The sequence below is a fragment of the Hyla sarda genome, chromosome 3 (assembly GCF_029499605.1).
Source record: "Hyla sarda isolate aHylSar1 chromosome 3, aHylSar1.hap1, whole genome shotgun sequence".
Classification (NCBI taxonomy): Eukaryota; Metazoa; Chordata; class Amphibia; order Anura; family Hylidae; genus Hyla; species Hyla sarda.
The window spans coordinates 44,698,483-44,842,661 of NC_079191.1; the positions used below are offsets into that span (position 1 = coordinate 44,698,483).

Genomic DNA, 144,179 nt, shown 5'->3' on the forward strand with positions numbered 1-144,179 from the left:
GGAGGAAGAGAAGGCAGCTTCTGATGGTGTACTTACACAGTAGTATTAGAGCCTTCTTTACACCACACAAGCTGGAATCAGAGAGGAATGATCACTGTGATGTGTACTGTGAAAAAAAAACAAAAAAAACAATATTTGTAATTGTGAATATATAGTGCTATATTCGCGAATATTCGCGAATTCGCAAATATGCGATATTTGCTAATAAAATTTGCATTGCAAATATTCGCGAGCAACACTACTCTCCGCCATATCTGTACTCTCCGGCTCTTCCTTGTGCAGACTGAGGAGGTCGCTGTTCAGGGCTCCTTTTATAATGGGCTTCTCCAACATGGCTGCCGGCCGGAAGGAGGTCATCGGTGCAGCCCCGACTTCCTGTCCTCCCGGAAACAACAGCAGTGAATTTAAGTTCCCTTTTGGCTGCGACACATTTACTTGGTAGCCACGCCCATCGGCGGGTCGTGGCACAGCGCGGGCTTGCATCGCTGACCGGACCAGAGGATCGTAGCATACATTCACTTCTCACTTTACACATTTCCACAGAAAATACATTTTCGCCTCCCCCCTTACTTTCCGTGTGTGCTCTCTGCACGCGGCACCATACACAGAATTCCGTACACTTAGATGGTGCTTCGTAACACATTAATACAGTCTTTTACCTTGGGGGAGTACACTTTAATTGGTGGCAACAGCTGAAGGCACACACCCATATCCTGTTCGTGACGCCAAAAAGCTATGTGGTAGCTTGGGGGGTGTAGGGTATATGGGAGTGTAGCTGTGCGGTTACTAAGGGTGCTTGCTTAATCCTTTCTATTTGTGACGCCAGGGTGAGGGCTATTCTCTGTATGCTTGTCCTACCATCACCCTTCCCAAAAGCGATAGGGAGATAGGAAATAATTTTTTTAGGCAATAAGGAACAGGGACAGTCCATATAACAGAGTCTATTACAGCTTGACAAGTGGTTGGGACCTCGTCAGTCTATATAGCTTAAGAAGACAATGGTTGCGGTGATCTACTGGATTTAGGGGTTTAAATTCGGTCCAATAATCACCCTAGCTTTAGCGGGGATTGAGATTTTAACTCACGGTTTAGTTTAAGGCTGAGGCCGGCAGGCTTCTGGCCTAGCTTGTCTTTGAAAGTTGGGCAGATCCGTCTTGCTAGTCCGGCATCCACGAGAGCAGCAACCCAAGAGAGCGATCATTGGCTAGAGCTCCCTTATATGGGCAGGGCTAGACTAGAGCTAATTGGTCCAATACTTCTGTCAATCACCTTCACATAGAATTATGGGTAGCATGTGACCCAATGACCTCCAAAGGTCCTCTAACACACCATAAGGAATAAACATAGTCACATGACCCAAGGTCCTGCGACGCCAACAAGGTAAGTATACTATACATTATATGAAATATGCGCATTATTATTAAATATGTACATATAAACATCACAGAATTAGAATAGAGGAGAGGCGACTAGGGGCTGTCCCACCTGGGGGACCCTAACTGAGCGTAGTTACTCTGACTTTGTAATGTAGTGTCCCGGTACCGTATTGCATACCGTACCTTGTATGGTGGTCCCCAAACAAGAGCAAAGCCAGGTTATGTTACAGCACCCACAGGCCTGAGATCTCCTGAAGTAACAGAGTAGGTAAATTGTGGTATACTGTTCAATGCTTCAGCCCAAAGGGGCCAGGCAAGTGAAGACACTAATATGGTGGCCTTATTACTGAAACAATTTCTGTTAGTCCCCTCAGTTATAGCGGGACAGGGCTTGGAGCTGAGTGGATGTCAAGATAACAGCAATTCCTATGTAGCAATGCAGCTAATGGTCAGCAGTGGGCAAGTCTGTCAGTGGCTGAGACTGAGTCTCTAATGGTGGAGTTGCCCAGGCTGTAATTGTAGGGGGTTTGGGCTGTGTATGTAGCAGCCTTGGCAGAAAACCATGAGGTGCAGGAATTATAATCCTACTGCAAACAATACCCCCATGTGGCTGCTGAAGGTGAGATTTGAAGTCTGGAGCACACATGAGCTTACTGTGACAATGCTTTCTGGTTGCAAAACTGGGCATCACCTTTAGCAGTTGCCTTTCCGGGTACTAACTGTGCTTCCAAAGATTTAGATACTTCTAACAGAATGAAATGACTAGTAGGCAGTCACAAGAAAAAGAATACAAATATGTACAGATGCAGTGATGCAACCATAAGGTGGTGAGTGACAGTATAGCACTCCATGGGAAAAGAATAACACACTGCCAGGTGCTTGAAGGCAGCTACTTCCTTATCAATATCAGAAAGTAAAAAGAATAAGATTAGAGACTCACTATGACTGAGACTGGAGATGATGATGGAATGGTGAAGTACATGATAATGACAACAACCAGAAATGAAACAGTAGATTACAAAACAAAGACAAACACACCAGCCCGATTATTGGATGAATGAGCATTCCTCATTACCGATAATCGGCAAATTGTTTGTCGGCTCATCGTATTTTTGGTACGGCCAATAAAATTGATATTATCAACCGCACATCGCTCTGTGTGAACAGAAGTGATATGAGATCAATAATGATGAATTTCAAGGGCAGCACAATTGATTTACCCTCGTGGAGGCTCTGTAGACGAGCACCGATCACTGAGATTAGAGCTTTTTTACTAAAGCCCATTGACTCATGTAAAAGGGCCCTAACTCTTCCTAACCTGCTCTTGTCTTTTATAGCTCTGTATGTAGGCACCTAAGGACTGGGTGTTGGACCTCCACAATCAGATATTGATAGCTTATCTTGATCACAGGCCATCAAAAAAGTTATGTTTTTGGAGTATGGGAGAAGTGGGAAGAAACCATAGAATAACATCAACATGATGAGAACATACAAGCTCCATGCAGATGTGTCCTTGGTTGAATTGGACGTCAGCAACCCAGTGCATCTGGCCGGGAACCTATTCTGGGCCCAACCTCCCAGTGACCATATCACTTTTTAGGTGACAATTATATGATGCAATCCTTTGCTCCAGTACAATGATCAGGGATCCCATTGCTTATTACTCAAGTTGTAAAAAATCTAGTAATGATACAGAGAATATTACAACCTTTTCACGTTGGCAAGGTTGGCTCAACCCAAGTTGTTTAAATGGAAAGAGCGAATTCTAGTTACACCTATTATAATGACACTTAACTGTGCATTCTGCAGATTAATATAATGTACTTTGTGTATTTATTTCTGTAAGCCCATGGGACAGAATGATCCGACTTGTACTACTTTTAAATAGAAACATATTAAATTAGACAAAGTTGAATTTCCGGTCCCAGAACATGACTATTTATTGACATAATACTCCTGAACGCAGTTGTAGAGGGCTGAAGACACGAAGCTGGCATTATATTTCTGATGACGATCAGAGCCTCCACAACCGTACCCATTCTATAGCCAGTACTAACGTCAATAGGAAGGGACCTGTTGCTAAGGTAATATCCAGCAGATGAGCTTCTCTGAGTCATTGCCCATAAGTGCTAAACATGTATTTATAGCTGCCAGCTGTGCACAGCTAACAGGTCCCGGGAAATGTTCTGGTCACCTATGAAAAGACTCATCTCTTGTCAATAAATTGCACCAATCTAAATGGCTTGTTAGTTCACTTTGAAAAGCTAAGAAAAGTGTTAGGGTACGGTCACATGGAGCTGCAATTGGATGTGGTTCTAAATAATGTTGACATTTGGTTGACATCGTTTTTAACTTGAATATTGAAGGCAAAAGTAATCCACAGGCAGAGGCGTACCTAGTGCCCCTTGCGCCCCTGGCGAGGTGATGTATCAGCTCCCCACTTTCCATGCGTATCGACACCCTACCCCCCCTTCCCGTGCACTTAATTTAAGTGACTCACATTTGACATTTTCTCTAATCGGCCTGTCCTCTTCTACATCCGTCCTCCTTCTCTCCGACCGCCATGGCAACATCTTCCAGCCAAAACTTTATCTCTTCAGTATCTGCAGAACCAAAATGTTAGACTCCACATTTTTGCAGTACCCTCCCCACCTCTATACAATCTCCCTATCTGTAACACTCCCCCCCCCTCCAATTGCATTAAAGACCCTATTGGTGTCCTGCACAGTAAAAGTGTGTAAAATAGTAGGTCCCCCACAGTAAGTAGGTATATAGGCAGGTAGGTAAATACATCCTCAGTGTAGAGTCACACTGTGGATCTGCCGGTGACCTGCCCCATTGTATGCCTCAAGCTGTTATAACCCCCTGCCTCGCCCTGCACCCTAGCCGGCTTGCAGTGGTAATCCGCCGCTTTGAGCAGCCCCACAGGGGCCTGCGAGTCGCAGAATCCACTCGCAGTGTACTCAGACATCGCAGAACAGCTGTGATGTTTGAGTACACTGCATATGCCCACAGGGACTTGCAGGCCCCTGTATGGCTGCTCGGAGCGGTGGATTGCCGCTGCAAGCAGGCCAGGGGCAGGGCAAGGCAGGGGGCTTAACAGCTGGAGGCACACTATGGGTCAGGTCACCGGCAGATCCGCATTGTAAAATATGCTGTGGATCCGTTACGTGTGACCCTACCCTTAAATCACCCCACTCCCACAAGTAGGTAAATATGTAGGTAATTTGGCAGCCAGGAAGGTAGGTAGGTATGTAGGTAGGTAACTAGCTAGGTAGATTAGTAGGTAGACATCCAAGTAGCTAGGTAGATAAGTAGGTAGGTAGCCAGGTTCGAACATGGGTAGATGGGTAGCCAGGTTCGAACATGGGTAAGCGAATAGGTAGAAAAATAAGTAGGTAGGTATCCAGGTAGCTAGGTAGAGAGCTATGTGGGTACAGTTGTATGTAGCAAGCTGATTGGTGGGGATGTTACCACTGGACCCCTCACAAATCCAGGGTATTAAGGTTATTTTTCCCCTAATCAATAGTGCAGCAGTGCTCATGCATAGCCAGCACTCCATTTATTTTCTATGGGGCTTCTTAACATTGTTGAGAGATCAGACCCCCATCAATCAATAGGTGGATAGGGGTTAACATTTGATGTTCAGAATACCCCTTTAACAGCAGTGTAGTTTAGTGGGTAAAATGCTGATCATCTATAAAATTGGCACAGTTATCATCCACATGTGCCCACTGCCTGTGACTGTACCCCTATGATAACATGCTGCAAGGAACAGACGTTAGAACCAGTAAATTATATTGTTTTGTATTGTTGTCTTTATAAGCTTATTGGCTGCTTTAGTTTTGGAGGTTCTATTGTTCTCCATTTATTTTGAGATAAGTCCCATTAAGTGGGCATCCAAACACTAATGACTAGATCAGAGCATTTACTTTTATGTATTTTATAGCTGTGAATGGCGACCATCCAAGCTATCAGGGTTTTTTGCCCTTCTCTATATCAGTGGTCTCTAAACCGTGGCCCTCCAGCTGCTGCAAAACTACAGCCTGCAGCATGCACGGACAGCCGTTTGTTGTCCGGGCATGGTGGGAGTTGTAGTTTTACAACAGCTGGAGGATCACAGTTTGAAGACCACTTATCTAGATCAACACAATAACGTTATTATTTGCACCTAATGGATCCTTGTCTTTTTTCAACCTTATCAGCCATGTAATTGAATAACAGAAAGATACTTTATAGATTAATTCTATGGAATATTTTCACAATGGAATCTAAAATATCAGATACAAAATATCGACCATCTTGAATGGTTCTATTTTAACAGAAGGGTCCACTTACCATAAGCTATCATAACCTCATCTCAAGTTGTCCTGCAAATTAGGGACCCTAGTAATGAACTGCAAAGCTCTTAAAGGGGAACTCCAGTGGAAAACAATGTTTTCAAATCAATTGGTGCCAGAAAGTTAAACAGATTTGTAAATTACATAATGTAGAGATACATGAATGAATGTCCGGCACAGCACTGGCAAGCATAGGGTGTGCTCCGATGTAGCAGGATCCGTGCGCTGGAGTACAGTGAGACCACTGGTGGTGCTAATACGGGGTGCAGGTAAGAAAGGCACAAAGCGCTATGCATCAGAAGTATGAAGAAAACCGCACTCACCCGTAAGTTGTGCACCGTATCTTTATTCCGTGACGGCAATCGACATGAACACAAGACAGCAGACGATCGGCTGGAATGCCAGGGACACACACACGTGTAGTTACAGATGTTTCACAGGACTCAGCCCGCTTCGGCAGACTCTGCATTCTATGCAATAGACCAGTGTTTTCTAACCAGAGTGCTTCCAACTGTTGCAAAAATACAATTATTTGCCGAATAATCTCTCACCTAGCCAGCAGGTGCTCCACCCATTGAAGCTGGACTAGCCTGTCTTTGCACACCTGACTAGTGATGTCATGTCTTGGCTGCACTGCAAATTGGGAAAAGCCGAGACATGAGTAATTTTGTATGCTGTTAAAAATAAATTTTGGGGCTAAAATTACAGAAGAATTGCGAGACCTTACTATAGAGCCCCTGTAGCATAGTTAAATAAATAGAAAAAACTGAATACCCCTTTAAGAACAGAAGCCAGAACAGAGCAGGATATGTCCAGTAACAGGCCAAATGATCAAAACTAGGAGAGCAATAGCAAATTCAAAGCAGAAATAAAGACTAAGTCAAAGACAGGCAAAAATTTAACCGGGAGATGTGTCAGGTTTAAAAAATGGCAGACACAGGCAGGGTCAAAATGCAGGCAGTGGTAAGGGCCCAGGAACGCAGGGAACACAGTCAACGCTGGTGACCTTATTTAATCAATGGTTAGGAGACGTCTCTGTCAAATACAATGTATGGGATGCTGGCACTAGACCTACAGTGTTCAGTCCAGCATCCCTGCCTCTTGATTGGCAGCTCTACAGCATCAGTGCCATGTGAGACCAGGCAGGGCACTGGAGCAGGAAAAGGTAAGTTCTTGACACAGCAAGTGTTTAACTTGCCAGCTATGCCACCCCAGGGGAAATTAAAGGGGTATTCCAGGCCAAAACTTTTTTTTTATATATAAACTGGCTCCGGAAAGTTAAACAGATTTGTACATTACTTTTATTAAAAAATCTTAATCCTTCCAATAGTTATTAGCTTCTGAAGTTGAGTTGTTTTCTGTCTAACTGCTTTCTGATGACTCACGTCCCGGGGATATTCTATGGGGATATTCTCCCAGCATGCACAGCTCCTGGGACGTGACATCATCATTGAGCAGTTAGACAGAAAACTTCAGAAGCTAATAACTATTGGAAGGATTAAGATTTTTTAATAGAAGTAATTTACAAATCTGTTTAACTTTCCGGAGCCAGTTGATATCTATAAAAAAAGGTTTTGCCTGGAATACCCCTTTAAGCAGAACAAATTTCTCATTGATATTACTGAGGAATTGCCATGTTATAAAGCATTGGTAAAATGCTTGTGTCCCACCTTCCCTGTTTTTCCCTATGAAGTTGCACCCTGGTCACCCGCTCTACAGAGAACTGCAGCTCAGGCCCTTTCTTGTGAATGAACCCAGTGCAAGGAACACTAAGAAGGGGGACAAAGCTCTACACCAGTACTGCGGCCACTTTATTCCCAGCATTGGTGATCCCAAGAGGTTAGAGGGGTACAACGCCAATAGGGGTACTCCGCCTCCAAAGGATAGGAGAACAGATGTCTGATCGCAGCTGGGTCCCTGCGATCTCAGTGCAGGGACTTTCATTTAGAACTCTGGGTGCGGGTGGCCGCCACGCCCCCTCCCATAGACTTGCATTGATGGGGCGAGGACATGTTCGTGACGTCATGACCCCCGCCGCCAACTCCAAGCGTTCGGAACAAAATGTTCCGAACTCTGGGGAAGTGGAGTACCCCTTTAAAACCCTACTAATCATAAAGCATGTCCTAGCTATATACCATCACTTTATAAGATGGCAATGCCCTATTAATGTGCTGTCCGTATCCTGCATGGAAGTGTCCAGTTCTCCAAAGTAACAGACGGTGTGCTTTTTACTCTAGCTGCACTTGATGGGTCTGAAATGGGGACTATGACCAAGAGGCCCCACCTATTCGGACAACTGATATGCCCCATTCTGGCTGAGAAGTGGACATATATAATGGTCACTTCATGTGCATACTATATACATAATGTGCTGACTTGGCTTACTTGACTGTCTACCCTCCTTCCATCCAGTGGCCAAGATACAAGGATTAGGTATTATGCTCATGGGATTGGTGGGGGCCTAGAGCTCAAGTCTCTTTGATTATGAGTCTATTGCGTATCTAGTTCATATGCCATAAAAGTTTATGGTTGGAGACCGAAAATGTGCGGCAAATATTTAGCAGTGAATATTTTTCTATAAGGTACTGTGCCATCTTGCATTTTAATACATTAGTGATTCGGAGTAGACCTCCTCTAGAGAATGAATCATGGCGCTGAGTGGGATTTTTAGTTGTGCGATATTGATTGTTCTCTGCTAAGGTTTACATGTGTTAAAATGTTCTCTGCTAAAGCATTTACCTCATGGGTTGAAGCTTGTAAGCCTTGATGCAAAATCTGTACAAGACCCCTCCCCCCCACCGCCAAAGTTCTGTTGTACACAATGATTTCATCCCACGTGGGATCTATAAACGTTCTCTAAGTGAAGTATAGTATACATTTAAGTACTTCGATCTTCCCAGTGGGTCTGTGTTAGAAGGTGACACCCGATAGTCCTAATGAATATGTCTCCTCTAAACAAAAATATCATGGCCTTTAAAGCCTGGTGGGTTCCTGACTAAGGGGAGCAATTGGACTTGGTGGAGCATGGAAAGTGACTATTGGGGAAATTAAGCAAAATGGGTTCTGATTATTATGTTAACCTATTTAACCCCTTAAGGACACAGCTCATTTTCATGTTAAAGGGGTACTCCACCCCTAGACATCTTATCCCCTATCCAACGGATAGGGGATAAGATGTCAGATCACGGCGGTCTTGCTGCTGGGGACCCCCAGGATCGCCGCTGCGGCACCACGCTATCATTACTGCACAGAGCGAGTTCACTCTGCACGTAATGACGGGCGATACAGGGGACGGAGCAGTGACGACCACCACGCCCCCTCCCATAGACTTTTATTGAGACGTGACGTAACGATGCTCCGGCCCCTGTATCGCCGTCATTACGCACTGAGCGAACTCGCTCTGTGCAGTAATGATAGTGTGGTGCCGCAGCAGCGATCCAGAGGGTCCCCAGCAGCGGCACCGCAGTGATCTGACATCTTATCCCCTATCCTTTGGATAGGGGACAAGATGTCTAGGGGCGGAGTACCCCTTTAAGGTCACTTTAAGCATTAATAACTCTGGGATGCTTTAACCTTTCATCCTGACTCCGAGATTGTTTTTTCGTGACATATTCTACTTTAACAAAGTGGTAAATTTTTGTCGTTACTTGCATCCTTTCTTGGTGAAAAATCCCAAAATATCATGAAAATTTAGAAAATGTTGCATTTTTCGAACTTTGAAGCTCTCTGCTTGTAAGAAAAATGGATATTCCAAATAAATTATATATTGATTCACAAATACAATGGGGGAGATTTATCAAAGGATTTAGACTGTTTTTTCCTGTCTAAATTTGTCGCACAGAAAGTCGCAGTCTAAATATGGTCGACTTTTTTGAGACTTTTGCTCTAGAGGATTTTTAGAACATGATGCATTCTAGTCTATTTTAGACGGAAATGCATTGGAAAATGCATTGGTGCTGAATTTATCAAAAGCGACTTTTCAGCGACAAGTCGCATCGGCTGAAAGTACGCCGAAATGTTAGACCATGTTGGAGCAGGTTTAAATACAGTCTAAAGCATAGATCTGTGCACAGAATTTATCAAGAGCCGTGCGCCTTTTGATAAATTAGGTGCACAATAGACCAGCCTAACCCTCTGTAGTTTGGTCTATATTGATGGGGGACATAAACAGCTTTGATAAATATCCCCCAATATGTCTACTTTATGTTGACATAATAAAGTTGACATTTTTTTTTACTTTTTGAAGACATTAGAGGGCTTCAAAGTATAGCAGCAATTTAAAAAATGTGCACGTAAATTTCAAAATCTGAATTTTTCAGGGACCAGTTAAGTTTGAAGTGGATTTGAGGGGCCTTTCTATGAGAAATACCCCATAAATGTCCCCATTATAGAAACTACACACCTCAAAGTATTCGAAATGACATTCAGAAAGTTTGTTAAACCCTAGGTGTTTCACAAGAATAGCAGCAAAGTGGAGGAGAAAAATCTAAATCTGCATTTTTTACACTAACATGTCCTTTTTGCCCCATTTTTTTTTCATTTTTAAAAGTGGTATAAGGAGAAAAAGCCCCCCAAAATTTGTAGCCCAATTTCTCTCGAGTATGGAAATACCTCATATGTTGACATAAAGTGCTCTGTGGGCTCACAACATGGCTCAAGAGGGAAAGAGCAACTGTGGGATTTTTTTAAAATTGCGGTAATGGTTTTTGGTGCCAGAACAGCATAAAAAAACACATGGCATGCTCTTTTGGAAACTACACCCCCAAAGGAATGTAACAAGGGGTATATTGAGCCTTAACACCTCACAGGTGTTTGACGACTTTGCGTTGAAGTTGGACGTGAAAATGGAAAATGATGGTGTTACCCCCCAATTTTTTTTTTCACAAGGGGTAATAGGAGAAATGGACCCCAAAATTTGAAGCCCAATTTCTCCTGATTAAAAATAAACGCCCCATATGTGGACATTAAGTGCTCTGCTGGCGCACTTCAGGTCTCAGAACAGAAGGAGCGCTATTGGACTTTTGGAAAGAGAATTTTGCTGAAATTGAAGTCGGGGGGCCATGTGCATTTTCAAACCTCCCATGATGCCAGAACAGCAGAAACCCCCCACATGTGACACTATTTTGGAAACTAGACTCCTCCAGGAACGTAACATGCGTCACAGTGAGTACCTACACCTCACAGGTTTTTTGAACAGTGAGCCGTAAATGTGAAAAATTAGATTTTTAACACTAAAATTATGGTGTTAATCCAAATTTTTCATTTTCACATGGTGTAATAGGAGAAAATGGACCCCAAAATTTGAAGCCCAATTTCTCCTGATTAAAAAAATGCCCCATATGTGGACGTTAAGTGCTCTGCTGGTGCACTACAGGTCTCAGAACAGATGGAGCACCATTTGACTTTTGGAAAGAGAATTTTGCTGGAATTGAAGTCGGGGCCATGTGAATTTACAAACCTCCCATGGAGCCAGAACAGCAGAAACTCCCACATGTGACACCATTTTGGAAACTAGACCCCTTCAGGAACATAACAAGGGTTACAGTGAGTAATTACACCTCACAGATTTTTTGAACAGTGGGCCGTAATAGTGAAAAATTGGATTTTTCAGACTATATTGATAATGTTACCCCAAATGTTTCATTTTCACATGGGGTAATAGGACAAAAGGTCCCCAAAATTTGTAGTGCAATTTCGCCTGAGAAAGAAAATACACTATATGTGGATGTAAAGTGCTCTGTGGGCGCACTGCAATGCTCAGAATAGAAGGAGTGCCATTGGGCTTTTGGACTGAAAAGTTTGTTGGAATTAAAGTCGGGGGCCATGTGCATTTACAAAGCCCCCATTGTGCAAGAAGAGCAGTAACCCCCCACATGTGACACCATATTAGAAACTACACCCTCAAGGAAGGTAACAAGGGGTATAGTGAGTACTTACACCTCACATGTTTTTTGAACAGTGGGCCGTAAAAGTGAAAGAATTGATTTTTAACACTGAATTGCAGGTATTAACAAAAAAATGTTTCGTTATACAAGTAGTAAGAGAAAACAAGCTCCACAAATTTCTCTAGAATAAGGAAATACCCCATATAAGGCGGTAAAGCACTATGCGGGTGAAAAACAAGGCTTAGGAGTGAGACAGCACCGAGATTTGAGGCCTAAAGTGGTGCTTTGCACTGCAATGGTTGAGGTTCTGACATAAAATCCCCCCATAAAAAACCCAGCAAGTGACCACAATTTTGAAACTACACCCATCAAGGAAGGTAACAAGGGGTACAGTGAGTACTTACATGAGACTTACACCTCACAGTTTTTTTTTTAAAGTGGGCCATAAATTGAAAAGTTAAATTTTTTTTCACTAAAATGCTGGGGTTAACCAAGTTTTTACATTTTCACAAGGGGTAATGGGAGAAATTGGGTAACATATTTTGGAGGGCTTTTTCCCCTGACTATGAAAATACATTCACATATGGGGTAACGTGCTGGACGGGCGCACAACAAGCCTCAGAAGTCATAGAGGTCTGTTTGCATTTGAGGCCTATGACATATCAGTAGCTGACGGTTAAATACATTCAGAGGAAAATACAAAAATGAAACACCCACATGTGACCCCATTACAGAAAGTACCCACCCTGAGGAATGGGCATAGGGGTAAAGAGGACATTTTGAATGCACAGGTGTTTCCTAAATTTTTTTTCCAGGAATGGATGAAGGGTAGCTTTTGAAAATTGCAATTTTCAACCTATACTCTGCTTCATTTTTCTGGGAACAACTAACACGTGACTCCGAATTGTCGCCTGGAAATACGATAGAGCTCAGCGAGAACTCTTCGCATTTGAGGCGGATGTTTCTTACGGACCTAACAGTTACATACATTTGGAGGAAAATACAAGAAAGGAGCACCCACATGTGAGCCTATTACAAACAGTACACCCCCTAGGGAAGGTGTATAGGGGTAAAGTGGAGATTTGGAACAGACGGGTGTTCCCTTCATTTATTTTCCAGGAATGGATGAAGCATACTATGGAGGGGGGGGGATTAAAATTGCAATTTTAATACTGATATGCAAATTCCCAGAATAATGACCCAGGGTATAACCGAAAGTAAAAATGATGGCCGCCCCAAACCCTATGCTCTTAATCATCATTCTGGGAAGGGGATGTGTGGGGTCGTCCCTATTCTGTTACCTCAAATGCGCACCCAGCTCAGGTGGGGAGAGAGCGCTGTGCATTTGAGGTAAATGCAAACCCCCAATGCTGTTGATTCTGTGTCCCATGACCCATTTTTTTCTGGGGAGCGGAGGGGGGGAAATATATTGAGGTATTGGCAAAGAGTTTTTTTTTTTTTTTTTTTTTTTTTTTAGGGGGCGGGTGTTTTGGTTTTAAATTTGGAAGACAATGTACTCTGGACTGGTACATTGAAGTCGAATTCTGGGGAATGAAAATCAGGTGAAAGGATAAAAAAATTAGAACTCCATGGAGGTGTGATACTCCCTGAAGCAGTTTTTAATGCAGAGGCACGGATGATCGGGGCAAGTGTCACATTAAGTGGTGGTGTCCTTCCGAATCCCCCTCTTGTGACACACTCTGCATTTTTTCTGGGATTGTCCCTTCTTTCCAGTGTGGGGGACCTCACCTGGAAAGTGTTGGCCGGGGACGATGCGGGGGCCCACAGTTCCAGATGTGCTCTCACCCGCTCTTTGGCGGTCACCAAAGATGAGGGCCTTTAGAACTTCCTCTTGAACCTGCAGGAATGTCCCTGTGTTGCCAGCGTACTGGGACAGTACAAAAGAGTTGTACATGGCAAACTGTACCATGTAGACCGAAACTTTTTTGTACAATACCTGTGTTTTCCACATGACATTTTATTACTTGAGGACTTGATCAGAAATATCAGCTCCCCCATATACCGATTGTAGTCCAGAATACAATCGGGCTTGAGGACCGGTCCCACGGTACCTCGCAAAGGGACAGGGGTGCTGCCGTTCCCATGAATTGTGGTGAGCATAAGGACATCCCTCTTGTCCTTATACCTGACCAGAAACAGGTTTTCATGGGTAAGGGCATGGGACTCACCCCAGGGGATAGGAATTTGGAGGGAATAGGAAGGAAGGCCTCTTTGATTCTTCCAGACTGTCCCACAAGCAAGCGTGAATCTGGCGGCGAGGGATGTGAAGAGAGGGATACTAGTATAAAAGTTATCCACATAAAGGTGGTAACCTTTATCTAGCAATGGGTGCAAAAGGCCACAAATGATTTTCCCGCTTACACCCAGAGTGGGAATACATTCTGGGCATTCAATACGGGAATCTCGTCCCTCATACACCATAAATTTGCAAGTGTACCCTGAGGTACTCTCGCAGAGTTTATACATCTTCACGCCATACCGCGCTCTCTTGGTAGGGAAGCTGAGTCTCCCCTTAAAGCTGATGAGAGACTCATCAATAGTGACCTCCCTTCCCGGGACATAGGCCTCCTAAAATTTGGCCCCGAAGTGATTGATGACATGCCGCATTATCAGCATAATGCAAACATTTCCGAATGGCCTTGAACCGTGGATGTGCCATGGCCATATTGTAGAGCGTGGTCTGGTAAAGGACGTCCCCACTCCAATATTGCCTGACACTGGGTTTTTTGACCAGGCCCATATGCAGCATGAGGCCCCAAAATGTCCTCAATTCTGCTGCATCGACTGGGAAACAGCCAATTTGGCCTAGCCAAAAGTGAGCCCGGGTTTGCGGCAATGAACTGTTGGGCATACAGGTTCGTCTGGTCAACCATCAGATTGACAAAGTCGCCACTGAAAAAAAAAATGAAATAGTCCATTTCAGTGAACCTGAAGATGTCAATCTTGATTCCTGAGTCGCCATCAAACTCAGGAATCACGGGCTCGTCCAGACAAGTTCTCCGGTACGGGGCACCAGTAAACTTGGCTGGGGGCTTGACTAGTATGAGCGCCAGGGGGACTCATACTAGCATGGGGCACAGGGTCAGGAGCAGAGGAGGTTTGCGGTCCCACATGGCAGCGACTCCGCTGCCTTGGTGGCTTATCATCAAAAGTAGATGATGAGGAGGATGAGGAAATAAGGAAGGTGGGGTCTTCCTCGTCCTCTGAGGCGCTTTCAGTGTCGGAGGCAAGTATGGCATATGCCTCCTCCACTGAAAACGCCCCGCGGGCCATTTCCCTACTCTAATGGGGGAGTGAAGTGTATATATGTGGGGGGAAAAACTATATTTGTGTATGTGCTGTGTGTGGTGTGGTGCGATACTACCTCCCTAACCCACCCTAACCTGCCCTAACCTAACTAACTAAACCCGCCCTAACAGAAAAAATATTAACTAAAAAGGGAACAATTTTTTTTTAATGGACTTCTAGCGCAAAAAAAGCCCTGCGCCCAAAAAAAAGTGTGTACCTAATCAGTGGTATGTGCACTGATTAGCGCTTGGTGGCGACAGGGGGCGCAGAAGTCAGTGGGGGGGAGGGGGTCTCGCCACTCAGCCCAGAACAGTGGCTAGTGGCACGTACACAGACCCAAACATACAAAAAACGAAAAATAAAATAATAAAATGCCTAACCCCGAAAAAATGCACCCGCCTGGACCCAAAAAAAATGCTGATCAGTGATAAATCACTGAAAGTGGTGGGGCAGGCTGCACACAGAGGTACAGTTCTTCCACACAGCACAGGCCTGTTACTGGTGGCACGGACCGCCCATAAATGCAAAAAAAATTTAATAAAAAAGTCACTATAACCTGAAAAAGTGCCTGTACCACACAAAAAAAAAAAACGCTGATCAGTACTACAGGACTGATCAGCGGCAGGTGGGCTTTAGCTAATGGGGGGGGGGGGGACCGCTCTTTTATAGCAAGAAAACAAAAAATAAAGGTCTGCAGCAACAACAAAAAACGCTGGCGGCAGACTGCAGCGACCCAGTAGGGCCAGGGTCACGCAGCAAGTGTTACGGATCTGCGGAAATCTACGGTTGGTACGCTGAAAAAAAACCTCCTAACTGTCCCTACCTAATCTAAAGCTTACCCTGGCTGCTTTCTGTGCAGAGGGGCCACAGAAAGGGGGCAAGGGGGCACTTTAAAAAAACTTTTTTCACTATGAGGGGGGAGATGTCAGCATGGGGCTCCTTCCCACACACCAGATCTCTCAGAAATGGTGGGTAAAATGGAGCAACATGCTCCTATACTCACCTCCCCCCTCCCCATACTGCTGTGATTGGTCCGGTCACTACTAGTGTTGAGCGGCATAGGCCATATTCGAATTCGCGAATATTCGCGAATATATGGACGAATATTCGCGAATATTCGCGAATATTTGCATATTCTCGTTTTATTTTCGCATACACGAATATTCGCGTGTGCGAAAATTACCATATGCGAAAATTTGCATATGCAAAATTAGTATAAGCGACAATTCGCATATGCGAAAATTACCATATGCAAATTTTCGTATATGCGAAAATTCGCACACCAGTCTCACACAGTAGTATTAGAGCCTTCTTACACCACATAAGCTGGAAGCAGAGAGGGAGGATCACTGTGATGTGTACTGTGAAAAAAAAACAAAAAAAACATGAATATTCGTAATTACGAATATATAGCGCTATATTCGCGAATATTCACGAATTCGCGAATATGCGATATTCGCGAATAAAATTTGAATTGCGAATATTCGCGAGCAACACTAGTCACTACAGCCGTCCAATCAAAACTGTACTGGGGGTGGCAACACAGCCACCTCCCAGTACTGTACGGATGATGATTGGTGGTGTATGTTATACCACCGATCATCATTCTTATCTGGGTAATGGGGTCACATATGACCCATGTGACCAGGAAGCGACGCAGACCGCCGGTGACTATTTACCGGCGAACTGTGGTGATCACCGATATGAGGGGATCTCAGAACCCCCTCTGGCGATAAGCCGGAATGCCTGCTGAATGATTTCAGCAGGCATCCCGGTCCGGAAATCGCCGGTCTGAATTGACCGGCTAGCGACGGGGGCCGGATTTCCCACAGATGTACCCATATGCCCTATGTCCTTAAAGGAGTAGTCCAGTGGTGACTCCGTGGTTTACAACTTATCCCCTATCTTAAGGATAGGGGATAAGTTGCAGATCGCGGGGGGTCCGACCCCTGGGGCCCCCCGCGATCTCCTGTACGGAGCCCCGACAGCCCGCGGGAAGGGGGCGTGTCGACCTCCGCACAAAGCGGTGGCCGACACGCCCCCTCAATACAACTCTATGGCAGAGCCGAAGCGCGGGGGTCGACACCCGCTATCTCAGCGGAGAGCCGGGGCCCCGTACAGAGAGATCGCGGGGGACCCCAGCGGTCGGACCCCCCGCGATCTCAAACTTATCCCCTATCCTTAGGATAGGGGATAAGTTTTTCACCACTGGACTACCCCTTTAAGGACTCAGGATGCAGGGCGTATGCATACACCTAGTGTCCTGAAGAGGTTAAAACCACCTGTCATACATGGATGGCACTTGGTCTTAGGCTTTAAACCCTTAAGGACACATGACGTTCTCATACGTCTCCATTTCCGAGTCCTTAAGGACACATGACGTATGAGAACGTCATGTGTTTTACCGGCCCCCCGCAACCATCTGGAGCGGAGCCGGTCCCCGATGCCTGCTGAAATCGTTCAGCAGGCATCGGGGCATATCGCCCAGGGGGGTCATTATGACCCCCCATGTCGGCGATGGCCGCAGATCGCTGGACAATTCAGTCCAGCGATCTGCGGCGGATTCCGGGTCAATCGGGTCTCCAGTGACCCGGTGACCCGGAATTACAGGCTGTTCGGGGCCGTCTCCGACGGCCCCGAACAGCCAGAGCCAGCAGGGGTGAGGTGGCACTGGTGCCACCTCACGATCGCCCTGATTTGTCGGCCGGATTACCGGCCGACCAATCAGGGCGCCTGCTGCGGGTGTCACTCCCGCAACCCGCTCCGCCCCTCTTCCGGAGGACGTGAGCCGGTGCGGGACGTGCACCCCGGGTGCTGGGGACCCCGATCCCCGGCGCCCCTGTTGGGATCGGGGCCCCAGGAGCAGCGGCGGCGGCGGAGACGACGAGGGACTGACCTGGTGCAGCGAGGATCGTTGGAGGTGAGTGACAGCCTCCTGCTGTTGCTTAGCAACAGCTCCCAGCATGCAAAAAGGGCATGCTGGGAGCTGTAGTTATGCAACAGCAGGAGGCAGACCACCACAACTCCCAGCATGCCCTTATGGGCATGCTGGGACTTGTAGTTTTGCAACAGCTGGAGGCACATTCTTTCTATGGAAAAGTGTACCTTCAGCTGTTGTGTAACTACAACTCCCAGCTTGCACAATCAGCTAAAGTGCATGCTGGGAGTTGTAGTGGTGCATCTGGTGGTTGCATAACTACAACTCCCAGCATGCCCGTTGGCTGTCGGTGACTGCTGAGAGTTGTAGTTTTGCAACAGCTGAAGGCACACTGAGTTAAGTAGCAAACCAGTGTGTCTCCAGCTGTTGCATAACTACAATCCCCAGCATCCCCAGCCAAAGTAGTATGCCTCCAGCTGTTGCATAACTACAACACCCAGCATGCCCTTCCGCTGTCCGTACATGCTGGGGGTTGTAGCTTTTGCAACAGCTGAAGGCACACTGGTTGCAAAACACTGAGTTTGTTACCAAACTCTGTGTTTCACAACCAGTGTGCCTCCAGCTGTTGCAAAACTACAACTCCCAGCATGCACTGATAGACCGTACATGCTGGGAGTTGTAGTTTTGCACTGATTCCCCCCCCCCCCCCCCCCCCAATGTGAACGTACAGGGTACACTCACATGGGCGGAGGATTACAGTAAGTATCCGGCTGCAAGTTTGAGCTGCGTCAAATTTTCTGCCGTAGCTCAAACTGCCAGCGAGAAACTACTGTGAACCCCCCGCCCGTGCGACTGTACCCTAAAAACACTACACTACACTAACACAAAATAAAATAAAAAGTAAAAAACACTACATATACACATACCCCTATACAACCCCCCTCCCCAATAAAAATTAAAAACGTCTGGTACGCCACTGTTTCCAAAACGGAGCCTCCAGCTGTTGCAAAACAACTACTCCCAGTATTGCCAGATAGCCGTTGACTGTCCAGGCATGCTGGGAGTTTTACAACAGCTGGAGGCACCCTGTTTGGGAATCACTGGCGTAGAATACCCCTATGTCCACCCCTATGCAAGTCCCTAATTTAGGCCTCAAATGCGCATGGCGCTCTCACTTTGGAGCCCTGTCGTATTTCAAGGCAACAGTTTAGGGCCACATATGGGGTATCGCCGTACTCGGGAGAAATTGGGCTTCAAATTTTGGGGGGTATTTTCTGCTATTACCCTTTTAAAAAATGTAAAATTTTTTGGGAAAACAAGCATTTTAGGTAAAAAAAATATATATTTTTTTACATATGCAAAAGTCGTGAAACACCTGTAGGGTATTAAGGTTCAAATTACCCCTTGTTACGTTCCCCGAGGGGTCTAGTTTCCAAAATAGTATGCCATGTGTTTTTTTTTTGCTGTCCTGGCACCATAGGGGCTTCCTAAATGCGGCATGCCCCCAGAGCAAAATTCGCTTTCAAAAAGCCAAATGTGACTCCTTCTCTTCTGAGACCTGTAGTGCGCCAGCAGAGCACTTTTCACACCCATATGGGGTGTTTTCTGAATCGGGAGAAATTGGGCTTCAAATTTTGGGGGGTATTTTCTGCTATTACCCTTTTTAAAATTGTAAACATTTTGGGAAACCAAGCATTTTAGGTAAAAAAAATATATATTTTTTTACATATGCAAAAGTCGTGAAACACCTGTAGGGTATTAAGGTTCACATTACCCCTTGTTACGTTCCCCGAGGGGTCTAGTTTCCAAAATGGTATGCCATGTGTTTTTTTTTGCTGTTCTGGCACCATAGGGGCTTCTTAAATGCGGCATGCCCCCAGAGCAAAATTTGCTTTCAAAAAGCCAAATGTTACTCCTTCTCTTCTGAGACCTGTAGTGCGCCAGCAGAGCACTTTTCACCCCCATATGGGGTGTTTTCTGAATCGGGAGAAATTGGGCTTCAAATTTTGGGGGGTATTTTCCGCTATTACCCTTTTTAAAAATGTAAACATTTTGGGAAAACAAGCATTTTAGGTAAAAAAAAATATTTTTTTTTACATATGCAAAAGTCGTGAAACACCTGTAGGGCATTAAGGTTCACGTTACCCCTTGTTACGTTCCCCGAGGGGTCTAGTTTCCAAAATGGTATGCCATGTGTTTTTTTTTTTTGCTGTTCTGGCACCATAGGGGCTTCCTAAATGCGGCATGCCCCCAGAGCAAAATTTGCTTTCAAAAAGCCAAATGTGACTCCTTCTCTTCTGAGACCTGTAGTGCGCCAGCAGAGCACTTTTCACCCCCATGCGAGGTGTTTTCTGTATCGGGAGAAATTGGGCTTCAAATTTTGGGGGGTATTTTCTGCTATTACCCTTTTTAAAAATGTAAAATTTTTGGGAAACCAAGTATTTTAGGTAAAAAAAATATATATTTTTTTTACATATGCAAAAGTCGTGAATCACCTGTAGGGTATTAAGGTTCACTTTACCCCTTGTTACGTTCCCTGAGGGGTCTAGTTTCCAAAATGGTATGCCATGTGTTTTTTTTTGCTGTCCTGGCACCATAGGGGCTTCCTAAATGCGGCATGCCCCCCAAAAACCATTTGTCGCTCCTTCCCTTCTGAGCCCTCTACTGCGCCCGCCGAACAATTAATAGACATATGAGGTATGTGCTTACTCGAGAGAAATTGGGTTTCAAATACAAGTAAAAATGTTCTCCTTTTTATCCCTTGCAAAAATTCAAAAATTGGGTCTACAAGAACATGCGAGTGTAAAAAATGAAGATTTTGAATTTTCTCCTTCACTTTGCTGCTATTCCTGTGAAACACCTAAAGGGTTAATACACTTACTGAATGTTTTTTTGAATACTTTAGGGGGTGTAGTTTTTATAATGGGGTCTTTTATGGGGTATTTCTAATATGAAGACCCTTCAAATCCACTTCAAAACTGAACTGGTCCCTGAAAAATTGTGAGTTTGAAAATTTTGTGAAAAATTTCAAAATTGCTACTGAACTTTGAAGCCCTATGGTGTCTTCCAAAAGTAAAAACTCATAAATTTTATGATGCAAACATAAAGTAGACATATTGTATATGTGAACCCAAAAAAAATATATTTTGAATATCCATTTTCCTTACAAGCAGAGAGCTTCAAAGTTAGAAAAATGCAAAATTTTCATTTTTTTCATCAAATTTTGGGATTTTTCACCAAGAAAGGATGCAAGTTACCATAAAATTTTACCACTAAGTTAAAGTAGAATATGTCACGAAAAAACAATCTCGGAATCAGAATGATAACTAAAAGCATTCCAGAGTTATTAATGTTTAAAGTGACAGTGGTCAGAATTGCAAAAAACGCTCCGGTCCTTAAGGTATAAAATGGCCTGGTCCTTAAGGGGTTAAATGGGCACTGTCAGATCCAAAAACTTTTTATATGTTGTTACTGATGAAAAGTAAAGACCTTTTGTAATATGGTTGTTTAAATTTTTTTGAATATTTAATTTAAAAAAAGGCTCCTGAAGATCCCACCACTAGGGGTCCCCATACCTAATCAAGCATCAAGGTTGTCCATGAGTCATTGACAAGAGATGACTAATGGACAAGGCTGCATGAGCAGACGCACCAATCACCTGCCACCACCACAAGGAGGGACACGCCCCCTCCCACCACACACCAATCACCTCCCACCACCACAAGGGAGGACACGTCTCCTTCCACCACACACCAATCCCCTGCCACCACCACAAGGAGGGACACGCCCCTTTCCCAAGAGGATTCCTAACACTGTGAGGTAATGAGAAGAGGGATTTTTAAAATAAATATAGGTAATAGAGGCATAAAAATAGATATAGATGGTCTGGATTAGGTACTGAGTAACATGAATTTAAAAAAAAATTGTGGGATCTGACAGGTACCCTTTAACGGGATCCAATTGCTGGGACAACGTCTGTTTTGCTCCTGACCCCTTTCTCTGACAGCACCCCAGGGGCCGGACCTGTTCCTGCTAGGATTTTTAAACCCCATGACTTACATGGACATTGCTGTTGCTTTAAAGGAGTACTTTAGTATAAATTATCCCTATCTAAAAGATACGGGATAAGTTATAGATTACAGGGGGTCCGACTGCTGGGCAGTCTGCAGGAAGTGGCCGTTCCGACCCCGCAGGAAATTGCACCCGACACCCCCCCTCCATGTACCTCTATGGGATACATGGAGAGAGTGTGTCGTCCGCCGCTCCATGCAGGGATTGGTATGCCCCTTCCAGCAGACTGCCATGGTCCCGTTCATGTAATCTCAGGGGGTCCCAGCAGTCGGACCCCCCACGATCTATAACTTATTCCCTATCCTTTGGATAGGGGATAAGTTATGTTTTACTACAGAATTTCTTTAAATCAACAGCAATGTCCGTATAATTCATGGGGTTTAAAACTCCTAGCAGGAGTAGGTGAGGCCCCCAGGGTGCTGTCAGAGAAAGTTAGGGGTCAGGAGCAAAACATAGAAGTGGCTTTTAATCACATATGTCTACCCTTTTCCCAATTTACATAGCACCAGGTACTGATACATGTTCTTTTTTAATAATCTGTAACTGTTATTTTTTATTTATTTTGATGTACATTATTATGGGGGGATTTAGAAATATGTTTTACAGCAGGACCTATGGACCATAGACGACAATAGACAGGACATGTCCCATTCAGATGAATTATAGATGCTACTGGGCATTCTCTGTGATCTTTTTAGAGGTCATTCTAAAGGGAGGGGCAATGCTAATTTCTGCTGTGAATGGCGGTGTATCCAGTGTTATCTCTCTACTGGTGTCACTTTCCCTGTACTCTTGTCTGTGATGAGAAAAAAGGCATTAGTAGGAAATGATCTGTACAGAACAGGAAGTCACCACTTAGTTTTAGGCCTAGTGGCCAGAATGGAAACTGCAAGATTTCTGGATTACTATAAAATATAGATCAGCTTTTCCCAACCAGTGAGCCTCCAGCTGTTGCAAAACTGCCGTTGGCTGTCCGGGCATGCTGGGAGTTGTAGTTTGGAACAGCCAGGGGGGGGGGGGGGGAGTGACAATAGTTGGGAAACACTGGTATAAAAAGTTAAATGGAAAAAAAAATCATCAAAAATTCTTACAATTATAGTAGAAAAATGCAAAACAAAAATATTTAAAGAGTAGATGACTCCCAGATGCTTTTTATGACTTCATGGAGACATATAAAAAAAAAAAAAAAAAAAAAAAAAACAACAACAACAACACGTTATAAAAAAAAAAAAATTACTCAATCTAAACCATGGGTCTCAAACTGGCGGACCTCCAGATGTTGCAAAACTTCAACTCCCGGCATGCCTGGACATGACCAGACAGCCATTGGCTGCAGCTAATGGCTGTCGGGAATGCTGGGAGCTGAAGTTTTGCAACATCTGGAGTGCCAGCAGTTTGAGACCCCTGATCTAGACCAACACAAACCAATAAGGTAGCCAAACAGAACGACCAACAAACTAGAAACCTCATTTTATACTTTATTTTATTGTAAAAAAAAATGTTATCGAGAAAAGGTATTAAAAACTACCCACCTGTCAAACCACCATATTAACTGGACATTTAGGATCAAAACACTCGGATCATTAAGGGGTTAGTATGAAAATGATCATGAAGCAGGTTCAGAGCTCTGCCCATTTTATAATACTGATGTTCTGTATATCATTCTAAACTGCATTGTGTACAAAAGTGAGAGCAATAACATTACACAGTAACATATCTCGTATGACTGATTGACATCCATCCAGTTTAGCATATTACCCTGCTGTGTTGATCCAGAGGAAGGTAAAAGAAAACAAACAAAAAAAAGTTAATAAATAAATATATTCCAACTTCAATTGATCACTGACACATGTTCCGATGACTATAAAATGTAATATTATTATTCCCCATAAATGTATCCAGGCCCCTTTTTGAGCTCTTTTACTGAGTTCACCGTGACCATTTTTTTTGGTAGAGAGTTCCATAGTCTCACTGCTCTTACTGTAAAGAACCCTCGCCTGTGCTAGTGTAGTAACCTTTTCTTCTAGATGTAGAGGATGAGCTTATGCCTTCGCTTACACGAGAAAACGAACAGAAAATGTAAAAATGTTTTGCATAAAACATATAAAAGCCAATATTATTGAGGCTAACACAAAACTTCAAACTTTTTTACAATAGAAAACTGGCATGCAAGCCTTGATAGATTTCCACATAGTCATTCAATTGTTAACTGACGGGCATGGAATATTTTCTTCTCTCCTAATGATCACTAACTTGGTTACCAAAATACTTGGGCGGTGTTTCACATCACTGATCTTGTCCTGGTTTGATAGAAGGGGGAGGAGGGACGGGAGCTCTGCATTCACAGCCTGTGATGTGACATCACAGCTTACAAGGGAGAAGACACAGAAGATATAGAAGATCTCTGCACTAATGCTAATGACATTATATTAGTAAGTTGTTTTATTAATATTTTTGACAACGTGCACATCTTGTTTATTTTGCCAGAAAACTTATGCAGTAATAATAAACACACCCATGACTAAAGTATATAGGTTTAGACATAAAAAACACTTGAGTAGTGACCATCTTAAAAGAGGATTAAGTCACAATCTTAAGAGGAGATGAAGCCACCATCTTGGAACAAGTTGTGCCAGGTCATTCACAAGAAGAGTGTGGTAGAGGGTGTGATGCAGGGCAGATGGAATTACCCTAGGGGCAGATGGCATTAACCCCTTCCCGACCTATGACATACCTGTACGTCATGAGTGGCAAGTTGTTCCCGACCCATGACATACAGGTACGTCATGAACATTTTTGCCACTACTCGCGGCATCCCGCAGCGCCCGGTAAGATGGTGGCTATCACTGATAGCCAGCCATCTTACCATGCGACCACGGGGGGTTTCATCCACCCCCCGGCCCCCCACCCCCCAGCGATCGCTGCTATCAGCTAGTGAAATCTGACTAGCTGGTAGCAGCATTTCGCTATCAGAATACTTAGCAGCGCGGTGTGTGAGTCCCGGTCACGGGGATCGGGACACACACCGCTCTGCTAAGTGTCCCTTACCCGTCCCCCGGCGTCACTTACCCGGCCATGCGGTGTCCCGAGCGGTACCGGCGCGAGCGGCGTCCTCCAGGCGGTCCCGGCGGTGGTGCGTCCCGGCGGTTAGTTTCCGGCAGCAGTGCGGCATCTTCATTGGCAGCAGTGAGATTGCCGTAAAGCGATCTCACCGCTGCCTCTGGGAGTTTCAAAGCTGCAACTTCCAGCATGCCCAGACAGCCTTTGGCTTTCTGTGCATGCTGGGAGTTGCAGTTTTGCAACATCTGGAGGTCCACAGTTTGGAGACCACTGTATAATGGTCTCCAATCTGTGCTCTTCCAGATGTTGCAAAACTACAAATCTCAGCATGCTCAGTCTGTCCAGGCATGCTGGGAGTTGTAGTTCTCTAACATCTGGAAGAGCACAGATTGGAGACCATTATACAGTGGTCTCCAAACTGTGGACCTCCAGATGTTGCAAAACTACAACTCCCAGCATGCCCAGACTGCCCAAGCATGCTGAAAGGTTGTAGTTCGGCAACATCTGATCCTTCAGATATTGCCGAACTACAACTTCCAGCATGCCTGGGCAGTCTTGGCGTTGTAGTTTTGCAACAACTGGAGGCACACTAGTTGGGAAACATTGTCCGTTTCCTACCTCAGCTGTTGCAATTGTTGCAAAACTATAACTCCCAGCATGCACTGACAGACCATGCATGCTGGGAGTTGTAGTTTTGCAACAGCTGGAGGCACACTTGTTTGGAAACACTAAGTTTGGTTGCAAAACACTTGAAAGTTTATTACTTAACTTAGTGTTTCCAAACCAGTGTGCCTTCAGCTGTTGCAAAACTACAACTCCTAGCATGCACGGACAGCCAAAAGGCATGGTCGGAGTTTGCAAAAGCTGGATGTTTGCCCCCTCCCCCCAATGTGAATGTACAGGGTACACTCACATGGGCGGAGGTTTACAGTGAGTGCTGAGAGTTTGAGATGGCGCAAATTTTGTGCTGCAGTTCAAACTCTCAGCGGCAAACTTGCTGTGAACCTCTGCCCATGTGACTGTACCCTAAAAACACTACACTACACTAACACTAACCTAAAATAAAAAGTAAAAAACACTACATATACACATACCCCTACACAGCCCCCCTCCCCCAAAAAAATGAAAAACGTCTGGTACGCTACTGTTTCCAAAACGGAGCCTCCAGCTGTTGCAAAATAACAACTCCCAGTATTGCCGGACAGCCATTGACTGTCCAGGCATGATGGGAGTTTTGCAACAGCTGGAGGCACCCTGTTTGGGAATCATTGGCATAGAATACCCCTATGTCCACCCCTATGCAAATCCCTAATTTAGGCCTCAAATGCGCATGGCGCTCTCTCACTTTGGAGCCCTGTCGTATTTCAGGGCAACAGTTTTGGGACACATATGGGGTATCGCCGTACTCGGGAGAAATTGCCTTACAAATTTTGGGGGGATTTTTCTTCTTTAACCCCTTATGAAAAGGTAAAGTTGGGGTCTACATCAGCATGTTAGTGTAAAAAAATACATTTTTTACACTGACATGCTGGTGTTGCCCTATACTTTTCATTTTCACAAGAGGTAAAAGGGAAAAAAGACCCTCTAAATTTGTAATGCAATTTCTCCCGAGTACGGAGATACCCCATATGTGGGCGCAAAGTGCTCTGGGGGCGCACAACAAGGCCCAGAAGGGAGAGTGCACCATGTACATTTGAGGTGATTTGCACAGGGGTGGCTGATTGTTACAGCAGTTCTGACAAACGCAAAACAATAAATATCCATATGTGACCCCATTTTGGAAACTACACCCCTCACGGAATGTAATAAGGGGTGCAGTGAGCATTTACACCCCACTGGCGTATGACAGATTTTTGGAACAGTGGTCTGTGAAAATGAAAAATAAAAATTTTCATTTGCACAGTCCACTGTTTCAAATATCTGTCAAACGCCAGTGGGTTGTAAATGCTCACTGCACCCCTTATTAAATTCCATGAGGGGTATAGTTTCCAAAATGGGGTCACATGTGGGGGAGTCCACTGTTCTGGCACCATAGGGGCTTCCTAAATGGGACATGCCCCCCAAAAACCCTTTCAGAAAAACTCACTCTCCAAAATCCCATTGTCGCTCCTTCCCTTCTGAGCCCTCTACTGCGCCCGCCGAACACTTTACATACGCATATGAGGTATTTCCTTACTCGAGAGAAATTGGGTTACAAATTTTAGGGTGATTTCTCTCCTTTTACCCCTTGTAAAAAATCAAAAATTGGGTCTACAAGAACATGCGAGTGTAAAAAATGAAGATTTATAATTTTCTCCTTCACTTTGCTGCTATTCCTGTGAAACACCTAAAGGGTTAAAACACTTACTGAATGTCATTTTGAATACTTTGAGGGGTGCAGTTTTTATAATGGGGTCATTTGTGGGGTATTTCTAATATGAAGACCCTTAAAATCCACTTCCAACCTGAACTGGTCCCTGAAAAAGTATGATTTTGAAAATCTTGAGAAAAATTGGAAAATTGCTGCGGAACTTTGAAGCCCTCTGGTGTCTTCCAAAAGTAAAAACTTGTCAATTTTTTACGCAAACATAAAGTAGACATATTGTATATGTGAATCAATATGTAATTTATTTGGAATATCCATTTTCCTTTCAAGCAGAGACTTTCAAAGTTAGAAAAATGCAAAATTTTCTAAATTTTCATGAAATTTTTTGATTTTTTACCAAGAAAGGATGCAAATATCAGTGAAATTTTACCACTAACATAAAGTAGAATATGTCACGAAAAAACAATCTCGGAATCAGAATGATAAGTAAAAGCATTCCAGAGTTATTAATGTTTAAAGTAACAGTGGTCAGATTTTCAAAAAATGCCCAGGTCCTGAAGGTGAAAATGGGCTGGGTCATGAAGGGGTTAACCAGCCAGGATGTGGTTTATCCTCAATACCACCCGAAGGTATACCGCTGGATCCTGGGCTAGGCACAGGGGCAATAATGACTCCAAAGCAAAGTTAAGGTACAATGGTAGCTTTACTTAGTTAGACAGGTGAAATAGTCTGTACAGCTTAGCCAGGCCCATGGAGGTGACCAGTGACTTCAGATACCTTAGGGCTAGCTTGGACTTGTAGTGGACTGGGAAAATGTTGATGCAGGCCACACTGACTGAAGACAGGTTGACTTTGACTGACGTGACTGAGACTGACTATACCCCGTTTGTTGCTTACCAGGCTCTCACTGGGACCTGGGGGTAGTGGACTTGTAGACTTGTGGCTGCTTGGTTGACTTGGGGCCTCCTCTGGACTCCAGACACACTCTTAGGACTTGACTGCACTGGACCTCAGCAAAGACTTAACTGGAACTCAAGAGAGTAAGAGAGCGAGCTAGCTCCTCCCAGGGCTTTTATGGGGGAGACTAGGAGGGGTCCCATAGGTCACCCTAAGGTCACGTGGTCACTGATACCCCACTGGGTTACAATAACATGACAACAGGTTAACCACATCAGACAACTGTTCTTAACCTCTCAAGGACACAGGGCATACCTGTACGCCCTGTGCCCGATCCTGGTCTATAACGCAGGGTCACGCCGTGACCCTGCATCATAGCGGGTCGGTCTCGGCGGCTAATGAAAGCCAGGACCCTGGGCTAATAGCGTGCGGCTATTAACCCTTTAGATGCTGCATTCAAATTTGATAAGTAACAAAAGAAACAAAAATACACTCCCGGCAGCTCAGTCGGGCTGATTGGGACTATCGCGGTGAAATCGCGATGTCCCGATCAGCTAGAATGTGAGAGGAGGGTCCTTTACCTGCCACTGGCACGTCCGATTGGCGATTGATTGCTTCAAGCCTGAAATCCAGGCTTGAGCAATCGACCACCGATAACACTGATCATTGCCATGTTAATGCATGGCAGTGATATGTGCAGAATATCAGTATGTGCAGTGTTATAGCCACTAGAGGGGGCTATAACATTGCAAAAAAAAAATATGAAAAATAAGTGTGAAAAAAAGTTAATAAAGATCATTTAACCCCTTCCCTAATAAAAGTAAGAATCATCCCTTTTTCCCATAAAAAAAAAAAAAAACAGTGTAAATAAAAATATACATATGTGGTATTGCAGCGTGCGGAAATGTCCGATCTATAAAAATGGCGTACGCGCAAAAAAATTCCAAAGTCCAAAATAGCGTATTTTTGGTTACTTTCTATATCATGAAAAAATGAATAAAAAGCAATCAAAAAGTCTGATCAATACAAGAATGGTACCGCAAAATATTTCAGATCACGGCGCAAAAAAAATTGCCCACATACCGCCCCATGCGAGGAAAAAAAAAAAGTTATAGGGGTCAAAATATGACAATTTTAACCCCTTAACCCCTTAACGACGCAGGACGTATATTTACGTCCTGCGCCGGCTCCCGCGATATGAAGCGGGATCGCGCCGCGATCCCGCATCATATCGCGTGGGTCCCGGCGCTAATCAACGGCCGGGACCCGCGGCTAATACCACACATCGCCGATCGCGGCGATGTGCGGTATTAACCCTTTAGAAGCGGCGGTGAAAGCTGACCGCCGCTTCTAAAGTGAAACTGAAAGTATCTCGGCTGCTCAGTTGGGCTGTTCGGGACCGCCGCGGTGAAATCGCGGCGTCCCGAACAGCTGATCGGACACCGGGAGTGCTCTTACCTGCCTCCTCGGTGTCCGATCGACGAATGACTGCTCCGTGCCTGAGATCCAGGCAGGAGCAGTCAAGCGCCGATAATGCTGATCACAGGCATGTTAATACACGCCTGTGATCAGGATAAGAGATCAGTGTGTGCAGTGTTATAGGTCCCTATGGGACCTATAACACTGCAAAAAAAAGTTTAAAAAAAGTGTTAATAAAGGTCATTTAACCCCTTCCCTAATAAAAGTTTGAATCACCCCCCTTTTCCCATAAAAAAAATAAAATAGTGTAAAAAAAAATAAAAATAAACATATGTGGTATCGCCGCGTGCGTAAATGTCCGAACTATAAAAATATATCATTAATTAAGCCGTACGGTCAATGGCGTACGCGCAAAAAAAATTCCAAAGTCCAAAAAAGCGTATTTTGGTAACTTTTTATAACATTAAAAAATGAATAAAAAGTGATCAAAAAGTCAGATCAAAACAAAAATCATACCGATAAAAACTTCAGATCACGGCGCAAAAAATGAGTCCTCATACCGCCCCGTACGTGGAAAAATAAAAAAGTTATAGGGGTCAGAATATGACATTTTTAAACGTATAAATTTTCCTGCATGTAGTTATGATTTTTTCCAGAAGTGCGACAAAATCAAACCTATATAAGTAGGGTATCATTTTAACCATATGGACCTACAGAATAATGATAAGGTGTCATTTTTACCGAAATATGCACTGCGTAGAAACGGAAGCCCCCAAAAGTTACAAAATGGCGTTTTTTTTCGATTTTGTCGCACAATGATTTTTTTTCCGTTTCGCCGTGCATTTTTGGGTAAAATGACTAATGTCACTGCAAAGTAGAATTGGCGACGCAAAAAATAAGCCATAATATGGATTTTTAGGTGGAAAATTGAAAGGGTTATGATTTTTAAAAGGTAAGGAGGAAAAAACGAAAGTGCAAAAACGGAAAAACCCTGAGTCCTTAAGGGGTTAATGACACCGGACGTAAATGTACGTCCTGGTTTGGCAGGACTTCCCGCATCAGGACGTACATTTACGTCCTGTGTATGACCGCGAGTTTCCCGCGATCGCGTGGATGTCCACCTTTAACCCCTCCAATGCCGTGATCAATACAGATCACGGCATCTGCGGCATTGCGGCACTTTGATTGGATGATCGGATAGCCCGCAGCGCTGCCGCGGCGATCCGATCATCCAGCATGACAGCCGGAGATCCCCTCACCTAGCTCCGGCCATCTCCCGAGGTCTTCTGCTCTGGTCTGAGATCGAGCAGACCAGAGCAGAAGATCACCGATAATACTGAGCAGTGCTGTGTCCTATGCATAGCACTGCACAGTATTAGCAATCAAAGGATTGCTATAGATAGTCCCCTATGGGGACATAAAAAGTGTAAAAAAAAGTTGAAAAATTTTTAAAATGAAAAGTAAAAAAAAGCGAAAAATCTCCTCCCCCAATAAAAATGAAAATTGTCAGTTTTTCCCATTTTACCCCCAAAAAGCGTAATTTTAAAAAAAATAAACATATTTGGTATCGCCATGTGTGTAAATGTCTGAACTATCAAAATATAATGATAACGATCCCGTACGGAGAATGGCGTAAATGTAAAAAATTTCTAAAGTCCAAAACACATTTTAAATGATATAACATTTTTATATATGCAAATGTGGTATCTAAAAAAAGTACAGATGATGGCGCAAAAAATGAGCCCTCATACCACCCTATATGCGGAAAAATGAAAAAGTTCTAGGTGGTCAAAATAGGGCGATTTTAGATTACTGATTTTGTACAAAAAGTTTTAGATTTTTTTTAAGCGGTACAAAAATATAAAATTAGCCATGGGTATCATTTTAATCGTATTGACCCACAGAATAAAGAACACATATCATTTTTACCGTAAATTGTACAGTGTGAAAACGAACCCCTCCAAAATGTGCAAAATTTTGGTTTTCATTGTTTTTTTTTTTTTTGCGTTTGCTGTACATTTTATGGTAAAATGAGAGGTTTCATTACAAAGTACAATTGGTCTTGCAAAAAACAAGCCCTTATATGGGTCTTTAGATGGAAATATAAAAAAGTTATGGATTTTAGAAGGCGAGGAGGAAAAAACGAAACGCAGAAATAAAATTGGCCTGGTCCTTAAACTGAAAATGGGCTTGGTCATTAAGGGGTTAAACATATTCATTTTCGTGCATGTAGTTATGATTTTTTTCAGACGTACGACAAAATTAAACCTATATAAGTAGAGTATCATTTTAATCATATGGACCTACAGAATAAAGAAAGGTGCGTAGAAATGGAAGCCACGAAAAGTTACAAAATGGCGGCATTGTGGTGGCACAAAACATAAGCCATAATATGGAACTTTAGGTGCAAAATTGAAAGGGTTATGATTTTTAAAAGATAAGGAGAAAAAAACGAAAGTGCACTGAAAGAGTCCTTAAAGGGGTACTTCAGTGGAAAACATTTTTTAAAATCAGCTGGGGCCAAAAAGTTAACAGATTTGTAAATGACTTCTAGTAAAAAAATATTTACCCTTCCAGTACTTTTTAGCAGCTGTATGTTCCAGAGGAAATTCTTTTCTTTTAGAATTTCTTTTCTGTCTTGTCCACAGTGCTCTCTCTTCCGTGTCAGGAACTGTCCAGAGCAGCATAGGTTTGCAATGGGGATTTTATCCTGTTCTGGACAGTTCCTGATACGGGCATCAGGTGTCAGCAGAGAGCATTGTGGACAAGACAAGAAATAAATAAAAAAAGAATAGAATTTCCTCTGTAGCATACAGCTGCTAAAAAGTAAAGATTTTTTTATAGAAGTCCTTTACAAATCTGTTTAACTTTCTGGCACCAGTTGATTTAAAAAAAATGGGGATAAGGGGATAAGATTTTAGATTGCCGTGGTCAAGCTGCTGGCACGGCTGCGGCACCCCGCTATCATTACTGCACAGAGCGAGTTCGCTCTGCATGTAATGACGGGCAATACAGGGGCCGGAGCATCGTTACATCACGGATCCGCCCCTCGTGACGTCACGGTCCGCCCCCCCTCAATATAAGTTTATGGGAGGGGGCGTGGTGGTCGTCACGCCCCCTGCCATAGACTTGCATTAAGGGGAGGGTCCGTGATGTCACGAGGGGCGGAGCCATGACGTCACGCTGCTCTGTCCCCTGTATCGCCCGTCATTATGCATTGAGCGAACTCGCTCTGTGCAGTAATGATAGCGCGGTGCCGCAGGGGTTATCCCGGGGGTCCCCAGCAGCGGGACCACGGCAATCTGACATCTTATCCCCTATCCTTTGGATAGGGGATAAGATGTCTAGGGGCGGAGTACCCCATTAAGGACCGACCCATTTTTTACCTCTATGACCAGGCTCTTTTTTTTTATTTGACATGTATCTCTTTAAATGGTAATAACTTTAGAACGCTTTTTCTGAGCAGAGCGATTCTGAGATAGTTTTTCCGTGACATATTGTACTTTTTATATAACGGCTGTCCGGGCATGCTGGGGGTTGTAGTTTTGGAACATCTGGATGTCAGTTTGGAGACCACTGCTCTTTGTCTTCCTAATGATAGGCTTGGTATTTCGAGAATGCTGGGAGTTGTTGTTTTGCAACATCTGGAGGTCCTTAGTTTGGAGAGCACTTCTCTTTGTCTTTCTTATGATAGGCTTGTTTTTTTGGGCACGCTGGGAGTTGTAGTTTTGCTACATCTGGAGGTCCACAGTTTGGAGACCACTGCTCTATGTCTTCCTAATGACAGACAGGGAGTTGACCAGACGATTGTAGCCAAAAGCGCTTCTGGATCCGATCCCTGTACGACTGACCGCTGGACAGCTTTAGGATGGTTTGGAGTCTTGCCTGTCCTCTTGGCAGCGCTGGAGGTGTTTCTGTTTTTTTGTTCTGCCAGAGTCTTAGCAAATATTAGGGAATACTTATTTATGTGATTCAACGTTCTATTTGTAAAATAATCCAGTTCTGTAAAATACTGTTAGAAAACCGTTATACAATCCAGTAAAGCATAAAAAATAAAACATTCCAACATTTTTCATGATATCAAAATGATTAAATAATACAATGCACTGCGGTGAGGTCTGGGTTGGATGTGTATTTCCATTTATTTATTTGTTTGTATATTTGCATTTTATTATGCAATTATTTTTTGTTTATGTATCTGCATTGACTTTGGGATTCGGGTCTGGTTTTGGAGCTGAGCACCAAGATGGATCACGAATCATGGCTGTTAACCATCTACAGTGCTTCTCCATTTTGGATTTTATGTATATATGTGGTAGCCCTTGGGGGGTGTATGGTAGTGGTGGTATGGTATCGGTATAGGAGGGGTTAATGTTAATATAGTTCGTGACGCCAGGCTGAAGGCTGGTATGCTGAGGCTATGCTCCGGCCTATCGCCGCCCTTCCCAGTAATGATAGGTGCATCAAATGACTGAAGGTCCACAAAGAGATTGAACTTGAACAACTTTACTTAAGTGCTTGCAGTATCCAAGGCACAGTAACAGTCTCATATAAACAGTCCTTATCTTGCTTAGTGACTGGCAGTTGTTGCGGACCTTGAGCTAGTCATACAGTCTCTGAAATTAGGGTAGATATTTGCAGATCCGTCCGGATTTAGGGGTATTATTAGGTCCGGTGATGCTGCAGAGTGTCTGGGGATTGATACACTCTAGACTTAGAATTAACACAGTGAGTTAGTTGCTGCGCAGATCCTTCTCTCATGACAGCCCACGAGGTAAGAGAGCGAAACATGGCCGCCGCTCCCTTATATGGGCAGGGGGCGGGGCAAATCCGATTGGTCCGAACATCTGCCATTCACCATTACAGAGAGTAATGGGATTGCTTACGTCACAGGGCCTCCAAAAGGTCCTTAAGCTTAATACCATAGAGTTCACCTAGTCACATGACCCGCAGGTCCTGCAACGCTATGGCACAGGTAATTAACCATTTATTTACAGATATATCATTATATTTACATTAACCTTATATAGACCACTGGTCTATTAGTAGAAATAGAGGCGACAAGAGGTTAATTAAATGACAGGGATCCCTACGTCCTAGGGACTCTGGCTATGGGGACCCACACATACATAGGTACCGTATAGGATGCGGTACCGGGACACCACATATATATATATATATATATATATATATATATATTTGTCTTTTTCTCTGTGTGTATGAACATTTTTCTGTATGCAATGATCTATTAAGTAACTGTTATACAATCCAGTAAAGAAAAAAAAATCATAATATATTTACAACTGGTATGAAAATGGGTAAACAATGCAATGCACTGCGGTGAGCTCTGGGTGTGATGTGTATTTGCATTTATTTATTTATTTTTGTGTATTTGCATATATTCATTTATTTATTAGCCTCTTAAGGACGCAGGGTGTACCTGTACACCTAGTGCCGGTATATAACGTGGGGTCACGGGTCGATAATGGCGGCTAATGAAAGCCGGGAACCTAGGCTAATGGCGTGCGACACCGATCATTGTGCCGCACACTATTAACCCTTTAGACGCGGCGTTCAAAGTTGATCACGATGTCTAAAATGAAAGTGAAAACGTCCCAGCAGCTCAGTCAGGCTGATCGGGACCATCGCGGTGAAATTGCGATGTCCCGATCAGCTAGAACACAAGCAGAGGTCCCCTCACCTGCCTCTGTCGTGTCCGACCAGTGATTGATTGCTCCTAGCCTGAATTCCAGGCTTGAGCAATCGACCGCCGATAACACCGATCTTTGCCGTATCAATGCACTGCAATGATCTGTGTAGCAGATAAGTGTGTGCAGTATAATAGCCACTAGGGGGAGCTATAACACTGCACAAAAAAAGTGTGAAAAAATGTCAATAAAGATCATTTATCCCCTTACCTAATAAAAGTAAGAATCACCCCCCTTTTCCCATTTAAAAAATAAACTGTGTAAATAAAAATAAACATATGTTGTATTGCCGCGTGCAGAAATGTCTGAATTATAAAAATATATCATTAATTAAACCGCACGGTCAATGGCGTACGCGCAAAAAAATTCAAAAGTTCAAAATAGTGTATTTTTGGTCACTTTTTATATCAAGAAAAAATGAATAAATTGCGATCAAAAAGTCCGATCAATAGAAAAATGGTACCACAAAAATCTTCAGATCACGGCACAAAAAATGAGTCCGCCCCATACGCGGAAAAATAAAAAAGTTATAGGGGTCAGAATATGACAATTTTAAACGTGTATATTTTTCTGCAAGTAGTTATGATTTTTTCCGAAGTACGACAAAATCAAACCTATATAAGTAGGGTATCATTTTAACCGTATGGACCTACAGAATAAAGATCAGGTGTCATTTTTACCGAAAAATGTACTACGTAGAAACGGAAGCCCCCAAAATTTCATTTTTTCTTCAATTTTGTCGCACAATTAATTTTTTTTTCCATTTTGATGTGGATACTTTGGTAAAATGACTAATGTCACTGCAAAGTAGAATTAGTGGCCCTAAAAATAAGCCATCATATGGAATTTTTGGTGCAAAATTGAAAGTGTTATGATTTTTTGAAGATGATGAGGAAAAAATGAAAATGCAAAAACCGAAAAACCCAGAATCTTTAAGGGGTTAGTGAGTGTATGTATTTGTATTTACTATTTTTTTTGTTTGTTTGTGTATTTTCATTTATTTATTTATTTTATAGATTTTTTTTGTGTGTATGGATTTGCATTAGTTTATTTTTTAGTTGTTTGTGTATTTGCATTTATTATATAATTTTGTATTTGTTTGTGTATGTATTTGCGTTTAGGGAAATGTTCCTATTTCAGTGCCTTCTGTCTTACTTTTCAGCTGACAGCCTACAGTACCATGCCAGGGACATGCAGCTTATCCACACATCTCCCAGTGTGACTCAGTGGAACACCCCCTCCTCCCTGCCAGTCACTTCTTGTCTCAGCCTCCTCCAGCCTCAAGACTTTCTTGCAGCTTATAGCATCAGGGGCACATTATCCCAGCATCCTGAAGTGCGCATGCGCGGCTTGCAGACCGCATCAGGCTCCCAGGCTTGCTGTGCAGAGGCTGTAGCTCTATCTATGCTGCTAGTAAGTAGAATAAACCCTTTCATGACCTGTGATCAGGATCAGAAGCCTCTTCTTACCATCCTGTAGGTTTTGCACATATATTACTGTGCTTTGTTCTTTGTCTGCCTTCTTCTTGCAGAATCCTCCTGGCCTGTCACTGCTCTCTGTTTGTTTTGTTTATGTGTGTTGTGTAAATATTGCATTGCAGGGTAAGCAGATAAAGTCACACTATTGTAGGTGAATGTGCAGTGATTATAGAGATAATGCCCCCCCCCCCCCCCCCCCCTCCCCTGGTTTGGAGACTGCCAGGCACTGTACTCTCTCCCCTCCTCCTGAGGCTGGCCACCAGATAAGAAGGAAGAGGGAGGAGAGTGCTTAGTGCCTGCTGCTGCTATTACACAGGAGGACTTCTCTAACACTGTGTGTGTGAGCTGCTGGCATCAGGGCTGAGGAGCTGGATGTGGGGTGAGATACTGAACAGCTGTGTGTGCATAGTGGGGAGAAGGGGTGCAGTGCTAAGGATGGTGGGGAGAAGGGGTGCAGTGCTAAGGATGGTGGGGAGAAGGGGTGCAGTGCTAAGGATGGTGGGGAGAAGGGGTGCAGTGCTAAGGATGGTGGGGAGAAGGGGTGCAGTGCTAAGGATGGTGGGGAGAAGGGGTGCAGTGCTAAGGATGGTGGGGAGAAGGGGTGCAGTGCTAAGGATCATGGGGAGAAGGGGTGCAGTGCTAAGGATCATGGGGAGAAGGGGTGCAGTGCTAAGGGTGGTGGGGAGAAGGGGTGCAGTGCTAAGGATGGTGGGGAGAAGGGGTGTAGTGCTAAGGATGGTGGGGAGAAGGGGTGCAGTGCTAAGGATGGTGGGGAGAAGGGGTGCAGTGCTAAGGATGGTGGGAGAAGGGGTGCAGTGCTAAGGATGGTGGGGAGAAGGGGTGCAGTGCTAAGGATGGTGGGGAGAAGGGGTGCAGTGCTAAGGATGGTGGGAGAAGGGGTGCAGTGCTAAGGATGGTGGGGAGAAGGGGTGCAGTGCTAAGAATGGTGGGGAGAAGGTGCAGGGCTAAGGATGGTGGGGAGAAGGGGTGCAGGGATAAGGATGGTGGGGAGAAGGGCTGCAGTGCTAAGGATGGTGGGGAGAAGGGGTGCAGTGCTAAGGATGGTGGGGAGAAGGGGTGCAGTGCTAAGGATGGTGGGGAGAGGGAGTGCAGTGCTAAGGATGCTGGGGAGAAGGGGGTACAGTACTAAGGATCATGGGGAGAAGGGGTGCAGGGCTGAAGATGGTGGGGAGAAGGGGTGCAGTGCTAAGGATGGTGGGGAAAAGGGGTGCAGAGCTAATGATGGTAGGTAGGGGCCTCAGAGCTGGGATTGCTTAGGGTCAAAGTGGGCTTTATGTAGGAAACAGCTGAAAAAAAGAGTAATGCATTGCATTGATAGATATGAGACAGATAGATAGATAGATATGAGATAGATATGAGATAGATAGATATGAGATAGATATGAGATAGATAGACATGAGATAGATAGATAGATAGATGCATGTTATGTGTATTGTCCTAATAGATGCTTCTCCAGCTGTCTATAGACACATCATGACATGTACAATGTGTTAATAATGTTTGGATACAATCTTTTGCATTTGAATGATAAGACTGTAAGTGATGTGCACAGGATGTTGGTGATGATGTCATTGTGTCATGTATGTGGTCATTCATCATGTGGCAGGCTGGGCACACTGGGTGCTGGAGACAGGCATGATGAAATCATGTGCATTGTTACTATGTAACACATTGTTTATCACTTCTAAATGTAGCTGTTATTTGTGGTTACTTGGTGTGTTATTGCACTGCTAAAGTGATGTTATTGACATGTGAGTAGTTTTTTATCGTTATATTGATAGATTATCAGACAGATACATAAACATACTAAGTAATGTAGATAAAAAGATTTAGATACATTTAGAGAGGTATCTATCAACCTATATCTATCTCATATCCAATTATCTATCTATCATCTATCTATCTATCTATCTAATATCTATCTCTCATCTCTATTTCTCTATCTCTTATTTATATATCCCTCTATTTTTGTATCTATCTATCTATCTATCTATCTATTTATCTATCTATCTTTCATCTATCTCCTATCTATCTCATATCTATCTATCTATCTATCTATCTATCTATCTATCTTTCATCTATCTCCTATCTATCTCATATCTATCTATCTATCTATCTATCTATCTATCTAATATATATCTAATATCTATCTATCTCATATCTATCTATCTCATATCCAATTATCTATCTATCATCTATCTATCTATCTATCTATCTAATATCTATCTCTCATCTCTATTTCTCTATCTCTTATTTATATATCCCTCTATTTTTGTATCTATCTATCTATCTATCTATCTTTCATCTATCTCCTATCTATCTCATATCTATCTATCTATCTATCTATCTTTCATCTATCTCCTATCTATCTCATATCTATCTATCTATCTATCTATCTATCTATCTATCTATCTATCTATCTATCTATCTAATATATATCTAATATCTATCTATCTCATATCTATCTATCTAATATCTATCTATCTCATATCTATCTCTCATCTCTATTTCTCTATCTCTTATTTATATATCCCTCTATTTTTGTATCTATCTATCTATCTATCTATCTTTCATCCATCTATTTATCTATCTATCTTATATCTGTCGATGTAATCTAATCTGTCTAATATATTTTGATCTATCTGTCTTCTATATATTTTTGTATCTATCTATTATCTATTAATCTATATCAAATCTAGCTATAAAAATACAGAAACTACCCACATGTCAAAAATAACTAGATAAAAAAAAACTAGATAGATATGACATAGACAGATAGATAGATAGATAGATAGATACTGTTGATACATTAGATCGATGGGGGAGATTTATAAAAACCTGTCTACAGGAAAAGTTGCCCAGTTGCCCATAGCAACCAATCAGATCGCTTCTTTCAGTTTGCAGAGGCCTTAGGTAAAAATAAAAGAAGCAAGCTGATTGGTTGCTATGGGCAACTGGGCAACTTTTACTTTGCACAGGTTTTGATAAATCTCCCCCAATGTTTCCCAACAAAGGTACCTCTGGCTATTGCAAAACTGCAACTCCCAGCATGCCTGGACAGGCATGTCCTGGCATGCTGGGAGTTGTAGTTTTGCAACAGCTGGGACACCCTGGTTGGGAAACAGATAGATAGATAGGAGATAGATATGATATGATATAAATAGGAGATAGATAGATATGAGATAGATAGGAGATAGATAGGAGATAGATAGATAGATAGATAGATAGGAGATAGATAGATAGATAGATAGATAGGAGATAGATAGATAGATAGATAGATAGATATGAGATAGATAGATAGACAGACAGACAGACAGATAGATAGATAGATATGAGATAGATAGGAGATAGATAGAAATATAGCTAGATAGATAGATAGGAGATAGATAGATAGATAGATAGATAGATAGATAGATATGAGATAGATAGGAGATAGATAGATATGAGATAGATAGATAGATATGAGATAGATAGATATGAGATAGATAGATAGGAGATAGATAGATAGGAGATAGATAGGAGATAGATAGATAGATAGGAGATAGATAGATAGGAGATAGATAGAAATATAGATAGAAACATAGATAGATAGATAGATAGATAGGAGATAGATAGATAGATAGATAGATAGGAGATAGATAGAAACATACATAGATAGATAGATAGGAGATAGATAGATAGATAGATATGAGATAGATATATAGCTTCCTGGTACCCAACCAGCTCACTGTCTCTTAGCTTGTTGTATAGTTTTCCATTGATATCGCCAGTATTATAGATATATACTTGTATTCATGCAGTGTTATTCGTTGTCATTTAGTTATAATATATGTATTTGTTCATATAGCACCAGCATATACAGCAGCACTTTACATTGAATACAAACAGAATCCTATAGAGCTCACAATCTAATTCCCCCATCTCGGGAATGCTTGTATAGTATATAAGGCTGCACAGTACATAAACCTTATAGGAGGCCATTAAAGGGGCTGCGTCTCCATAAACACCTCATGATGCTTCTTCAGGACTTCCACTTTTTTTTTTGTTACAGTTACAAACGACATCCTGGAGCCCTCTATTTGTATATGACCCATAATGTAGTAAATTGGAGTAGCCATATTAGTCCAGAGATGCAGAGGCAAATCAAACAATGTTGCAGTATCTTGTAGAGACAAAATGCTGTTAGTCCAATTAAAAAAAGGTATTACAAGATACTGCAACATTGTTTGGATTTGCATCTATGTGACCCATTAAATACAATGGAAAGTAACTTCACCTATATGGCAACTTTTTTTTTTTCCTTTCTCCTGGATCGTAGCTTCCCCATCAGTCTGATTTTCCAACCAGTGTGCCTCCAGCTGTTGCAAAACTACAACTCCCAGCAGGCCCGGACAGCCAAAGGCTGTCCGGGCCTGCTGGGAGTTGTAGTTTTGCAACAGCTGGAAGCTGAGAAGTTACTTTCCAGCAGATGTTGCCCTGGTTGGATTCCAGCCCATGGGCCCCTGCGTGTAGATGTTATATTGCAGTCTATAGGTTTGCAGCATTACTATCTTATTGTCTTTGTACAATTAGTGGTTTTGTATTACCGGAGGGAGGGGTTTCTGAGGGGGACATGTTAGGCCTTACACAGAGCTGCTCAGTGTACATTGTTCCACACTGTGCCCCCAAACCATCTGGCCGTGGGATCATTTGACTAATATAGGACCACAAGCTATTTGCATTCCCTCACTGTAGAACAATGCAGATATCCGACCCTATTGACTTAAAGGGGTACTCCGGTGAAAACCTTTTTTCTTTTAAATCAACTGGTAGCAGAAAGTTAAACATATTTGTAAATTACTTCTATTAAAAAATATCTTAATCCTTCCTGTACTTATTAGCTGCTGAATACTACAGAGGAAATTCTTTTCTTTTTGGAATGCTCTCTGATGACATCACGAGCACAGTTCTCTCTGCTGACGTTATTATAATAATACTTTATTTATTGTTGTCCTTAGTGGGATTTGAACCCAAGTCCCTAGCACGGCAAGGCAGCAGTGCTAACCACTGAGCCACCATGCTGCCCTTAGCATACATCTGCTATGCATCTGCTATGCATGGTTGCTAAAATGGACAGAGATGTCAGCAGAGAGCACTGTGCTCGTGATGTCATCAGTGTTCCAAAAAGAAAGGAATTTCCTCTGTAGCATTCAGCAGCTAATAAGTACTGGAAGGATTAATATTTTTTAATAGAAGTAATTTACAAATATGTTTAACTTTCTGCCACCAGTTGATTTAAAAGAAAAAAGGTTTTCACCGGAGTACCCCTTTAACATGGCCGGCCTTAATGATTAAATCTATAGCATTGGGCCAGTGTTTCCCAACCAGAGTGACCCCAGCGGTTGCATAACTACAACTCCCATCATACTTGGACAGCCAAAGGCTGTCCGGGAATGCTAGTAGTTGTAGTTTTGCAACAGCTGGAGGCACTCTGGTTGGAAAACATTGTATATGGCAATGGCAAAGAATGGAGGTGTAAATCAGCTATCAGCAATGCTGGGAGTTATAGTGCCACAGCAGAAGATTCACAGATTGCAGATGTTCATCTTTAGGCTAAGTTCACACAGGGACATTTCTGTGGTTCCGCTCATATTCAGTCCTGCCAAGCTGGAAGCAGATTTTTTTTGAGTTTTGCGGGTTTCACCAAAATGTTCACAAAATGTATGCAGAATTTCTTGCGTTTAACACACAGATTTCAGACGGAATTCAGAGTCCAATCGACATGTTCATTCTTTTTGGCGAAATCCGGAATGCAGAATTTCCGCAGCAGAAAATCTGTTGTTTGAATGTAACTGGAATTTTTTTTTTTTTTTTTAAGCAACTGGTACCAGACAGTTAAACAGATTTGTAAATTACTTCTATTAAAAAAATCTTAATCATTCCAGTACTTATCAGCTTTTGTATAATACACAGGAAGTTCTTTTCTTTTTGAATTTCCTTTCTGTCTGACCACAGTGCTCTCTGCTGACACCTCTGTCCATTTTAGGAACTGTCCAGAGTAGGAGAAAACCTCTCCTGCTCTGGACAGTTCCTGACATGGACAGAGGTGTCAGCAGAGAGCACTGTGGTCAGACAGAAAGGAAAGTCAAAAAGAAAAGAACTTCCTGTGTATTATACAGCAGCTAATATGTACTGGAAGGATTACGTTTTTTTTAATAGAAGTAATTTACAAATCTGTTTACCTTTCTGGCACCAGTTGATTAAAAAAAAAAAATGTATTCCAGCGGAGTACCCCTTTAACTTCATGTAGGAGAATTTTGAAGCAAATTATTATTATTATTATTATTTTTTGCCAGATTTCACAATGAAATTCTGCCGTGTGAACATACCCTTAGTCTCTGTTTACAAGGGATGATTCGAATTAGGGGCGGGATTTTTAAAATATTTTTTAAAAACATTTTAACAGTTTTTTTTACACTTTTTATTTTTGTGTCCCCCACCCACTTTTTATTTTTGTGCCCCCCCCCTTCCCCCCTCCCTTCCCCTATTGTTTGAATGCTGATCTAGATTAAAGGAGATCTGTAGTGCAATATAACTTATCCCCTATCCGAAGGATAGGGTATAAGTTATAGATCATAGATCGCGGGGGGTCCGAGCGCTGGGAGTATGCTGGAAATGAGGCACAGCAGTATGCTGGAAAGGGGGCGTTCTGTCCCCGCATGACACGGCGGCTGACACGCCCCCTCCATGTACCCCATAGAGATACATGGAGGGGGCGTGTCTGCTGGGGACGAAACTTCACTTCCTGCTGACTGCCGCTGCCCCATCCAGGAGATCCCGGGGGGCCCCAGCGCTCGGACCCCCCGCGATCTATAACTTATCCCCTATCCTTTGAATAGGGGATAAATTATTCTACGCTGGAATACTCCTTTAATGTAGATCAATGTAATGCATAAGCATTATATTGCTCAGTGAGAATGGCACTTTATTGCTCCAGCCTGTTTGAAGCAGGTTTTTTCAGTTACTCACTCACGGCCTGTACTGAGGCCTAGTACATCGCGGGCTGGAATGGGTTTATTAGAAATGACTGACAAAAACATAGGCACAAGAACAAAATGTTTCCAGTCGCCATTGTGACCTGACAACTGGGATTTGTCTAGCCCTGGTGTAGTGTGTAGTGTACTGTTGGGCAAAGCCACTTTTACTTCATATGTTCCCTAAACTGGGCTCTCTGTGCTAATCTCAGTCTGATGTGAAATCTGGATCTCCAAGTCATTTCTTAAAATATGCAATGCGGAATTTCTAATCTATGGCATATGTGTAACTAATAAGCTACAGGAAAGATAGATACGTAGAGAGGAGGTAGATTAAATGCTTGTCGAAAAGATATATTCACTGTAGACCAGTGGTCTTCAACCTGCGGACCTCCAGATGTTGCAAAACTACAACTCCCAGCATGCCCGGACAGCCATCGGCTGTCCGGGCATGCTGGGAGTTGTAGTTTTGAAACATCTGGAGGTTCACAGGTTGAAGACCACTGTTCTATATCATTCACCCTAATGTTACAGGGGTTGCAGCCTGAAGTCCCTGGCCGCTGGCTGTCCGGGCATGCTGGCAGTTGTAGTTTTGAAACATCTGGAGGTCCGCAGGTTGAAGACCACTGCTGTAGACTATAGGGTCGTACAGAACAATGGAGCCTGTTTCTAGGAGAGAATGGCCTTGGGCTTGCAGGAGATAATGATAGAAGCCCATGGAAATAGAGACTAAGTACACAACTAGTCATTGACATGGGAAGGGGTGACAAGGTTTACATTTAGTACTGTTCAAAAAAATAATAAATTCCTCTTTCAGCTCAAAATTTAGCTTGCATCTTCAGGATATTAAGATTATTTATTTTTTTTAAGACCAAGTACGGGGACCAATATTTTTTTAAGTGGTGACTTGCACACATTATTAATTAATTTTTTTTTTTTTATACATTTTTTCGTAATGTCATATGACAGACTTTGTAAAGTCTTAGGCGAAAGTTGAACATGAGGCCCTCATTGACTCATAATTAGGGAATGCTCCCAGTAGTTAGGTAGGGAATCCCCCCTATTAGGTAGAAGCCTCCAGTAGGTAGATAATCCCCCTCTCACATTAGGTAGAAGCCTGCAGTAGGTATATAATCCCCCCCACACACGCACACACAATATGTAGAAGCCCTAAGTAGGTAGGTAATCCCCTCCCCCAACCCATTTGGTCACATGTGTGGTGTGCCGGTACCGTATTGCATACCGTACCTGGTGTGGTGGTCCCCAAAGTCAGAGTAACTATGCTCAGGTAGGGTCCCCCAGGTGGGACAGCCCCTAGTCGCCTCTCCTCTATTCTAATTCTGTGATGTTTATATGAACATATTTAGTAATAATGTATATTTAATATAATGTATAGTATACTTACCTTGTTAGCGTCGCAGGACCTTTGGTCATGTGACTATGTTGATTCCTCTATGGTGTGTTAGAGGATCTTTGGAGGTCCTTGGGTCACATGTTTACCCATAATTCTATGTGAAGGTGATTGACAGAAGTATTGGACCAATTAGCTCTAGTCCAGCCCCTGCCCATATAAGGGAGCTGTAGCCAATTATCGCTCTCTTGGGTTGCTGCTCTCGTGGATGCTGGACTAGCAGGACGGATCTGCGCAACTTTCAAAGACACGCTAGGCCAGAAAACCTACCGGCCTCAGCCTAAACTAAACCGTGAGTTCTAAACTAATCCCCGCTAAAGCTAGCGTGACTACTGGACCAAAACTAAATCCCCTAAATCCAGTGGAACAGCGCATATCAGTCTAAGGACTCTAAATTGCTTGAGGTCCCAACCACTGTCAATCTCCAAGAGAATTTGCATGTATAGAGACTGTTCTGGTTATGAAGCTTGCATAAAATCTTCAGTAAAGTTCCAACTGTTCTCAGCAAACTCTCCGGTTGTGGACATTCAATTATTCTATACCTCCCTATCGCTCTTGGGAAGGGTGGCAGTAGGACAAGCCCTCACCCTGGCGTCACGAATAGCTAGGGTTAACTAGACACCCTTTAGTCACCGCAAAGCTATACTCCCCATATACTTCTCCCCCAGGCTATCACACATGTTCTCACTGGTTGGAGCCATTGATGCTGTAGCAGTTTTCAAACTTGACCCTAGGGCTTCAACACCATCTCCAGTTTCTAAAGCCTCCTTCCGATAGTCACTTTCCATTTTTCTTGTTTTTTGCACATAGTGGAAGCGTAGCGTGCCCGCCAGGTGGGCAGTTTTCTGCGCCAAATGATAATGTAATTTCACATTTTACATGTAACTGGAATGTATTACAAGGTGTATCCCTCATAGCCATGTCATACCAAAACACAGCAGAGTAAATCTCCCCCATTGTTTTTATGGAAGACGAACAGCGGAGATACTCATTGGTTGCCATATTGGATATCACCCAACCGGCTCGCTCTTTTGTTGACGGGCAGGTTGAGCTGGGTTGTAGAGTGACAAATACTTGTCTGACCAGATCTGGACCTGGGCCCTAAAAGAAGTGGGGAAACCTGTCAAAGACGTTTAGCTGGAAACACTGCAGTAAAGAACTGTATCCATGATGTGCTGCTATATATATAGATATCAGTGCCGGGCTGTGAAGTGCAGGATAAATCGTGTAATTAATTTCCTCGGAATGCTCAGTAATATTTGATGCAGTTTAAGTAGCTGACAGTGTCCCCTCTGCTGACCTGAGATAAGAGAAATTAATTTTTAATAAACCCCTTCCATGGCAGTCCCCTGGATTGTAGCCATAGATGCAGCGTTACTTACTGGTGATCATCATAATTTATTTCCCTCAATTCTATTTATACCTTTCCTATGTACCTTGCTCTGCAGCATCGGTTCATATACACTCTTATCTGGGCACCCTCCGTTTATCCTGCTCCTCCTGCTTCACAAATAATATTCCAGAACTACAGTGAAGACTGACACTTATAGGGGAATCACTATCTCAACTAATGTAATTAAACCTGGTAGGCATGTCAAGTAAAATATATTAGCAAATTTGCTTCCTACTCCTGATATTCCTGCTCCCATCCTTTTCTTGTTGACAGCTCACTGCCTAGGTTGCTGTGGTTAGGTGTGTGTGTCTATATATATATATATATATATATATATACACACACACACTGGTTCCTCAACATACAATGACCATTGTAACTGAAAACCAGACTCACCATACAATGCTACAGACAGTCCAGATATTTCAATGGCTGGAATAACTAGGGGTGTGAATCGGCATGAAGATACGATATATCGTGATAAATCCCGATTCTGTTTACAGGACGATATATCCCGATATATCCCGATTCTGTCTCAAAAACAATGTATTTTACACTTTTATTAAAACATTTTTTTATTTTTTTATTCACTTTATTAGACTTTTAGGATTAACCATTAGATTCCTCAGACAGATGAATGGAGTTATATTGAACTCCATTGATCTGCGATCCATTGATAGAGCCTAGTCAAGCCAGGATCTATCAATGACAGAGCCACGGGACAGCAGGAAGCAGAGGTAAGCCCTCCGGCTACCTCTATAGTGGATCGCCCGCCCGTGATCACCCTGCGTACTGCGGGGGGGGGGGGGGGGGGGGGAGAGCGATCCACCCCACTAGCCCACCAGGGAGCATTCACATATCCCTTTAGATTCCGCTGTCAGCTTTCACAGCGGTCATCTAAAGGGTTAATAGCAAGCCACGGCGATCGCCGCATGCTGGCTATTAGCGGCGGCCCCCAGCTACTGAAAATAGACAGGGACTGCAGAGTATGGAGTGGGCAGGAGTCCGGAGCCCGCTCCATACAGACTGCTGAGCGCCGCATGCTGGATATTAACGGCGGCCCCCAGCTACTGAAATCAGCCGGGGGCTGCAGAGTACAGAGCGGGCAAGAGTCGGGAGCCCGCTCCATACACCCAGAGCGCTGCCACGCTTGTCAGGTCCAGCCCTGCTTGCACAAGCCGGAAAAATTCACCTGCCCGGCACCAGGAACTGCATGTCCCGGGCGTCGGGAAATACCAATTCCACATCCCTAAAAAGATTGATTAAAAAGTATTTTGAATCGATTCAGTATCGCCAAATGGCAGAACTGACCAATCAGAATGGGCATTTCACTGGTACAACCCCTGTATTACTGAAGTGCATGCACTGAATTCCTGTCTGGTAGAGCCCCCTACAGTACAGGGGGGTACTACATGTTCTGTACTACTCTTCACCTGTGTCATGGTTAGCTGCTCCTTTGGACACCTGGTGAGGTCGCCTCCATGTTACTTAGGACATTGTGTGTACTTTACAGGACCTTGAAGAAGCTCCTGTCTTCTACATAGACAATGATTACAGCTCCCAGCAGATCTTTCTTACTTTTATATGTAAGGACTTGCTTTATCTGTAGTAGATATCTACTTATTTGTCTTTAATCTTCACTTTTTCCTATTTTTGGATGACTTTTGGGGCTTCAGAATCAATTACCAGTTTCCCATCAAGTTATGGGCTCAATATACAATGGTCTCAACATAGAGTGGTCGTCCCGAAACCAATTAAAGGGGTTATCCAGTGGGAGGGACATTTTAGCCATTGCACAGTATATCAAAAACAAACCTCTACTTACCTCAGCATTCCCGCGGTGCCTCTGGTGTCCTCTTCATGTCAGATATCGTGACACATGGGCCTGGAGTGACATCAGGGCGCAAAGTGCCACACAGCCCCTCAGCCAATCACTGGCAACGGCAATGTTGAGTCTCAGCCAGTATTAGCCTAACTATGGCCTCTAGAGTGGATTAGTGGTCTGTAACTTAGGCATCAAGCTGCTAGCAAGGAGATGAAAGGAGCAGGAATGTCAGGAAAAGGGGGCAAATTTTCTAAATAAATATATTTGCAGAAATATTTAACTTGACATGCCTTACGTAACTACGTAAGTTGGGATGGGAATATCCCTTTAAGGTAGTCATACACAGAAGATAGCTGACACCTATGCCTCCCGATCCCCACATAACCATGAATGCTCAGCTTGGTTGAGCATCCATGTGTTTAGAATGGAAATGTGGTGGGGTGAGCTGCTTCTGGACTCCTGGTAGCGGCCTGTCTCCCTAAGAACAAAAGGATGAGGCAGTTAAAAATGCAACATACCTGATCTTTTTCTCCCCTGACATTATATATAGGGCGACGGTCAGGAAGCCACCATACACACTAGATGGGGGTCTGGGGGGTTTGGCCATCACATGTTTATGGGGGGCCTTGAATTATCAAAGTTGGAATGGAGAGAAAGGCCAAATACTCACTAGACATGTATCAGAAGATTTTGGTGGGACCAGGTGACTATCTAATGTATATGGGGGTCTCCAAACCCTCCCATCACCATGCTCAATTTAAGCTACTAACAGAGAAGTCTGGAATCAGCATTCTTCCAAGTCAAGTATTCATGTCTATGGGGGAGATCAAAAAAGATGGTTGTGTAGCATGTTTTGATTTCTTTGTTCTTAGGGAGCTTCAGAATGCATTTAAAATGAGTGCAAGCTCAGCTGACCCGAGCATGCATGCATATGGAGGATAGGGAGAGACAGCCATCTTACAGTACGTGTATGGCTGCCTTAAAGGGGTACTCCGGTGGAAATTATTATTTTTTTTAAATCAACTGGTGCCAGAAAGTTAAACAGATTTGTAAATTACTGTTTGTATAGAGTTCACACACCGCTCACCACCTCTCGGAATAGCCGCAACACCTGTGCCTGGGAGTGTCGATCCCACCTTCGGCTAGGTACAAATGTAGAAAATGACAGAAGTCTACGATTAAGCACGTAACTGCGAAACGCTTCAGTCACCTTGCTCTGTTGTGAACATTGTCTGAAGATTCCTAAATAAAGCAAAGCTACTTTTAACTGCAACTCCAAGTGCTGGGCGATCCTTTCATTTTCTAGATTTTTAAATTACTTCTATTAAAAAATCTTTACCCTTCCAGTACTTTTTAGCAGCTGTATGCTCCAGAGGAAATTATTTTTTATTTGAATTTCTTTTTTGTCTTGTCCACAGTGCTCTCTGCTGACACCTCTGTCCGTGTCAGGAACTGTCCAGAACAGCATAGGTCTGCAATGGAGATTTTCTCCTGCTCGGGACAGTTCCTGATACTGGCATCAGGTGTCAGCAGGGAGCACTGTGGACAAGACAAAAAATAAATTCAAATAGAAAAGAATTTCCTCTGTAGCATGCAGCTGCTAAAAATTACAGGAAGGCTAAAGATTTTTTTAATAGAAGTCATTTACAAGTCTATTTAACTTTCTGGCACCAGTTGATAAAAAAATTAATAAAAAATAAATAAATAATGTTTTCCACTGGAGAACTCCATATGACAAAGCAAATGTAGATGTTATTCCAGTGGAACGTTGTCCTCATGTAAAACCAGGACAACCAGATACTTTTCTGTAAAAGCAAAAATTCCCTTTCCCTTGACACGCTGATGGGAATAAATCGTAGCCATAGAAACATTTATCTGTAGGACGAGCCTCGTGAGCCATAGCCGCCTTCATGCCGTATATTGCAATTTCCTTTTTCAGTTCATGGTCCATAGAATATAAAGGAGATTATTTCTGTAGGGGTCACCTTAAAAGCACTTTGGGGAACACCGGAGTTCACATTGTACACAACTGGATTGTACACAACTGGATTCACAGTGCTGAATCCTTATAACGGTGGACTTTAAACTATGGACCTTCAGATGTTGCAAAACTACAACTTCCGGCATGCCCGGACAGCCAACGGCTGTCCGGGCATGCTGGGAGTGGTAGTTTTGCAACAGCTAGAGGCCTACTGTTTGGAGATTTCTGCTTTACAGGGAAAAGTCTATGGGGATGCTTTGGCAAAGCTGCCTAGACATGCTGTGTGACCTTTGAATTGGTATAGATTGATCTCTGAGCATCATCTATTGTGAAGATCCGGTCTTCTCTATATATTGGTATCACCTGTTACTTTAAAGGAGTAGTCCAGTCCTGAAAAACTTATCCCCTATCCTAAGGATAAGGGATGTTTTATATTAAGCTCAAGCGAGTATTAAGCCCACCCGGGGGCAAGCGATTTGGCCCAAAATTAAGCCCAAGCGAGCATTAAGCCCAAGCAAGAATTAAGCCCACCCGGGCAGGCAATTTGGCCAAAAATTAAGCCCAAGCGAGTAGCAAGCCCACCCGGGGAAGGCAATTTGGTCGAAAATTAAACCCAAGCAAGGATTAAGCCCAAGCAAGAATTAATCCCACCCTGGCGGGCAATTTGATCGAAAATTAAGCCCAAGCGAGAATTAAGCCCAAATGAGAATTAAGCCCAAGCAAGAATTAAGCCCCACTCCCCGAGGGGTTTGGGAAAGGGGATACGTTTTTCAGGACTGGATTACTCCTTTAATGCTGTACAGATCACTTTCCAGAAGCCTCCTCCTTATCATCACAGTCAGAACAGAAAGTCTTAGTTTACTTTTAGGCCTAGTGGCCAAAATAAGAATTGCAAAATTTCAGGATTATTTTAAAATATAGATAGCATTTGCTCTATCCTACAGAGAACTTCTCCAACCATGATTGGCGTCGCATTGGGAATATTTTGTGGCTTAGTGCTCCCCTAAATTTTTAGCGTTCCTCCTATATTTATGACATGTAACAAAGCCATATGTTTCAAGATAGGAAAGCGTTGCAGTGCGTGGATATATGGATGAATGCAGCAAAAAAAGGGAATTAGAACACATATATATGATAATGGGAGCACTTTAGGGAACATTACTGGCATATCTAGTGCAGGGTGGTAAGGGGCGGTGTATGACTCAGGGATCTTGTCTCTGGCGTTCTTTGAATTGCCATGTCATACACAACCTGGACCAAGAATAACACCTAACATCAGTTATGATAGGAGTATTCCTTTAACCCGTAGGGCGTGGGTCTATAGTATAGTCTTTATATATCGGTAAGTTCTCTGGTAATTCCACCCCCACTCCAGTGTTGCCTGCGGAGCCTGCTGCAATGATGTCATGCTCACATGTAGCCACCACTAAACATATTACAGTGACACAACATCAAGGGGCCATAGCGCAGTACCGCACTGCGGCAAGAGCATCCGGACATCACTTCCGGCCGCAATGTGGGTAAAATGCAGACTGTCATAGGTGAGTGGTGATGCATATAAAGTTCTTGCATCGCTACTCACTTAAGAGGCAGTAACAAGGACTTACTACAGGAACAGGGACTTAGTGTAGGAGCAAGAACAGGACTTACTACAGGAGCAGGAACAGGGGGTAACTACAGGAGCAGGAACAGGCACTAACTACAGGAGCAGGGACAGGACTTATTAAAGGAGCAGGAACAGGGCTTACTACAGGAGCAGGAACAGGGGCTAACTACAGGAGCAGGAACAGGCACTAACTACAGGAGCAGGAACAGGACTTACTGCAGGAACAGGACTTACTACAAGAGCAGGAACAGGACTTACAACAGGAGCAGGGATAGGACTTACTAGAGAAGCAGGAATAGGACTTACTACAGGAGCAGGAACAGGGGGTAACTATAGGAGCAGGAACAGGACTTACTACAGGAGCAGGAACAGGACTTACTACAGGAGCAGGAACAGGGGGTAACTACAGGAGCAGAAAAAAACGTACTACAGGAGCAAGAACTGGCACTAACTACAGGAGCAGGAACAGGGACTTACTACAGGAGCAGGAACAGGGACTAACTACAGGAGCAGAAACAAAATCTTACTACAGAAGCAGGAACAGGGATATACTACAGGAGCAGGAACAAGGACTTACTACATGAACAGGGACTTACAACAGGAGCAGGGACTTATGTCAAAGGTAGGAGTCCCTGTTCCTGAACACTGAGCAGTGAAGCATATACTTGATGTTCAGCTAAAGGTGTTTTCTATGACTTTTTAATTTACAGCCATCAATATCTGATCGGTGGGGGTTAACTGTTTGATAAAACTGCTGCTCCCGTATTTACACTGTGCTCCCTTCACAGTGTTGTGGCCACATCAGGTTACTGCAGCTCAGCTCCCTATGAAGTGAATGGGGCTGTGCTATAGTACTAAGCTACATCTGTGAATGAGCCACTGTGACTGGATAAACTATTTGTTCTCATGAGCGATGAGGATGGTGACCTCCCACCAGTTGCACATTGATGACCGAATCCATGTTAACCATCTGTAATACAGTATGTGAAATCTATTGGCACCGATGTAGTCAGTATTTCAGAACAAGGGGCCTTAAAGGGGTACTCCACTGGCCAACATTTGGAAGTAAATGTTCTGAACGCTGTTTTCGTGCTGCGGGGGTTGGCCATGCCCCTTGTGACATCACGGCCACACACCCTCAATGCAAGTCTATGGGAGGGGACATGGCGGCCGTCATGCCCCCTCCCATAGACTTGCATATAGAGGGCGTGACCGTGATGTCACGGGGGCGTGGTCGACCTCAGCAGCACGAAAACAGCATTCGGAACATTTAATTCCAAATGTTGTCCAGTGGAGTACCCCTTTAAACTCTGGTTTAAGAACATCTGAGCATTGGGGCGTCCTGTTTTATGTTACAGGCTTGTGTATAGTGAACAGTCCACTTAAATAATGATGATGATACCTTATATAACACCAAGATTGTATTGCGCTTCATTCTTCTTCTACGTGAGCAAATTCATCTCCACCAGTCATAGCCATTGTACTCCTGTACTTTACATAGAACATCAAGGTGAGAGCTTTATAAATGAAAAGCATTGAGTCTCTTCAGAATAACAAGGACACACGTCAAAATAAAGAAAACCGTGGAATCAATAAGGACACTGATAAAATGACCATTGACTTCAAAAGAGATGTTTTGTGTTATGTTTGTTATGTTATGGCCTTCAAGCAGCACCACCATCATTCTGCACTCAGTACCCCGTGGTGAGAGTGTGAAAACAGAATGTGAGAAATTTTTGCAAACTTATCAAAAACGAAAAACTAAAATTAAATTCAGACCCTTTGCTATGACACTTGAAATTTAACTCTGGGCTCATAACATCTCTATGATGCTCTTACACCTGGATTAGAATCATCTCTGGTAAATTCAGATGATGGGACAGGATTTGGAAAGACACAGCCCGGTCTATATAAGGTCTCACTGCTGACAATGTACACTGCTCAAAAAAATAAAGGGAACACTTAAACAACACAATGTAACCCCAAGTCAATCACTTCTGTGAAAACCGCACTGTCCACTCAGGAAGCAACACTGATTGACAATCAATTTCACATGCTGTTGTGAAAATGGAACAGACAACAGGTGGAAATTATAGGCAATTCGCAAGACACCCCCAGTAAAGGAGTGGTTCTGCAGGTGGTGACCACAGAACACTTATCGGTTCCTATGCTTCCTGGCTGATGTTTTGGTCACTTTAGAATGCTGGCGGTGCTTTCACTCTAGTGGTAGCAGGAGACTGAGTCTACAACCCACTCAAGTGGCTCAGGTAGTGCAGCTCATCCAGGATGGCTCATCAATGTGAGCTGTAGCAAGAGTGTTTTCTGTGCCTGTCAGCGTAGTGTCCAGAGCATGGAGGCGCTACCAGGAGACATGCCAGTACATCAGGAGATGGGGAGGAGGCTGTAGGAGGGCAACAACCCAGCAGCAGGACCGCTACCTCTGCATTTGTGCAAGGAGGAGCAATAGGACCACTGCCAGAACCCTGCAAAATGACCTCCAGCAGGCCACAAATGTGCATGTGTCCACTAAAACGGTCAGAAACAGACTCCATGAGGGTGGTATGAGGGCCCGACGTCCACTGGCGCCACTGGCGCCCTGTGCTCTTCACAGATGAAAGACGTGTCAGCGTCTGGAGATGCCGTGGAGAATGTTCTGCTGCCTGCAACATCCTGCAGCATGACCGGTTTGATGGTGGCTCAATAATGATGTGGGGTGGCATTCCTTTGGGGGGCCGCAGAGCCCTCCATGTGCTTGCTAGAGGTAGCCTGACTGCTATTAGGTACCGAAATTAGATTCTCAGACCCCTTATGAGACCATATGCTCGTGCGGTTGGCCCTGGGTTCCTCCTAATGCAAGACAATGCTAGACCTCATGCAGCTGGAGTGTGTCAGCAGTTCCTGCAAGAGGAAGGCATTGATGCTATGGACTGGTCTGCCCGTTCCCCAGACCTGAATCCAATTGAGCACATCTGGGACATCATGTCTCGCTCCATCCACCAATGCCACGTTGCACTACAGACTGTCCAGGAGTTGGCGGATGCTTTAGTCCAGGTCTGGGAGGACATCTCTCAGGAGACCATCCACCACCTCATCAGGAGCATGCCCGGGCATTGTAGGGAGGTCATACGGGCATGTGGAGGCCACACACACTACTGAGACTCATTTTGATTTGTTTTAAGGACATTACATCAAAGTTGGATCAGCCTGTAGTGGGGTTTTCCACTTTGATTTTGAGTGTGACTCCATATCCAGACCTCCATGGGTTGATAAATTTGATTTCCGTTAATAATTTTGGTTCGATTTTCTTGTCAGCACATTGAACTATGTAAAGAAAAATTATTTAATATGATTAGTTCCTTAATTCAGATCTAGGATGAGTTATCTTAGTGTTCCCTTTACTTTTTTTGAGCAGTGTATGTCAGAGCCAAAACCAAGTCATGAGAAGGAGAGAACTGCCTGTAGAGCTCAGAGGCAGAATTGTGTGGAGTCACAGATCTGGACAAGAGTACAAAAACATTTCTGCTGCACTGAAAGTTCTGAAGAGCACAGTGGCCTCCATAATGCTTCTTTTGAAAAAGAATGGAACAACCAGGACTTCTTCTAGAGCTGACCACTCCTTCAAACTAAGTAATCGGGGAAGAATGGCCTTGGTAAGAGAGAAAACCAAAAACTCAATGGTCAATCTGGCTGAGCTACAAAGATCCTGTGTGCAGGCGGGAGAAACTTCCAGATCAACCATTACTCAATTTTAAGCTGGACACTGCTCATCACCTGCCCAATACCATCCCTACACTGAAGTATGGTGGTGGTCGCATCATGATGTGGGGGTGGTTTTTAAATAAAGCAATGTACAAAGATAAAAAACCTCATCTAGAGAACTGTGGACCTCAGTCTGGGCCAAAGGTTCACCTTCCAACAAGACAATGATCCTAAACACTCAGCCAAGACAACACAGGAGCGGCTTAGGGATGACTCTGGTAATGTTCTTTAGTAGTCCCCTGGGCGGGGAGCTAAGATCATCTAGTCCCCCTGCTCCGCCTGTAATCCCGCCCCCTCAGTGTGACTGACAGCCCATGTCACAGCTCTTCTCCTTAAGCATACGGAGCAGAGCGATGACGCGAGCCGTGCCCGGACTGTCAATCATGCTGAAAGGCATGGTTACAGCGCAGCAGATGGGACTAGGTGAGTAAAGCTCCCCACCCAGGGGACTACTTACAGAGCCTGTGGGGGACACTTTCTAACATCATTTCCTCACTATCCCTGTGGGCAGGAATGTCTCCCAGGGATGGCAAGGAAGAAGATTTTACCATTCATTATGCGTTACCATGTGTTATACATGGTAATACAGTGGCCCTTCAAGTAACAATATTAATTGGTTCCAGGACGACCATTGTATGTTGAAACTTTTTTATGTTGAGATCATAACTCTATGGAAACCTGGTAATTGGTTCTGAAGCCCCAAAATGTCATCCAAAAATATGAAAAAGTGAGGATTAAAAAAAAAATAAGTAGATAACTAATAGAGAGAAAGCAATTCCATACATATAAAAGTAAGGCTGCGTTCACATGGTCGTCTAGATGCGTTCCGTTCTTTTCCCTTCAAAAATAAAAACGGACTTTAAAAAAAACAGGCAATAACGGATGCAAACTGATGTTATCTGTTTGTATCCGTTTGTATCCATTATTGTTCAGTTAATAAACAAAAAAAACTATATATATATATATATATATATATATATATATATATATATTTTTTTTTTTGTTCTGAGCATGTTCAGAAAGAAAAACGGTTCAAAAAACGGTTTGAAAAAATAGATGCAAATGGATGACATTAAAGGCTCATCTGTTTTCCATAGACTTCAATGTTAAAGTTACTGTATCCGTTTTTTTCTTCAGTTTTTTTGACGGGAGAAAAAATACTGCATGCACCGTCTTTTCTCCCGTAAAAAAACCAAAAAACGGAAATGAGCGCAGACGGGTGCAAACGGATGTGATAGGATTGTAAAAAAATCCCATTGATGTCAATGGGATTTTTTAATAATCGTTTCACATCCGATTGCACCCGTCTGCGCTCATTTCCTTTTTCTTTTTTACGGAAGAAAAGATGGTGCATTCAGTATTTTGTTAATCTGTTTACAAGCAGCAACAACTGAACCTGAACGGGGAAAAAAAATGGGGACAGACGGCGCCACCAGACACCAGTCAGTGCACACACTTCAGTAATATAGGTGTTTTACCAGTGAATGCCCATTCTGATTGGTCGGTTCTTGCAGCCATTGACACGGTTTACAGATCTGGACTGTCCGTGGTATTGAATGTTGAGTCTGATTTCAAGTTACAATGGACCAGAAAAGACATTGTATGTTAAAACTATTGTATGTTGAGGCCATTATAAGTTGAGGGATCACTGTATCTTATTATAGGTTTCCTTTAAAGGGTAGCTCCCATCATCCTATTTTTTTTTTTTTGCTAGCCCGTTTCCCCCCCCCCCCCCCCGCTACGGCACTAGCCCGTTCACTCCTCGCCCCAAGCCCCCCCCCCCCCCCAAGCCCCCCCCCCCCCCCGCCCCGCATACCCGATTCCCTCATTACACTTACAGTTACTACAGAGTCCGGCAGCGGGCGTGCAGGAACAGCGGCGGCAACGAGGCGGCGGCGGCGATGTGCGGGAGGAGTGGCCTCCCAGCCAGTGGCCGGGGAGCCAATGTGCTCGCTCCCACCTGTCTGATTGACAGGCAGGGAGCGAGTGCAGCCTAACTGAAAATGGACTGATTGCCACTCCAAAATCAGTCCTTTTTCAGTGGCCAGATTTTAAATGTAAATTAAACCTTTTTAATGGAAAAAAAAAATAACAAAAGAATATTAGAGATATGTTGTAGTACATAAGTATTACAACATATCAAAAAATAAAGTTGGTGACAGTGCCCATTTAAGACTTTTTGAAATAGAAATCATTTTGAAAACTAATAAAAAAAAAAATTCTCCAGAGTACCCCTTTAATGGGCTTTCTGAAATGGAAATCAGGCAAAACAAATGTCCTTTTATTTTTATTTTATTTTTTTTACCTTACATATGGTCCACGTAAAGGACGTGGATCATCATAGCAAGCCATGTGCACATCCTCAGCCAGCAGGAACTGCTGGGAAACTATATTTTGCAGAATTATGAATGCGGCTCTGGAGCCTAATAATCGATTCCAATATAAATGTAAACGTCATGTAAAAAAAAAAGTACCTAAATTCTTTATATACAGTTGATCACTGCCTGTATTTGAAATTGAGGTCAAAGGTGAACATGAGCTTTACTTAGTATAGTATGTGTTACTTGGTTTGTTTGTAGCGCCATGTTTATCTTTCCTCTACTTTACATAAGGTACAATGTGATCTTCTTCGCTCTTATTTACAGATACATTATGTAACATTGGAATAATGCCGCCTGTTGTAGGGCCCGGCTATTGCGGCGCTGAGTGTTTTCCCTTCCAGGCAGCCTCTGTATCTTTTTTTCCTGTAACCCTGTAATCTTCGCTATGCCGCCTGCCTTTAATGTGGGAAATTAGATGGGTGTCGGTAACCATTCCTCTGTTACCTAGGAAAATAATAATAGTAATGCCACTGCCCGGCCCGGTGTAGCTGTAAGTTACATAATTTCCCATCACAAACACAAAGCTTGCTGGAGCCCCTGCTGATCTCTGTAGCTGATCTCTATGGGATTTAAAGGGGTACTCCGGTGGAAAACATTTTTATTTTTTTTTTTTTAAATCAACTGGTGTTAGAAAGTTAAACAGATTTGTAAATGACTTCTTTGAAAAAATCTTTACCCTTCCAGTACTTTTTAGCAGCTGCATGCTACAGAGGAAATTCTTTTCTTTTTGAATTCCTTTTTTTTTGTCTTGTCCACAGTGCTCTCTGCTGACACCTGATGCCCGTATTAGGAACTGTTCAGAGCAGGAGAAAATCCCCATTGCAAACCTATGCTGCTCTGGACAGTTCCTGACACGGACAGAGGTGTCAGCAGAGAGCACTGTGGACAAGACAAAAAAGAAATTCAAAAAGAAAAGAATTTCCTCTGTAGCATACAGCTGCTAAAAGGTACTGGGAGGGTAAAGATTTTTTTATTAGAAGTCATTTACAAATCTGTTTATCTTTCTGGCACCAGTTGATTTAAAATAAATAAATACATTTTCCACGGGAGTACCCCTTTAAGGGCTATATGAAACTTAGCTTAGCTATCCTACAGATCAGTGTTTCCCAACCAGGGTGCCTCCAGCTGGTGCAAAACTACAACTCCCAGCATGCCCGGACAGCCGAAGGCTGTCCGGGCATGCTGGGAGTTGTAGTTTTGCACCAGCTGGAGGCACCTCGTTGGGACACATTAGTGTAAAATAACGTACCTGTTATATCAAAGCAAAAAATACTACTTCTATATGTTACTCACAAGGTCATGCAGATTCTTCATATGTCTATGTGTCTAGCTTCTGTATTTGGCGCACAAATCTCTCCGTTCTGCTGCTCACTCATTCTGACATCCACTGCTCAGGAAGGGGCGTGTGCAAGGCAAGAACTTATCCCGCCCTTACCCACCAGGAATTATAAATAAATTTCAAATGAACCTAAAATACAAAAATAAATATTTTCGGATATATTTAGGGTCTATGCACACTATGGAGTTTCCACCAGGAGAGACTAGGGCAGAGAGACTGGTGCCAAAAAAGTTATACAGATTTGTAAATGACTTCTATTCCAAAAAATTAAATCTTCCAGTACTTATCGGCTCCTGTATGCTCCACAGGAAGTTGTATTTCTTTCAGGAGTCCTTTTCTGTCTGACCACAGTGCTCTCTGCTGACACCTCTGTATCAGGAACTGTCCAGAGCAGGAGAGGTTTTCTATGGGGATTTGCTTGTACTCTGGACAGTTCCTGATACAGACAGAGGTGTCAGCAGAGAGCATTGTGTTCAGACAGAAAAGAACTCCAGAAAGAAATGCACTTCCTGTGGTGGACACAGCAGCTGATAAGTACTGGAAGGTTTACGATTTTTAAATAGAAGTAATTTGCAAATCTGTTTTAACATTTTGGCACCAGTTGATTTGAATTTTTTTTTTTTTTTCCCACTGGAGTACCCCTTTAAGAGATTGTCTCTTCTAAAGGTTTGTCCACTTTGGAGAACAGTTTTAGGCTTTCTTTACCCAGGTTAAAGATTCAGCTTGATGCCCCAATGCTGGCCTGACCAAGGCAGAGTGGCCTTATGGTGACACCCCACCTAGATGTCTAGGGGCGGAGTACCCCTTTAAGGGGATAATGCGGCATCTTTGCCCTCAGTAGCCCTCCTTCTGATTTGCCATCCCTTTCTATGGACTTTACTATATGCAGCAGTTTATAGAATCAATGCAGCGGAGTTTGTACTAGTATATGTATATGTACATATACGTATAATGTATACACACTGCCCATGTATAAAGGCATACAGTATACAGTATACATGTAAATTTGCCTTTTATATAGTTATGTAATCAATGTTATTTTAACTTTTTTTTTTTTTTTGCTTTCAGATTAACCTGCCATGACTACAGCAAGATACCGGCCTACGTGGGATTTGGCTCTAGACCCACTGGTTTCCTGCAAACTTTGCCTTGGAGAGTATCCAGTGGAACAAATGACCACAATATCACAATGCCAATGCATTTTCTGTACACTGGTATGCATAGATTTCCTTGCATTATTTGTATATGCGAAGGGGAATGGGATCGTACTCATCGGAACAATGGCTTGTGTAAACAGTCTTGTAGACCAGTGTTTCCCCACCAGGGTGCCTCCAGCTGTTGCAAAACTACAACTCCCAGCATGCCCGGACAGCCGTTGGCTGTCCGGGCATGTTGGGAGTTGTAGTTTTGCAACAGCTGGAGGTACCCTGGTTGGGAAACAATGGTGTATAACATCCAGTTCTTAAAGGGTTACTCCGCACCCCGGCATCCGGAACATTGAGTTCCTGAACGCTTTGTGCGGGCTTCCATGTTCAAGCCCGCCCTCTCGGCCGTCACGCCCCCTCCCATAGACTTGCATTGAGGGGGCAGGACGTGATGTCACATGACGGGGCGTGATGTCCCGAGAGGACGGGCGTGAACACGGAAGCCCGCACACAGCGTTCAGGAACTCTATGAAGCAGAGTAACCCTTTAAAGCACATACTTGTCATATCAATGAAAAAAATAAAAATAATGCTGATATAAGTTCTGTATTTTCCCTCTGTTCTGCTGCTCACTCATTCTGATATCCTCTGCTCAGGAAGGGGCATGTCCGAGGCAGGCACTGAGCCCTGCCTTACTCACTAGGATTTATAAATAAATCTTATATGAACCTTAAATACAGAAATAATTAATCTTCCCCTATACTTAAGGTCTATGCATACTACGAAATTTTCACCAGGAGAAACTCCGAGGGCGGCTGGTGCCGTTTGAATCAGTCAGTACTAGGATCGCGCAGACATGGCCGGTTTCCATAGAAGGCAATGTATTCCGCCAAAAGAATGACCATGAAGCTCTGCCGCTGAAATTCCAGAGTGTGCACTGTTCAGCTAAATCCCATTAACAACAATGGGGCTCTGCTGCACGGGAGTTAAGGAGTCATTTTTGGAAAATAATTTACAAATATGTTAGGAATCACATAGGTTATCTATTGGAGGGAAGTTGTTTAAAATCACAGAGACTATTTAATGGGGACTCCGGTGGAAAACATTATTTGTTTATTTATTTATTTTTTAAATCAACTGTTGCCAGAAAGTTAAACATATTTGTAAATGACTTCTATTTAAAACTCTTAATTCTTCCAGTACTTATCAGCTGCCGTATGTGTCACAGGAAGTTCTTTTCTTTTTGAATTTATTTTCTGTCTTACCACAGTGTTCTCTGTTGATACCTCTGTCTGTGTCAGGAACTGTCCAGAGCAGGAGCAAATCCCCATAGCAAACCTATCCTGCTCTGGACAGTTCCTGACACAGACAGAGGTGTCAGCAGAGAGCACTGTGGTCAGACAGAAAAGAAATTCAAAAAGAAAAGAACTTCTGAAGTAGCATATAGCAGCTGATAAGTACTGGAAGAATTAAAAATTTTAAATAGAAGTCATTTACAAATATGTTTAACTTTCTGGCACCAGTTGATTTAAAATGATTTAAAAAAAAATAAAAAAATGTTTTCCACCGGAGTACCCCTTTAAGCTCGATTCAAAACAAGTAGTCGGGAGCGTGCAGGAGAACAGATGGGAGCTGTAGTTTTGCAACAGCTGGAGGTCCACAGTTTCGAAGACCACTGCTGTGGACCTTACCTATGAGAAAACACCATCTAGGAGACTTTCTTGGCATCTATGGTAATGACTGTAAAATCTTGTGTACCTCCACGTTTACCTGGAGATTTTTATTATTTTACAGACTACCTAACATAATAATGATAATTCTTCTTTATTTATTTATATATATATATATATATATATATATATATATATATGTAGCACACACATATTTCATAGAGCTGTACACAGCTTATCATATCTCAAATTGGGCCCATTGGGGCTCAGAATCTAAATTCCCCTAGATTCCCGTGAGGGAACCCACAAAAACACGGGGAGAACATACAAACTCTTTGTAGATATTGTCCTTGATGGGATTTTAACCTAGGACTCCAGCACTATAAGGTAACAGTGCTAACCAGTGAGCTACCATGCTGTAACACATAGCAACGTAGTAACGCTGGGCTAATAATAATAATAATAATAATAATATATATATATAAATATATATATATATATATATATATTAATAGTACTGTACATTATAGACTTCCATACCTCATATAGGACATAAAAGAAAGTAAAGGAAGTAGTTCAGTGCTTCCCAACCAGTGTATCTCCAGCTGTTGCTAAATTACAACTTCCAGCATGCTTGGACAGCGACATGTTGGGAGTAACTGGTCCATCCCTTTTATTACCCACAGATATCTCTGCAGGATATATATATATATATATATATATATATATATATATATATATATACAGTATACATATCTCATATATTGTTCTATTACTATGGGAGGCAGACCATGTGATCCAGGCTTGAGGTTACAAGGTTTTTATATATTGTTGTTGCTTCTTATCCTTAACATAAAAGCAGCTCATTTTATTATTTTATTCCATGTTTTATTTGCCTTTCATATTAACCACTCACCTAGTTTCATGTATCATTTCTCACCTTTGGGTTCTAGTTCTTGTGCTATTTTTGATCTTTCATATTTATATCATGCGGGCGGCCGTGCTGTACTGATGTAACAAGCCGTCTAATCCGTCATAGTCCGTACACTGGAAACCAATGTGTGACTGTCTGCAGAGAGCTGATAACCGTACATACTGTCTACATAGATTCCAAGACTGAAACAGCAGAACTTTAACCTCAAATCGGGTGCGATGTATGGAAACAGAAAATATACAAAGAAGATTATAACAAAAGACATTTTAGCTGCAAAAAAAAATCTTAAAAATAGGAATTATTTCAAAAATTTTGAAGCATTTCTGATGATAAAATGGTATTAAAAGGGTTTTATGGGACTACATAATGAATGGCTTAACCACAATCCCAGATCGGCGGTTGTTGACACCTGGCTTCTCCGCAGATTACCTTTTCGGTATCCTGCACTACACGGTGAACAGGACTAAAAGTCTTGCGCCATTTATTGTATAGTGGTGGCAGCTAGTAACTGCAGCTCTGCTCCTATTAATGGGATGCGCTACTGACCGTCCCTAGAGTAACCTCCGCGGTGCCCGTGTGTCCTGCTTTGTCTGCTCATAGAAGCCATTCTCTGCTATGAGCAAACACACAGTATAATCTTTGAGTCGCGCGCACATGCACAATGTACTCACAGACATCGCGGTCGCTCTACCTACTCCCTGTGCTAGGCCGAGAGCAGCCGTGATGTCTGTGAGTATACTTCACATGTGCGCGCGACTCGCAGATCACTGTGTGTCTGCTCGTAGGCACAACAGCCTGGGCACAGCAGGGGGCTCACTCTAGGGACAGTTGTAGCGCATTTGCGAATGCGCTATGTGTGACCCCACCCTTAGACCATATTCACTCAACAGAATTTCTGAGCAGAATCCACCGGAAAAATGTATTTAGAGCCCTATTGTTTTCAATGGGATTGGGCTACGCCATACACATGGTGGATTTTCCACCCCGGAAATTCTGATTCCGCTCTCCGCCGAAAGAATGAGCAAGTTCATTCTTTTGCCGAAAGCCCATTGGAAATGCATTTCAGTCTATGGAGATTGTGCCTTTCCGAGCCATCCTAGGGCCGGCAGAACATGTTATTTGCGGAATGTCCACCTGTGTTTTCTGGACAGACATTCTGCAAATTTTCCGCCATGTGAATGAGGCCTGAGGCTAAGGAGTGGTTGGCACAAAAGAACTGCCCTTTCATTTTGCACTGCGAAGATGAAGTTTTTGTTGTGTTTTTTTTTTCCAAAAATAGTGGGTTTTAGTCTTGACATCCCAAGATGAGTAATACAAAAGGCAAGGGATAAAATTACAAGTGGGTTTGGTGTTTCATAATCCCTTTTGACTTTCTGTTAACTTCTGGATGCGGGTTATTTTTTGGGACATTTGAAAAAAAACATAAACAAAGTAGAAACCTATCCTTATGCTTGGATTCCACTTGGTAGTTTTTGGAAAAGGAACGCCACTGCCATTTTTGAATCACTTTTGAGCCACTGCATTTTTTGGGCCTAAGTGCAACCTTTGCTTTACTTGGCCATTAAGACCAGTGCACCTCCTTCAGTAGTAACAGGCCAGTAACACTCATAAAGCCTACAGGGGTTTCTACTTACAAGGGGGCAAACTACATGTAGGGCTACCTAAAGGGGGACAAGCTACCTACAGGGGGAAGCTACCTACAGGCGGGTCCTACCTACACAGGACAATCTACCTACATGGCGAAAACTCTATACGGGTGGGGAAAGAGGAGGTGTCCCACAGTAACAAAAAAAAAAAATAAAATTCTGAGGTGTGCCGTGAGCTAAAGAAGGTTTAAAGGGGTTATCCAGGAAAAATCTTTTTTTTTTATATATCAACTGTCTCCAGAAAGTTAAACAGATTTATAAATTACTTCTATTAAAAATTCTTAATCCTTTCAGTACTTATGAGCTGCTGAAGTTGAGTTGTTCTTTTCTGTCTAAGTGCTCTCTGATGACACCTGTCTCGGGAACTGTGCAGAGCAGAAGCAAATCCCCATAGCAAACCTCTTCTACTCTGTGCAGTTCCCAAGACAAGCAGAGATGTCAGCAGAGAGCACTATTGCCAGATAGAAAAGGACAACTCAACTTCAGCAGCTGATAATTGTTGGAAAGATTAAGATTTTTTAATAGAAGTAATTTATAAATCTGTTTAACTTTCTGGAACCAGTTGATATAAAAAAAAAATACCCCTTTAAAAACACTGGTTCAGGGTATCAGTGCTGAGACCCCCCCCCCCCCCCCCCCCACTGATAGCTAGATATAGCTGGGAGAAGCACTTGGCTGAGAGCTTCACTCCCGATTTGTCTTTGGAATGAGACGGGCTCCATTGTAAGTCTGAGAAGGCTGTCTCCTGCATGAGTATGATCAAGGGGCGAGCTGGGAACTGAAACACTTCTGCATACTTCTCCCGGCAATATCTAGTGATCAGTGGGTGCCTCAGCACTAAGATCCCCACCGATCAAAACATTCAAAATGTCTGTGTGACATGTCAGACATTAAAAAAAGGAAGCCCAGTTTAGAAGAGGTTTGCTATGGGGATTTGCTTCTAAACTGGGCGGTTCCCGAGACACGTGTTATCAGAGAGCACTTAGACAGAAAAGAACAACCTTAACTTCAGAAGCTCATAAGTACTGAAAGGATTAAGATTTTTTAATAGAAGTAATTTACAAATCTGTTTAACTTTCTGGAGCCAGTTGATATATATATATAAAAAAAAAAGTTTTATCCTGGATAACCCCTTTAAATGAGCACTGTCAGATCCAAATTTCGAACACAGTGAGCTAATGAAAAGAGGTATTTTTTTTTTTAAATAGATATAGGTGATAGGGGCATGGTCAGGATTAGATACTGAGTAACATATTATTATTTTTTTGTCAGATCTGACAGGTACACTTCCACCATAAGGTGATTTTAGTACGTACCTGGCAGACAGTAATGGACATGCTTAGGAAGGATCTGCTAAATGGCTATAAGATTACCATAACGCTGTGGCTATCTTTTCGTGAACTGGCTATTTCCTGTTGGAGTTTGGTCTCTTTAACTACGTATCCCATGCTTCCTTGTTTGTAAGTTTGAGGTCACTTTCCTCCTTCCCACACATCAGCCACTTCACCCATTGAAACACAAATGAGCTGCATTTCATTCAAAAGACCAGTGTTTTCTAACCAGGGTGCCTACAGCTGTTGCAAAATTACTTCTCTCCCACCTAGCAGTCGCTCCCCCCATTAAAGCAGACAGGCTCCCTTTGCACACCTGTCTAGTGATGTCATGTCTCGCTGCAATGCAACCTGGGAAAACCCGAGACCTGAGTAATTTTGTATTTTGTTAAAAGTAAATATTGAGGCGAAAATATCAGAAGAATTGCGAGACCACCGTCAAACACAGATACAGACACTATATTATGAATTACACTAACTTTACAGCCACTGTAGCATAGTCAAATAAAAAAAATCCTGGAATACTTGGGATTTATTGGCTCCTGGACCCAATTGTTTTGAAATTCTATGACCTTTGACTTCCTGGATCTATAGTCATGTGACTTCTGAAAAAGTTCAAAGTGGAAAAATTAGGCCTTGTGTGTGCACCTGGAGGGGATCTAAGGGAGGAAGTACAGTATGTAAAGCCTACAAAACTAGGATGTCGGAAGTAGACTTGGTCTTCACAAGATGTTCTTGGTCTTACAGAAGAACATAATAAGAGGAAGCAAACCTGTATGTTGTATTATAATGGTAATATGACTAATCATAGCTGGTTGGTGGGGGCGAGGGGGGCATTGTACTAAACCATCCCATCTCAGTATATTGTCATGAAGACAAGATCTTCTGAAAACACGATTCACGATAATGAGTTCAGGAAAGAAAAGAAAGATCAGAGTGCGGAGAATCCCATTGTGTGACTTACAGTGGCTCAGATTGCATTGATGGATGTATTCCTAAAGGTTCGGCGCAGAGTGGCCTTTGCCCCCTCCTTCATTTCTTTTAAATGTTTCAGTACTATATGAAATCACGTCTCTGAGAAAAAGAAGACTATGAATGATTAAGGGTATAGATTGATTCCCTTTGTAGCTGTTCTAATGACTTTGTAGGAGTCTATGCACCAGAACTTCCATAAGGACATCTATTTCTATGTCACCCAAACTCTCAATAAACAAACTCAATAAACTAAGGGACCCAGAGACCCCTCTGCCACATAGAGAACATCATTGCTAGGTATGGGATTTGTAGAGGTGAGGTCATATTAGAGGTCTTGAAACTTCAAGCTACAGGTCTACCTCTGGGGATCATTAGGCAGTCTTAGGCTGGGTTCACATGGGGCCAGTTTTTGGTGAGTATTTTTAGCCAAACCAGGAGTAAATCCAAAACACAGAAGTGCAAATCTTTCCATTATAATTTTTCTCTGCATCATTTCCACTCTTTGGCTAAATGTACCAAAATACTTTAGTGTGGTCACCCACGGTGTATGGCAGGACCACAGGGTGTAGCGGACGGTGTAGGTGGATGGGGTAAGATGGTATTAACCCCCGGGACAACCCCTAATGTTCATGACGCCAGAGTGGTTTTTGGGTACCGGAACCACACGAACGGTATCTCCATTATTCCAATGTCTAGGTAGTGAAAGGAGAGTCCACAACCAGTTATGGTTTAACGGAGGCTTTACTGAGTTTAGATAGATCTAATTATCTTCACAGCTAGGCCAGATTCCCACAGAGGTGGCCAGGAACCCAGAAGGACCACGCAGTTTACTGGGACCAATTAGACTTGTCATAGACTTTAGATAATTATCTTGAGGCTTGACTTTAGTCTGGACTTGACTATGGGTAGTGGCAGCAGACATAGACTTTTTACTTACTGGAATGACTGAAAATTTGAGGCCTTCCAGGTGCTGGACACTAGCACTGAGATATCTGGTGTTTGCTGGTCTTAGTAAAGAAGAGTCTGAGAGATTTGTAATGGCCGCCCGCTTATATAGAGGGGGGCTGAGCCAAAGCCCATTGGTCAAGCTGCATTAAGCTGGTGCTGTCTGGGTAACATCATGTCATAACATAACATGTGACATCTCACAGGTCCTTTAGACAACATCTCACAGCATCTCACAGGTCCTTTATACTAACTATACATTAGGACACTGACTACAATCCCATTATAATAAATTACATTACAGGAACAGCAGGGGAGACACTGCAGGAGAGCCCCCAGGTCACTGAGGGACTCAACCTGACAGGGCCTAAGGGTAGTACAGAACCATGTTCTGTACTGGGACATTACAATAGGTTTCCACATGCATTTTTTGCAGTTCATTAACACCATTGAAAACTTTTTGCATGAAAAAAACAAGTGGAAACGTAGCCTTAACAAGTATTACTATTTCACAGAGTTATCCTCTATCCTTGGAAATGTACGAAAGCCCCATAGAGAATGAATGGAATTCTGGCTACACATGTGCAGTACTGTCCAGGTCCTAATGTTTGGCAATGTACAGAAGCCCCATAGAGAATGAATGGAATGCTGGCTGCACATGTGCAGTACTGTCCAGGTCCTAATGTTTGGCAATGTACAGAAGCCCCATAGAGAATGAATGGAATGCTGTCAGTACGTGCAGTATTATCTTTTTTCCCTGGGTCATAATTCTTCTGCATTATTGGGAACAGTGTGGGTCCCAGCTTCTGGGCCCTTTCTCTAGGGCTTGGGTGTAGCTGCATTCTCTGTAGTGGTGGTCTTCAAACCGTGGCCCTCAAGCACTTGCAAAACTACAACTCCGAGCATGCTGGGAGTTGTAGTTTTGCAACAGCTGGAGTGCCACAGTTTGAAGACCACTGCACTCTAGTAATCCCACAGATATTGCCATTCAGTACTGACATTATTTGACCAAAACAGCCTCGGTATTATTACAAGACTGACAAGGTAGTGCCCGTAAGAGCGCGATGTTCCTTCAGACTGTTGTATAAAAGGATTCTTCAGCGAAGGGAATCTGGCAGCGCCACTTAATCAATGGGTATCATCTGGCAGATGTCAGCTCACTTATTGCCGCAATTATGTCCTGAAATAATCTCTTTTTGAATAGGAGCCAATTGTTTTTGTTTTTTTTTCTTGCAGGAAATCCCTGATGCTGTATTCTTTTCGGAGAAGAACAGCTGTACATAGTTATAATAGAAATACTGGGAGCTGATATTCTGTAGTGCAGCCGGATATAGGGGAAATATTTCCAGTTACAATCTAAATGGGGAGGGGGGCAATGTGTCTTGTACTGGGTTTATTCTGGTAAAACTATTAGGTAGAATATAGGTAGAAATAGATAGGTAGGGAATTCCTTTATTAGGTAGAAGCCCCCAGTAGATAGTGAATTTCCCTATTAGGTAAAAGCCCCCAGGAGATATGTAGTGAATCCCCCTATTAGGTAAAAGCCCCAAGTAAGTAGGCAGGGAATCCCCTCTATTAGTTAGAATCCCCTGGTAGGTACTTAGGGAATCTCCTCTATTAGGAAGAAGCCCCCAGAAGATAAGTAGGAAATCCTCCCATTAGGTAGAAACCCTGAAGATAGGTAGGTAAGGAATCCACTTATTAGGTAGAAGCCCCCTGTAGGTAAGAAATCCTTTCTATTTGGTAGAAGCTCCCAGTAGTTAGATAGGCAAGGAAATCTCCCCTTTTAGGTAGGAGGCCCCAGGAAATAGGTAAGTAGGGAATCCTCCTATTAGGTTAAAGCCCCAGAGTAGTAAGGTAGGTAGGGAAACAATAAGTCCCCTTCAAAGGAAGATAATAAAACTTCCACTCACCTTCCATCTACTCTTGCACTGAGGACTCTGCATCCTCCATTCTGTTAGTGTTGCAGGACCTTCTCCTACAAGCCGCACAATGATGTAATTTAATTGCATGGCAGGTCCTGCAACACTTCACATAATGAAACAAACAATGAAGAGGCCTCAGCAATGGAGAGGATGGATTTTTTTTTATTAATGGAGGGGACCTATTGATGGAAACTATGTCTCTCTGCCCACTGAGCACGTTGCATCTGCGCGGTATCGGGATGAGTATCAGGGACATTTGCACAATGTGTAGTATCAGCGCCAATACCGATACCAGTTTTGGTATAGAGACATCCCTAGTAAGATGTATGCATTGTAGAAGAGCCCAGGTAATTGTACAGATGGTTTAAAGGGGTACTCCGCGGCTCAGTGTTTGGAACAAACTGGTCCAGACGCTGGAACCGGCACCGGGAGCTTGTGGCATCATAGCCCCGCCCCTCATCATGTCACATCTCACCCCCTCAATGCAAGTCTATAGGAGGGGGCGTGGCGGCTGTCATGCCCCCTCCCATAGACTTGCATTGAGGGGGCGGGGCATGACGCCATGAGGGGTGGGACTATGCTGAGCAGCGGAGTACCCCTTTAATAGGATTCAACATCACTAAAGCTGTACAACCCTAGAATTAAAGTGGTGCATTGTTTTTTGGAACGACCTCTTTTATGTTAGGGAATTGAACTATATGCACTTTCATATGTGAAGGAGAGACCTTTGTAATACAACAGGCAATAGGCAGAGGAATTATAGACTCCCTGTGACCCCCATGACAACCCTGAGGGTCTACCTGGCAAAGAAGCTCCAGTCCAAAGATCTTCCACTGAGGTGCTTACTCTCTGACCTGGCACCTCCGGCATTGTCCAGGCCTGTATGAATGTGTCAGGGAATCTAACCCTGTCTTTTGGCATTGAAGGAAACACATATGACAGAATTAGATTAAAGGGGTACTCCACCCCTAGACATCTTATCCTCTATCCAAAGGATAAGATGTCTGATCGTGCGGGTCCCTGCTCGGACCCTGAATTGGTTGAAGCACAACGGACACTGTTGGGTCCCATTGATTTTGAATAGGAAATGTGGGGCTTCTGGGTCCCATTGGCTTTGAATGGGGCCCATCAGGTTCCCATATCCATATGACTTTGAATGGGGCCTGTAGGGTTTCCGGATGCCAATGACTTTGAATGGGGCTTGTCGGGTTTCCATCAGGTGTCAGTTGTTTTGCAGGATTTTAACGGAGAAAGAATTACTGCTAACAGTATTTTTTTCTCTGCTCAAGTCTGGTAATTTTGGCAAATTTAACAAACGGTCCCCCTCTTAATGGTACTGAATGCTAATGTGAACTCGGCCTTAGACACGCGTATCAGAGCTATCTGCCCATGTCTGTAGCTCTGACCGTAATAAAGAGTTGACAGTGTGCAGCTTGTATGGGCAGTTTCCTATAGGATCTGTAAAAAATAAACATTTCCTGCTTATTCAGCTGGATCGCTCAGGAGAGGAACAGTCACAGCAGCGCACACTGACTGCATATCAAGAAGCAATCTGCACCTCCCTGGCAACCCTCTACACCATGTCAACACTGGCACTGGCACACATCTCCTCTGCTGCTTGGCATGCTAGCCGGGCCAATAATCAGGGTAAACAGACCGATTCCCAGGGCTAATTGTCTGGTGCACAAAGCGTCTCTTATTCCCAGCGCACGTGTGGGGGGGAGGGATGTTGGCATAGTCGCTTGCCTGGTGTTTGGACCTTTTTCAGGATTTGCTGGTTAGACCTGCTAGGATTTATGCAGCTTCTGTACAGCCTCACAGGCTTCCTAGAAATTTAGAATGAGGACAGTGGCATTGATAGTTTTCGTGTGCATTGTTGCCTTTCCAGTCGCCACTGTAAGGGTGAATTTGCACTATTTATACCAGAATCTACTGTGAAGTAACTAGAAATTGTTTCAGTTTATGTTATGGAAGGATCCACTGCAGACTTGTCTGAATATTATTCAACTTTAGTCCAGAAACGACACACAGACATTTGTGAATTTGCCCCAATATTATTATTATTTTTATTTATTTTTTACCCCTGGTAACGCCATTCATTGAAGTAGTGGTCATAACACATTTTAAGGTCAGGTCCACAGGTCCAGACACTTTGGGGGGAATTAAAGGGGTACTCCACTGGCCAGCATTCGGAACATTTAGTTACGAACGCTGTGCGCACACTGCAGGGGTCTGTACTCCACTGGCCAGTATTCGGAACTAAATGTTTTGAACGTTGTTTTCGTGATGTGGGGTCGTCCACGCCCCTCGTGACATCATGACCACGTACCCTCAATGTAAGTCTATGGGAGGGGGCGTGGCCGAACCTGCATCGCAAACACAGCGTACGAAAAATTTAGTTCAGGATGCTGGCCAGTGGAGTACCCCTTTAACCCCTTGAGGACCCGGGCTTTTTCCGTTTTTTCATTTTCAATTTTTCCTCCTTAACTTAAAAAAATCATAACTCTTAAAAATTTTCACCTAAAATTATATATAATGGCTTAATTTTTGCGTCACTAATTCTACTTTGTAATGACATTAGTCATTTTACCCAAAAATCTACGGTGAAACGGGAAAAAAAATCAATGTGCGACAAAATTGATGAAAAAACACTATTTTGTAAGTTTTGGGGGCTTCTGTTTTTACGCAGTACATTTTTTGTCAAAAATGATACCTTATCTTTATTCTGTAGGTCCATACGATTAAAATGATACCCTACGTGTATAGGTTTGAATTTGTATCACTTCCGAAAAAAATCATGAATACATGCAGGAAAATTTATACGTTTAAAATGGTAATTTTTTGACCCATATAACTTTTTTATCTTTCTGTGTTCAGGACGCTTTGAGGACTAATTTTTTGCGCCGTCATCTGAAGTTTTTAGCGGTACCATTTTTGTTCTGATCAGACTTTTTGATCACTTTTTATTCACTTTTTTGTGGTATAAAAAGTGATCAAAAATGCGCTATTTTGGACTTTGGAATTTTTTTGCGCGTACGCCATTGAACGAGTGGTTTAAAAAGCGGTATATTTTTATAATTCGGACATTTCCGCACGCGGCGATACCACATATGTTTATTTTTATTATTATTTACATAATGTATTTTTTTTTTTTTTTGGAAATGCCGGGTGATTCAAACTTTTATTAGGGGAAGGGATAATTGAAAGGGTTAATGATTTTTTTACACTTTTCTTATGCAATATTATAGCTCCTATAGGGGGGGGGGGGGCTATAACATTGCATGTACTGATCTTTTACACTGATTGATCCATCTCCATAGGAATGGATCAATCAGTGTTTTCGGCGATTGAATGCTCAAGCCTGGATCTCAGGCTTGAAGCATTCATTCGGCGATCGGACAGCACAGGAGAAGGTAAGAAGACCTCCTCCTGTGCTACAGCTGTTCGGGATGCCGCGATTATACCGCGGCGATCCCGAACAGCTCCCTGAGCTAGCCTGGCACTTTTACTTTTGTTTTTAGCCACGCGGCTCAAGTTTGAGCGCGCGGCTAAAGGGTTAATAGCGCGCGGCACAGCGATCAGTGCCGCGCGCTATTAGAGGCGGGTCCCGGCTTCACTATGACGCCGGGCCCGCCGCGATATGATGCGGGGTCACTGTGTGACCCCGCGTTATATCGCAGGACCGGGACTCATGACGTACGCATACGTCATGGGTCCTTAAGAGGTTAAAGGGGTACTCCTGTGGAAAACCTTTTTTTTTCAACTGGTGACAGAAAGTTAAACAGATTTGTAAATTACTTCTATTAAAAAATCTTAATCCTTCCAGTACTTTTTAGGGTCTGTATACTACAGAGGAAATGCTTTACTTTTTAGATTTCTCTGATGTCATGAGCACAGTGCTCTCTGCTGACCTCTGCTGTCCATTTTAGGAACTGTCCAGAGCAATATATGTTTGCTATGGGGATTTTCTCCTGCTCTGGACAGTTCCTAAAATGGACAGCAGAGATCAGCAGAGAGCACTGTGCTCATGACATCAGAGAAATCTAAAAAGTAAAGCATTTCCTCTGTAGTATACAGACCCTAAAAAGTACTGGAAGGATTAAGATTTTTTAATAGAAGTAATTTACAAATCTGTTTAACTTTCTGGCACCAGTTGATTTAAAAAAAAAAAGTTTTCCACAGGAGCACCCCTTTAATATCTAAATCATATACTGTAAATGCGGAGATCAGACTAAGTAATTCATCTTGGCATCCATCTTACTTGGGGTAGAATCTATATGGAAATAGCTAAAATCAATGTTTATGTTCCCATATGAACTCCTAACATTTTAGAGACTTGAGGCATGAGACAGACTTCCAAGGGGGCACATACAGTATGTGAATGTGGTACTAATCTCCAGGAATCTACCACTTCTCGGTGCCAAGATAAGCCTCATGCCATGTTACTCAGCCAAGCTTTTCTTGGCATACAAAACAATCACAAAGCACTTTCATAGACTCATGCATTGTGGCCTAGCTTAGTTGTCTATAGACAAATCCAGTCATAGAATTAGTTATTCATGGCCCATGCATGAGATATACTCGATTAGAGGTGGAACCTCAAGCATGAAGGGAGCATAGACTGTTTTAATCATTGGTGGTAAGACTCAACAAGTGCAGAAGCTTCTAAAACATTATAATTGAGACTTCATCTACAAAAATGTTATCGTTTTGCACCATCTGAAGAGTCACAGGTGGCCGACCACTGTACTATACAGTTCTTTCCCACTGTGACCAATCACTCAAGGAAGAATAAAGGGTGGGTGTCCCCATCCTAGAAGATGGGAAGGGCTGTAACAGACAGACATAAACTTATCCATAGAAAAATGTGAATAGTGGATACTGTATATACTCGAGTATAAGCCGACCCGAATATAAGCCGAGGCCCCTAATTTTACCCCAAAAACCCAGGAAAAGTTATTGACTCGACTATAAGCCTAGGGTGGGAAATACATAATCCCCCCATGTAATCATCCAGTCCCCCGTCATCATCCCCCCCTTCATCATCACCGCCTGTCAATCCCTTCATCAGTGGTCTTCAACCTGCGGACCTCCAGATGTTGCAAAACTACAACTCCCAGCATGCCCGGACAGCAATCGGCTGTCCAGGCATGCTGGGAGTTGTAGTTTTGAAACCTCTGGAGGTCCGCAGGTTGAAGACCACTGCGGCCTTCGTCATCATCCAGCCCCCCCCCCCCCTTTTTTGTTTTGTACTCACCTCCCCTCGGCGGGAAGTTAGGGTGAGCTGGTCCGGGCCATCTATGCTGCAGGGACCGTCCGGTGGGGATGGTTAGTCATTGCGGGCTGTCCATTTTCACTGAGGGGGCCTCTTCTCCGCGCTTCGGGCCCAGACCCAGTGACGTTGCCTTGACGGCGACGCACAGGGACGTTGCGCATGAACGTCCCTGTGCGTCGTCGTCAAGGCAACGTTACTACTCCAGGGTCGGGCCTGAAGCGCGGAGAAGAGGCCCCCCGGTGAAAATGGACAGCCCGCAATGACTAACCATCCCCACCGGACGGTCCTTGCAGCATAGATGGCCCGGATCAGCTCACCCTAACTTCCCGCCGAGAGGAGGTGAGTACAAAACAAAAGGGGGCGGGGGGGGGGGGGGGCTGGATGATGACGAAGGCTGCAGTGGTCTTCAACCTGCGGACCTCCAGAGGTTTCAAAACTACTACACCCAGCAGGCCCGGCTTCTGCAACATCTGGAGGTCCGCAGGTTGAAGACCACTGATGAAGGGATTGACAGGCGGAGAGATCTCTTGAGTATAAGCCGAGGGGGGCGTTTTCAGCACGAAAAATCGTGCTGAAAAACTCGGCTTAAACTAGTGTATGTACGATAAATGTATTTAAAACGTACCTGACACCAAATAAACTTTTCTAAACTAACTCAGGCTATGTTCCCTAACTACTCCTAACACCCCTCCCGCCCTTAAAAATGTCAGAGCTGTATTAATTGTGGCAGGGAACACAACAGCGCCACCCAGTGGCCGATTTTTCTATTACATTTTAAACATATTTATGTTGATAATTTTAAAAGCAAGTGAATGGGAAAGTGTCTGGAAATTACACAAAGAACACTATATTAAAAGTTCTATTTGGTGACAGGTACTCTTTAACTCCTTCCAATATATGACATTGGTAGCTGTACATTACCACCTATTACCCGTACATGGACAGCAGTTGTGTCTGAGTGTTCACCTACAGGGGGTGGTTGTAAGGGACAGGGCTGATTGTCATTGGGGGTCTTGCAGGTTTAGAAAAACATGACTTCTTATTCCAAAACAACTTGTCAATGGTTTAAGTCTTTTCTCCAAACAACCTCCTTAAGATATCAGGGTGCATACCAAGTGCTTTAAGGGGTATTCCGGGCAAAAATATTTTATCCCCTTATCCAAAGAATAGGGGATAAGATGTCTGATCGCGGGGGGGGGGGGAATGGGGCTGCTGAGACCCCCCCACGATCTCCCTGCAGCACCCGCAGTCTATGTGGGTGCTGAATCTCCAGTTTCTGAAACCTCCAGGTTTCCGGTACTGGGGACGTGAAGTCATGCCACGCCCCCTCCATTCATGTCTATGGGAGGGGGCGTGACGGCAACTAAATGAAAACTTCTCTAGCAACTTTTGCCTGCTAAGTACTAAAATCCATGATTTGTTACATCCAATAACGTCTAATATCTTTGTGGCCACTGTTTTCATTCTGCCTTATACCTAAAAGGTTATTTCAGAGTGAATATTCTCACTGGAACATAGAAGTTCGCCGGGTTTATGTAAATTTCAATGCAAACAGTATGCAAACTAAATGCGCCTTCTCATGTTGGAGACACACGGGCATGGCTATGTTCATCTTTGTCTGGTACGTTTAACCCTTTAATAAGCAGACTTCTGTAAAAAGTTATCTTACACTTTTTTTATGACATAAGACATTTTGCACTGTTTTTGTTATTATTATGTAATTTATATATATATATATATATATATATATTGCAATTAACTTACCTTTTTTTATTATATTGTATGATATATTTCAGTCAGACATTTGGAGAACATTATGATTATATATATATATATATATATATATATATATTTACACCACATAATAATCCAATTACAGGGCACTGGATTGTGGCATTTATCAAAGATGGTAAATGTGGGCATGGTAGCTGCAATATAGGCTATTTGATGTGCTTTATCTCTAACATTTTACCTCATGCAGCTAAAGAGGCTGCAATGGGGGTTGAATAATTTTCAGTGCAATTGTTTCTTTCTTTCTTCTAAAGTAATTTGTGAACGATATATTGCAGGATGCCCAGTGGTCAATGACCAATGACATAACATAGTAAGAAACCTTACTATGCACAGCATTATATGCAGGGCTCAAGTCCTGCAGGAACTCATGGGAACGGAGTCCCTGCACTTTTTCCACAACAGGAACGCAGATCCCATTAGCAGTTGTCCTGCAGGACCAACCCTTAAAGGGGTATTCCGCCCCTAGACATCCAAAATATATGGGGATAAGATGTCTGATCGCGGGGATCCTGCTGCTGGGGACCCCCGCGATCTCAGCTGCGGCACCCCAGACATCCGGTGCACAGAGTGAGCTTCGCTCCATGCCGGATGACTGGTGATGTGGGGCAGAGGCTCATGACGTAACAGTAAAGCCCCCTCAATACAATTCTATGGAAGGGGGCGTGACGGCCGTCACGCCCCCTCCCATAGACTTGCATTGAGGGGCTGTGATGTCACGAGCCTCCGGCGCTGCACCCAACGCTCAAAACAAACGCTGGGTGCTGCAGGGAGAACGTGGTGGTCTCCAGCAGCGTATAGGGTATAAGATGTCTATAATGGAAATCTTGGGTGAATTCCCACACTTTTTTTTCCCAGGACTTGACCCCTGATTATATGCTGTATTATATGTTGTACATAGCCTTTATTTATTAATCAAGAAAGCCTGCAACTATGTGTCTAACCATCAGGGGGCATCAGAGAGCAGTCATCAAGGGGTTGATCAGGCATCATGTTTTTGTGAGCGCTACACAAATGACCATTGGCTCGAATATTTGCACAACCACTGGCAATGTTGGCTGAAGCAGGGTCTTCCAAGTCTCAGCAGACGGGCATACCTGATAAACATGGTGTATGCCCCTTTAAGACATTTTTGGGTTTATGCTTCATGTACATACTAAAATTTTTTTTTTATTCTCTTTTTATACACAGTGTTTGAAACAATACGTGGAGCTTCTTATCAAGGAAGGTTTAGAAACTGCTATCAGCTGCCCCGATGCTGGATGTCCAAAGAGAGGACACCTACAAGAGAATGAGGCAAGTAGACCTGATAGGGAAACTCTCTGCACCTTGTCATTTCCATCTAATAAATCACCTTTTGTAGATTAGATTTCTAAGGCCCCTTGCACACTATCAAATATCCGCCCAAAGAAATTCTGGGTGAACGTTTTGCCAGCAGCTGACACCACCGCATTGAATCGGCGCTATGACCATGTGCACATGTGCCGTCCCTAATGACGGCAGTGAAGTTCTGCGTGGTATTCTGATAAAGAATGAACAGATTAATTCTTTCAGCAGATTCGTAGAAATTCAACAGTGTGCACAGTGCAGCAGAATCCCATTGAAGACAATAGAAGGCTGCTGCATCGCAATCTCTGTAGTGTGCCAGGGGCCTTAAAGCGGTACACCGCTGCTCAGCGTTTGGAACTGTTCCAAACAATGGAGCCGACATCGGGAGCTCGTGGCGTCATAGCCCCACCCCCTCATGATGTCATGCCCCACCCCGTTAATGCAAATCTATGGGAGGGGGCGTGGCATCCGTCAGGTCCCCTCCCAAAGACTTGCATTGAGGGGGCGGGGCATGACATCATGAGGGGGTGGGGCATGACCTCACAAGCTCCCGAAACACCGACTCCAGCGTTCGGAACAGTTTGTTCGGAACACTGAGCAGCGGAGTACCCCTTTAAAGGGGTACTCCAGAGGAAAACAATTTCTTTAAATCAACTGGTGCCAGAAAGTTAAATAGATAACTTCTATAAAAAAAATCACAATCCTTCCAGTACTTTTCAGCTGCTGTATGCTACAGAGGAAGTTGTGTAGCTCTTTTCTGTCTGACCACAGTGCTCTCTGCTGACACCTCTGTCCATATCAGGAACTGTCCAGAGCAGGATAGGTTTGCTATGGGGATTTGCTCCTACTCTGGACAGTTCCTGAAATGGACAGAGGTGTCAGCAGAGAGCACTTTGGTCAGATGGAAATTAAAGGGGTACTCCCGTGGAAAGCTTTTTTTTTTAAATCAACTGGTGCCAGAAAGTTAAACAGATTTGTAAATTACTTCTATTTAAAAATCTTAATCCTTCCAGTACTTTTTAGGGGCTGTATGCTACAGAGGAAATGCATTACTTTTTAGATTTCTCTGATATCATGACCACAGTGCTCTCTGCTGACCTCTGCCATCCATTTTAGGAACTGTCCTGAGCAGCATATGTTTGCCATGGGGATTTTCTCCTATTCTGGACAGTTCCTAAAATGGACAGCAGAGGTCAGCAGAGAGCACTGTGGTCATGACATCAGAGAAATCTAAAAAGTAAAACATTTCCTCTGTAATATATAGCCTCTAAAAAGTACTGGAAGGATTAAGATTTTTTTAATAGAAGTAATTTACAAATCTGTTTAACTTTCTGGCTCAAGTTGATAAAAAGAAAAAAAAAAAATAATCCACAGGAGTACCCCTTTAACTACACAATTTCCTATGGAGCATACAGCAGCTGATAAGCCTGGAAGGATTAAGTTTTTTTCATAAAAGTAATTTACAAATATGTTTAACTTTCTTGAGCCAGTTGATTTAAAAAAAAAAAAGATATATGTTTTCCACAGGAGTACCCCTTTAAAGTCAGAAGCCACTACCTGCCTAGTATATGTTTAGACTACTTTCCCCTGGGCATCTTTTCATACCGTACATAACACAGAATATTCAGCAATATTTAGCCAATTATTGCATATAATTGTCCCCTATAGGGACTTTAAAAGGGTAACATAAAAAATAAAATATTGTTTTTGAAATTGTATAAAAACCTCTCCCCTATTAAAAATGAAATTTCCCCCCTTTTTCTCATTTTACAAAGAAAAAAAATAAAAATAAACATATTTTATATCACTGTGTGTGGCATTGTCCGAACTATTAACATATGTTTATGATCCTGCTCGATAAATGGTGTAAACCTAAACAAAATATTTAATTTCAAATTGGTCACATCATATATCAGAAATAAAAATTATAAAAAATTATAAAAAATGTCTATCAAAACAAAAATTGTACCAATGGTATAGTGCCATATACAGGAAAATTACAAAAGTAATAGAGGTCAGAACAGGACAATTTTCCCTTACCTGCTTATTGGCGATTCACTGATACAGCCTGGCTCAGTTGAGCGTTGATCTCCCTTTTTATAATATTATGCAAAAGGAGCAGCATTATACAGTGAATGCAATCTAATGATTACATATAAAGATCCGCTATGGGGACTTTAAAAGTGTAAAATGAAAAAAAAAAAAAAAAAAGATTTTAAAATGATATAAAAGCCCCTTCCATTGCATCTATGAACAGATTGGGACTACATATGCACATTAGAGTTTATTCACTGTTACTGTTTTTATAGTTTCTTTTTTTTCCATTTTTTGACAGATTGAATGCATGGTGGCAGCTGATATAATGCAAAAATACAAGAAATTGCAGTTTGAAAGAGGTAAATAAAATTTGTTTCTAAAGCCGTACATACAGCTGTTGTCTGAATACTCATTCTCTGACTTTAACAGGAAACCTGTCATCAGATTTTACCATACATAACGTGGGGCAACACAATTATATGCGGTAAAATCTTTCTCATCATCCACAGCCCAAGCAGCTGGGACTAGTAGAGGATGGCTCCTTGCCTAGTGGACTACTTCTCCCGGGCATGGTAAGGAACATCTCTTGGGCATGGTGAGGAACATCTCCCAGACATGGTGGTTAAACATCTCCCGGGGATGGTGGGTAAAATCTCCCAGGCATGGTAAAGAACATCTCCAGGGCATGGTAAAGAACATCTTCCGGACATAGTGAGGAACTTCTCCTGGGCATTGTGAGGAAAATCTCTGGGTCATGGTGAGGAACATCTCCCGGACATGGTGAGGAAAATCTCCCGGACATGGTGAGGAAAATCTCACGGACATGGTGAGGAAAATCTCTGGGTCATGGTGAGGAACATGTCCCGGACATGGTGAGGAAAATCTCCTGGACATGGTGAGGAACATCTCCCGGACATGGTGAGGAACATCTCCCGGACATGGTGAGGAACATCTCCCGGACATGGTGAGAACCATCTCCCAGGCAAGGTGAGGAACATCTCCTGGGCATGGTGAGGAACATCTCACGGACATGGTGGGTGTTGGACATCTCTTGAGCATGGTGAGGAACATCTTTGTGCATGGTGAGGAACATCTCCTGGGCATGGTGAGGAATATCTCTCGAGCATGGACAGGAACATCTTCGTGCATGGTGAGGAAGAAGATATGGTAAAATCTGATGAAAGGTTCCCTTTAATGTGTATGACTAGCTTAAGACATTTTAGCTGCACAGAATGATTTTTTGTAGATCAAAGTTTTAGTTGGGAGGGGTAAATGACCATGCCTTGGGTACAGCAGGAACTAAAGAATCGGAATTAATGGATCAAATTTCTGCTGTGTCTGACAGTGGTCATCCCAGTCCTCAACGCCACCAATATTCTGTACATTTTTTAGTTACTCTATTGGAATAGAACAGGGAAACACTCCAATTCTGGACTGTTGGTGTACCTTGAGGACTGAATTGGTTACCAATGAGACAATTATCCTAGTCCAACTTTTATTGCTAATGTTGATTCTCCCAGTTGTAACAACTACAAATTCCGGCATGACCTGCTAGGAGTAGTAGTTTTGCAACAGCTGGACAGCCACAGGTTGAAGAGCTTTGCTCGGTTTATTATATGTTACATTTAATAACTATAGAGCCAGCATTAAAGGGGTTATCCACCATAAGGTGACTTTAGTACTTACCTGCCAGAACTGGGTTTTTTCTGTTAGTTTTTGTTCTCTAAACTACACATCCCACAATTCCATACTTTCAAGTATGAGATCACTTTCCTCCCTTCCACACATCAGTCACCCCACCCATTGAAACACAGTGTTTTCTAATCAGGGGGCCTACAGCTGTTACAAAATTGAAGCAGGATAGGCTCCCTCTGATCACCTGACTAGTGATGTCAGGTCTCGATGCACTGCACCCTGGGAAACCCTGAGACATGAGTAATTTTGTATGCTGCTAAAAATAAATATTGGAGCGATAATCACAGAAGAATTGTGAGACCACCGTCACACACAGGTACAGACACTATATTATAAACTACACTAACTTTACAGGCCCTGTAGCATAGTCAAATAAAAAATAATCCTGGAATACCCCTTTAAGTCAAGCTGTTGCTTTACATTGTAACTGGTCAAAAAGGCAACGCAACATCTCCCACTTCCAGTCACCAGCACTTGAGCAGAGAAAGTCACTATCCAAAACAAGGAATCTAGCTCCACCGATGAAGTTTAAAAATAGGTCACTTTATTTAGACACCCAATGAATAGAAGTAGGACAAAACATAAACTCCGACGGGTTTCCGATCAATAGGACCCATAGTCATGGCATATATAACATATAAAAACATTACAGTTTTTAATACCCTGAATAAGTCACATAACTTACTGTTGTCTATAGTACGGAAGATGGAAGCTACAGTAATGTGGTTACAAGTGATACATTTATAATGCACATTGTAACCGGGTTCCTTGCCAATGGCGGCAAGTAATGGGAAAGCGGCAATGAGCATTGGCCCACAGTTCCTTGTCACGCCCACGGTGAGGACATGCTTGGACCTATAGCGTTTAACCTTCAATAAATGCCCCATCATCAGAAGAATGCCGCCTCTGTACCAGAACATGTTGCGTAACAATTACTAAAGCGAGGAAGCCATGAATAATTTAGCCCGTGTTCCCTCATGGAAGGTTTCCTATGATTGCCTTTCCTGCTTGGCTCAGATCAAAGATTGGGAAATCAAAAGCATCTAAACCTTTCTCCGTAATGACCGTCCAGGTCTAATATTGTCTCACCCGTCCTTTCATCTTAGTGTTGAAAAGAAGTAATTGATTTACTACCAAAACCTTTCAGGGAATAATATAATCTTGACCTAAATAGTATTATTTCAAAGGTTAATTTGTTTATATGAGAAAGCTTCTGCTTACCATCAATGATGCTCACGGAATATTTACACAAGTAAATAGAAGGATGTCACTGCTACGAGTTATAATGTTTGTGCCCGAAACATCTGATGCTCATCCATATGGGCCTATGGAGATATTCTTCCTAGAAGTATTGTTTATAGAGAGGAATACATTGCATCATAGAGACACAAAACAGTGTACTTGGAGTGACTTCAGCCCTACATGAACTTCTGTGCCACTGTACAGGGTCAGTGCTTTTCTTTCACACATCTATAAGGAGATTGTCCCCTGATGAAGCCATGCATATGGTGAAACATGTCAGACTGACATTGTGTGGCATGCATTCATTATTTTAATATACATCAAAAAGCAGTTTATAAAAACATTAATAGTTGCCTGTCTGGGCACCAACTTAACATTGATATCTTGTGTGCGTTATCCACTCAATTGGTATTTGTGAACTGAATTGTGGTGTTGGTTTTTAAATGATTTTTATTTCGCCTGTTTCAGAAGTAATGTTTTGCATTCTACATTGAGAAGGGCTAAAGGGTGAAAATGTGACATATTACCAGTTTTTGTACAGAAAGCATAGACTCTTGGGTAAAAAAAAAAGTTAACCCCCTTCCACTTGTATAGGCTCTGTGCATGCAGAAAACATATAAAGACATAGTACAATACATTTGCATAGAAATACATTTAAAGAGATAGACCTGAGACTAACTGGAGCCCTTTGAAGCTTCAGCCACCCAAACAGTGTTCATGGTAGCGAAAGGCGACCCCACTCCTGTACACCACACATTCACTTCAGTGGAACTGTACTTTATTTCCACAAACATCCTAAGGACAGGTGTGGTGCTGTTTTTGGAAGAAATCACCTCTGTTTTTCTAAACCTGGATAACCCCTTTAAGCACAGTCTGAGTCTATAGGCCACAGTGACTAGCTCTGACGACTAGCTCTGTACATCGCTGCAGAATATGTTGGTGCTATATAAATAATGCAATAAGTATTTTCATTTAGGGTCTGACCTTCAGGGACCCCAGTATGAAGGCGTAGTATCACTGGTGTAGCACTTCATTCCCTGCACAACGGCACACCTTCATCCCCTGCACAACGGCACACCTTCATCCCCTGCACAACGGCACACCTTCATCCCCTGCACAACGGCACACCTTCATCCCCTGCACAACGGCACACCTTCATCCCCTGCACAACGGCACACCTTGCCACCCAAATGTGTAGGGCATTGTTTTCCAAACAGTGTGTCTCAAGCTGTTGCAACAGCTGGAGACACACTGTTTGGAAACCACTGGTGTAGGGAACTGCCGCTATCCCATTCACTTAAATCAGGTTATGCTGCAGTTTCCTGCACAGCCTGGTGGATGGGAGTGGAGCTGTGCAGGAAAAACCCAAAAGGGCATAAGTTGCTACAACAGCTGTGCATAGGCAAAATGTTCACAGTCGGTGGGGGTCCTAGAGGTCAGAATATACTGATCCTAAAGTTATGGTAGATCTTATTCATATTTATTTCCCAGACATGGGGGGAGGATTTATCAAAACCTGTGTGGAGTATCGTATCAGTGGTGCAGTTGCCCATAGCAACCAATCAAATTGCTTCTTTCATTTCTCAGAGGCATTTTTAAAAATGAAAGAAGTGATCTGAATGGATACTATGGGCAACTGCACCTCTCTTCCTCTACACAGGTTTTGCACTCTACTCTTACCCCCTGCGATTGACTATATCATGTTAAAGGGGTACTCCCGTGGAAAACTTTTTTTTTTAATCAACTGGTGCCAGAAAGTTAAACAGATTTGTAAATGACTTCTATTAAAAAGTCTTAATCCTTCCAGGACTTTTTGGAAGCTGTATACTACAGAGGAAATGTTTTCTTTTTTGATTTCTCCTATGTCACGACCACAGTGCTCTCTGCTGACCTCTGCTGTCCATTTTATGAACTGTCCAGAGGAGCATATGTTTGCTATGGGGATTTTCTCCTACTCTAGACAGTTCCTAAAATGGACAGAGATGTCAGCAGAGAGCACTGTGGTCATGACATAAGAGAAATCCAAAAAGAAAAACATTTCCTCTGTAGTATACAGCCCCTAAAAAGTACTGGAAGTATTAAGATTTTTTGATCTTTGAAGTAATTTACAAATCTGTTTAACTTTCTGGCACCAGGAACTCCACAGACGTAGAAAAGCTCCCATCACTGTTATCATTGGATGAACTATCTGTATATACTTTAAGTAATGTGCAGACATATACGTATTACCGTGAATGACTTTAAGATATATATATATTTTTTTGTTTTTTTGTTTCTCCATATGTAGAAGTCCTTTTGGATCCATGTAAAACTTGGTGTCCATCATCGTCCTGCCAAGCAGTCTGCAAATTACAAGAGAAGGGGCCACAGAATCCTCAGCTGGTACAGTGTACGTCCTGCGATATAGAGTTCTGCTCATCCTGTAAGGCCAACTGGCACCCAGGGCAAGGCTGCCAGGAGAATATGCCAATCACTTTCCTCCCAGGAGAGTCAAGGTACAGGATCTATCTATCTATCTATCTAAAACAGAAGAAGGCAGCAGCACTCCCAAGGGTGAATGTATGCTGGGTGCATGTCAGAGCGGAGACCCCTGGCCACGGGTCTCCATAGCTTAAAGGGGTACTCCCACCCTAGACATCTTATCCCCTATCGAAAGGGTAGGGGATAAGATGTCTGATCTCGAGGGGTCCCGCCGCTTGGGACCCCCGCAGTATTGTATGCGGCACCCACCTGTTTTTTGTGCGGAAGCGCTGGAGGGTCTGAGTCGCGACTACGGGAACAGAAGTCTGTGATGTCAGGAATCCGCCCCCGTGTGACATCACGCCCGTCCCCTCAATGCAAGTCTACGGGAGGGGGCTTGAGAAAGACTGCAATTGGGCTGTTGAAACGTTGTTCCTGATGTTGGGTCAATAAATCCTATTCACCTTGTACCTTGGAGTGCTGCGGCTTTTGTTTCTTAGAGTGGATATCGATCTATCTATCTCACATCTATCGATCTATCTATCTATCTATCTATCTATCTATCTATCTAGCAACAGAAGAATGCAGCAGCACACTGCCAGCACAAGGATATAGGTGAAACATGAACATGCAGATAAAACATGGAGAGCTATACAGCTATGGTGTAATAGATGCAAATGTGAAACTATGAGATAGTGAGGCACTTAGCTCGCAAATTTGTCTCCGCCGGCAGTCAAAAAATCTATCTATCTATCTATCTATCTATCTATCTCATATCTATCTCACATCTATCGATCTATCTATCTCCCATCTATTGATCTATCTCCGATCTATCTATCTATCTCATATATATCTCACATCTATTGATCTATCTATCTATCTATCTCATATCTATCTATCTATATATCTATCTCCTATATATCTATCTATCTCATATCTATCTATCTATCTCATATCTATCTATCTCATATCTATCTATCTCACATCTATCTATCTCATATCTATCTATCTATATATCTATCTCCTATCTATCAATCTATCTATCTATCTCATATCTATCTATCTATCTATCTCATATCTATCTATCTATCTATCTCATATCTATCTATCTATCTATCTATCTATCTCATATCTATCTATCCTATCTATCTATCTATCTATCTCATATCTATCTATCTATCTATCTCATATCTATCTATCTATCTATCTCACATCTATCTATCTATCTATCTCATATCTATCTATCTATCTATCTCATATCTATCTATCTATCTATCTATCCTATCTATCTATCTATCTATCTATCTCATATCTATCTATCTCATATCTATCTATCTATCTATCTATCTATCTATCTATCTATCTCATATCTATCTATCTATCTATCTATCTCACATCTATCTATCTATCTATCTATCTCATATCTATCTATCTATCTCACATCTATCTATCTATCTCATATCTATCTATCTATCTATCTATCTCATATCTATCTATCTATCTATCTATCTATCTCATATCTATTTATCTATCTTCTCCTATAGGTTTCAGATTCTATATGGAGTTTGCTGTCACTTCTGAGGGCTCCTTATGTATGTGCAGCTCTGTCTTGGTTCTTCACTTGAGTGGTGTTTCCCAACCAGGATCCTCCAGCAGTTGCAAAACTACATCTCCCAGCATGCCCGGACAGCTTTCAGCTGTCCGGGCATGCTGGGAGATGTAGTTTTGCAACAACTGGTGGCACCCTGGTTAGAAAACACTGCTGTAAAACCTATATAAGTTGTGTTACTTTATTGGGAATGATTTTTAGATGTCCTCCAGCTATGGAGCCCGTGAGATGAGATCTGTATTTGTAGGGTCCCAGGATGCCCCCTATATACAGAGTAATAGGGTACAGTATACATTATAGAGCTGACCATATAGGTTTTTCTTTTGTCTCTTCAGTTCTGCACTAAAAATGGTTGAAGACGACGTTCCGATCAAGCGGTGCCCCAAATGTAAAGTCTACATAGAGCGAGACGAAGGCTGCGCGCAAATGATGTGTAAAAACTGCAAGCACGCCTTCTGCTGGTACTGTCTAGAGTCACTCGATGTGAGTTACCTGGTTATTGTTTTCTAAACTGGGAGTGATAAACCGCACTGCCCAAATGCATAAACACGTAGCAAAAATGTTCTCAATCTGCAGCATTTAAATTGGGGGGGGGAACATCAGGTTCACATTCCCCCGTAAGAACGGGGGAAGGGGAGGGAGGAGGGGGGTGTAGTCAGACATATGTGATATACACTTACTGGCCACATTAATAGGTACACCTGTTCGATTGCTTGTTGACACAAACAGCTAGTCAGCCAATCACATGGCAGCAACTCTATGCATTTAGGCATGTAGATGTGGTCAAGAGAACTTGCTGAAGTTCAAACTGAGCATCAGAATGGGGAAGAAAGGGCATTTACATATCTTTGAATGAGGCGTAGTTGTTGGTGCCAAACAGGCTGGTCTGAGTATTTCAGAAACTGCTGATCTACTGGGATTTTCATGCACAACCTTCATGTACACCTGGGGGGTGTACAGCGAATGTTCGAAAAAACTGAAAATTTCCAGTGAACAGCAGTTGTGTAGATGAAAATGCCTTGTTGATATCAGAGGAGAATGGGCAGACTGGTTTGAGATGACCAAATGGCCACAGTAACTAAAAAAAAACACTGGTTACAGCCAAGGTGTACGGAATACCATCACTGAATGCACAACATGGCCAATCTTGAAGCAGATGGGCTACAGCAGCATTTTCTTGGCATACTTTGGGTCCTTTAGTACCAGTTGAGCATGGTATAAACGTGACAGCCTACCTGAGTATTGTTACTGACAATGTCCCTCCCTTTATGACTACGGTGGACCCATCTTCTGATGATACTGTCAGCAGAATAATGCCCCATGTCACATCATCTCATACAGGATAATGAGGTCACTGGACTCCAATGGTCTCCACAGTCACCAGATCTCATCCAATAGATCACCGCTGGGATGTGGTGGAACCGGAGATTCTCATCATGGATGTGCAACAACTGTGTGATGTCATCATGTCAATATGGAGGAACTGTGTGATGTCATCATGTCCATATGGAGGAACTGTGTGATGTCATCATGTCAATATGGAGGAACTGTGTGATGTCATCATGTCCATATGGAGGAACTGTGTGATGTCATCATGTCAATATGGAGGAACTGTGTGATGTCATCATGCTCATATGGAGGAACTGTGTAATGTCATCATGTCCATTTGGAGGAACTGTGTGATGTCATTATGTCCATATGGAGGAACTGTGTGATGTCATCATGTCCATATGGAGGAACTGTGTGATGTCATCATGTCCATATGGAGGAACTGTGTGATGTCATCATGTCCATATGGAGGAACTGTGTGATGTCATCATGTCCATATGGAGGAACTGTGTGATGTCATCATGTCCATATGGAAGAACTGTGTGATGTCGTCATGTCCATATGGAGGAACTGTGTGATGTCATCATGTTCATATGGAGGAACTGTGTGATGCCATCATGTCCATATGGAGGAACTGTGTGATGTCATCATGTCCATATGGAGGAACTGTGTGATGTCATCATGTCCATATGGAGGAACTGTGTGATGTCATCATGTCCATATGGAGGGACTGTGTGATGTCATCATGTCCATATGGAGGAACTGTGTGATGTCATCATGTCCATATGTAGTAAAATCTCTGAGGAATGTTGCAAGCACCTTGTAGGAAGTATGCCATGAAGAATAAAGGCAAAAGGGGGTCCAGCCCTGTACTAGCAAGGGGTACCTAATAAAGTGGCCAATGAGTGTACAGTGTCCTACAGCTAGTTAGCTAGTTAGTTAGTCTAAGGATCATGTTGTCCAATGTTTGCCAATAAGGGGAAAAAAAGTAATGTGACAATGTCAGAATTCGTGTTTATGTATCATATTTTGAGCTGAAAACAGCTAAGAAAATTGTGTGCAAACGGAAAGACTAAAAATCTAAAAATAAAGCTAAAAGTAAGGTTAAAAAAAATGTTATGTGAACATAGTCTTCATGGAATTATAGAAAGTTGTTTACAGCTTTTACCATGATGGTCACCGTTCTGGTGACCAGATATAGATGTACATGTATAGCCCTGGCCTCAGTGTCCGTGATCTGAATAACCTTGGATGGTGCCCATAGACCCGTGGTCTCCAAGCTGTGGACCTCCAGGTGTTACAAAACTAAAAAATCTGGGCATGCTGGGAGTTGTAGTTTTGCAAGAGCTGGAGGCACCCTGTTTGGGATACACTGGTGTTATGAACTGCAGAATATCTTGGAGCTATATAAACAAAAATACTCGCTAGGTGTGTTCACACGTACAGTATCCAGCACATTCCGCTGCAGATCTCAATGTAAACTTAAAGGGGTAGTCCACTGCCCCACGTTTAGTTCCGAACGCTGGGTGCGGGCTGCGGGGGTCGTGACGTCACGTCCACGTCCCTCGTGACGTTACATCACGTCCCCTCAATGCAAGTCTATGGGAGGGAGCGTGACGTCCCCTCCCATAGACTTGCATTGAGGGGGCGTGATGTGATGTCACGAGGGACGTGGCCGCAACGTCACGACCCCCGCAGCCCGCACCCAGCGTTCGGAACTAAACGTGGGGCAGTGGATTACCCCTTTAATGACTGAGCACAGCTTGTAATCTGCAGTTACAAATCCTGCGCATCAAATCTGCGCAGGATCCTGTAGGTGTGAACGTGCCTATTTTTATGTAGTATTTTTTATTTTATGGTTCTATGTACATCATTGGGAGTGTGTGTTGTTATGTGTGGAGGTGTAGCTTTCTTTTTCTGTACATGTTTTTCTGTTTGTTTTTTATGCTCCTCTCTATGGGGGAGATTTATCAAAACCTGTCCAGAGGAAAAGTTGCTGAGTTGCCCATAGCAACCAATCTGATCGCTACTTTCACTTTTGAAAAGGCCTCTGCAAAATGAAAGAAGCGATCTGATTGGTTGCTATGGGCAACTCAGCAACTTTTTTCTGGACAGATTTTGTTATTCATGTACATGTATATTTTCTCTGTATGAGTATTTTTACATATGTATCTCTTCATGTGCCCATGTTTTTTGGTATGTATCTCTACATCTGTATATATAGTCTAATTTTAAAGGGGTACTCCGGTGCTCTAAACATTTTGTTCAGATCGCTCGGACACCTGTGGTGGCACCACACCAGATTGCCGTTGGAACTCCGAATAGTGGAGTCCGATGGCAATGTGAACGAGGCCTAATATGTTAAAGGGGTTATCCAGGAAAAAACTTTTTTTTATATATCAACTGGCTCCAGAAAGTTAAACAGATTTGTAAATGATTTCTATTAAAAAATATTAATCCTTCCAGTAATTATCAGCTGCTGAAGTTGAGTTTTTCTTTTCTGTCTAAGTGCTCTCTGATGACACGTGTCTCGGGAGCTGTCCAGAGTAGAAGCAAATTCCCATAGCAACTGCACAGAGCAGGATAGGTTTGCTATGGGAATTTGCTTCTATGCTGGACAGCTCCCGAGACACGTGTCATCAGAGAGCACTTAGACAGAATAGAACAACTCAACTTCAGCAGCTGATAATTACTGGAAGGATTAAGATTTTTTAATTGAAGTAATTTACAAATCTGTTTAACTTTCTCGAGCCAGTTGATCTAGAAAAAAAAAGTTTTTTTTTCCTGGAGTACCCCTTTAACTTGACAAAACCGGCACAATTTACTTCATACAGTTATTAGTCTTCATTTTTCTTTGCTCCAGAGTATTTTGTCGCCGCGCTATTGGAATATTTCTGAATTAAGCACAAAAAATTGCAGCTGCCGTGTATTAATAATGTAATATCCGTCTTGCTTTGTGCATTTCTGCTTTTACCAGGACGATTTCCTGCTCATACATTATGATAAGGGGCCTTGTCGGAACAAGTTGGGTCACTCCAGGGCATCAGTCATATGGCACAGGACACAGGTGGGTGGAAATCTTATAGCTGTTTTGACTTCTTACTTGTAACAATGTAGAACTGCACTTTTCTAGGATTAGTTTTCTTCCAAAAACGGGGCCACTCTTGCCCTCGGGTTTTGGGTGGTATTGCAGCTCAGTTCCATTGAAGTGAATGGCGCCAAGTTGTAATACCATACCCAACCTGGGGAACACAGAGCTCTCTGCTGACATCACGAGCACAGTGCTCTCTGCTGACATCACGAGCACAGTGCTCTCTGCTGACATCACGAGCACAGTGCTCTCTGCTGACATCTCTGTCCATTTTAGGAACTGTCCAGAGCAGCATATGTTTGCTATGGGGATTTTCTCCTACTCTGGACAGTTCTTAAAATCTACAGAGATGTCAGCAGAGAGCACTGTGCTGGTGATGTCAGCAGAAAGCTCTGTGTTCCAAAAAGAAAAGCATTTCCTCTGTAGTATTCAGCAGCTAATAAGTACTGGAAGTATTAAGATTTTTTTAATAGAAGTAATTTACAAATCTGCAAAAATTGACCACACCTCAAGGATATTACCCTAGTGGGTACACAATGAAAAACTATTGGAAACAGTTGGTTTGAAAAATGTAGAAATATTTATTAAAATACATTTATAGACTTAAAAAACCCATATACCGTACATAAAACATAAGATCAGAGCAATATTACATGTATGTTCCAATTCTTTGTCATTGGGCCCTAATGGCAAAATAAAGAAAAATAAATAAATAAAGCACTGACAATTTTTTAGCAATATTGATTGTTAGCAAATCCCGATCGTCCGGAAGAAACTGTTAATCCGGCAGTTGGATGTTATATATGAATTCGCTCTCTGTGCTGGTTATACTCGGCTGCCCATAGTCTATACAAGGATAAATGGTTGTTTCTCACCGTATCCGTAGCCGCTGGTCCCATACTGCGACGGGCCGGAATTGGCAAGTCCTGTGGTTGCTATGAAGTTACCGGCGGTTAATTAACGGAATGGTCCTCACGAGCCTGTTAGAGGTAGGGCTCCGGCAGGAGACTCCTTTGAGCGGGGTCCGTGGTGGCAATGTACGCTCCTTCGTGTGTCGGACCCTCGCTTGGGTATTAAGACAGGATGCTCGTGGTAGAGGCAGCAGGCTAGCAGTGTGCCAGGTAGGTGGAACTGCTGATTAGAAGATCAGGTGCAGTGGGCGGCTTCCTTGGAGTCTTCTATATCGGCTTAAATGCGAGTTGGTAGTGCGTTCCTATATGGCTCTGTTCAGATTAGATTTAATGGGGTATTCCAATAAAAAAACTTTTTTTTATATATCTAGAAAGTTAAACAGATTTGTAAATTACTTCTATTAAAAAAATCTTAATCCTTTCAGCACTTATGAGCTTCTGAAGTTAAGGTTGTTCTTTTCTGTCTAAGTAATCTCTGATGACACGTGTCTCGGGAAACGCCCAGTTTAGAAGCAAATTCCCATAGCAAACCTCTTCTAAACTGGGCGGTTCCCGAGACACGTGTCATCAGAGATGACTTAGACAGAAAAGAACAACCTAAACTTCAGAAGCTCATAAGTACTGAAAGGATTAAGATTTTTTAATAGAAGTAATTTACAAATCTGTTTAACTTTCTGGAGCCAGTTGATCCAAGTTCTTTTTCCTGGATAACCCCTTTAAGCCTAGACGCGTTTCAGGGTACTTAGGGATGACCCCTTCCTCAGTAGGCAAGTTGTGACACCATTTATCCTTGTATAGACTATGGGCAACCGAGTATAACCAGCACAAAGAATGAATTCATATATAACATCCAACTGCCGGATTAACAGTTTCTTCCGGACGATCGGGATTTGCTAACAATCAATATTGCTAAAAAATTGTCAGTGCTTTATTTATTTCTTTTTTCTTTATTTTGCCATTAGGGCCCAATGACAAAGAATTGGAACATACATGTAATATTGCTCTGATCTTATGTTTTATGTATATGGGTTTTTTAAATCTATAAATGTATTTTAACAAATATTTCTAAATTTTTCCAACCAACTGTTTCCAATAATTTTTCATTGTGTACCCACTAGGGTAATATCCTTGAGGTGTGGTCAATTTTTGCATATATTATTTATTATTTCTGATCGGTGGGGATCGCTCTTTTAGCCCCATTAAACCTCGGATATTTGGTTGTGAGCTGCACACACTCCTTTTCTTGTTTCTAATTTACAAATCTGTTTAACTTTCTGGCACCAGTTGATTTAAAAATAAAAAATAAAAAAAATATAAACATTTTTTTTTCCCACCGGAGTACCCTTTTAACTACCTATATGACTCTGGAGCAGTGGAAAAAGTCCGGGATCTTCGGCGCATACCGTACAAGGATGACAGGAGCGTATTGCAAAGGTTCCTTTATTGCCTAATACACTAAAAACGCGTTTCGGGGCTTCTTGCCTCTTTTTCAATAAGACATAGGCTTAAGCCTATGTCTTATTGAAAAAGAGGCAAGAAGCCTCGAAACGCGTTTAAGTGTATTAGGCAATAAAGGAACCTTTGCAATATACGCTCCTGTCATCCTTGTACGGTACGCGCCGAAGATCCCGGACTTTTTCCACTGCTCCAGAGACGTCCACTAGTCGGCAGGGGATGATCCCAGCCGAACTCCCGGGAGGCAGCTCCGTCAAAATACTGAACTACGCTTCAGTATACGCAGGTTAGTACACATCCGCGTGGTGTGCATCTATTTTATCTGTGTACAATATACAGTCCTTAGAGGAAGCTGTGCTCTATTTTTCCTACACCAGATTCTAACTACGTATATGATGTATTGTGCCTTGTATCCAGTTGTAGTAGTGGCCAAACACTGGTGGCAGCAGTGTGCTGTGCTATTGGCATGACGCTTTGTGCTACTGGCGTATGGCGCCACCCATATTGGCAGCCAAGCTGAGTGCGCTAAGAGCGATTATGTTAACGGGCGCTAACTTTGTACAAAGCAATAGAGCCTCATGCATGAGGCCAAACCATGTGTCCTTGTATGATGCCACATGGAGTCCCCTATGGCACAGTTGATGGCTGGAAACACTACGTATTTGTAAAAAAAAAAATCCCCCCATATAAGTAATATTCGCCGCATTGGCGTTTTTTAGGGCCTTAAACGCTCAAAAGGGCAGTTTTTCCCAACCAGTGTGCCTTTATATGTTGCAAAACTACAACTCCCAGCATGCCCGGACAGCCGTTGGCTGTCCGGGCATGCTGGGAGTTGTAGTTTTGCAACAGCTGGAGGCACACTGGTAGGGAAAACACTGCCATAGGGTAATTTGAAACACCATACCCACATGGCTTTTTGTTTTTAGGCATTTTTTAGTGGCCTTTTTAGGCTGTTTTCTTATTTTTCTTTTTTTCAAGGTACTATTCTTTCATAGACTTTTATGGGTGGGAAAAAAAATGTCAGAAAAAAACGCCATGTGTGTATACTTTTATTTCCCCCCCCCCCAATTCTTCAACAAAAATGCTGGAGTCTCATGATAAAAGAATCACATGACTTGTAATAAAAAAAAATATATATATATATATATATATATATATATATGTATAATTGTATAGACTGGGGGAATTTATAATCAGTATTTGCCTTCATTTTGGTTGCTGCACGACAGTGGTTTGTCATATTACCGCTGGATGTAGGCTTTAAGCTTCTTAGTCCTATCTGTATTATATATTTGCCTTTTAAGATGACATTTTAAGTAGCTTTATGTCTTATAAAAATCTGAATAGATGCAAAAGAGAAGAGAAGCTTAAAAAAAAAACATGAAAGAAAAAAAAAAAGAAAAAATCATCTTTTTTCCTTTGCAGCCCCCCTAGATTTTATATTCGGAAGATTAGCAGTCACTTTTTTACGTAACCACTGCCCTCTGGTGGTGAAACAGCAGTAGTTCTGGTGCCACATTATTATTGATATGATGTGTGAAAAAAAACTAGTATTATTATTGAAAAACAATCCCTATGTGATTAGTATTTGTTGTAATGAAAAAAATTTATAAAACATGAATAAAATAATAATAATAATAATAATAATAATAAATAAGAATATTATTAATATTATATAATTACACTGCTCAAAAAAATAAAGGGAACACTAAGATAAGACATCCAAGATCTGAATGAGTCAACTAATCGTATGAAATACTTTCGTCTTTACATAGTTGAATGTGCTGACAACAAAATCACACAAAAATTATCAATGGAAATCAAATTCATCAACCCATGGAGGTCTGGATATGGAGTCACACTCAAAATCAAAGTGGAAAACCGCACTTCTGGCTGATCCAACTTTGATGTAATGTCCTTAAAACATGTCAAAATGATGGTCATTAGTGTGTGTGGCCTCCACGTGCCCGTATGACCTCCCTACAATGCCTGGGCATGCTCCTGATGAGGTGGCGGATGGTCTCCTGAGGGATGTCCTCCCAGACCTGGACTAAAGCATCCGCCAACTCCTGGACAGTCTGTGGTGCAACGTGGCGTTGGTGGATGGAGCGAGACATGATGTCCCAGATGTGCTCAATCGGATTCAGGTCTGGGGAATGGGCGGGCCAGTCCGTAGCAGCAATGCCTTCCTCTTGCAGGAACTGCTGACACACTCCAGCCACATGAGGTCTAGCATTGTATTGCATTAGGAGGAACCCAGGGCCAACCGCACCAGCATATGGTCTCACAAGGGGTCTGAGGATCTCATCTCGGTACCTAATGGCAGTCAAGCTACCCCTGGCAAGCACATGGAGGGCTGTGTGGCCCCCGAAAGAAATGCCACCCCACACCATTACTGACCCACCGCCAAACCGGTCATGCTGGAGGATGTTGTAGGCAGCAGAACATTCTCCACGGTGTCTCCAGACTCTGTCACGTCTGTCACATGTGCTCAGTGTGAACCTGCCTTCATCTTTGAAGAGCACAGGCGCCAGTGGCAAATTCTTGGTGCCAATCTTGGGGTTCTCTGGCAAAAGCCAAACGTCTTGCACGGTGTTGAGCTGTAAGCACAACCCCCACCTGTGGCCCCCATACCACCCTCATGGAGTTTGTTTCTGACCGTTTGAGTGGACACATGCACATTTGTGGCCTGCTGGAGGTCATTTTGCAGGGATCTGGCAGTGCTCCTCCTTGCACAAAGGCAGAGGTAGAGGTCCTGCTGCTGGGTTGTTGCCCTCCTAAGGCATCCTCTGCGTCTCCAGATGCACTGGCCTGTCTCCTGGTAGCTCCTCTATGCTCTGGATACTACGCTGACAGACACAGCAAACCTTCTTGCCACAGCTCGCATTGATGTTCCATCCTGGATGAGCTGTGTGTGCTACCTGAGCCACTTGTGTGGGTTGCAGACTCCGTCTCATGCTACTACTAGAGTGAAAGCACAGCCAGCATTCAAAAGTGACCAAAACATCAGCAAGGAAGCATAGGAACTGAGAAGTGGTCTGTGGTCACACCTGTAGATCCTTTATTGGGGGTGTCTTGCTAATTGCCTATAATTTCCACCTGTTGTCTGTTCCATTTGTACAACAGCATGTGAAATTGATTGTCAATCAGTGTTGCTTCCTGAGTGGACAGTGTGATTTCACAGAAGTGTCATTGACTTGGAGTTACATTGTGTTGTTTAAGTGTTCCCTTTATTTTTCTGAGCAGTTTATCATAATATTATAATTATAATAATTTCTTCACCTTTTGAACAGCAGAAAATGTTAGGAATAGCTTGGAGTGCCAATAAACCAAATATAATCCTATAGTAAAATGAATACAGTAAAATGCCATTAATCTAGTATGTGAATTATTTAAATATTGTAATGATCCAGCTCTTGTTTATATTAGTGGACATAAAATGATGAAAAGAGCTCCTTGAGCTCTTATGTAACATTTAACTCAACCTAAACACGTTTGATGTATTTGTATGTCTTATAAAAATCTATAAAATATAAGTAAAAAAAAAAAATTATAATAATAATTTGTAAAACTGGAATTTAGATAAACATTTTGAGGAATAGATCATTTGGAACTATCTGGTCCTGTTCACTGCAGATACAAATGACAGTAGAGCAGTGGTCTCCAAACTGTGGACCTCTAGATGCTGCAAAAACTACAACTCCCAACATGTGCTGTCCGAGCTTGCTGGGAGTTGTAGCTTGGCAACCTCTTGAGGTCCCACTGTTTGGAGGCCAATGCAGTAGAGATACATGTGATGGCCATCCCACTGACAGCAGTATGTAAACCCAGGCTAAGGGCAGGGTCATGCTATGGAATTTCATGTAGATTTCAGTACCTAATTCTTTTAGATTCTGTGCCAAAATGAACATGAATCCTGCTCCAGAACAGCTTTATATTATCTACACTGGTAATGGGGATGGAGATATAAATATGAAATAGATAGATATAGAATAGATATGAAATAGATAGATAGATATAAGATAGATAGATAGATAGATAGATATGAGATAGAGAGATAGATAGATAGATATGAAATAGATACATAGGAGATAGATAGATAGATAGATAGAAGATAGATAGAAGATAGATAGATAGATAGATAGATATGAGATAGATAGAAAGATAGATAGCAACAGAAGAATACAGCAACACACTGCTAGCACAATGATATAGATAAAACATGAGTATATAGATACAGCATGAAAAGCTATACAGCTATGGTACAATAAATGGAAATATAAAATTATGCAGTTATGAAATAGTGAGGTACTTAGCTTGCAATTTGGCGGCCAAATAGCTTGAACCGTCCCACCACGTTAAGGTGACCTCATTTGGGACAGACCCTACACTATGAATATGCCTCTGTGTGATCAGTTCAGCAGGCATTGCAGGATCTGAAACATCCAAGACACCTTATATACACCTGATAGAGGTGGGTGGGGTGCAAGAGCCAACATGGGGGTAGCCACTCCCCACTCCTCCCACCCACCTCTATCAGGTCTATATAAGGTGTCTTGGATGTTTCAGATCCTGCAATGCCTGCTGAACTGATTACACAGAGGCATATTCATAGTGTAGGGTCCGTCCCACATGAGGTCACCTTACCGTGGTGGGACGGTCCAAGCTATTTGGCCGCCAAATTGCAAGCTAAGTACCTCACTATTTCATAACTGCATAATTTTATATTTCCATTTATTGTACCATAGCTGTATAGCTTTTCATGTTGTATCTATATACTCATGTTTTATCTATATCTTTGTGCTAGCAGTGTGCTGCTGTATTCTTCTGTTGCTGTATATTTAGCCCAGCAGCTGGCACCTGTAAGCCAGGTCCATATAATAGTTTGGAATCAATAGTGCTGGCTAACTTATCCCTTTGTCTAGAAAGATAGATAGATAGATAGAGAGAGATAGATAGATAGATAGATAGATAGATAGATAGATAGATAGAAATATATGAGATAGATAGAAAGATATGAGATAGATAGAAAGATATGAGATAAATAAATAGATAGATAGATAGATAGATAGGAGATAGATAGAAAGATATGAGATAGATGATAGATAGATAGATAGGAGATAGATAGATAGATAGATAGATAGATAGGAGATAAATAGAAAGATAGATAACCAGTTCAACAAAACAGCAGCACACCGGAATAGATGACAACGTGTCAGGCTTTATTCATCGTGAATTCTAGATAGATAGATAGATAGATACAACAAGTCCAAAAATCACTGCACCAGTCAGGTCTTGGATCCTGAAAAAAGCTGGAAATCTTTATTCCCAAATAAAGTGCAATGTTTCAGTAGCAATAGCCTTTGTCAAGCATAGTAAATACAGAGAAAGTGCATATATATATATATATATATATATATATATATATATACATCAAACAGATTTAATTGGTTACAACACATATACAGTCAATTTTAAGCACACCTCTAAAGTGCATACATTGGTGTTAAAAGCTGTCAATCAGCATGATGTTAGATTGGCATGGTAACCAAATATACACAGTGAATCAAAGATCTGAATATTAAGTGCTCCATACAATTAATACTCCACTGAATAAAATTATCATTGCCAGCCATCCATTACCTTGGATCGCTCATCTGATCAGCCCTTCCCTATCCCTTTAGATAGATAGATAGATAGATAGATATGATATAGATAGATATGAGATAGATAGATATAGATTGATAGATATGAGATAGATAGATATAGATAGATATGAGATAGATAGATAGATATGAGATAGATAGATATAGATAGATATGATATAGATATAGATAGATAGATATAGATAGATATGAGATAGATAGATAGATAGATATAGATAGATAGATATGAGATAGATATGAAATCGATAGATAGATAGATATGAAATCGATAGATAGATATCCATAGGAAAGGATCGCAGCACACATAAAAATTTCAATAAAGTGCAGCGTTTATTGCATCCTCATCAAACAAAGTGCGACGTTTCTGAGGCCTCTCGCCTCCTTTCTCAAGCATGAAACGTCGCACTTTGTTTGATGAGGATGCAATAAACACTGCACATTATTGACATTTTTATGTGTGCTGCGATCCTTTCCTATGGATTGATGCTGGATTCCCTGACCAGGAACCCGATGATAGCGTGCACCTTATACTTTCTACACATGGGCGGATGTCCTGTTTGTCTGGACTTCTAGATAGATAGATAGATAGATAGATAGGAAGAAGATGGGCAGCACAAACAAGAAGTGTCAGTGGTGCAGGCTGGATGACTTGGTCAAAAGTCCAATAAATTCCATAGAGAGAAACAGCAGCACTCCAATGTCAGTGAAAAAAAAGAGTGGCTTTATTCAACCAAACATCAAGGATAGCGACGTTTCAGCCCTTTCACACGGCTTGACAATGGCCGTGTGAGACGGCTGAAACGTCGTTATCCTTGATGTTTGGTTGAAGACAGCCACTAATTTTTTTTCACTGACATTGGATTGCTGCTGTTTCTCTCTATAGATAGATAGATAGGAGATAGATAGATATTAGATAGAGTGATAGATAGATAGATATTAGATAGAGTGATAGATAGATAGATATTAGATAGAGTGATAGATAGATAGATAGATAGATAGATAGATATGAGATAAGAGATAGATAGATAGATAGATAGATAGATATGAGATAAGAGATAGATAGATTTGCGATAGAAATCAGATAGATAGAGAGATAGATAGATAGATAGCACATAGAACATACTGTAGATTGTGTATCCTGTATTCTTCTACTGACGTGTATTTCTCCTCTACAGGTGGTTGGAATATTTGCAGGATTCGGCCTTCTACTTTTAGTAGCCTCTCCTTTCCTCTTACTGGCCACACCATTCGTTTTGTGCTGCAAATGTAAATGCAGTAAAGGAGACGATGACCCGCTGCCAACCTAGTGCTCAGGAGAGTGGATTTCCACCCTGTTCCAGCGCACTGCTGAAGGCTGCATCACACTTGGGACATGTTGGAGCCTTCCCTGGCTTGGACCAGCTTTTCCGGGACATAAACTGTGCCATTATACTGAGATCTTGTGTCCTCGTCGCCCCAGATTTCATTCCAGGATCTCGGTCACTGAGGAGACAGGAGGTTTAGGTCCGCACAATGTACAGATGACATCCTTCATCCACATAACAGTTGTTGGGTCTGACACCGGTTCTGGTCCTGCGGGTCCAGTTTTAGACTCTTTCTAAGCATATCCTCCTCCCGCAGACACTCTCTATGCCATTCCTGATTTCTTACCTTCATTTGTACATTTTCGTTTTTCTTGTAAGATGCTGTGTATTAGTGCATTGTTCTAAAGGGATGAACTCCTTGTTTTATATGGCAGGTACACAATGCACTGAGCCTCATGTTTGTTGCAATCTGGATTTACCAAAGTGAGAATTGCTAAAAAAAAAAAAAAAATGGAAACAAAATATTAAAAAAGGAAAAACTGTAAACCCAATATGTTTATCTGTCTGCACAGGTTGTTATCAGCCTCATATTTACAAAGTGTAAAGGACAAGTTATTAGATAAAACATTCCAGCAGCCACATTATACTATAGATTCACCTATAGCATTCAAGGTTTTGAGTTTATACAGGATTTGTACCTATTTCCTATAGAATAACAATTCTGGAACAGCTTTTCTTAGAATTCTTAAGATGTTCCTCTATTATTGTTCCTGGAAATTTGAGTACAAACACAACTGGGGCCCTTATTCTCCTTGTAAGCTGCATGTGTCCTTATACACTATGACACTTTGTAACAGGTTTACACCCACCTTGAAAAGGGCATGGTTTATTCTAGAAACATGTCAAAGGGTTTGCATGGGACTGTGAAGATATTGCAATCACCACCCAGCTTTTTGTCATTAGCAATGGGGGTGGAGTCAATGTGTTACCCAACCAGTTTACTCTGAGCTATAACTGAGTGCGGAATCTTAGCTGCCCTTTGGTTTTCACTCTTTACCCCACTCTAGGATGTGGTAACTGGACTTAGCTGTAAAGGGCTACCATGTTGCTACCTCGAGTGGTCCCAGTGTGGGTAGCGGCTGGCCCAGCGAACCAGATGACACCAGTGTGAGGCATGGACGGGTTAGGAAAAAGGCAGGGGTGGTCCAGGCCTGGGTTGTAGGCTGGTGGCACAGTAGCATTGTCAGTGATGGTCAGAATGGTTGTGTCAGGCTGTTCAGGTGCATGGTCGACATTCTGGGTCATACACAGGAGAGGCAATATAGTAGAGAGGATCAGGCAGAGTCTTGATGATAGGCAGAGATCATACACAGGAAGGATACAGAATACTACTACAGAACAACTTTACAGAAACTAGACAGGCTAGGAACCTTTGCTCAGGGCCTGTTGGAGTTTGTGAAGCAGCCTAAAGTAGTGAGAAGAAGGCCATATTTCCCAACATTTCTAGAATGACAGAGTTACGGCAAAGTTCTAAAAATAAAGATTACATATCTTTGAGAATGCAATTATTTGAGAAAAACAGACTTGTTAGGAGGGCTGAAGGTCTTGGGTGTTCTTAAAATACACTGTCTATTTTTTTTTTTTTTTTTTTATCTTATTGAAGGGAAAACTGATTGAGAAGAATGAAGGAAGCCTTACTTACCTCCCTGCTCCTCTATTGAACCTGTTCTATAACTGCCCACATCCACTTTGTTTCCCACTTACTAGTATTTCATTTCCACACCCAGGAAATTCCCTCCTCAGCCAGTGTGTGGCTAAGCAGGCATTTTCTGTGTGTCCAGAGAGTACAAGGAACAAAAATGGGAAACATCCAAGTCACTGCTTGGTTGAGTGGGCATTCCCAGACATTTACTGTGTGATGAGACCATGTACCAGGAAGCGGAGATCAACACAGATCGAGGCAGTGTCAGAAGCAGGAAGGTAAGTAAGGTTTGTTTTCTTTTCTTTTTTTTTTTTTTCTTTCAACCATTTCTAGTTGTTTTTTTATTTTTTTATTTGCCCAGCAAGCTTTTCTACAATATGCAAATTAAATATTATGATCAGTATAGAGCCCCAGTTTCCGAGAATGGATGACTCTGTAATGTGTATGGAGGACTTAAGACTCTCTCTTAACAAATGATGTTAGGGGAAAGAAGAATTAGGCAGGTTGGATTTCAACTGCCCGACATAAGCCCACACCAGAACTGTCTGGCAGTGGTTTACCTGCCCTGTCAACACAATACAAGAACTTGCGGCCCAGCCAGATAGTAATGTGTATGAGCTATCAGCCAAATGAACCTTTTGCCAACTGCTATTGATGGTATATAAGGTGACTGTCTTAAATTGAAGGTGTGCAGCTTAGGCTAAGAATTAGAAGTGACTGAGGTTAACTGTTGGAGCATTAATACCCAAAATGCCAGGGGAAGTGGAGTGATCATAGACAGATGACCACCTTAAAGCAGTCCCAACATGCACAACCAAAAAGAGAGACATAATGGCTGGAAATACATCGATTGTGAATTGCCTGGTAAATTCTACGTAATTTTTTATTAATATCGAGGTGGTTAGTATGAAGTAGTACATTATACTTTGAGCGTGTGTTCCCCAGTTTTTCTTTAAAGGGTACCTTTGTACACTTTTTTTTGTGTTCTTTTAAATGTTGTTGAGAGGGTGTCTGAAGGCTGCACTTAAGGGTTTAGGTTCTTGTCGGAGTGCCGCATCCTACAGGCTGAATACTTAGAGATCACTATATTTGTATCTAGCAATGCTCATTGGGCCCCCACTGGTGCTACCAAATGTAAAAAAAAAAAAAAAGAATGCTGATATACGATTGAAAAAAACCAAAAAACATTTGTGTACCCTTTCTGGACAAATGGCTTAAAGAGGTTTTTCCTAGTTCTGACAAACATCTCCTAATGAGATGAAAGGGTTGTTCAGAGATTTATTGTAATATTTAATTATGTCAAAGCTGGGCTGAAAAAAAAAAAGCAGTACTCACCTGCCACAATTCCTACCACTGCTGGTCTGACTGTGCGCGGTCCCCCGACCCATGTTCTGCTTTTACTCTGAACATAGGAATGTGTCTCCATACCCAGTCATTGGCTATAGGCCAAATACTTGTTCAGCCAATAGCTATTGCTAGGGATGAGCGAATCGAATCTGACAAATCCGAATTTGTTACGAATTTCAGGAAAAATTTGCTTCGCAATGAATCTGAATATCGCCATGATTTGATTGCACGAATCGTTCTTTAAACTCCATTTAGTGCGGTCCAGGCCCCAGGGCATCTAAAATGGTGGATCCACATGTGAGGACATGGGGCAAGGAACGCTGGGTAGGGGGATGATCCTGAATCACATGCAGTATGCAGCCTATCAACAGCCAGCCACCCCTGTGATGTCACAGCCCTATATAATCAGCAGCCATCTTGCGGCCAGGCATTTCAGTGTTTTATTTCAGAGAGAGCGTTCAATTGCAGGGAGAGATAGAGCAGAGTGTTCGTTGCACAGAAAAACAGCTTTAGGCTGGGTTTACACTACGATTTGTAACTACGGTTCCAGTATACGGCTGGGAGGGGGGGGCGGGGCTTAATTGCGGCGCCCGCACTCAGCTGTATTCGGGAACCGTATTTAATGCATATCTATGAGCCGACCGGAGTGAACCGCAGCCTCCGGTCGGCTGCTTTTTCAGCCGTATGCTGTTTCCCGACCGTAGGCAAAAACGCGGTCGACCACGTTTTTGCCTGCGGTCGGGAAACCACATACGGCCGAAAAAGCAGCCGACCGGAGGCTGCGGTTCACTCCGGTCGGCTCATAGACATGCATTAAATACGGTTCCCCTATACGGCTGAGTGCGGGCGCCGTGATTAAGTCCCGCCCCCCTCCCTCCCAGCTGTATACGGGAACCGTAGTTACAAATCGTAGTGTGAACCCAGCCTTACAGCAGCGATTCACCACAAGCCCAAATCACTGCATAAAAGTACTGCCAGGGAAGGGAGAGAGAAAGTACACTTCTGGGTGTAATACACAGCGACTCTACTGCTGCAGTGGGATGTACAGCAACTCTAAACCTTATAGGGGCCAGTTAGGCTGAGCACTAAAAGCCATTGTCACCTGCTATTAGTGCATATTAATACTCTACTGGGCTGTACTACACAGCGATTCTGTACTGCTGCAGTGGTGTACAGCAACTGTAAAGCTAACAGGGGCCAGTTAGGGTGAGCAAGAAAAGCCATAGTCACCTGATTACAGTGCCTAGTACAGGTTGCATAGCGGAGCTTATTGTCCTCTCATAAGTGTAACCTGTGCATACATAGGTGGTGTACGTTTTTTTTCCCTGTAAAACTAATTTAGGCCAAGTAACTGTGAAAGGCCAGCCAAAGCTACACTCTTGTTTTTGTAGCCTAATAAAGTTTTAAGTGGAGTGTATTGTCCTCCTCTCATAACTGTAAACTACCTATGTGGTGTTCTTTATGTATTTTCCTGTAAAACTAATGTGGTATCGGGGTGTTGCAATGGTGTTCCAGGATCTGGTGGTATTAACCCTGTGGGGTTATTAACCCCTGATTAGTCGTGACGCCAGGTTGTGGTTGTTTTGGTATAAGGCCCTGCCGACAACCAACCCATAAACAGCAGGCAATAAAGGAATGTCCACAGCAAGAATTGTGAAAATAACTGGAAATTTTACTTGGAATTCTTATTAAACAATCTTTACAAATATGCAGTTTCTCTAGAGACCACCGAGATGCAGGATACCTCACAGGCTTGCTGGAACTTGTAGTATTGAGAGGATTTATGCAGGCCACTGTACTACTAATATTATTCTTGTGTTGAGTAGTAGTCACTAGAATTGTAGATAGAGCTTGATAACTCACGTTGTGAGGTTGCTGCAGGTTCTTTAGGCTTTGGCCTAGCTGAGATGAATTTAGATAGTACAGGTATTGTGCTTGACTGTAATCCAGGAGATCAGTGAGCAAGAGAGTACAGGAACAAGAGAGCAAGTTTAGAGACTACAGCCCCTTATATACTAAGGAGGCTGAACTAAAGACCATTGGTTGCAAAGCCTGTGGTTCCAGTGCACATGGCACTCTGGGTAGTGTCACATGACAGTGGTTCACATGACCAACCTCTATACATTTGTACAACTTTATGTATAATGAACAATATGTACACAATATATATACAATGCATTAACAGAAGGTGATCAAGGGGTGAGCCCTGCAGGAGAGCCCTATGGACTGCAGGGACTCTTCCGGAGGGGACCTAGAGATGGTACAGGACCATGTCCTGTACCGGGACACCACACTAATTTGGGCCTAGTTACTGTGAAAGGCCAGACAAAGCTACACACTTTTTTCTGTTGTCTAATACAGTTTTAACCCCTTAACGACAATTGACGTTAATGTACGTCATGATGTGGTGATACTTCTCTCAGCATGACGTACATTTACGTCATGGACATGGTCATGTACGGCAGGTCCGGGCTGCTATCAGCAGCCAGGGACCCGCCGGTAACGGCGCACATCAGCGTTCGCGCTTATGTGTGCCATTAACCCCGCAGATAGCGTGATCAATACAGATCACGGCATCTGCGGCAGTGTGGCACTTACATTGGATGATCAGATCGCCCGCATCGCTGCCGCAAGGATCTGATCATCCAGAACAGCGGACGGAGGTCCCCCTCACCTGCCTCCTCCGCCTTCCTCGGGTCTTCTGCTCTGGTCTGTGATCAAGTAGACCAGAGCAGAAGATAGCCGAAAATACTGATCATTGCTATGCCCGATGCATAGCACTGAACAGTATTAGCAATCAAATGATTGCTATAAATAGTCCCCTATGGGGACTATTAAAGTGAAAAAAAGAAAGTAAAAAAATGTTAAAACAAAAAGATAAAAAGCGTAAAAAAATACCCTCAGAAAGTGTAGAATAAATAAATTAATAAACATATTTGGTATCACTGCTTGCGCAAATGTCTGATCTATCAAAATATAATGTTATTGATCCTGTACGGTGAACAGAGTTAACATAAAAAAAAATCCAAAATTGCTGATCTTTTGTCACATAATATTCCAAAAAATATGTATAAAAAAATTATTAAAAGTTTCATATATGCAAATGTGGTATCAATAAAAAGTACAGATCACAGCGCAAAAAAATTAGCCCTCATACCGCCACTTATACGAAAAAAATAAAAAGTTATAGGGATATACAGGGATTTTAACTCCTTAAGGACCAGGCCAATTTTCTTTGTGGGACCAGAGCGTTTTTTGCACTTCTGACCACTTTCACTTTAAGCATTAATAACTCTGGGATGCTTTTACCTTTCATTCTGATTCTGAGATTGTTTTTTTGAGACATATTCTACTTTATATTAGTAGTAAAATGTTGTCGATAATTGCATCATTTCTTGGTGAAAAATTCCAAAATTTTATGAAAAAAATTTAAATTTAGCATTTTTCTAACTTTGAAGCTCTCTGCTTGTAAGGAAAATAGACATTCCTAATAAATTATATTTTGATTCACAAATACAATATGTCTACTTTATGTTTGCATCATAAAGTTGACATGTTTTTACTTTTGGAAGACATCAGAGGGCTTCAAAGTTCAGCAACAATTTTCCAATTTTTCACAACATTTTCAAAATCAGAATTTTTCATGGACCAGTTCAGGTCTGAAGTGGATTTGAAGGGCCTTCATATTAGAAATACCCCATAAATGACCCCATTACAGAAACTGCACCCCTCAAAGTATTCAAAATGACATTCAGTATTTGTGTTAACCCTTTAGGTGTTTCAAAGGAATAACAGCAAAATGAAGGAGAAAATTTAAAATTTTCATTTTTTACACTCTCATGTTCTTGTAGACCCAGTTTTTGAATGTTTACAAGGGGTAAAAGGAGAAAAATTCTCTCAAAATGTGTAAACCAATTTCACTCGAGTAAGGAAATACCTCATATGTATATGTCAAGTGTTCGGCGAGCGCAGTAGAGGGCTTAGAAGGGAAGGAGAGACAATGGGATTTTGGAAAGTGAGTTTTTCTGAAAGGGTTTTTGGGGGGCATGTCACATTTAGGAAGCCCCTATGCTGCCAGAACAGCAGGAAAAAAAAACACATGGCATACTATTTTGGAAACAGTACTCCTCAAGGCATGTAACATGGGGTCCAGTGAGCCTTAACACCCCACAGGTGTTTGACGACTTTTCCTTAAAGCTGGATGTATAAACAAAAAAAAAAATTCAGTGCAGTTTTTCCCCCCCAAATTTACCATTTTTATAAAGGGTAATGGGAGAAAATGCCCCCCCCCCCATATTTGTAACCCCATCTCTTCTGAATATGGAAATACCCCATGTTAGGATGTAAAATGCTCTGTGGGCGAACTACAATGCTCAGAAGAGAAGGAGTCACATTTGGCTTTTGGAAAGCAAATGTTGATGAAATGGTTTATGGGGGGCATGTCGCATTTAGGAAGCCCCTATGGTGCCAGAACAGCAAAAAAACACATGGCATACTATTTTGGAAACTACACCCCTCAAGGAATGTAACAAGGGGTACAGTGAGCCTTAACACCTCATAGGTATTTCACGACTTTTTGTTAAAGTTGGATGTGTAAATGAAAAAAAATTTTTTTCACTAAAATGCAGTTTTTCCCCAAATTTTACATGGGGTAATAGGAGAAAATGATCCCCACAGTTTGTAACCCTTTTTCTTCTGAGTATGGAAATACCCCATGCTCAGAAGAGGAGGAGCGCCATTGAGCTTTTGGAAAGGGAATTTGTTTGGAATGGAAGTCAGGCCCCCTGTGGTGCCATAACAGTGGACCCCCCCCCCAACAGTGGACCCCCCCCCCCCCCACAAAATTACATTTTTCATTTTCATGGACCACTGTTCCAAAAATCTGTCAGACATCTGTGGTGCATAAGTGCTCACTGTACCCCTTATTACATTACATGAGGGGTGTAGTTTCCAAAATGGGGTCACATGTGGGGGGGGGGGTCCATTGTTCTGGCACTATGGGGGCTTTGTAAACACGTGGCCTTCAATTCCGGACAAATTTTTTCTTTAAAATCCCAATGTCGCTCCTTCTCTTTTGAGCATTGTAGTGCACCAGCAGAGCACTTTACATCCACATATGGGGTATGTTCTTACTCAGAAGTAATGGGGTTACAAATTTCGGGGGGGCTTTTTTCCTATTTTCCCTTTTTTCCCCATTTTCCTGTTAGGAATCACGGCAGGTGGACAGCAGGTGGTAGATCCTCTGGGCCTGTGTGGAAGGAGACTTGAGCCGTGCCTGGGATCGTGGTCTAAAGTGCCACTGGTTTTCACCAGAGCCCACCACAAAGCGGGATGGTCCTGCTGCGGTAGGTGACACCCAGGTTGCTACCTCTGGCACGACTCGTCCACACAGGTAGCTGGGGGGTGACGTGGCACTGACAGCGACTTGCAGAACGTGGCTTGCAGGATGTGGTGGGATGGCAGAAGAACAGGGCTGAAACACAGGTACAGGAAAGGGCGGAACTAGAAACAGATACACAGACTCTGGGAAACAGGACTTCACTGAGGCTAGACAACCAAAGATCCAGCACAGGGAACAGGGAGGAGCAGATACTTATGGACAAGTGACAGGTGCAGACACTTTAATTAATTGGTACTGGCCCCTTAAGAAACAGAGCTCCGGCGCGTGCGCGCCCTAGGGGGCGAAGGCACGCACGCCGGAGCTGCGGGGACACCATGAAGCAGAGACACAAGAAGGTGAATGATGGGCTGAGACTCGCGTCCCGCGATGCGAATCTGAGCACCGCCGGCAGCGGGGACAGGGACCGCTCACGACCGGAAAGTCCGGCTGCAGCGCTACTGTAACAATCACTCTATAATATCATTAATAAACATATTGTAAAGAAGTGGACCCAGTACTGACCCCTGTGGTCCCCACTAGTAACTGTCACCCAACCAGAGTAACTGTCCATTGATTCCCACCCTCTGTTTCCTATCACTGCTAACCTATATATATATATATATATATATATATATATATATAATGTCCTCCCCTAGTCTCAGCATCCTCATTTTATGTACTAACCTATTGTGTGGCACAGAATGAAATGGCTTAGAATAGTCCAGATATACGACATTCACAGCTTCACCGCGGTCCAATCTGTAACTGACCTCTTCATAGATGATCAGTTTAGTCTGACAGGACCGATCCTGCATAAACCCATGTTGGTGCGGTGTCATCATGAACATATTAGATTTCAATAAGTAGCTGCCTGAAGTGTCTGCCCAACGGCTGTCCAGGCATGCTGGGAGTTGTAGTTTGGGAACAGCTGGAGGTCCACCATTTGGAGATAATGTGTCCTGTCTCTCTGTTTCCCATGATTGCAGAGTAGATGAAGCCGATAGGAGTGACACACAGCTGTGCCGCACCTGCCTGTATAATTTATTTTTATCTATTTCATGGAATATTCATCAACTGGAAAAATTCCGAGTATGTCATCACCTTGTTACACACAGCTGCTTCCTGCAATGGCTGCAAATGACGCTTTGCAGCAAAGGGAACATTCCGGTCACAGCGCTGCGCAGTGTAAAACGTACCTGTCACTGCTAGGAACGGGCCTCTAAGAGCTTTCCCCGCTTTATATAGCTTTTTATAAACATTATTATTTTTTTTTTTTAAATCAACTGGTGACAGATTTGTAAATTACATATATTAAAAAATATTAATCCTTCCAGTACTTATCAGCTGCTGTATACTACAGAGGCAGCTCTTTTCTTTTTACATTTCCATTCTGTCTGACCACAGTGCTCCCTGCACTGCAGACAGAATGGAAAGTTTAAAAGAAAATGCCAGGAACTGTCCAGAGCAGGATAGGTTTGCTATGGGAATTCTGGACAGTTCCTAAAATGGACAGAGGTGTCAGCAGAGAGTAATGGGGTCAGACAGAAATCCAGTTCAAAAAGAAAAGAACTTCCTGTGGAGCATATAGCAGCTGATAAGTACTGGAAGGATTAAGATTTTTAAATAGAAGTCATTTACAAATCTGTTTAACTTTCTGACACCAGTTGATTTAAAAAAAATGTTTTCTAGTGGAATACCCCTTTAAACTGTATAAATAAAAAAGTTCTATGACTTTTTAATATATTATATATTTTCATTTCTCACTCAAATAAGAGTTTGCTATCAATGACATTCTACAACATTCTACAAATGGTACACAGCTAGTCCTGCTCTCGGCTGAGAAGTGGATATAATCCTGTCCAGTAATGCTCTGTGAGCTAAAAAGCTTGGACTCCAGACTGATTACCGTATTTTTCTCCCTATAGGACGCACCGGCATATAAGACGCACCCAATTTTAAAGGTGCAAAATCTAGAAAAAAAAAAGATTCTGAACCCAACAGTGATCTTCAACCTGCGGACCTCCAAATGTTGCAAAACTACAACTCCCAGCATGCCCGGACAGCTGTTGGCTGTCCGGGCATGCTGGGAGTTGTAGTTTTGCAACATCTGGAGGTCCGCAGGTTGAAGACCACTGGTATAGGAGGTAATACTCACGTGTCCCCGCCGCTCCGGACCCGTCACCGCTCGTCACCACTGCCCTGGATGTCGCTGTCGCCGCATCCCCGTGGTGTCCACGACGCTCCGGACGTTTTCTTCCCCGGGATCCACGCTCTCCGTCGCCATCATCACGTCGCTTTCATCACGTCAATACGCACGCCACGCTCCTATTGGATGATGGGATGGCGTGTGCGACGACGTGATGACGTCAAAAGAGAGCGCCGGCCATGCAGGGGATCCTGGCACGGAGCAGACACCGAGGAGGCAGGTAAGGTCCCTCCCAGGGTCCTGTAAGCTATTCGGGATGCCGCGATTTCACCGCGGCGGTCCCGAACAGCCCGACTGAGCAGCCGGGATACTTTCACTTCAGACGCGGCGGTCAGCTTTGATCGCAGCGTCTGAAGGGTTAATACAGGGCATCACCGCGATCGGTGATGTCCTGTATTAGCCGCGGGTCCCGGCCGTTGATGGCCGCAGGGATCGCAGCGATAGGTGTGTGTATTCGCCGTATAAGACGCACCAAAAAAAAGTGTGTCTTATACGGCGAAAAATACAGTAATTGTAGCCAACTAGAATGGAGATTGATGCAGCTGCTGCTGATGCATTACGCCATGGATGCCTTCGAAGTGGCCTTGGACACGCAGGAAGAAGGGGCACCGAGGGGGTGTGGCTTAGACATAAAGCTGTGAGGTTATGTGTTCCGGACCAGTGCCAGCCAGTGCCTTATTAGTAATTTTTCCTGCTTATACTGTCCCCAGAGAATGCCTGGACGTCGGATGGCTGCTGCGCACTCATCAGTATTTCCAATTATTCCGTTTCGGATGCACCTGGAATAAACAGTTAATTTTGGGAGCCGCAATCTGGAGTGGCTTCCTGATGGCAACCCAAGATTTCTGCCACTGTGTTCCCGGCAGATGCCTTTACTTCTGCCCTCCAGTGACGCATGAAGACACAGCAGCCATTCCCCTGGTGAGTGCCTCCAGCTTTGTACTCCCAGGGTCAGCAGTGAGGTGCAGTCCCCTTCTTCTCCATGTGGCCCCTCCATGCGGCTGGCAGCAGCTTCTTCCCCTGCCTTTACCTCCTCATGGTAGTGAAATAGATCCTGGTTGTACCCAGTGAAGATCTTCCCCCTTCCTGATTAGTATTCTCAGAAGTGGTGCACGTGCTAGAAAGGCCACCCAGACACCTGTTAGTTGAGATGATACTTTCTTTTATTAAACAGAAAAAACTGTACAAGGTTTATATAGATGAAAAAGGGGTTGTGTGAATTGGGTGACAGGGTACGTTCACATGCGCGGATTTACACAGCGTACTTAGCTGTGGATCCGCTGGTGAAGGCCCCACTGTATGCTGGCTTTATATGTGCCTGCTGGTAGCGGCAATACGCCACTACCAGCAGACACAGTGCAGCGTTGTGCGTGGTTGTTATGATTCGGCTAGCTGGATGTGGATCCTCTGTGTCAGCAAGGGATTGGCGTGGACCGTGTCGGTGGACCGGTTCTAGGTTGCTACTGGTTTTCATCAGCGGGATGGTCTTGCTGCGGCGGTAGCAACCAGGTCGTATCCACCGGCAACAGCTCAACCTCGCTGACTGCTGAGAAGGCGTGGGACAGAAGGACTAGGCAGAGGCAAGGTCAGACGTAGCAGAAGGTCGGGGGCAGGCGGCAAGGTTTGTAGTCAATAGCAATAGCAGAAGGTCTGGAACACAGGCTTTGGACAACACTAAACGCTTTCTCTTGCAAAAGGCAACAAGATCCGGCAAGGAAGGAAGGGGAAGTGAGGTTATATGGACAGGGAGCAGGTGGAAGCTAATTAGACTGATTGGGCCAGGCACCAATCACTGGTGCACTGGCCCTTTAAATCTTAGAGAGCTGGCGCGCGTGCGCCCTAGAGAGCGGAGCCGCGCGCACCAGAACGTGACAGCCGGGGACCGGGACGGATAAGTGGCTTGGGATGCGATTCGCGAGTGGGCGCGTCCCGCTATGCGAATCGCATCCCCATCGTGAATGTCAGTGCAGCGCTCCCGGTCAGTGGGTCTGACCGGGGAGCTGCAGAGAGAAGAACGCCGCGAGCGCTCCGGGGAGGAGCAGGGACCTAATGGCGTAACAGCGGTGTACTCGCACATTGCGGCCGCTCTCCCTTCTCTGAGCTAGGCAGAGAGCTCCCGCGATGCGTGAGTATACTGCGACTCGCACATCGCAGTGTGTCTGCTGATAGCGGCGTATTGCCGCTATCAGCAGGCACATGTAAAGCCAGCATAGAGCGGGCCTTCACCAGCGGATTTGCAGCGTAAAATACACTGTAAATCCGCGCGTGTGAACGTACCCTTAAAAGCACTTTATTGGTTAAATCTCCTTCTGCGTACTTTTCTAGAGATAAGCATTTCTTATTTCTGCTACATTCCAGCACCATCTTCGATGCTCGATGGGAGGGGGAAGGAGCAGTTTATTTCACTGTATGCAGTATAGGAAAAATAGACATTTTAGTATAAATATTTATATTAGTACATTCTAATCCACTACAGTAGGGCTATGAAACTGCAGCACTCCATGTGAGCAGGATTGGCCCAGGACTCTCACAAGTGGCAGCAACCATTGTGTCTCCTGTAGAGCTGTCCTATTCCCCATGGGTTGTATGTGGCCCATCTTCCTTGTCTCCTCCAGTGTCATCTGACCAGACAACATTCTCAGACCTTCCTCAGGCTGCACTCCAAACTCTGAACTAGGGTTGCCATCTGGCCAGTATTTTACCGGCACAGCCAGTATTTTGGCCACCCTGACGGTATTTTTATGTTATAAATGGCCAGTATTTATCCAACCAATTCTCCAACTCTCGGAATGTTGCACCAAATACTATACCAGTATTTCCCAACCAGAGCACCTCCAGCTGTTACAACTACAACTCCCAGCATGCCTGGACAGGCAACGGAGTTGTAGTTTTGCAACAACTGGAGTCACCCCTGGTTGGGAAACACTGATCTATATTATATACTCCTATATAGTCCAACATGCTGGGTGTTGCAGTTTTGCAACAGCTGGAGGCACTCCTGGTTAGAAAAACACTGACATATATACTACTATATAGTCCAACATGCTGTGAGTTGTAGTTTTGCAACAGCTGGAGGCACCTCTGATTGGGACACACTGACTTATACTATATACAACTTTATAGTCCAACATGCTGGGAGTTGTAGTTTTGCAACAGCTGGAGGGACCCCTGGTTGGGAAACACTGACGTATGCTATATGCTACTATATAGTCCAACATGCTGGGAGTTGTAGTTTTCATTGGGGCAGCTGCTGAGCCACAGGCTGTATCAGGGCATGCTGGGAGTTGTAGTTAGTAACTAACTGCCGCTCCCAAATTTAATTTAAAAAAACGATCAAAAAACAAAAATAGTACTGTTCAAAACTGCAGATCGGGGTACAACAAAATGAGCCATCATATAGGACCGTATAAGGAGAAATAAAAAAGTTATAAGGGTCGGAATAGGACAAAATTTCCCCCGCATATGTGTATCCATATGATGTTACCCATATATAATTAATTATGCAAATTAGCATGACTGGTATTTTTTTGCAAGAAGGGTGGCAATCCTTCTCTGAACTGCAGTTTATCCAGACTCTCCCTTCCAAGCATGACCTGAATGTGATGCTTCAGCAAGGTTTTACAGCAGCAGGCCCTGTCTAAGGTTCGCATGGATATGGTACAACCGATGATCTGTACATCTGCTAAAGAGACCGCCACCTGCGCTGTGTCCGTCCGGGTGGAGCCATCGTGCAACACTTGACCCTAATGATTGACGACTAAGAAAACAGAGGGAGGCACAATAATATCTGTCAGAAAGGACTTCCAGAATGGCACCCTCACAATGACTAGTAATGCCGGGTCACTGACATCTTTAATATGGTGACATCTTGGTTGCTGGACACCTTGGGGAAGATTTATCAAAACCTGTCCAAAGGAAAAGTTGCCCAGTTGCCCATGGCAACCAATCAGATCGCTTCTTTCATTTTGCATAGACCTTGTTAAAAATGAAAGAAGCGATCTGATTGGTTGCTATGGGCAACTCAGCAACTTTTCCTCTGGACAGGTTTTCATAAATCTCGCCCCATGTTTGTGATCGACCGGGTACATAGAGTGGCGCAAGCAGCTAATGCTGAAGCAACAGGTCCTCGGGACACTCTATGCCACCTTCACTACTACAGTGGTCCCTCAACATACGATGGTAATCCGTTCCAAATGAACAATCGTTTGTTGAAACCATCGTATGTTGTGGCATCCGTGCAATGTAAATGCGGTGACCCGGTACAGCATATTATCCATTACCTTTGTATATAAGTCCCCATAGCCAGAGTCCCTAGGTCGTCGGGGTTCTTCTTAACTAGCCTGCCCCTAGTCACCTCTCATCTAGGTATTAGTTATCTAATAATTCTTTAGGATTTGTATATATATATATAGGATTGTACAAGTGTATATAAATGGTTAATTACCTATGAATAGCATAACAGGATCTGCAGGTCACTTGATCGGGTAAACTCTATGGTTTTGTGCTTAAGGACCTTTGGAGGTCCCTGTGACGTTTATCTCCCATCGCTCCTTGTAACAGTGAGTGACAGTTAATTGGACCAGTAAAAACGGCCCTGCCCATATAAGGGAGCGGCGGCCATTGCTCTCTCTCTCTTTCCTCGTGGGCTGTTGATGGAGAAGGATCTGCGTTGCTGTCATCAGTGAGTTTAAGCCTGAGCCTTGCGGCGACGGCTGATATCTTCTAAATTGTGAGTGTGTCAATCCCTAAACACTCTGCAAGATCACCGGATCTTATCTATCCCCTAAATCCGGACGGATCTTTGCAATTTTCCCTAATTCAGAGACTTTTATGAGAAGTCAAGGTCCGCAACAACTGTCAGTCATTGCACTAGATAGAGACTGTATTCCAGAGACTGTTACTGTTCATTGGATGTACCGCAAGCATTTAAGTAAAGTTATCCAAGTTCAAGTTCAAGTACCTTGTGGACCTTCAGTCATTTTATGCATGCACCTATCGTTACTGGGAAGGGCAGCGATAGGCCGGAGAATTACCTCAGCATACTAGCCCTCAGCCTGGCGTCACGAACTATAGGGTTAACATTAACCCCTCATCTACCGAAACAGCACCCCAACTACCATACACCCCCCAAGGGCTACCACATAAAGTATAGGACAGTGGTCTTCAACCTGCGGACCTCCAGATGTTGCAAAACTACAACTCCCAGCATGCCCTGACAGCCGTTGGTTGGGGAGTTGTAGTTTTGCTGGGAGTTGTAGTTTTGCAACATATGGAGGTCAGCAGGTTGAAGACCACTGAAAAAATAAGTTGGATCCTTCTCTTTTGGTCGGTGCTGATCTCCATTTTATACTCGCTGAATTCTTCGTGACTAATACCTCTGAGGATACATCCCCTTTCATTGTATGGGAGGTGCATAAGTGTGTTGCTTGAGGTGTTTTAATAAACATGGTGTGCATCTAAAGAAAGAGTGTTTCAATTTTTTGCTGAGAGGACAGCAGGAGGGCCCTTATCGGCCTCCTCACCGTCCAATCGGTTCTCCAAAGCTCCGGTCAGCCATGGCAGGCTGGAGCAATGGAGCACTGATAACACTGATCAGTGCTATGCTATAGCACAGCATTGAACATTATATGCAATCAGAAGTCCCTATGGGGACAAAAAAATTGTGGAAAAAATAGTTAATAACAGAAAATTAACCTCTTCCCTAGTAAAAGTTTGACTCACTCCCCTTTTCCCATGGAAAAAAAAAATGTATATATATATATATATATATATATATATATATATATATATATATATATATCTGTAAACAAACATAAACATATGTGGTATCGCCACATGTGTAAATTTCTGAACTATAAAAATGTAATGTTAAATGCACAGTCAATGATGTATACTTTAAAAAAAAGTCCAAAATTGTGTATTTTTGTTAATACCCTAAAAAAATGTATACAAAAATATCAAAAAGACCCATCAAAACAAAAATGGTACATATAAGAACTACAGATCACAACGCAAAAAATGAGCTCTCACACATCCCTGTATATGAAAAAATAAAAAAGTTATAGTGGTCAGAAAAGGACAATTTTAAACATGCAAATTTTCGTACAAAAAGTTATATTAAAACAAAATAAAATCAATACAATTTGGGTATCATTGTAATTGTATGGACCTAAAGACTAAAGATAAGGTGTCATTTTTACCGGAAAGTGCAAAATGGCATTTATTTATTTATGGCAATAATAACGTTTGTTGTGGTTTTTGTTCACAATTATTTTGAGGGGGCAATATTTGTGTGGCATTATTTTTAGTGCACTATATGTATAGGAATGCTATTTTATTTTGTTTCTAGTTATTGGCTAATAAGAGTAGAGTAAACAATAGACTGAGATTCTATTACAACCTCACATCCCTATCACTTTTAGGGGACACCGGGCAGCACAGCAGAATCAGTATTGGGGGTGGCAGCAGGTGCACAATGTTTGGGCAGCAGTCTGTGCTGGCAAGGTTGGGAGGGTGATAAAAAAGTGAGACACCTAAGATGTCAGCAAACTCTACAGACGGGAGTCATGGCAGGCAGAGTTTTATGGTGGTCTGAGCTACATGGAGAAGAGGAAGGAAGAGAACATTCATAGGGAAAACGTCACTTGTGAGTCATTGGATGTAGTTGTGTATTTTGCCTCTGGTCAGTGATGTCTTCTCCTGTTTGTCCAATAGCACTGACTGATAACTTATGAACCATTCCCCTAATGGCACTGTTGCAACTCGGTACCAAATAGATCACAAAAAAACCCTCTTAAGCTTAAGCAGTTGATCCCAAGCTCTTTAAGGTTGCCTACTGCTGTGCTAGACTTGAGGTAGTCTCCATAAAAATATAGAAACATAGAATGTGTCGGCAAATAAGAACCATTCGGCCCATCTAGTCTGCCCAAAAATCTGAATACTATGAATAGTCCCTGGCCCTATGTTATTTGACGGATAGTCTTATGCCTATCCCATACATGCTTAAATGGGCACTGTCAGATCCCAAAACTTGTTATATGTTGTTATTGATGAAAATTAATCCCTTAACGACGCAGGACTTATATTTACGTCCTGCGCCGGCTCCCGCGATATGAAGCGGGATCGCGCCGCGATCCCGCATCATATTGCGTCGGTCCCAGCGCTCATCAACGGCCAGGACCCGCAGCTAATACCACACATCGCCGATCGCGGCGATGTGCGGTATTAACCCTTTAGAAGCGTCGGTCAAAGCTGATCGCCGCTTCTAAAGTGAAAGTGAAAGTGACCCGGCTGCTCAGTCGGGCTGTTCGGGACCGCCGCGGTGAAATCGCGGCGTCCCGAACAGCTGACCGGACACCGGGAGGGCCCTTACCTGCCTCCTCGGTGTCCGATCGGCGAATGACTGCTCCGTGCCTGAGATCCAGGCAGGAGCAGTCAAGCGCCGATAACACTGATCACAGGCGTGTTAATACACGCCTGTGATCTGTGTAAAAGATCAGTGTGTGCAGTGTTATAGGTCCCTATGGGACCTATAACACTGCAAAAAAATGTAAAAAAAAAAGTGTTAATAAAGGTCATTTAACCCCTTCCCTAATAAAAGTTTGAATCACCCCCCTTTTCCCATAAAAAAAATAAAACAGTGTAAAAAAAAAAAAATAAACATATGTAGTATCGCCGCGTGCGTAAATATCCGAACTATAAAAATATATAATTAATTAAACCGCACGGTCAATGGCGTACGCGCAAACAAATTCCAAAGTCCAAAAAAGCGTATTTTGATCACTTTTTATACCATTAAAAAATAAATAAAAAGTGATCAAAAAGTCCGATCAAAACAAAAATCATACGGATAAAAACTTCAGATCACGGCGCAATAAATTAGCCCTCATACCGCCCTGTACGTCGAAAAATAAAAAAGTTATAGGGGTCAGAAGATGACATTTTTAAACGTGTAAATTTTCCTGCATGTAGTTATGATTTTTTCAAGAAGTGCGACAAAATCAAACCTATATAAGTAGGGTATCATTTTAACCGTATGGACCTACAGAATAATTATAAGGCGTAATTTTTACTGAAATATGCACTGCGTAGAAACGGAAGCCCCCAAAAGTTACAAAATGGCGGTTTTTCTTCGATTTTGTCGTACAATGATTTTTTTTTCCGTTTCGCCGTGCATTTTTGGGTAAAATGACTAATGTCACTGCAAAGTAGAATTGGCGACACAAAAAATAAGCCATAATATGGATTTTTAGGTGGAAAATTGAAAGGGTTATGATTTTTAAAAGGTAAGGAGGAAAAAACGAAAGTGCAAAAACGGAAAAACCCTGAGTCCTTAAGGGGTTAAAGACCTTTTGTAATATGGTTGTTTACATTTTTTTTATTATTTAATAAAGAAAACGACTCCCACCACTAGGGGTCCCCATATCTACTGGGACGCTAATCAGGCCTGCAGCAGCATCAGCTTATCCATGTGTCAAGGACAAGAGATGACTCATTGACAAGGCTGCATGAGCAGACGCATTGTCACGATGCCGGCTGGCAGGAGGTGGATCCTCTGTGCCAGAGAGGGATTGGCGTGGACCTTGCTAGTGGACCGGTTCTAAGTCACTACTGGTATTCACCAGAGCCCGCCGCAAAGCGGGATGGTCTTGCTGCGGCGGTAGTGACCAGGTCGTATCCACTAGCAACGGCTCAACCTCTCTGACTGCTGAAGATAGGCGCGGTACAAGGGAGTAGACAGAAGCAAGGTCGGACGTAGCAGAAGGTCGGGGCAGGCAGCAAGGATCGTAGTCAGGGGCAACGGCAGGAGGTCTGGAACACAGGCTAGGAACACACAAGGGAACGCTTTCACTAGGCACAAGGGCAACAAGATCCGGCGAGGGAGTGCAGGGGAAGTGAGGTATATATATGGAGTGCACAGGTGAACACACTAATTAGAACCACTGCGCCAATCAGCGGCGCAGTGGCCCTTTAAATCGCAGAGACCCGGCGCGCGCGCGCCCTAGGGAGCGGGGCCGCGCGCGCCGGGACAGGACCGACGGAGAGCGAGTCAGGTACGGGAGCCGGGGTGCGCATCGCGAGCGGGCGCCACCCGCATCGCGAATCGCATCCCGGCTGGAGGCAGTATCGCAGCGCACCCGGTCAGTGGATCTGACCGGGGCGCTGCAGTAACGAGAGTGTAGCGAGCGCTCCGGGGAGGAGCGGGGACCCGGAGCGCTCGGCGTAACAGTACCCCCCCCCTTGGGTCTCCCCCTCTTCTTTGAGCCTGAGAACCTGAGGACCAGACTTTTATCTAGGATATTGTCCTCAGGTTCCCAGGATCTCTCTTCAGGACCACAGCCCTCCCAGTCAACCAGAAAAAAGGTTTTCCCTCTGACCTTTTTGGAGGCCAGTATCTCCTTTACAGGAAAGATGTCCGAAGAACCGGAGACAGGAGTGGGAGAAATAAGTTTAGGAGAGAAACGGTTGAGGATGAGTGGTTTAAGAAGAGAGACATGAAAGGCATTAGGAATACGAAGAGAAGGAGGAAGAAGAAGTTTGTAAGAGACAGGATTAATCTGGCACAAAACTTTGAAAGGACCAAGATAGCGTGGTCCCAATTTGTAGCTGGGAACACGGAAGCGGACATATTTAGCGGAGAGCCATACCTTGTCTCCGGGAGAAAAAATGGGGGGAGCTCTTCTTTTCTTATCAGCAAACTTCTTCATGCGTGATGAAGCCTGTAAGAGAGAATTTTGGGTCTCTTTCCATATGGTGGAAAGATCACGAGTTATTTCATCCACAGCGGGCAAGCCAGAGGGCAAGGGAGTAGGGAGGGGGGGAAGAGGGTGACGGCCGTACACCACGAAAAATGGGGATTTGGAAGAAGATTCAGAGACTCTGAAGTTATACGAGAATTCGGCCCATGGTAGAAGATCTGCCCAGTCATCCTGGCGGGAGGAAACAAAATGCCGTAAATAATCACCCAGGACCTGGTTAATTCTTTCTACTTGCCCATTGGATTGAGGATGATAAGCAGAAGAAAAGTTTAATTTAATCTTGAGTTGTTTACAGAGAGCCCTCCAGAATTTTGACACGAATTGGACGCCTCTATCCGAGACGATCTGCGTGGGCAACCCGTGAAGACGAAAAATGTGTACAAAAAATTGTTTTGCCAACTGAGGCGCTGAAGGAAGACCAGGAAGAGGAATAAAATGTGCCATCTTGGAAAATCGATCAACGACCACCCAAACAACAGTGTTGCCACGGGATGGGGGTAAGTCTGTAATAAAGTCCATACCAATCAGAGACCAAGGCTGTTCGGGGACAGGCAGAGGGTGAAGGAGACCAGCAGGCTTCTGGCGAGGAGTCTTGTCCCGGGCACAGACAGTGCAGGCCCGCACAAAATCAACAACATCCGTCTCCAGAGTCGGCCACCAATAGAAACGAGAGATGAGTTGCACGGATTTCTTGATGCCCGCATGGCCTGCGAGATGGGAGGAGTGACCCCATTTGAGGATTCCGAGGCGTTGGCGTGGAGAGACGAAGGTCTTCCCTGGAGGAGTTTGCCTGATGGAGGCTGGAGAAGTGGAGATCAGGCAGTCAGGAGGAATGATGTGTTGCGGAGAGAGCTCTACTTCCGAGGCATCCGAGGAACGAGAGAGAGCATCGGCCCTGATGTTCTTATTGGCCGGAGCGAAAGTGAATTTCAAAATTAAACCGGGCAAAGAACAGAGACCACCTGGCCTGGCGAGGATTCAGCCGTTGGGCAGACTGGAGATAGGAGAGATTCTTGTGATCGGTGTAAATAATAACTGAAAATTTAGATCCCTCCAGCAGATGCCTCCATTCCTCAAGTGCTAATTTAATGGCCAGTAGCTCTCGATCCCCGATGGAGTAGTTCCTCTCCGCCGGAGAGAAGGTCCTAGAAAAAAAACCACAGGTAACAGCATGCCCGGAAAATTTTTTTTGTAGAAGAACCGCTCCAGCTCCTACTGAGGAGGCATCAACCTCCAATAGGAAGGGTTTAGATGGGTCAGGTCTGGAGAGCACGGGAGCAGAAGAAAAGGCCGACTTGAGCCGTTTAAAGGCGTCTTCCACTTGAGGAGGCCAGGACTTAGGATTGGCATTCTTCTTGGTTAAAGCCACGATAGGAGCCACAATGGTGGAAAAATGTGGAATAAATTGTCTGTAATAATTGGCGAACCCCAAAAAACGTTGGATAGCACGGAGTCCGGAGGGGCGTGGCCAATCTAAGACGGCAGAGAATTTGTCTGGATCCATTTGTAGTCCCTGGCCAGAGACCAAGTATCCTAGGAAAGGAAGAGATTGACATTCAAACAGACATTTCTCCATTTTGGCATAAAGTTGATTGTCACGAAGTCTCTGAAGAACCATGCGGACATGCTGGCGGTGTTCTTCTAGGTTGGCAGAAAAAATCAGAATATCGTTCAGATACACAACAACACAGGAATATAAGAGATCACGAAAAATTTCATTAACAAAGTCTTGGAAGACGGCAGGGGCGTTGCACAGGCCAAAGGGCATGACCAGATACTCAAAGTGTCCATCTCTAGTGTTAAATGCCGTTTTCCATTCATCCCCCTCCCTGATGTGGATGAGATTATAAGCACCTCTTAAGTCCAGTTTGGTAAAGATGTGGGCACCTTGGAGGCGATCAAAGAGTTCAGAGATAAGAGGTAGAGGGTAGCGGTTCTTTACCGTGATTTTATTAAGACCGCGGTAGTCAATGCAAGGACGTAGGGAGCCATCTTTTTTGGACACAAAGAAAAATCCAGCTCCGGCAGGAGAGGAGGATTTGCGGATAAACCCCTTTCTTAAATTTTCCTGGATGTACTCAGACATAGCAAGAGTCTCTGGGGCGGACAGAGGATAAATTCTGCCCCGGGGTGGAGTAGTGCCCGGGAGGAGGTCAATAGGACAGTCATAAGGCCTGTGAGGAGGTAGAGTCTCAGCTTGTTTTTTGCAAAACACATCAGCAAAGTCCATATAGGCCTTAGGGAGACCGGTTACAGGGGGAACCACCGGGTCACGGCAGGGAGTACTGGGAACCGGTTTAAGGTAGTCCTTGAAACAAGAGATACCCCAGCTCTTGATCTCCCCCGTGGACCAATCCAGGGTTGGGGAATGGCGTTGGAGCCACGGTAGTCCAAGGAGAATTTCGGAAGTGCAATTGGGGAGGACCAAGAACTCAATTTTTTCTTGATGAGGTCCGATGCACATTAGAAGGGGCTCCGTGCGGTAACGTATGGTACAGTCCAATCTTTCATTGTTAACACAATTGATGTAGAGGGGCCTGGCGAGACTGGTTACCGGGATGTTGAACCTGTTGATGAGAGAGGCCAAAATAAAGTTTCCTGCAGATCCGGAATCCAAGAAGGCCATAGTAGAGAAGGAGAAGGTAGATGCAGATATCCGCACAGGCACAGTAAGACGTGGAGAAGCAGAGTTGACATCAAGGACTGTCTCACTTTTGTGCGGAGTCTGCGTGCGTCTTTCCAGGCGGGGAGGACGGATAGGACAATCCTTCAGGAAGTGTTCGGTACCGGCACAGTACAGGCAGAGATTCTCCATGCGGCGTCGTGTCCTCTCTTGAGGTGTCAGGCGAGACCGGTCAACTTGCATAGCCTCCACGGCGGGAGGCACAGGAACGGATTGCAGAGGACCAGAGGAGAGAGGAGCCGGGGAGAAAAAACGCCTCGTGCGAACAAAGTCCATATCCTGGCGGAGCTCCTGACGCCTTTCGGAAAAACGCATGTCAATGCGAGTGGCAAGATGAATGAGTTCATGTAGATTAGCAGGAATTTCTCGTGCGGCCAGAACATCTTTAATGTTGCTGGATAGGCCTTTTTTAAAGGTCGCGCAGAGGGCCTCATTATTCCAGGATAGTTCAGAAGCAAGAGTACGGAATTGTATGGCGTACTCGCCAACGGAAGAATTACCCTGGACCAGGTTCAGCAGGGCAGTCTCAGCAGAGGAGGCTCGGGCAGGTTCCTCAAAGACACTACGAATTTCCGAGAAGAAGGAGTGTACAGAGGCAGTGACGGGGTCATTGCGGTCCCAGAGCGGTGTGGCCCATGACAGAGCTTTTCCAGACAGAAGGCTGACTACGAAAGCCACCTTAGACCTTTCAGTAGGAAACTGGTCCGACATCATCTCCAAGTGCAGGGAACATTGTGAAAGAAAGCCACGGCAAAACTTAGAGTCCCCATCAAGTTTATCCGGCAAGGATAGTCGTAGGCCTGAAGCGGCCACTCGCTGCAGAGGAGGTGCAGGAGCTGGCGGAGGAGATGATTGCTGAAACTGTGGTAGTAGCTGCTGTAGCATCACGGTCAGTTGAGACAGCTGGTGGCCTTGTTGCGCTATCTGTTGTGACTGCTGGGCGACCACCGTGGTGAGGTCAGCGACATCTGGCAGAGGTACTTCAGCGGGATCCATGGCCGGATCTACTGTCACGATGCCGGCTGGCAGGAGGTGGATCCTCTGTGCCAGAGAGGGATTGGCGTGGACCGTGCTAGTGGACCGGTTCTAAGTCACTACTGGTATTCACCAGAGCCCGCCGCAAAGCGGGATGGTCTTGCTGCGGCGGTAGTGACCAGGTCGTATCCACTAGCAACGGCTCAACCTCTCTGACTGCTGAAGATAGGCGCGGTACAAGGGAGTAGACAGAAGCAAGGTCGGACGTAGCAGAAGGTCGGGGCAGGCAGCAAGGATCGTAGTCAGGGGCAACGGCAGGAGGTCTGGAACACAGGCTAGGAACACACAAGGGAACGCTTTCACTAGGCACAAGGGCAACAAGATCCGGCGAGGGAGTGCAGGGGAAGTGAGGTATATATATGGAGTGCACAGGTGAACACACTAATTAGAACCACTGCGCCAATCAGCGGCGCAGTGGCCCTTTAAATCGCAGAGACCCGGCGCGCGCGCGCCCTAGGGAGCGGGGCCGCGCGCGCCGGGACAGGACCGACGGAGAGCGAGTCAGGTACGGGAGCCGGGGTGCGCATCGCGAGCGGGCGCCACCCGCATCGCGAATCGCATCCCGGCTGGAGGCAGTATCGCAGCGCACCCGGTCAGTGGATCTGACCGGGGCGCTGCAGTAACGAGAGTGTAGCGAGCGCTCCGGGGAGGAGCGGGGACCCGGAGTGCTCGGCGTAACACGCATCAATCACCTCCCACCACCACAAGAGAGGGATACACCCCCTTTTCCCCTTAGAGGATTCCTAACACTGTGAGCTAATGAAAAGATGGCTTTTTATAATGAATATAGGTGATAGAGGCATAAAAATTAGATGTACAGTAGTATTAGGTAACATTTTTTTGTGGGATCTGACAGGTACACTTTAAACTTCTTTACTGTATTTGCAGCTTCCACTTCTGCAGGAAGTCTATTCCATGCATCCACTACTCTCTCAGTAAAATAATACTTCCTGATATTACTGCAGAAACCTTTCCTCTCTAATATAAAACTATGTCCTCTTTATGGTAGTTTTTCTTTTAAATCTCCTCTCCTCCTTTACAGTGTTGATTCCCCTTATGTATATAACATTTTCTATCATATCCCCTCTGCCTTGTGGTTCCTTAACCTTTCCTGGGATGTTTTATCCTGCATTCCACGTAACTATCTCAAAGGTATCTATATCCTTCTGGAGATATGTATGGACATTTATCAACGGGTTTAGTCAGGTTTTCTTTACTATAATTGTCGCAAAATTGTCGCAACTGCGACTACACGATTTTTCGTGCGACATTTTGACTGGAAAGCGAGAAAAGCAAGTTTTCCTAAAATTTACTATGTAGTAATAATTTTAAAATGGACTACGGGTAGTCAGGTATTTATTAACTGCGACAGTCGCAACTGCGCAAAAAAAAGTCGCAACAGCGTTAAAAATTGACTAAATTTACTCCAGCTCAAACATGGAGCAGAAAAAGCTACTACCAAAGTAAAAAAGGAAAAATTGCTTACGTGAAAGAAAATTATCAACAGGCTGAAAGCAGTTGATAAATAAGTCACACATAAGCAAAAAAAAAGTAAGGAAAAAATTACTAAAAAAAAGAATACATAAGCAAACATTGATAAATGTCCCTCATGGTGTCCAGTACTGCGCACAATACTCCAAGTGAGGTCTAACCAGTGTTCTGTACAGCGGCATGACCACTTCTCTCTCTACTGCAGATACCTCTCCCTGTACACCTATGAGCACTTCCCTCTGTTGGGTCTATAATATTCTGATATATTGATCGCTATATCTATACTCATATGCCTTTATGCTTTATGCAAATGCTAAATATCACAGAAAAGGGGGAGAGGGGGGGGTGCTCTGCATTTACCTATAGGGAAGGGGGGGGAGAGGGGGGGTGCTCTGCATTTACCTATAGGGAAGGGGGGGAGAGGGGGGGTGCTCTGCATTTACCTATAGGGAAGGGGGGGAGAGGGGGGGTGCTCTGCATTTACCTATAGGAGAGGGGGGGTGCTCTGCATTTACCTATAGGGAAGGGGGGAGAGGGGGGGTGCTCTGTATTTACTTATAGGGAAGGGGGGGAGAGGGAGGGGGGTGCTCTGCATTTACCTATAGGGAAGGGGGATGGGGGTGCTCTGCATTTACCTATAGGGAAGGGGGGGGGTGCTCTGCATATACCTATAGGGAAGGGGGGAGGGGGGGTGCTCTGCATTTACCTATAGGGAAGGGGGGAGAGGGGGGGGGTGCTCTGCATTTACCTAAAGGGAAGGGGGGGAGAGGGGGGTGCTCTCCATTTACCTATAGGGGAGAGGAGGGGTGCTGTGCATTTACCTATAGGGAAGGGGGGAGAGGGGGGGTGCTCTGCATTTACCTATAGGAGAGGAGGGTGCTCTGCATTTACCTATAGGGAAGGGGGGAGAGGGGGGGTGCTCTGTATTTACCTATAGGGAAGGGGGGAGAGGGAGGGGGGTGCTCTGCATTTACGTAAAGGGAAGGGGGGGTATACCTAGGGCTGGGCGGTATGACCATATATGTGTATCACAGTATTTTTTTTAACTTACGGCGGTTCCACGGTATATAACGGTATTCCCCCCCCCCCAAAATCATGTGACCCACCAGTGCTATTCTGCTCCCCCCAATTAATGATCAGCCCAGCGGGGTACTACTCACATATGTCAAGCACTGCCCTCCTCCTCCACTGCCTCCGGCGATGGAACTCACTGTACGCCAGTGGTCTCCAACCTGCGGACCTCCAGTTGTTGCAAAACTACAACTCCCAGCATGGCATGCTGGGAGTTGTAGTTTTGCAACAGCTGGAGGTCCGCAGGTTTGAGACCACTGCTGTACGCAGTATACCTATGCCTGGGCTGCAAAAGATACAGAAAATAAACTTAACTCACCCACGTCGGCCGCACGCTGGGGACGGGAACGCCGGACAGCCGTCAGCCTATCACCGGCCAGAGCGATGCCCCGACCCTGCCAGTGATAGGCTGAGCCCACTGTCATATAAGAAGCCGACTTCTTACATGACAGTGGGCTCAGGCTATCACTGGCCAGGGCGGGGCATCGCTCTGGCCGGTGATAGGCTGACGGCTGTCCGGCGTTCCCGTCCCCAGCGTGTGGCCGACGTGGGTGAGTTAAGTTTATTTTCTGTATCTTTTGCAGCCCGGGCATAGGTATACAGCGTACAGAAGTGGTCTCAAACCTGCGGACCTCCAGCTGTTGCAAAACTACAACTCCCAGCATGCCCGGACAGCCGTTGGCTGTCCGGGCATGCTGGGAGTTGTAGTTTTGCAACAACTGGAGGTCCGCAGGTTGGAGACCACTGGCATACAGAGAGTTCCATCGCCGGCTGTCCGGGAATGCTGGGAGTTGTAGTTTTGCAACATCTGGAGGTCTGCAGGTTGGAGACCACTGGCGTACAGTATAGAGTTCCGGCCCCGGCGGCCCCCAACAAAGAGGAGGAGGGCAGTGCTTTACATATGTGAGTAGTACCCCGCTGGGCTGATCATTAATTGGGGGAAGCAGAACAGTGCTGGCGGGTAACATAGGATTAGTTCCCCGATGTGGGGACAGTGCTGTGCTAGGCTGATAATACATTCCCGAGGGGGAGGGGCCCAACCGGTATTGCGGTATGGGGGAAAATCCATATCGTGCAGCCCAAAAAATTTGGTATTCGGTATGAACCGGTATACCGCCCATCCCTAAATATACCTATGGGAAAGAGGGGGGGGGGGTGTAGCTCTGCATATACCTATGGGAAAGAGGGGGGTGTAGCTCTGCATATACCTATGGGAAAGAGGGGGGTGTAACTCTGCATATACCTATGGGAAAGAGGGGGGGGGTGTAACTCTGCATATACCTATGGGAAAGAGGGGGTTACCTGGCTATCTACCTACCTGCCCTTTTACTGTGCAGGACACCAAGGAGGGCATTATTACAGTTTGTGGGCCTATAGATGGGAAGATTGTGTAGAGGAGGGGAGAGCACTGAAAATATGCAGAGTCTGACATGTTTTTCCTGCAGATGTTAAGAGATCCACATGGCGGTCTTATCCGGACGGAGAAGAAAAGGAAAGAGGACGCCGCTGATCAGAAAAGATGTAATTGTGAGTCCCAAAATGTAACTGTAATCACTTATATGGTATACACATCCTGTGTACAGCTGATATCTACCGCCATATGGTCCTGTATATAATCACTTATATTGTGTACAGATCCTTTATAGTATACTGGTCTGTGTATAGTGGTATTATTCAGTACAGTATGGCAGTATTATCCAGTTGTTGTGTGGTGGTATATATTTACTCCTTGTATACCAGTATTATTGGTCATGGAAATTTACCTACGTTAAAGTGTTTCTTATATATATAAATTTTAGTTTATTGTGTGTGGGATTTGGGTGGAATAGGAGCGTGGCAGAAGATTGACGAGCTGCAGAGCCTAGCAGGGGCCCTTGCCTTTTTTTGGTCCGGGGGCCCCGAGTGTTGTCAGTCCGCTCCTGGGGGGAGGGGGAGGGAGGGGGTGTAATTAAGGGGGGGGGGTGCGTGTGTGTGTGTGTGTGTGGGGGGGGGGGGGTGCCAAACAAAGGGTCCACCCCGGGTGCCAAATGCTCTAGGTACGCCCCTGACTGAGGTCAGGACTGTATCACATATTCTATATTCTGTCTGAGGGTTTTTACACCCCAAGTACATTAACTTTCACTTATCTACATGAAATGTCAATGTCCGGAGTTCTGACCATTCTTCTAGTTTACCTAAATCCTTTTCCATTTGCTGTATCCCCCCAGGAACATCAACCCTGTTACATATCTTTGTGCCATTAGCAAACAAACCAATCGAGACCTTCTGCAATATCTCTGAAAAGATATTAAACAAAATGATGCAAACCTACAACTCCCAGTGTTCCCGAACAGCCAATGGCTGTCCATGCATACTGGGAGTTGTACTTTGCAACATCTGATGGTCCACAGTTTGGAGATCTCTGTGCTCGAATATATTGTGATCTGTTATAATGTATTTTTGCCAGTAGATGGAACCAAAGTATTAAACATATGTAGTACTTTTCTAACTAGAGATATCTGTAATTTTCATCATAGGTATACTTCAACTACGAGAGATATAATGAGAAAAAAATCCATAAAATCACATTGTCTGATTTTTAAAGAATTTATTTGCAAATTCTGGTGGAAAATAAATATTTGGTCATCCACAGACCCATATGAGGGCTTGTTTTTTGCGTCACCAATTTTACTTTGTGATTAAATCCCTTATTTTACCATAAAATGTACGGCGCAACCAAACAAATATTATTTATGTGGGAAAATTTAAAAGAAAACCGCAATTTAGAAAATGTTTGAAGGTTTTGTTTTCACGGTGTACACTTTACAGTAAAAATGACATGTTTTCTTTATTCTGTGGGTCGATTAAAATGATACCCATGTGAAATGCTTTTCAATAATTGTACCACTTTAAATAAAATCACATTTTTTTGCGCCATGATCTGTAGTTTTAATCAGTACCACTTTTACCTAGGTTTTACTTTTATAAATTATTTATAATTTTTTTTTTTATAAAATGTGACAAAAAAAGCAGCAATTTTGGACTTTTTTATTTTTTACGTTTACGCCGTTCACCGTACGGGATAATTAACAATATATTTTAATAGTTCAGAATTTTACACATGCGGCAATATGAAATATGTGTACTAAAAATGTTTAACATTTTTTTTTTTTGGGGGGGGGGGGGTAAAATGGGAGAAACTGATGTTTTACCTTTTTATTGGGGGAGGGGATTTTTCACATTTTATTACTTTTTTATTTTACAATTTTTCCTTTTTTTTACACTTTAATAGTTAATATTTATAGCAATCATTTGATTGTTAATACTGTTCAGTGCTATGCATAGGACATAGCACTGATCAGTATTATCGGTCATCTTCTGCTCTGGTCTGCTCGATCTCAGACCAGAGCAGAAGACCCCGGGAAACAGCCGGAGCCAGGTGAGGGGTCCTCCGGCTGCCATGCTAGATTATTGGATCCCCATGGCAGCGCTTGCGGGCTATCCGATCATCCATTTAAAGTATTGCACACCCGCAGATGCCATGATCTGTGTTGATCATGGCATCTGAGGGGTTAAAGGCAGACATGCGCGTCGTCATGGATGTCCGCCATTACTGGCGGACCCCTGGCTACTGATAGCAGCCGCGACCTGCCGCACATGACGCGAGCACCGATCCAGTGCTCGCAGTCATGGCAAAGCATAAATGTACGTCATGGTGCGTTAAGTACCACGGCACCATGACGTACATTTACGTCCATTGTCGTTAAGGGGTTAAACAGGTACTCCTCTGGGAAAAAAATGTTAAAATCAACTGGTGCCAGAAAGTTAAACAGATTTGTGAATTACTTCTATTGAAAAATATTTATTGCATTCAAAGAACACCATACCTACTGTGACACATGGGGGTGGAAACATCATGCTTTGGGGCTGTTTATCAGCAAAGGGACCAGGACGACAGACCCGTGTAAAGGAAAGAATGAATGGGGCCATGTATCATGAGATTTTGAGTGAAAACCTCCTTCCATCAGCAAGGGCATTGAAGATGAAACGTGGCTGGGTTTTTCAGCATGACAATGATCCCAAACAAACCACCCGGGCAACAAAGGAGTGGGTTCGTAAGAAGCACTTCAAGGTCCTGGAGTGGTCTAGCCAGTCTCCAGATCTTAACCCCATAGAAAACTTTTGGAGGGAGTTGAAAGTTATCCAGCCACAACCCCAAAACATCACTGCTCTAGAGGAGATCTGTATGGAGGAATGGGCCAAAAATACCAGCAACATCAACAAATCTTGTGAAGACTTACAGAAAACGTTTGACCTCTGTCATTGCCAACAAAGGATCTATAACACAGTATTGAGAGGAACATTTGTTATTGACCAAATACTTATTTTCCACCATAATTTGCAAATAAATTCTTTAAAAATCAGACATTTATACTTTATGGATTTTTTTTCTCATTGTGTCTGTCATAGTTGAGGTATTACTATGATGAAAATTACAGGCCTCTCTCATCTTTTAAGTGGGAGAACTTGCACAATTGGTGGCTGACTACATACTTTTTTCCCCTACTGTATATATATATATATATATATATATATATATATATATATATATATATATATATACTTTATACAATGAATAGCCAGTTTATTTAAGACCTATGTTAGACCTCCTTTGGCCTTTAACACAGCAGCAACTCACTTTGGCATGAATTCTCTAGGTGACAACCAAAAATGATCCAAAGAAGGACACATGGCGTCATTGTGTCAAATGTCATTCATTAGGAACAGGGCACCTTCTATCATTGCTCACTGGTCCTGTTCTAATGCTTATGTGCCCATTGCAAGTTGTTTCAGCACTGGGCAGGGGGTATCCAGTGCTAAACAGCCTGCATTGGACACATAAGCATAAGAACAGGACCATGGAGCAATGGAAGAAGGTGCCCTGGTTCAAAAGAATAACATTTACTTAGCTTATCTGGAGAAGAGACAGCACCTGGATGCACTATGGGCAAGACAAGCCCACAGAGATAGTGTGATGTTCTGGGCAATATCCGGCTGGAACCCTTGGGTTCTGCCATCATGTGGATGATACTGTGTAGCATACCATGACCCAAACATTGCACAGACCCAACCCTGCTCCCCCATCATGGTAGAAGGATTGTTACAACTATCGCTCTGGCCGGACACGCTGGCCGCGAGCGCTCTCCTGCCTCATTCTTCTCTGCTGGCGGTGCTGTGGTTCGCATCGCTGGATGGGCCTGCATGCGAACAGCGGGCCGTTACTCGCCTCCTGCTTCCTCAGCTGTCCCAGGTCACCTGTGTGTGTGTACCCACCCTCTAGGACGCACGAGCGCCGGCTCTCTGCAACTTAAAGGGCCAGTATGTCCTTTATTGGTTACTGCTGCTTGCTGACACTATAAGTGTTATCACTTCCTGTTTCCCCTTGCCGTATCTTTGTGCCCCACAGCCTTAGAGAAAGCATCTCATACTTGTGTTCTGCCCTACTGTGTACCAGACTACCTTGCTACGTTTCCTGTCCATGCTCCAGTACTGCCTGTCCTGACCTTCCTGCCTGTCCCCGACTACAAGTTTGCCTTATCCTTCCTGTGCCACGATTCACGTCGGCAGCCTGTGTGGACGAGTCGTATCAGGGGTAACGACCTGGGCACCTTAGACTCTGCTCCCTGGTACGGCCCACGCCATCATCCACACAGGCTCAGCGGATCCTCTTCACCACAGCCATTACAAGGATCCCCTCGTGGCCGTGGCCTCCTTCAGCAGGATGATGTCCTTGCCAAACTGCAGACATTGTTCAGGAAGGAGTGACTTGTCCTCCTAATTCTTCAGATCTCAGTCTAATTGATCATCTGTGGGATGTTATGGAAGGTTCGCACCTCACAATTTACAGAATCTGCTGCTCATGTCTTGGTGTAGATATCACAGGACACCATCAAGGGTCGTGTGGACCCAGTGTATTGTTGGATCAGGTCTGTTTGGGTTGCATTAGAAGAAAATACATAATATGAATCAGGCGACTTTAATGTTGATATATTAACTAGTAACTATGGGTACAGAGGTCCTGATGCCTGTCACGCCGTCACGGCGTGCCTCTACATGCAGCGCTCCAGTCGGCACCGCTGACCGCTGCTCCCGTGTCACCGGTGGGGACGTGATCCGAGGCAAGGGACGTGCCCGCTCTCAGATCGCGCCCCATGTCTCTCACCTGCCCCTTCCCTCTGCTCAGTCCCGGCACGCGCGGCCCTGCTCTCTAGGGCGCGCGTGCGCCGGGTCTCTCAGATTTAAAGGCCAGTGCCCCATTAATTGGTGCCTGGCCCAATTAGTTCCAAGCACTCCCAACACTATATAAACCCACTTCCCCTTCCTGTCCCTGCCGGATCTTGTTGCCTTGTGCCAGTGAAAGCGTTCCCGTGTGTCCTTAGCCTGTGTATCCAGACCCTTGCCGTTGCCCTTGACTACGAACCCTTGCTGCTTGCCCTGACCTTCCGCTACGTCTGACCTGGCCTTTTGCCTAGTCCTTCTGTACCGCGCCTGACTCAGCAGTCAGTGAGGTTGAGTCGCTATCGGGTGGAAGCACCTGGGGGTTACCTGCCGCTGCAAGTCCATCCCGCTTTGCCGCGGGCTCTGGTGAAAACCAGTAACCCCTTAGATTCCGTTCCCCTGGTACGGCCCATGCCATCACCTTACTGACATAGAGGATACACTACCTGTGCCTACCCGTATACCACTCCGGATCCTGACAGTAGATCCGGCCATGGATCCCGCTGAGGTCCTGCTGCCCAGTGTCACTGACCTAACCTCCGTGGTCGCCCAGCAATCACAGCAGATAGCGCTACAAGGACAACAGCTGACTCAGTTGACCGCTATGCTGCAACAGCTTCTGCCGCAACAACAGCAACCATCTCCTCCGCCAGCTCCTGCATCTCCTCTGCAGCGAGTGGCCACTCCCAGATTCCGCCTGTCTCTACCAGACAAGTTTGATTGGGACTCTAAACTGTGCCGTGGATTCCTGTCCCAGTGTTCCCTACACCTGGACATGATGTCAGACCAATTTCCCACAGAACGGTCTAATGTGGTGTTTGTGGTCAGCCTGCTGTCTGGAAAGGCCTTGTCCTGGGCCACACCGCTTTGGGACCGCAACGATCCTGCCACTGTTACCGTCCAGTCCTTCTGCTCGGAAGTACGCAGTGTCTTTGAGGAGCCAGCCCGGGCTTCCTCAGCCGAGACTGCCTTATTGAATCTAGTCCAAGGGAGTTCTTCAGTGGGTGAATATGCCATTCAGTTCCGCACCCTTGCCTCTGAGCTATTCTGGAATAATGAGGCCCTCTAATGAGGCGTGACCTTCAAAAAAGGCTTATCCAGTCACATCAAAGATGTGCTGGCCGCACAAGAGATTCCTGCAACCCTGCCTGAACTCATCAATTTGGCCACCCGCATCGACATGCGTTTCACTGAAAGACGCCAGGAGCTTCGTCAGGAAAAGGATCTTGTTCGCACCAGGCGGTTTCCTCCCCTGGCACCTCTCTTCCAACGTCCTTTGCAATCTGTTCCTGTGCCTTCCGCCGAGGAGGCTATGCAAGTGGATCGGTCTCGCCTGACCCAACAAGAGAGGATTCGCCGTAGGAACGAAAACCTCTGCCTGTACTGTGCAAGCACCGAACATTTCCTAAAAGACTGTCCTATTCGTCCTCCGCGTCAGGGAAACGCTCGCACCTAGTTAAGTTAAGAGGCATTGCTAGGTGTGAATTCTTCCTCTCCACGACTGACTATACCTGTGCGGATTGCCATTCCCGCTAATACTAATACTTCCTTCTCCGCTGTGGCCTTCTTGGACTCGGGTTCAGCAGGAAGTTTCATTGAAGCCTCTCTAATCCATAGATTCAATATTCCAGTTACTCGTCTTGTCAAACCTCTCTTCATTTCTTCCGTCAATGGAGAAAGACTGGTCTCCACCGTGCGTTACCGCTCTCAACCGCTACTTATAAGTGTTGGAGTTCACCATCATGAACATATTGAATTTTTTGTGCTACCCAACTGCACTTCTTGGATTGCCCTGGCTCCAACGTCATTCGCCTAGCCTCAACTGGGTCACCGGGGACATTAAGAGTTGGGGAACTTCTTGCCACAAGCAATGTCTCCACCCAGTTTCCTCCTGCCAGGTCTCCACGGCTACTCCATTTCCAGGTCTTCCTAAGGCCTATCAGGACTTTTCGGACGTCTTTTGTAAAAAAACAAGCAGAGGTCTTACCTCCACATAGACCCTATGATTGCCCTATCGATCTGCTCCCTTGTACCACACTGCCCCGTGGTAGGATTTACCCTCTTTCCGCCCCAGAAACACAAGCTATGTCTGAGTACATACAGGAAAACCTCAAAAGAGGTTTTATCCGGAAATCTTCTTCTCCAGCTGGAGCTGGATTTTTGTTTGTTGCAAAAAAAGATGGTTCTCTACACCCCTGTATCAACTACCGCGGTCTCAATAAAATTACTGTAAAAAATCGCTATCCTCTGCCTCTCTTCTCCGAGCTCTTTGACCGACTGCGTGGAGCTAAGATTTTCACCAAACTTGATCTGAGGGGCGCATATAACCTCATCCGTATTCGAGCAGGGGATGAATGGAAAACCGCCTTCAATACCATAGATGGTTACTTTGAATACCTAGTCATGCCTTTTGGTCTATGCAACGCTCCTGCAGTCTTTTAGGACTTTGTTAATGAGATTTTTCGGGACATGCTGTACTCCTGTGTGGTAGTCTATCTTGACGACATCCTCATTTTTTCCTCCAAACTAGAGGAACATCGCCTTCATGTCCATCAAGTGCTCCAGCGACTACACCAAAATCAACTTTACGCCAACATTTAGAAGTGTCTCTTCGAACGCAGCAGTCTTCCCTTCCTGGGATACATTGTGTCTGGTCAAGCTCTTCAAATGGACCCTGATAAACTATCAGTGGTAATGGATTGGCCTCGTCCCACTGGCTTACGAGTTATCCAGAGATTTCTCGGATTTGCAAATTTTTATCATCAATTTATTCCCCACTTCTCCACCATCGTTGCTCCTATCGTAGCACTGACTAAGAAAAATGCTAATCCGAAATCTTGGCCGCCACAGGCGGAGGAAGCCTTTAACCACCTCAAAGCCGCCTTCTCCTCTGCTCCAGTCTTGTCCAGACCAGATCCTCTGAAGCCCTTCTTCCTCGAGGTTGACGCCTCCTCCGTTGGAGCCAGAGCTGTTCTCCTACAAAGATCCGCTAAAGGAAAATATGTTACTTGCAGATTTTTCTCCAAAACCTTTTCTCCTCCAGAAAAAAAACTATGCCATTGGAGACCGTGAACTATTGGCTATTAAGTTGGCCCTTGAAGAGTGGAGACATCTTCTGGAACGATCCCTTCATCCCATCACCATCTATACAGATCACAAAAATCTATCTTATCTTCAATCTGCCCAGCGGCTAAATACTCGTCAGGCTAGATAGTCGTTGTTTTTTGCCCGTTTCAACTTTAAAATCCATTTTCGTCCCGCAGACAAGAATGTCAGGGATGATGCTCTATCTCGTACCACCGATGCCTCTGAAGCCGAGACCCTTCCCCAGCACATCATTCCCCCTGAGTGTCTGATCTCTTCTGCCCCTGCTTCTCTGGTACCTATCCCTCCAGGAAAGACTTATGTTCCTCCCCGTCTTCGCCTCCGGATCCTCAAATGGGGCCATTCCTCCCTTCTGGCTGGTCACGCTGGAATCAAAAAGACTTTACAGTTGATTGCCAGACACTATTGGTGGTCCTCCCTGGAAAAGGATGTGACCGATTTCGTACGAGCCTGTACAGTGTGTGCACGTGACAAGAACCCTCGTCAGAAGCCTTCAGGTCTTCTCCTTCCGCTGCCGGTGCCTGAACAGCCTTGGTCCCACATTGCCATGCATTTCATCACTGATCTTCCTTTATCCCATGGCAACACAGTCATCTGGGTGGTCGTTGATCGTTTTTCCAAAATGGCTCACTTTATTCCGCTTCCTGGCCTTTCTTCTGCGCCACAGTTGGCGAAGCAATTTTTTCTGCAGATTTTTCGTCTTCACGGTCTTCCCACGCATATTGTCTCGGATAGAGGCGTTCAATTTGTGTCAAAATTTTGGAGAGCTCTTTGTAATCAATTAAAGATCAAATTAAATTTCTCATCCTCCTTTCACTCCCAATCCAATGGACAAGTGGAAAGAGTGAATCAGATTCTTGGTGACTACTTGCGACGTTTTGTTTCCTCCCGTCAAGATGATTGGGTCCAGCTTCTGCCCTGGGCTGAATTGTCATACAATTTCAAAAATTCTGAGTCTTCCGCCAAATCTCTGTTTTCTGTGGTGTACAGCCGTCACCCGCTGCCCCCCCCCCCCATTCCCACTTCTTCTGGAGTTCCTGCCGTGGATGAAGTAACCCGGGACTTCTCCGCTATCTGGAAGGAGACTCAAAAGTCGCTCTTACTGGCCTCTTCTCGGATGAAGAGACATGCAGATAAAAAGAGAACTCCTCCTGTTTTTGTCCCTGGTGACAAAGTGTGGCTCTCTGCCAAATACATACGGTTTCGTGTCCCTAACTACAAGTTGGGTCCTCGTTACCTCGGGCCATTTAAAATCAAGAATCAAATCAATTCTGTCTCTTACAAGCTTCATTTTCCCTCTTCTCTTCGCATTCCTAACTCTTTTCATGTGTCTCTCCTCAAACCTCTTGTACTTAAGCGCTTTTCTCCCAAGGTCACTGTTCCTGCTCCTATTTCTGGCTCCTCTGATGTCTTCTCCGTTAAAGAAATCCTCGCCTCCAAGATCGTCCGAGGTAAAAAAAAAAATGTTTTGGTAGATTTGGAGAATTGTGGCCCTGAGGAGAGATCATGGGAACCCGAGGCCAATATTTTAGACAAGGATCTCATCCACAGATTCCTCGGTTCTAAAAAGAGGGGGAGACCAAAGGGGGCGGGGGGAGTACTGTCACGCCGAGCGCTCCGGGTCCCGCTGCCTCCCCGGAGCGCTCACGGCGGGCCTCTACATGCAGCGCTCCGGTCGGCACCGGTGGGGACGCGATCCGAGGCACGGGACGCGCCCGCTCCCGCATTGCGCCCCATGTCTCTCACCTGCCCCGTCCTCCTGCTCAGTCCCGGCACTGCCCCGCTCTCTAGGGCGCGTGCGCGCCGGGTTTCTCAGATTTAAAGGGCCAGTGCACCATTAATTGGTGCCTGGCCCAATTGGTTCCAAGCACTCCCAACACTATATAAACCCACTTCCCCTTCCTGTCCCTGCTGGATCTTGTTGCCTTGTGCTAGTGAAAGCGTTCCCATGTGTCCTTAGCCTGTGTATCCAGACCCTTGCCATTGCCCTTGACTACGAACTGTTGCTGCCTGCCCTGACCTTCTGCTACGTCTGACCTTGCCTTTTGCCTAGTCCTTCTGTACCACGCCTGACTCAGCAGTCAGTGAGGTTGAGTCGCTATCGGGTGGAACCAGGGATGTGCACAGACATTCTGGAGGGCAGGGGCTCAAATAAAACAAAAGGGCACTATAAAAACCTTACTTATATAAACACACCACAATTCCCGAGGTAAGGGACCTCTGGCCATCAAGATAGCATCAACCCATGAAGGTCCCAATCAGACCCCCAGAACCCACACATAGGCCTGGCATTTTAGAATAAGCTGCTCATTTTTTTTGGTGTAGGTCAGACTGCTGGGACCCCCACCGTGGTCAGGTGCTGCACAGAGATCGCGAGGGTTCCAGTGGTGGGACCCCCGTGATCAGGTATCCTATCCCCTATGCTTTGGATAGGGGATAAGATGTCTAGGGGCGGAGTACCCCTTTATGTCCATTGTTTTGATGGGAAGATTAGGGGAGCACAATTCGCTTTTTCTTTCCCTCAAATTTGACATGACCTATATCGGTAGTGTGAATGAAGACTTTGGCTGTACCCGGACTATATCCACGTGGTTCTGGATGTATAAATGGCCACTAGGGATAGAACAAAACAATTTCCATGTCTTCATCCACTATCCCATCATGAGGACCCATTCCGGTTACGAAATTCCAAAACAACGAGAATCCGTGAGCAGCCAGCGACACCATAATCAATTGGCATTTTGACTGCACCAAAATGCTCTATTGACGGCAATGTAGTTCTGCACAGAATTCAGCCGAAAGAATGAACATTCAATCGACAGAGCCTTGAATCAAGAATTTTCGTAGAGAAAATTCTTCTGCTGAAATTCTGCAGTGTGTACAGTGGAGCAGAATACAATTAAAAACAATAGGAGGCTGCTGCACTGGAATTTCTAAGCAGAATTTTCAAGCAGAATTCTGCTGGGAAATTCTGTAGTGTGAATGGGCTCTTACTGTGTTCCATTGGTTTTAAGAAACACCTTGATGTAATAGTAATGATTAAAAGGGTTATAGAGGAAAAAACGTTTTTTTATATATCAACTGGCTCCAGAAAGTTAAACAGATTTGTAAATTTCTTCTATTAAAAAATCTTAATCCTTTCAGTACTTATGAGCTTCTGAAGTTAAGGCTGTTCTTTTCTGTCTAATTCCTCTCTGATGACACGTGTCTTGGGAACCGCCCAGTTTAGAAGAGGTTTGCTATGGGGATTTGCTTCTAAACTGGGCGGTTCCCGAGACACGTGTCATCAGAGAGCACTTAGACAGAAAAGAACAACCTTAACTTCAGAAGCTCATAAGTATTGAAAGGATTAAGATTTTTTAATAGAAGTAATTTACAAATCAGTTTAACTGTTTAACAGACCATGTTACAATATATAGTAGAATGAAATACTGCAGGATCCTGGGGTTTTATTGAGATAATTTATCTGTTTAACATTTATCATTTTCAGTTGTTGATTTGGATTTTTATTCATTAGTTTTATGGCCGTCTGATTTATAATCCATCTCCGCGCCTTATTGTCCCGACCACAGATTATTTCCAGATTTATTCTACCTTGACGGCAAAGTCTTGTACAAATTAAATACAAATAATGACATTTGCCTCAGGTCGGATACATCACGTGGTAACGTCTGGCTCATGGGGAGAAAGCAAACAGTGAGCAGTCCACAGTGGTTTGTCATCATTTATATGTGTGTAAAAAAACACATTTTAAATAAGTTGTGAACATATTTGCATTTTTGCTTAGTGAAACAAGTATTTGAGCCTCTATCAATCAGCAAGATTTCTGGTTCTCATGTGTCTTTTATCCAGGCAATAAAATGAGATTAGGAGCATTCTCTTAACTCCTTAAGGACCAAGCCCATTTTGACCTTAAGGGGGTACTCCGCCCCTAGACATCTTATCCCCTATCCAAAGGATAGGGGATAAGATGTCAGATCGCCACGGTCCTGCTGCTGTGGACCCCCGGGATCTCCGCTGCGGCACCCGTTATCATTACTGCACAGAGCACACTCGCTCTGTGCGTAATGATCGGCGATACAGGGGTCGGAGCATCGTTACGTCACGGTTCCGCCCCCTCGTGACATCACGGCCCGCCCCCTTAATGCAAGTCTATGGGAGGGGGTGTGATGGCCTCCATGCCCCCTCCCATAGACTTGTATTGAGGGGGCAGGCCACGATGTCACAAGGGGGCGGCGCCGTGACGTAACGATGCTCCGGCCCCTGTATTGCCCGTCATTACGCACAGAGCGAGTTTGCTCTGTGCAGTAATGATAGTGGGGTGCCGCAGCAGAGATCCTAGTGGTCCCCAGCAATCTGACATCTTATCCCCCATCCTTTGGATAGGGGATAAGATGCTATGGGCGGAGTACCCCTTTAACCAGGACCAAGGACGTATGAGTATGTCCTTGGACCCGCTCCCGTGATATTACGTGGGGTCCCACGGTGACCCCGCATCATATCACGGCGGGCCCGGCGTCATAGTGAAGCGCGGCGCCCCTAATAGCGCGCGGCACTGATCGCGGTGACGCGCGCTATTAACCCTTTAGCCGCGCGCTCAAAGCTGAGCCACGCGGCTAAAAGTGAAAGTAAAAGTGCCCGGCTAGCTGAGGGAGCTGTACTACAGGAGGAAGGTCTCTTACCTTCCTTCCTGCAGTCCGATCGCCGATTGAATGCTTCAAGCCTGAGATCCAGGCTTGAGCAATCAATCGCCGAAAACCCTGATCAATGCATCCCTATGCAGATGCATTGAACACTGTTAAAGATCAGTAAATGCAATGTTATAGCCCATGGGGGCTATAATATTGCAAAAGAAAAGTGTAAAAAAATCATTAACCCTTTGAATTATCCCTTTCCCTAATAAAAGTTTGAATCACCCGGCATTTCCAATAATGAAAAAAAACCAGAGTAAATAGAAACAAAAATAAACATATGTGGTATTGCCGCATGCGAATAAAAAAAATATACTGCTAATTAAACCGCACGGTCAATGGCGTACGCGCAAAAAAAATTCCAAAGTCCAAAATAAGGTATTTTTGGTAACTTTTTATATCATGAAAAGATGAATAAAAAGCGATCAAAAAGTCAGATCAATGCAAAAATGGTACTGACAAAAACTTCGGATCACGGCGCAAAAAATTAACCCTCATAGCGCCCTGAACACGGAAAAATAAAAAAGTTATAGGGGTTAGAAGATGACCATTTTAAACGTATACATTTTCCTGCATGTAGTTATGATTTTTTTCTGAAGTAATACAAAATCAAACCTATACAAGTAGGGTATCATTTTAACCGTATGGACCTAGAGAATAAAGATAAGGTTTCATTTTTACAGAAAAATGTACTACTTAGAAACGGAAGCCCCCAAAATTTACAAAATGGCTGTATTTTTTCAATTTTGTCGCACAATGAATTTTTACCCCGTTTCGCCGTAGATTTTTCGGTAAAATGACTGATATCATTACAAAGAAGAATTGGTGGCGCAAAAAATAAGCCATAATACAGATTTTTAGGTGCAAAATTTTAAGAGTTATGATTTTTTAAAGGTAAGGAGGAAAAAACGAAAGAGCAAAAACAGAAAAATGCCCGGTCCTTAAGAGGTTAAGGACCAGAGCATTTTTTGCACATCTGACCGCAGTTATTTTAAGTGTTAATAACTCTGGGATGCTTTTACTTATGAATTTGATTCCAAGATTGTTTTTTCGTGACATATTCTACTTTATCATAGTGGTAAATTTTCGTCGATACTTGCATCATTTCTTGGCAAAAATTCCAAAATTTCATGAAAAATTTGAAAATGCTGCATTTTTCTAACTTTGAAGCTCTCTGCTTGTAAGGAAATGGACCTATTAAAGAGGTATTCCAGGAATTTTTTTATTTGACTATGCTACAGAGGCTGTAAAGTTAGTGTAGTTCATAATATAATGTCTGTACCTGTGTGTGACAATTCTTCTGTGATTTTCACCTCACTATTTATTTTTAACAGCAAACAAAATGACTGTCGTCTCAGATTTTTCCCAGCTTGCAATGCGTCCGAGACCTGACTCACTAGTCAGCTGATGACAGGGAGCCTGTCTGCTTCAATGGGTGGAGGGATGAATCTGCAACTAATGCAACAGCTGTAGGCACCCTGATTGAAAACCACAGGTCTTTTTTTTTTCAATGGGTGGGGTGACTGATGTGTGGGAGGGAGGAAAATGGAATTGTGGGATTTGTAGTCAAAAAAAGAAAAGTCAAACAGGAAATACAAGTTCACAAAAAGCTAGCCACAGTGTTATGGTAATCTCATGCCATAGCCATTTAGTCCCAAGACAAGCGCAGATCCTTCCTAAGCATGTCCATTACTGTCTGCCAGGTATGTACTAAAATCACCTTATGGTGGACATAAGGGTATTGTATGCCAGTGATTCCCAAACAGGGTGCCTCCAGCTGTTGCAAAACTCCCAGCATGCCTGGACAGTCAATGGCTGTCCGGCAATACTGGGAGTTGTTTAGCAACAGCTGTAGGCTCCGTTTTGGAAACAGTGCAGTACCAGTTGTTGTTCATTTTTTGGGGGGAGGGGGGGACTGTGTAAGGGTGTAGTGTATATGTAGTGTTTTACCGTTTATTTTGTGTAGTGTAGTGTTTTTAGAGTACATTTTCTAGAAAATTAAGTATTTATCACAGAAAAGGATTGCAGTAACACATGTTTTGGGCGGGAGTTCACAGCGAGTTTCCCGTTGGGAGTTTGAGCTGCATCAGAAAATTTGCTGTATCTCAAACTTGCAGTGAGAAACTCGCTGTAAACACCGCCCGTGTGAATGTACCCTGGAGGGCAAACCTCCAGCTGTTGCAAAACTACAACTCTCAGCATGCAGTGACAGCAGAAGGGCATGCTGGGACTT

General features: G+C 43.7%; 1 protein-coding gene across 2 annotated transcripts; it reads left to right on the top strand.

Annotated features, from left to right (window-relative positions):
• Positions 1-36,515: 36,515 nt before the first annotated feature.
• On the top strand, positions 36,516-101,786 carry RNF144A (ring finger protein 144A). Of its 2 annotated transcripts, none has more exons than XM_056564128.1 (8): positions 36,516-36,661; positions 60,524-60,669; positions 78,283-78,387; positions 80,756-80,816; positions 85,682-85,889; positions 87,799-87,946; positions 91,770-91,859; positions 101,091-101,786. In XM_056564128.1, the coding sequence occupies exons 2-8, from the start codon at positions 60,535-60,537 to the stop codon at positions 101,220-101,222; spliced, it is 879 nt and encodes a 292-aa protein (XP_056420103.1). In that variant the 5' UTR covers positions 36,516-36,661; positions 60,524-60,534; the 3' UTR covers positions 101,223-101,786. The 2 variants fall into 2 exon arrangements, with proteins under 2 accessions (XP_056420103.1, XP_056420104.1); XM_056564129.1 differs by lacking the exon at positions 36,516-36,661 and adding an exon at positions 36,997-37,105.
• Positions 101,787-144,179: the final 42,393 nt, after the last annotated feature.

Coding starts and splice junctions, on each gene's coding strand:
- RNF144A (XM_056564128.1), top strand. CDS start 60,535: ATGACTACAGCAAGATACCGGCCTACGTGGGATTTGGCTCTAGACCCA. Junction 60,670..78,282: donor AATGCATTTTCTGTACACTG/GTATGCATAGAT, acceptor TTTTATACACAG/TGTTTGAAACAATACGTGGA. Junction 91,860..101,090: donor TCATATGGCACAGGACACAG/GTGGGTGGAAAT, acceptor TCTCCTCTACAG/GTGGTTGGAATATTTGCAGG.